At 46.6% G+C, this 144179-nt stretch overlaps 2 protein-coding genes across 2 annotated transcripts; both read left to right on the top strand.

Annotated features, from left to right (window-relative positions):
- The first annotated feature begins 23328 nt into the window (after positions 1 to 23328).
- LOC137427424 (uncharacterized) lies at positions 23329 to 132753 on the top strand. Its single transcript, XM_078777080.1, has 10 exons — positions 23329 to 23673; positions 27782 to 27936; positions 40839 to 40901; positions 48624 to 48686; positions 50714 to 50857; positions 82852 to 82914; positions 107281 to 107385; positions 109263 to 109406; positions 120075 to 120235; positions 132613 to 132753. Exons 1-10 carry the CDS (start codon positions 23618 to 23620, stop codon positions 132751 to 132753), a joined length of 1095 nt encoding a protein of 364 aa, XP_078633206.1. The 5' UTR covers positions 23329 to 23617.
- On the top strand, positions 51109 to 58413 carry LOC137428093 (uncharacterized). The gene is made up of 5 exons (XM_078777081.1): positions 51109 to 51183; positions 51279 to 51767; positions 56301 to 56331; positions 56986 to 57450; positions 57536 to 58413. Exons 1-5 carry the CDS (start codon positions 51109 to 51111, stop codon positions 58411 to 58413), a joined length of 1938 nt encoding a protein of 645 aa, XP_078633207.1.
- Positions 132754 to 144179: the final 11426 nt, after the last annotated feature.

Here is a 144179-nt window from a genome sequence, read left to right as displayed (position 1 = left end):
GCTCCGTTCACCCACTCTTCATGCACGGCGCCCACTGCGTAGTCGGAAGCGTCCGTGGTGAGGGCGATGGGTGCGTCGAGCGCCGGATGCGCCAGCATGGTCGCGTTGGCGAGGGCCAGCTTAGCGCCCGTGAATGCCGCGTCCATCTCTGTGGTCCAGGCGACGACGTGCTTGGCCGGCTTGCCCCAGAGGGCTTCGTACAGGGGGCGCATGAGTTGGGCGGCGCGAGGCACGAACCGGTGGTAGAAATTTACCATCCCCAAAAATTCCTGTAGGGCCTTGATGGAGCGAGGGCATGGGAAACTTGTGACTGCCTCCACCTTGGTAGGCAGCGGGACGGCCCCGCGCTTCGTGATGCGGTGCCCCAGGAAGTCGACGGCCGTTACGCCAAACTGGCATTTCGCCGGGTTGATGATGAGGCCGTGCTGGCCGAGGCGCTCAAAAAGCATTGCTTAGGTGGACGAGGTGCTCCGCCCGGGAAGTGCTGGCGATGAGAATGTCATCCAGGTAGATGAACAGAAAGGTGAGATCACGCAGCACACTGTCCATCAGCTGCTGGAAGGCCTGGGCGGCGTTCTTAAGGCCGAACAGCATTCGGAGGAACTCGAAGAGGCCAAAAGGTGTAATTACAGCCGTCTTCGGAACGTCGGCCGGCCGGACAGGTACCTGGTGGTAGCCCCGAATGAGGTCGACCTTGGAGAAGATCACCCGCCCCGCCAAATGGGCGGAAAAGTCCTGTATGTGTGGTATCGGGTACCGGTCGCGGGTGGTGGCGTCGTTGAGGCGGCGGTAATCGCCACATGGTCGCCATCCGCCACCCGGTTTGGGCACGATGTGCAGGGGCGAGGCCCACGCGCTATTCGAGCGACGCACAATTCCCAATCGCTCCAGCGCATCGAATTCCGCCTTCGCTATGGCGAGTTTGGCCGGGTCGAGGCGGCGAGCCCTGGCATAGAGCGGTGGACCTGTGGTCGGGATGTGGTGTTCGACGCCGTGCTTGACGGCGACAGCCGAAAACGTCGGCTGCGTGAGGGCAGGAAACTCGGCGAGTAGGCGGGTGAAATCGTCCACGGCCGGGAGCGCGCAGGCTAGCTTGGTCGGAGCGGAGCCGCTCAATGAGCAAGTGAGTGAGCTGAAGGTCTCCGCGTTGATGAGCCGACGCCGTTTGACGTCGACCAAAAGCCCATGCGCGCAAAGAAAATCTGCACCCAGCAAGGCCATGGGCACGTTCGCCGTGATGAAGTCCCATCTGAAGCGCTGGCCCCCAAAGCAGAATGCGACGCTGCGCGAACCGAAGGTGCGGATGGAGGAACCATTTGCGGCGACCAAAGCAGGGCCGCAAAGCGCGGCCTGTTTGTCCTCCACCGAGGCGGGTATCACGCTCAGCTGAGCGCCGGTGTCACACAAAAAACGCCGCCCGGACTCCGTGTCCGTGATTAACAGAAGGCTGCCTGAATGGCCGACGCTCATGGCAGGCAGCGAGCGCCGGCCTGGTCGTTTCCCGACCCGCCGAAAGTGCACGGTGGGCGGCACATTCTGGCCTTCTGCCTGAACCTGGCGTGGTAATAGCACATGGTCCACTCTGGTGGAGGCTCCAGCGGTCGCGTCGGGTTCGGTCAACGGGGCGTCACAGCGGCCGCTGCCGCCAGTGGCGCTGGCTCGGCCGGTGGAGGCGCCGGACGTGGCGCGGGCGTTGCCTTGGTCGGCCCAGGGTCCCAGGCGGCCGCTCCGACGTGTCGCCTGGCCGAGCAAAATTTATCAGCCTCCTTGGCCAGGGCGCGAGGGTCCGTGATGGGCGAATTAGCCAAAGCTAACCGTACCTGCCCGGGTAGCCGCTGGAGGAACAGCTCGCGGAAGAGGAAGTCCGGGCTGTGGTAACCGAGAAGAGCAAGCATGTGGTCCATGCTTTCGGATGGACGGGCCTCGCCCAGCTCCGGGAGGTGTAGTAGTTGTCACGCGCGTTCAGTCTCTGTGAGTCCAAACGCACCGAGGAGTAGGTCTTTGAGCGCGCCGTATTTGTCGGCATCCGGCGGGTGCTGTAGGAAGTTCAGAACCCGGGAAGCGGAAGAGGCGTTGAGCGCGGAGACCACGTGGTGGTAGCGCATCGTGTCCTCCTTAATGTTCCACAGGGCGAATTGAGAATCCGCTTGAGCAAACCAAACGGCCGCGTGAGATTCCCAAAAGCCCAGGAGCTTCAAAGCTACAGCTGACTCCATCGCCGTGTTCGTAGAAAGGGGTCACCAATTGTGGGAGCTGTGCTCGCACGATAAAATCAGACAAAATGGACGACGCCAGGAATTAGGTTTCTCTGAGCTATTTATTCCCAACTCACTCAAACGAACTCCAAAGCACTGAATCAGCCCATCGAACGGGCGGCAATATATATCAGAAACTCAACACACAAAAGCCACGCCTCTCAGGCGGGGCGTGGTATGCAAATAGATAAGCCACGCCTCTCAATGGGGCGTGGTATGCAAGGCAAGCGTTCGCCGGGTAAAGGCAAGTCTCAACACGCCCGGGCGAGTCCGGACACGTGACCGCTCGCTGGTTGCGTCATCGGCCGGTGCAGGGTAATTGTGTCATGCTACCGATAACCGCTACAATACCACTAATATTACAAATACAGTTGTACAAAAAAAGTTTGTATTGAAGCGCGGTGCTACGCGCGCGACTTGCTACCAAGGAGGAAGCGGACAACACGGTTCAAACAAAAGTGTCTTTATTGACAAGAGGTCACTGTAGCACTGGAGCGTTCCGGGCTGCGCGCCCTGTGTATATCCCGCAGCCATGCCTACCCCTCGGGCGTGGCCGCCGCCCACTTGGTGCATGGAATGATGCCCTCGCGCCAGTGAGCTTTCGTGTCCGCCACACGCGCCCCCCCAGAATTCCCGCGCACCTGGAGGGCCAGTTTGCGGGGCAAACGGATGACCCGGCCGAAGCGCCCTCTGGCGACTGGTGGCGTCCGGGGTGCAGGGATGCCAGCCGGGATGCCTCCGGCTGCACCCGGGATGGGTGCAGGCTCGGGGGGCAGCATGCCGGTGGGGGCGGCCGGTGCTGGGGGTCCGCCCGCCGGGGGGCGGCCCCGACGCGGGGGCCGAGCCACCGGCGGTGGGTGGTCCACGTCAAGGTGGGCCGGCTTGAGGCGGTCTATGGAGACCCGGTCAGGAGTGCCGCCGATGTCCAAGGTGAAATGTTTCACCCCGGTCTCCAGCACGCGGAAAGGCCCGTCGTACGGGGGCCGCAGTGGTGTCCGGTGGGCGTCGTGCCGGACGAAGACGTACTCCGCAGTGCGAAGCTCCGGGGCGACGTGCGTAGGTGGGTGCCCGTGGTGCGCCGTGGGCACCGGGGCGAACCTCTGGGCGATCTCCTGCAGCGCGGAGCGCTCCTGCGCCGCGGACCATGGTGCCTTGGAGTCGGGGAGGAACTCGCCCGGCACCCGCAGCGGATGCCCGAAGACCAACTCCGCCGCGGATGCGCGCAGGTCGTCCTTGGGCGCCGTCTGGAGGCCCAGCAGCACCCAGGGGAGCCTGTCGACCCAGCCGCCGTCGAGGAGGGTCGCCCGGAGCGTGGCCTTCAACGAGCGGTGGACCGCTCGCACAGGCCGTTAGCCTGGGGGTGGGGGTGGTAGGCCGTGGTGCGGTGCAGCTGGACCCCGAGCCCCCGCGCGACTGCCCCCCAGAGCTCCGAGGTGAACTGGGGGCCGCGGTCGGACGAGATATCCGAGGGGGCGCCGAACCGGGCGACCCAGGTGGCGATGAACTCCTGCGCGACGTCCACCGCCATCGTTGACGCCAAAGGCACGGCCTCCGGCCACCGGGTGGTGCGGTCCATCATGGTCAGGACGTGGGTGAAACCCCGCGAGGGGGGCAGAGGTCTCACCAGGTCCACGTGAACGTGGTCAAACCGACGTTCCGGCACCGCAAACGGGGCCAATGGGGCCTGGGTGTGTCGGTGCACCTTCGCGCGCTGGCACGCGAGGCACGTCCTGGCCCAGCCGCGAATGGCCTTCCGGAGGCCATGCCAGACAAACTTGTCGGCGATCAACCTCTTGTCGGTGGGAGGCCCTCGTGCCCGGGTGGGACAGGCCGTGGATGGAGTCGAAAATTCGGCGCTGCCAGCCCGCGGGCACGATGGGGCGAGGCCGCCCGAGGGAGACGTCACACCAGAGGGCCGTGCCCGTGCCGTTGAACGGCACCTCGGTGACGCGGAGGCCCATAACGGCGGTCCGCAAGGCCTGGACGTCGGGGTCGGCGGCCTGGTCCGCCGCCATCCGGGCATAGTCGATGCCGAGGTGGACCGTGTGGGAAACGGACCGGGAAAGGCAATCCGCCACCGGGTTGTCCTTCCCCGCGATGTGCCGGATGTCCGTCGTGTATTCGGACACGGCCGAGAGGTGATGCTGCTGCCGGGCCGACCACCGCTCGGCGACCTTGCCCATCGCGAACACCAGTGGCTTGTGGTCGACGAAGGCCGTGAACGCACGGCCCTCGAGCAGATGGCGGAAGTGCCTGGCCGCCAGGTGGAGCCCGAGCAACTCGCGGTCGAAGGTACTGTACCGGCGTTCGGGCGGGCGAAGCTGCCGGCTGAAGAACGCCAGTGGTTGCCAAGCTCCACGCACCCATTGCTCATGCACCGCGCCCACCGCGTTGTCCGAGGCGTCGGTGGTGAGGGCGATCGGTGCATCGGGCGCCGGGTGCGCGAGCATGGTGGCGTTAGCCAAGGCGAGCTTCGCGCCCACGAACGCCGCGTCCATCTGCTCGGTCCAGGTGACGTCACCTTTGCCAAGCTTCCCTCGGAGCGCCTCGTGCAAGGGGCGCAGGAGCTGGGCCATGCGGGGCAGGAAACGGTGGTAAAAGTTTACCATGCCCAGGAACTCCTGGAGCCCCCTGATTGTGCGGGGGCGCGGAAACCCCTTCACCGCCTCCACCTTGGCCGGTAGGGGGACGGCCCCGTGCCTGGTGACGCGGTGCCCCAAAAAGTCGATTTCGGCGACACTGAACCGGCACTTGGTGGGGTTCACGATCAGGCCGTGCTGGCTCAGACGTTCGAAGAGCGTGCGGAGATGGTGGAGGTGCTCTTTGCGGGACGCGCTTGCGACGAGGATGTCGTCCAGATAGACGTAGACGAAATCCAAGCCGCGCAGGATGCTGTCCATGAGGCGCTGGAACGCCTGAGCCGCATTCTTCAAACCGAAGGGCATCCGAAGAAATTCGAAAAGACCGAATGGCGTGATGACCGCCGTCTTCGGGATGTCCTCCGGCCTGACGGGGACCTGGTGGTAACCGTGTATGAGGTCCACCTTCGAGAAGAAGGACATATTTGCCAAGCGGGCATAAAAGTCCTGAATATGGGGGATGGGGTAGCGGTCGGGGGTGGTGGCGTCGTTGAGACGGCGGTAGTCCCCGCACGGTCGCCATCCCCCGCCGGGCTTGGGCACGATGTGGAGCGGCGATGCCCAAGCACTCTCGGAGCGCCGCACGATGCCGAGCCACTCCAGCATAGCAAACTCGGCTTTAGCAACCGCGAGCTTCGTCGGCTCGAGGCGGCGTGCCCGGGCGTAGACCGGTGGCCCGGCGGTGGGGATGTGATGTTCCACCCCGTGCTTGACGGTCCCTGCCGAGAAGGTGGGCCTCGTGAGGGCCGGGAAACGGGCGAGGAGGCGGGTGAATTCGTCCGCTGCCGGAAGCGTGCAGATGAACCTGGCTGGAACCGAACCGCTCAGCAAGCCGCTCAGCGAGCCGCTCGATGAGCCGCTCCATGAGCTGCCCAACGAGGCGGGCAGCGCGCAAGCGAGCGAGCTGAACGTCTCATCCTGGACAAGCCTTCTGTGCTTGACGTCGACCAACAGGCCATTGGCACAGAGGAAGTCTGCGCCGAGCAGTGCCATAGGCACGTCGGCAGTGACGAACGACCATCGGAAAACCTGCCCTCCGAACCACAGAGAAAGGCAGCGTTTTCCGTATGTGCGAATGGGCGTACCATTGGCGGCAAGCAGCGCGGGGCCCCGGCCCGCAGACTGCTTGTCGGACGTACCGGCGGGAACGACACTCACCTGCGCTCCTGTGTTGCACAGGTAACGGCGCCCGGATAAGGTGTCCGTTATGTACAGGAGGCTGTTTAATCGGCCGGCGCTCAGTGCCACTACCGAGGGCCGGCCCGGGCATTTCCCGACTTGCCCAATGAGCACGGCAGGCGACATTGCCGGGCCTCGTGGCCGAACCTAGCGTGGAGATGGCACCAGGTTTGCGGCGAAACTGGAGGCCGCGGTTTCCGCGGTCGTGGTGGGCGGGGCGTGGCGGCCGCCACGAGGCGCCCCTCAGAGCAGGGGTGGGCACCCGCAGGAGGTTCAGCGGCTACGCGGTGCGTCGCGTAGTAGGGGTGGGCACCCGCAGCAGTTTCGGGCTCGGGAGCCGCTACGGCTGCACCGAAACTCGCCTGCATGTCCAAAGCCGCGTATAACTTGTCGGCCTCGGCCGTTGTCACGGAACCGGCTAACGCGAGGCGTACTCCTGCCGGCAGCTGGCGTCGAAATAACGCCCGGAATAGAGCGTTCGGGGTTTCGTCGCCCATGAGCGACAGCATATGGTCCATTCGGACCGACGGTCGCATGTCACCGAGCTCGGGGAGGTCCAAGAGGCGATCGGGCCGTGCGTCCACCGTGAGGCCGAACGTGGCGAGGAGGAGATGCTTGATCGCCTCGTACCTGTCGTCGGCCGGTGGGTTCCTCAGGACCGACACGACGCAGGCGGCCGCGCCGGCCCCGAGGGAGGCGACCACGTGGCAGTAGCGTGTCTCGTCACGTGATGCCGTCACTGACCACCCGAACCGCCACAGCCATGGCAACCAACGCGGTAGCGATAAAGCTCCCCGAGTTCTGGGAAGCTCAGGCGGAGATCTGGTTCCTGCAGGCCGAAGCCCAGTTCAGGTTTCGACGCATCACGTCGGGGTCACCAATGAAGCGCGGTGCTACGCGCGTGACTTGCTACAAAGGAGGAAGCCGACAACGCGGTTAAAACAAAAGTGTCTTTATTGACAAGAGGTCACTGTAGCACTGGAGCGTCCGGGCTGCGCGCCCGGTGTATATCCCGCGGCCACGCCTACCCCTCCGGCGTGGCCGCCGCCCACTTGGTGCGTGGAATGATGCCCTCGCGCCAGTGAGCTTTCGTGTCCGCCACAGTATTATGACTGGTGCAATTCATGTCATCACAGCAAATAAAGTTTGAGAGTGATAATAATGTAACAAAGCATATATTAATTAATACTAATAATATTAACAAATAAAAACTAGAACGCCACTCAGTAGAGCGCATACTCCCGCCGTGGGTGGCCGCTGCTGAGCCCTATCTTCCAATGGTAAAGAAAATCGTTCAAAAAATTCCTGGATCCGGAATAATATCCTGAGCTTCACCAAAAACTAATCAATTCTTCCTCATCCCAAGGGCAATCATCCCACCAACTGTCATCCAAATCCGTTCAGAACTTTTCCAGATATCTTGTTCACAAACACACGAACACACGAACACACACACGGACGGACACGATCGAATGCATTACTCCCTTGCGGGAGTAACAATAACTAAAAAGAATCTGAAAATCCAAAGCCCGTCTGTGTCCGTTTGTATTTAGACATCTTCTTCTTCTTCTGTATGCTCAAAATAATGAAAACGGTTTTTAAAAAGTACAAAACTAGAACGCCATTCAGTAGAGCGCATACTCCCACCGTGGGTGGCCGCTGCTGAGCCCTATCTTCCAATGGTAAAAAATCCTTCAAAAAATTCCTGGATCCGGAATAATATCCTGAGCTTCACCAAAACTAATCAATTCTTCCTCATCCCAAGGGCAATCATCCCACCAACTTTCATCCAAATCCGTTCAGAACTTTTCCAGGTATCTTGTTCACAAACACACGAACACACACACACACACACACACACACACACACACACACACACACACACACACACACACACACACACACACACACACACACAGACGGACACGATCGAATGCATTACCCCCTAGCGGGAGTAATGAAAATGAATGAGTTTTATGCAACCTTGTCCTTTGAAGTTTTTTATCTAAAAAAAAAACAAAAAAAAACAATCGACGCCTACCTTTTGAGCGGTGAACCGATTCAGTAACCCGACTTGCAAATTCTTTAAATTTCAGGTCAATATGGTGAAAATTGGTGATTTTACGCAACCTTCACCTTTTCTTCTTTGTTTTTTTGTATACAGAATCGAGGCTCGCGAAAAAGCCAACATTTATCACACAAACAAATCAAACGGACAGACAAAGTATATAACAAGCGTTACGCCTCGGTCCCCCGTCGGGGAAGTGATGTGAGTTGACAAAGTGGAAGACGCAGAAAACATGCTATGATATGATATTTCACTCACAAGGTTCACACATACATGGAGGCGGCCATCTTGGATTTTGACGTGGCGACCCAATTTTATATAGCGTTCTACCTTATGCCTAGATACACCCACACACCAGATTAGAAGTTGGTACTTCGCTTATTTTTCAAGATATTCCGCTCACAAGGTTCAGACATACATGGCGGCGGCCATCTTGGATTTTGACGTGGCGACCTAATTTTCAATAGCGTTCTTCCTTGTGCCGAGATACACCCACACACCAGATTAGAAGTTGGTACTTCGCTTATTTTTCAAGATATTCATATCACAAGTTTCAGACATACATGGCGGCGGCCATCTTGGATTTTGACGTGGGTTGCACCCACACACTAAATTCGAATGCGGTCCTTCGCTTACGCACGCACACACGGACGGACACACGGACGGAGGGGAAAACCAGAGTCCCCGTTTCACTCCACGGTGCGACGGGGGACAATTATACAAGTCAGGTTCAGAGTAAAACAAGATATTTCGCTCACAAGGTTCAGACATTATATATGGTGGCGGCCGTCCTGGATTTTGACGTGGCGACCCACTTTACAATAGCTGTCTTCCTTATGCCGAGATACACCCACACACCAGATTAGAAGTTGGTACTTCGCTTATTTTTCAAGATATTCATCTCACAAGTGTCGGACATACATCGTGGCGGCCATCTTGGATTTTGACGTGGCGACCCAATTTTCAATAGCGTTCGTCCTTATGCCGAGATACACCCAAACACCAGATGAGAAGTTGGTACTTCGCTTATTTTTCAAGATATTCATCTCACAAGGTTCAGACATACATGGCGGTGGCCATCTTGGGTTTTGACGTGGCGACCCAATTTTCAATAGCGTTCTTCCTTATGCCGAGATACACCCACACACCAAATTAGAAGTTGGTACTTCGCTTATTTTTCAAGATATGCAGGTTACAAGGTTCAGACATACATGGCATCAGACATACATGGTGGCGGCCATCTTGGATTTTGACGTGGGTTGCACCCACACACCAAATTCGAATGCGGTCCTTCGCTTACGCACGCACGCACGCCCGCACGCACGCACGCCGCACGCACGCACACACGCCCGCACGCACGCACGCACGGACGGACGGACGGACGGACGGACACACGGACGGAGGGGAAAGCCATAGTCCCCCTTTCGCTCCGCTGAGCGACGGGGGACAAAAAGGGGAGCGGTAGACACGATGGGGAGAGAAGGGGAAGCACACAAACACAACATTTGAGAGCAGGGACATCGGGAGATGTGTGGGAGGGAGAGGGCTTGGGGGAGGAGGCGTGGGAGGGGGGGGGGCGGGAGAAGTATAAACACAAGGACACCAAGGACTTCCAGGAAGGAAGTTGGTGTTTCAAAAAAGTGGATTTGGGGTGAAATTAGCGGGGATAGAAAAGATCAAGGTTTTGGATGGGGGAAGATAAGAGATGATGGTGAACAGCTGTTTTAAAGACCTGGAGGGAGGAGTGGGATTGAAGAGAGTGAGGGAGTTTGCTCCAGAGGCGGGAGAAAAGAGGAATGAAGGAGTGAATGTGAGCAGAGAGTCTTGATTTTGGCAGTTTAACCATAAGAGGGTAGCTGGCAGATCTTGTGCGACCTGTAGGAATATTTGGGGGACAGAGCCCAGAGAGAGCTGGGGAAGCAAGGCCGGTGAGGAGTTGGGAGAAGATGGAAAGACCTTTGACCTTTTGATCCCAAAAAATAAATCAGCTTTTAGGTTTTGATTGGTGAACCAATTCGGTGACCCAATATGCAATTTCTTAAAATTTCAGATCAATCAGATGAAAATTGATGATTTAGTGATGCTGACCTTTGAACTTTTTACAAAATTATTAGTTTGCCTTCTCCACATAATCATAATAAAGCTTTGGTGAAAATCTGATGACAAAATTCGAATGGTAAATTTAAATTTAAGGTCAAGTGGATGAAAATTGGGAAGTGGCCCTGTGCTGTGTGCAGGAAGGGTGTCGGAGTGAACTCCATTCAATGTACAATGTGCGCTGAGCGGGTTCATCAAAAATGTAGTGGTCTGAGAGGGTCATTAACCAGTGTGGCAGCTACATTCAAATGTAAGGTGTGCACAGAGGGAGCTGCAGATGGAGGAAATGTTGAGTTGGATCTTGGAGACGGCGTGAAGCTGGAAGGTGTGAAAACATTTTGCTATCTCGGAGACATGCTGAATGGAGAAGGTGGATCAGACTCGGCAACGGTTGCTAGAGTGAGATGTGCATGGAAGAAGTTTCGGGAACTGAGTGGCCTGCTGATGAGGAGGGGAGTGTCGCTGAAGCTGAAGGGAAAGGTGTATGCTGCATGTGTGAGAAGTGTTATGATTTATGGGAGCGAGACATGAGTCATGAATGTAGAGCAGCAACGAAGGCTGGAAAGGGTGGAAATGCGGATGGTTCGGTGGATGTGCGGAGTGTCGCTGAGAGAGAGGAAGACAAATGATGAATTGCGAAAGATGATGGGAATAGAGCCTGTGATTGATGCTGTGAAGAGGAACAGGTTGAGATGGTTTGGTCATGTGTTGAGGAAGGATGAAAGTGACTGGTTGAGAAGAGTGATGGAAATAAATGTAGAAGGAAGTAGAGGACGCGGAAGACCGAGAAAGACTTGGCTAAAGACGGTGGAAGAAGACATGCAGGCAAGGGGGTTAACAAGGAGAGATGCAGAAAATAGGGCAAAATGGAGAAGATTGTCATGGGGACCGCAAGGCTAACCCCCGCTCTTGCAGGGAAAATGGCCTTAAAATGCATGTTATTGTTGTTGTTGGATGAAAATTGATGATCTTATGTGATGCTGACCTTTTACCTTTTGACCTTTTGACAAAATTATGAATTTGCCTTCTCTGGATAATTATAATAAAGCTTTGGTGAAATTTAATGAGCAAACGCAAAAAATGTGAAAAGTTCAAGGATGCAGAAATGAACCTGTGAGTTTATCCAAACTACACGGTGACCAAACACGCAAGCCTTCTGAGATTAAACCCCTTTTTCGCTCTGGGTCTTCGAAACCGTGAGACCAAGTTGCCACTTCCGGGCAAACGTGGAAAAGGGTTTCGGGACAAATTCTCACGTACCTTTGGTACCCACGCCGCAGTGGAAGTGGGGATCGAGCCTCGCACGAGCCACGCTTAATTGAGTACACCCGAGCGGAATGTGTATCACGGGACTCGTGCTTACTTCTCTATTAGAACCCGATTAGAGCGATCTTATTCGTACCATGCGAAGCCAATGATGGAAAAGACAAGACGGTCCAATCAGAAGAAAGAACAAGATTTATTTACACTATGTACAGGGATTTGAAGAAGGAAAGGGTCACAGGGCAGAACTTAGTCAGTCTTATACTAATGCCCAGACAATGGGCCCACTCACATACACGGGGAGATGGAGGAAGGATGTTCGCGCACCGCCGCGCCAAACTCGCCTGCTTCCGTCGCTCCTGGAACAGCTCACCTGGCGTGGCCCTCTGGCGGTCACGGCACGTATTCCGGCGAAGGCAGGCAGGAGGAAAATCGCGCGTCTGTAGCCCGGCGCGGGTCGTTCTTTACAGCACGCGATTAATACTGCGCGGAGCATGAGGAGCAGGGCAAAGTTCATGTACCACGAGGTAATTCAGTTCGTAGGCGATACGATTCAATACGAGGCAATGCTGCGTTCTCAACTCATCTGCCATATCCTCCTCAACTCCATTTCATCTCCTGGGCTCATCTGAGAACTCAACTCCGAACTCATCCGCGTCTCCTCCACTCATCTGCGGTATTCTCTCACCTTTTCTCATCTCTGGTGGGGGGCTCAAAGCAGGGTTATATCGCCCCGCCCCAGCCCGACTCGAATGTTCCAAACCCCGCCTCTTGCTGCAGTGGTAAGCCACTCCCCTCGAGCCCTGATTGGCGACTCGTGCTTACCGATGGCTCCTACACCTCCTGCCCCGCCTTCCTTCAGCCTCAGTCGACTTGTTCAGGCCTGCCGCGTGGTATTTCAGCGCCAATACCAAACCAAAGCGCCATAAGGACACCCAATTTTCACTGGCCTACTCAAAGCAAAACTAACACAGAAAAGGACTACGCTTACATTTACTAAGAAATAACTGAACTTAAGCGAGGCTACATGTTGTGGTGTAACTAACAAAGAGGGGAAATTAACTTTTATTGCAAAACTGCAACAAGGTCAATTTTTTTTTAAATTTCTTTGTATATAGGATCGAGGCTTGTGAAAGAGCTAACATTTATCACACAAAAAATCAAACAGACACACAAAACATATAATAAGGGTAGCGGTAGACAAGATGGGGAGAGAAGGGGAAGCGCAAACACAGCATTTAAGAGCAGGGACATCGTGAGATCTGTGAGAGGGAGAGGGCTTGGGGGGAGGAGGCGTGGGAAGTGGGGTGGGGGGTGGGAGAAGTATAAAACACAAGGACACTGCAAGGACTTCAACGAAAGAAGTTGGAATTTCAAAAAAAGTGGATCTGGGGTGAAATTGGTGGGGGTAGAAAAGATCAAGGTTTTGGATGGGGGAAGACAAGAGATGGTGGTGAACAGCTGTTTTAAAGACCTGGAGGGAGGAGTGGGATCGAACTGAGTGAGGGAGTTTGTTCCAGAGGTGGGAGAAAAGAGGAATGAAGGAGTGAAGGTGAGCAGAGAGACTTGATTTTGGCAGTTTAACCATAAGAGAGTTGCAAGCAGATCTTGTGCGACATGTAGGAATATTTGGGGGACAGAGCCCAGAGAGAGCTGGGGGAGAAAGGGTGGAGAGGAGTCGGTGAAAGACAGAAAGACCATCAACCTGCCTGCGGTGAGTAAGTGAAAGGCCCTCACTTAGCTTAATCGCAGGAGATTCCAATGATTCTGAAAGCTTTGGTTTCAACAGCGTGCAGACGAGCTAGGTGTGAGGCAGGAGCACCGGCCCAGAGGGGAGAGCAGTATTCCATTGAGCTGCGGATGAAAGCCTTGTATGTGGTGAGGAGCTTGGGTGTGCCAAGGAAGGACTTCGCACGATGGAGGATGCCCAGTCGACGAATGGCTTTGGAGGCCAGCTTGGAAATGTGGTTTTCCCAGGAAAGATCATGGCAGATAGTGAGACCCAAAAGCTTGAGTGACAGAACTTCTTGGAGAGGATTGTTCAGAAAGTAGATGGGAGGGATGTCCAGTCGGTCTTTTCGGAGAGATATGGTAAGAGTGTGAGCTTTGTGGGCATTGAAAGACATATTCCACTTGTTTGACCAGTCTGTGATTTTGTCCAAGTCTGCAGAGAGTGAGGAGGCTGCAGACTGCCGATCTGAGGGATGAGGAATGGAGCGGCAGAGAGTGGAGTCATCAGCAAGGAGGTAGAGAGGATTTTCAAGAGAGTCAGAGAGATCATTGATGAAGAGCAGAAAAAGCACAGGGCCCAGAATACTGCCTTGGGGAACTCCAGCCTGAACAGGAGGGGAGATGAGATAAGCCCATTCAGGGCCACACGTTGACTACGACCAGAGAGGAAGTCCGCAAGCCATGCATGGAGATTTCCATGGATACCATAGGAGGAGAGTTTGGTGAGCAGATCGGGGTGCCAGACCGTATCGAAGGCACATGTTATGTCAAGGGAGACAGCTCTAATTTCCTGTTTGGCATTGAGGACCTCCACCCATTGTTGAGACAGCAGAAGCAGCATGTCCAGAGTAGAGTCACCGTGTTTGAAACCAAATTGATGGTCAGAGATCAAGCTATTGGAAAAGAGGAAAGATTTGATATCCGAAGCAATGATGGATTCCATGACTTTGCTAATAATTGGGAGAAGGCTGATTGGTCTGTAGTTGCAAGGATCTGTATTTGCACCTTTTTTGTGTAAAGCGGTGATGTTGGCTGATTTCCAAGCTGATGGCAGATGACCTTGAGCAAAAGAGGGGGTGAAGAGAACAGAGAGAGGGATTGAAAGAGCAGGAGACCAGGATTTGAGGACCCGTGGGCTGATGCCGTCAGGTCCAGTTGCAGAATCAGATTTGAGGGTTGACAGAAACTTCTCTAACTTGTCAGGAGAAAAGGACACAGAGTCCAGGAGCAGCTGGGTACGACTGGGTACGGTGGGTACAGAGAGAGACGGGTTTGGGACACAAGATTTTGAGGCAAACATAGAGTTGAGGCATTCAGCTTTTTCACGAGCGGAGTCAGCTGTGCAGCCGTTTGAGGTAAGGAAGGGGATGGAGGGGGAACAAACACCAGAAACAGATTTGACCAGACACCACCAGAATTTGGAAGAGGGAGACAGGTTTGAGAGTTCAGTCTTCAGAGAGGAGAGATATTGTTTCCTGGCTCTCCTGAGGGTGGACACACACTTGTTTCGGGCTTTGTGAAAGGAAATTAGATTTTCTTCTGTTGGATTTGCTTTCCAGGAGGCGAAGGCAAGTTGTTTCTGGGCAACTGCCTCACCACAAGATTCCGTGTACCATGGACGGGAGGAAGGGTATGACAACTGAAGATGAGATGGGATAAATCTGTGCATGAGAGAGAGCAATTTACTTTGGAAGAATTCCCAGGATGAGTTGATGTCAGATGCGGTAGAGATGGGAGACCAGTCCAGATGATTGATGGCTGCTTGAAGACCGTGCCAGTTGGCCTGAATGAAATGCCAGATTCGTCGACGCTGAGGAGGCTCTCTGAGAATGGTCAGAGAGATGACCAGTTTAACAAGCACATGATCAGATGAGCCGATTGGAGCAGAAGAAGAGCAGCAGACATTTACAGGGAAGTTAGTCATAACATATCTCGAAGAGAAAATGCTCCGTTGACTGATATCCGGGTCCGGAAATTGACACATTATTAGAGTCCCAGTGAGTCCCAAAGGTCCTTTGCTGAGGAGTCATGGCTGGTGAGAGAGGTACCCACACCCAGCCAACTGGCATGGTGACAATTGAAATCAGTACATATGAGGAAGAGAGAGTTGGGATGAGTAGATCGAAGTTGGTCCATATTTTCAGACAGCAAGATGTAGATGGAGTCATCACTGTTTGGTGGACGGTACAACACACATATGAACAAAAGGTGGGAGCGAAAGGGAAGCCGTAGCCAGAGGTACTCCTGGGGGTGCGATGAAGAGAGGGCAGTGCAGGGCGAGTGAGGAAGAGAGTTTTTGATAAAGATAGCAACCCCACCTCCAGGACAAGGCTCAGGTCTATCATACCGGAGGCGGGAGTTACCCGGGAGAGATATTAAGGAATCAGAGACATCCTGAAGGAGGAAAGTTTCTGTTAAGTAAAGGGGGAGGGGGGTGTGGTAGGGTAAGATGTGGAAGTGGAGGAAGAGGTAGGGAGAGCTGTTGAAAGTGTGTCAGAGATTTCAGAATAGCGAGGAGAAAGGGAAGGATGTGGCGGACAAAAGGTTTGATGGTGATTGGGTGAGGCACAGTGAGGTGTTATTTGAGGGGGGGGAGGTCAGAGTGAGGAAGAAGGTTGGGGGAGATGGAGGTGAGAGTTGGAAGGGGGAAGAAGTGGGGAGGAAGCTTTGAGGAGGTGGGGTGAGAGGGGAAAATGGAGAAAAAATGAGGGTGGGGAGATTATAAGGGGAGGGGCTAGGGGGGATTTTATGAGGGGAGGAGTTAGGGGGGAGTTTAGGAGGGAATGGGCAAGGGGGGTTTGAAATGGATGGGAGATGGGGGAGATTTGGAGGGGAGGGGTGGGGGGGAGTTTAGGAGGGGAGGGGTGGGGAGTTTATGAGGGGAGGGGCAAGGGGGAGTCTAGGAGGGGAGGGGTGAGGCGGGAGTTTAGCAGGGAAGGGGCAAGGGGGGAGATTTGAAAGGGATGGGTGATGGGGAAGATTTGGAGGGGAGGGGTGAGTTTGGATTTTAGAAAGTGTTGTACGATTAATGGGAAACGAACATTTATTGCAAAATCAGTTTCTTGTGACCTTCGAGTCAGAGATACGTTTAAGGACACTGGAGGTGGGGTGGAGTGCAGGTGAGTTTAGGGAATGTAGAAAGAAGGAACTGTAAGAGATGGAATATTTTTTTGGAATGATTAGGTTTGGTGAGCAAGTCGAAAGCACCCTTTTAAAGAAGAAGAAGAAAAAAGTGGTATAATATATGATAGAATACAGCACTTCAGGGGAAAGTTTAAACATTTTAAAATTGAACATCCAAAACGATCTGGGGACTGGGGTGAAAATGGGGGTGAAATGGGGGTGAAACACATGGTCGAAGAACGAACGAATGAAAAGAACAAAGAAGGAAATGTTTTTGGTTTTTTTTGAGTCAAGATTTTAAACAAGGAAGTATGGGGTGAAAAGACTGGGAAAAAACTGAGAGCCGAGAGTAGATGGACCACAATCGACCGATGAGAGAAAACAAAGCCTCAAGGTAGGAAGCTTAAAGAACTAGGCCGAAAAGAACGCGGCACAAAATACTCGACTATTTTATACAGGTATGAAAGATTAACACCGAGAATCTTCCTCGGGACACACTATAGGTACACACACGTAAGATAAATACAGTTTCGACTAAAATACAATTGTGAACAATTACTTAATTTCGAGCGTGCGTGAAGAGCGTGGACAGCTTCGAAAAACCGTGACCTCCCCGGCAAATAATCAATTGGATTTTTTTTTTGTTTTTTTTGGTTTCACGAATCGAGGCTCGTGAAAGAGCTAACATTTATCACAAAAAAATCACAAAAATATATCACATATCTATAATCAAAAATATATCAAATATTGCTGCAAATATTGCAAAAATATATCAAATATATTGTTACGGATCCAATATATTGTTACAAAGGGAATTTACAATTCCCCTGTCACCCCCCCCGCCCACCCCCCCGATCCGTCACCAAGAGAGGGGAGGGAGAGAGGAGCAAACATCCTGCGGCGTGTTAGAGTCGGCACGCTCGTGGGCGATACCAACCAGCGCTGACGACCGGGATTTCGCCACTGAACCGGAGCGTGGACGTTCAAGCGGGACCTCGACGTCGTGCCGCTATCCCCAGACCTTCCTGCCGCCCGCTCTGTGGCCCATCTGCCCCTCTCATCCCTCCAGCCATTCCTGCCTGCAATCCCCATTCGTGTACATGAGTTTGTGCTGTCTGTATTGTCCTGGGCCTCAAGCTGTTGTCCTGGGCCTCAAAGTAAGACTGTTTAAGGATTTGCGCTGTGTCTTCCTCTTCTTCATATTACTTTCGTTCCTGCCCTTCCTTTGGTTTGTGGTAAATAATTAATAAACCCCTGTTCCTCCTTATTCTTTTGGTTTCATTCTCGTCCAATCGTTTTTGTCTTTTCCCATTTGAGTACCTGTGGCGCGATTTTGGCCGAACCGCTTTTAATCGGGTTTAGTCTTTGGTTAATGGCCCGCGTCGCAGCTCGCTTCGCTCGGTGCAATCTATCCATTACGCTGCGGCCCGGGCGGGAGTATTTCCTCGCTTACCGGAAGGCGCTGGTACTTAGGTCATAGGAAGAATTGGCCTACTACTCTATTCAGCGCTGACCGGGAGTGGCGAGATACCCCCAGGACCGGTCGGACGGCCAGCTTAACAGGACAAGGGGATTAACCCCCCCCCCCCTTTGCTAATGGGAGTGCCGTCCCCCGGATCCATAACAATTGGTAGTCAGGAGTTGGGATCTGGAACCTGGGACTAAATTTATTTAGCCCAAATTTTGGACACCAATTGTGCTATTGGCCATAACAATTGGTGTCGGGGAGTGGGATTTGGACCCGAACCAAATTTTTGAAACATCTTTAAAATTTGGTCAAAATTTGGAGTGGCCGAAATTTTATTATTACATCCAAATTGAGGCGTGCCATGGATGGTCAAGGTGATCGGATGCCGGTAGGGGAGGTAGAAGAAGGGTTAGAGGCAACCCCGGACCCCAGGGAGGAATTGGGAGAGAGAGAGGAGGAAAGCAATGAGAATGCGGTAGAGGAGGTTGGAGGCACACAAGATGGCGCCTCGCACGTGGCGGCGAGAGCCACGCCCTTTGTACCAACGGTGGCAGACATGCAATCATTTATGGCTGAAATGGAGGCCTTTATGGTCAAGACGTATGAACAAATGGGAAATAAACTGGGAAGCCAACTTGAGCAATTGGGAGGCCAACTTGAGCAATTGGGAGGCCAAATTGGAGCAACAAAGGACGAAATGAGGGCCGATAGAGAGGGTATGGAAAACAGAATGGGTGACCGAAAAAATAAATTGGGGAGAACATTGACTGCGAGTTGGGCGAGCTAGTCCCAGGGGTACGCGGCGAGGTAACGCGGGTTGAGAAGCGCGGTTTGAGCGAGGGTGAGCAAAGCACAGCCGGGTGGACTGGGATAGAAATCGCGACACGGGGTGTGAAAAACCCGACGGCCGTCGAATTGGACAGGGCAAATTCAGGTGCAGCGACGGAAAAAGGATTAATTCAGAATGAAATGGTTATAGTTTGAATTGAAATTGAAGAGACGGCAGATATAGGAATGGAATCGGAGAAAGTGATGGATAATGTGCAAAGTCTGTGCTCGCATCATGATGACGTGCTTAATCCTTATAAAGATTTGCAGGTGGTGTTGGAGCGAAGAAGAAGAAGCACCCAGGTGAGTCGTGCTGTATATTGTGCGGGGAGATTTTGCAGGAGGATGTTTGGCGCAAAAAGAATTTTCGCGCGCTTGGGATCCCAGCGTACCGCGGGCGTTTGTGGGAGGTCCGTGGTGCACTGTGTGAGAGAAAATGGCATGCGTGTGAGGAAAAAGTGTGTGTCGGAGAGTGAGTGTGTGACAGAGTATGGGAGTGATACCGGGTGAGAGAGCGAATGCACGTCGGAGGGTATGGGTGAAACAGAGTGTACGGAGTGTGACACGGAGAGTGAGTTGGTGGTGGAGCGGGTGCGAGAATGCACACTTGGAATGGTTGAGCATGTGCGAGGAGGCACAACTGAGTTGGTGGTGGTGCGGGTGCGGGAGGGCACATTGGAGCGCGTGAGTGGGTGGATGCAAGAGTGCACCCCCATGAGTGGTACGGAGTACGTACTGAGGGAGAGTGCGCAAGACGGTGCGCGAGGAGGTGTGTTAAGGAAGTGTGTGAATGACGAGTGTGCACAAGAAGGTGTGTGAGAGGAGTGGTGTGTAACAGGGTGTGCGAATGGTGGAATGGATGCGCAAGAATGTGCGCGAGAGTGTGTGGTGAGCGTTATGAGTAGACCGGACTATGGAGCGAAAGAGAACGAAAGGAACGAGTGGTGTGAGAATGCAAAGCGAGCATCGACGTTACACGGGATAGCGGTTAGACCGACGTTTAACCAACGCGAGCTCTCGGTCCGTGCCGGGCTGTGGGTATTGCGGGAGCCGGCGGGGATCGGTGCAGCGTCGCTTCTCTTCGGAGCGTCGTGCACGATCCAGGCCGGGGACTGCCTCGCACGGTCGAGTCCGGGCTTTGCCGGGCAAGGCGACCGGTCCGGTTCGAGGGAAGGTAGGAGGGATCGGAACGGCGCCCCCTTGTGGTGGCGGCGTTCCACCCGGGCAAGGTTGGCCCATCGCGCTTGGGAGCGAGAGGCCCTGCGTAGGGATGGTGCTTTAAACCTCGGCCCAACCAAACCTCCTCCCCTGAACCAAATGCCGGACGGACCCAACCATCAGGAGTAGACCAAACCACCCGTATGCATTGCGCGGCTTTGCGAAGCCGAGCTTTGATAATGCAACGACGCACCGAGGCTCGTAGTTTGATGGACTGTGATGGCGATAGTGATAGTGTAATTGTTCGAAATTGATAGGGAATTGGCTTGGAATTACTAGTGATTCGAAATTGGGAATAGTGAATAGGATTGGCGAATTGGATTGGTAAATTTGATGGGTAAAAATGATTGGCAGTAAGGATTGGCAAATTTTGATTGGCAAGAATTGGATGGGCAAAATTGATAATGGGAGACGCCCGATGTGGAGGAATGGCACCTCTGCCATCCCTCACATCCCCGGGCACATGAGCTATAGTTTATGGGGTTATGGCGGTGCAAACCAAGCCAGGGAGGGTTTGGATAATGGATTAGGGATCTAGAGAGATGACAGTAGGTAACTGTAGAGTTAGGTAGCGACATGTACCTCTAGTGGGGACGTAGAATATATTAGGTTGATTATAATGACGTGGTATGTGCAATAGTGTAAGGGATGACTGGGGATGCACTAAGTTAGAAGGGCACCAGGTAGTTTAGATGATGCAGTTGTGTTTGTGTGAGGATCTTTGTGTTGAGCAAATGAGGCATTGCTCGTGAATGGTGCAGTGTGTGTGAAGGAGGTGATGGAGCAGCGTATGGTGGAAAGTGCGATTGTGAGTGGTATTGAGCGAATGGTCCTGGAGGAAGGAGGGTGCAGGGAGCACCAGGTGTGATGGAACAGGTGTGCAAGTGAACAGGTGTATGGAGAATGGTTGAATGGAATAACTGGTCTGGGATACATGGAGTATGGAATGGATGGTGTGGAGTGAGTAGTGTGGAATATGTGGAGTGGAGTGGCTGGTGCGAAAGGAGTGGATGGGGAATATGGGCCCCCTTCACGAATACGCGGGGAGGGTAGTTTAAAAGTAGGTAGAGGGTATAGGTAAATTGTCGTGGATATTGGCATCTGTGGTTCGTGTGGTAGAATGGTGTTTGGATGGGTGCATGAGTGACGTGGAAATGGCTGGGCGTGTGGCCTGTTAGTAAGTGTAATTGAATGGGCACGCCGCCACTGTGAGGATGTCGGCCAGGTGAGGCCGCAGTTGGGCTCTGGGAGCTGGTAGAGTTGTGAATGGGGACCGAGGATCCGGAGGACGGACCCGGGTAGCCCAGTGCCAGAGAGGGCACCGAGTGGGGAGAGCGCCAGAGGGCCTTCCCCATGTAGATAGGTTAGGGTAAGGAGCAGGTAAGCTCGGAGGCAACTGCAGTGGCGGAGGTGTGCAGGTGAGCGGACCTGCTGGGAGTGCCACATGACCCAGTCCTGAAATTGTGCAAAGGCACAGGGAGTTGAATCGGGGGAGTGAGACCCCAAATTGATGAGCACCACAGTTTGGTCAATGGGAGTTCGGTTTTTAGAACCGCATAGAGTAAAGTGGCCAATGGTTTTGCAGGGAAAGACCCCGGGTAGAGTAAAAGTGTTAAAGTCATTTAGAGGATAGTTAGGATGGAAATCTCCTCACACTATCTACATCCACTCACCTGAGGTGATGACAGGACTCCACACCACACCATGGTTTGGTATTTTTGTTGCAAATGTTTTGGAATGGTAAGACGCATCATGACGTGGGGGTGACATTGTGCTGGTTGTTCCATCTCTTCCTCCTTAAGAGGGATTGATGATGAATTGGGTGATGGCAAATTTGGTTAAGAGGGATTGGGGACGAATTTGGTATAAGGAGATATGGGGAAGACAGGACGTGTACCTGTAGTGGGGACGCGGGCTACGTGACCGAAATTCGCGGGGGCGATTTTGGCCGAACCGCTTTTAATCAGGTTTAGTCTTTGGTTAACGGCCCGCGTCGCAGCTCGCTTCACTCGGCGCAATCCATCCATTATGCTGCGGCCCGGGCGGGAGTATTTCCTCGCTTACCGGAAGGCGCTGGTACTTAGGTCATAGGACGAATTGGCCTACTACCCTATTCAGCGCTGACCGGGAGTGGCGAGATACCCCCAGGACCGGTCGGACGGCCAGCTTAACAGGACAAGGGGATTAACCCCCTCTTGCTAACGGGAGTGCCATCCCCCGGATCCATAACAATATCAAATATATCAAATAATGATAAATATATCAAAAATGTATCACATATATCACTATCACAAAAAAACAAAATATATAAAAAGAGGGAGCGGTAGACAAGATGGGGAGAGAAGGGGAAGCACACAAACACAACATTTGAGAGCAGGGACATCCGGAGATGTGTGGGAGGGAGCGGGCTTGGGGGGAGGAGGCGTGGGAAGGGGAAGGAGGGTGGGAGAAGCATAAAACACAAGGACACCAAGGACTTCCAGGAAAGAAATTAGTATTTCAAAAAAGTGGATTTGGGGTGAAATTAGCGGGGGTAGAAAAGATCAAGGTTTTGGATGGGGGAAGATAAGAGATGGTGGTGAACAGCTGTTTTAAAGACCTGGAGGGTGGAGTGGGATTGAAGAGAGTGGGGGAGTTTGTTCCAGAGGCGGGGGAAAAGCGGAATGAAGGAGTGAAGGTGAGCAGAGAGTCTTGATTTTGACAGTTTGACCATATAAGAGGGTTGCAGGCAGATCTTGTGCGACCTGTAGGAATATTTGGGGGACAGAGCCCAGAGAGATGATAATTGATGATTTTAGGTGATGCTCAAGTAGTACAGCAGGTGGTGTATCCAACATGGACGTAAAGACCAATGAAAATTTGGTCCGATGGACTAACCAACTATTTAGTACGATGGACCAACACTTCTGTCTACCAAACTAAGTTTGTTACCAGTTATTTCATTATTGCATACGCAAATAAGGCCACATTTTTGGCATCCTGTGCATTCCTCACATCCTCCCTTATCCATTCTCCCTTCTCTGTTCTTATCATTTTGAATCTTCACAATTTAGTACGTATTCCACTCCTCCTGACTACGTAATAAATGTAAATGCTCTCCATTGCAGTTATCAAGCAGCTAGCTAGCGCTTGCCAAGCCAGCCGTTCCTTAGCAACGGTTTTGAATGGAGCGCTTGCTGTGTGCTTAAGCCATTTGGCGAGCGCTCTTCAATAAACTTGAGAATTGAACACACCCCTGATCCACATGAATGAAAACGACTATGAGTTCTGTGATGAATCGTACACTAACTATAAAAGGTCGACATGAAAATCGCATTACGATTTAGCCTGCGTCGTGACACTTCCTAAGGTCATTTCCGGCCGTAATGACGTACGCACGTGACGTCGTCTAAAGTATGTTCACCTCGGTTTTTGGCGTCTGTGTCCTCGGGCGTGATGACGCACGCTCGTCTTGACGTTTCCGCATTACGTTGCTTACGTTATCGACTGCGCGTGCACAAAGCTTCCGCCATGCGAGAGCGGTCTTGGCCTTGCACGTTCGTGGTGCTTGTGTGGAAGGTTGTCATTTTGGGGTGTCTGTGTAGTGGCCTCTCGTCATTTATCGTTTAATATGTCTGTGGTGTCATGCGTCGTACATGTTATCGTCATGGTCGGTGTTTTTTTTTCTCTTCCTCTGTAATTCTCCTGAGGCGTTTCTAGCGATGACAGCAGGTGCTTCAGCGGTTTTGTAGTTCGTTTGTGATTTGAAATGCCTGCCAAGTCGTGTCCGAGGTTGCTGGATTACCTGCTCGTGGTCGGTGCCAGGTGAGATCCCCTACCTGCGGTCATTGACCCCTCCACGACATCCTGACTGGATGTATTGCATTATTTGAGCCTGAGATGCACCTGTGACCTTTCAGTGCTTTCACACCTTCAGGAAACCCAGGGGAGACCTGGTTTCGCAGACACCTGAGCTCCTTCGGCGGCTCCCCGTGGCGGACCACGCGGCTTTCCCCTTGTAGGCCATGGGGCATACCATTAAAATCCACTTTTTCGTGCAACAGGAATGGGGATTACTTGATTTATTCATGAAAATCAGCAAAATATTCGTTCCATTCGATATAATAATGTCCCCAATAAATATACCTGCACATTAAAATACAAATAAAGAAAGAATTTCGATAAAAAAATCAGGTTTAAAATTCGCGGACAAGGTTGTTCACGTGATAAATTCAGCGAATGAGCGCTCCAGATACGTCAGGTGCCGTAATTGGCCAATCACGCAGCTCATACTAAGCTCCGTTCGGTAGCTGACAAACCAAGATGGCGACGCCCATTGCTTCGGCAGTGACAGGAAAACCTGTTCAATTTTCGTCCAAATTTTGCGTGATGCATGTTGTCCATAAAACTAAAAGCAATTTCATTCAATTCAATGATAAAAACTGGGCCCGCTTTGTTGAATTTGCGAGTAAATGGTTGCTCTATGACTGTAAAGAACGCGATTTACTGGCCGACTGTGCGGTAAAGCTGGGGCTTGATTTTGCCGATACACAATCCTGCATTGAAGCCAAACCAGAAAATCCCAACATTGGCTACCATTATGATTGTTCACGTCGCTTTTGTGACATCAGTAAAGTGAACAGGCTGAAGGAGAAAAAGACCGAAACATCTACATCTCATGGTAAGTTAATATGATTATGTAGTAATTTTTTTAGTAAGCTTTAAGTTTAGCCAAAAGTTTCAATTGTTCTGCAAACATAGACATGATCATGATGATAGAATCTGATCGTGATGATAGAATTCACATTACATTGCCATATATCATGATCAAATAAATCATCATGCTTGATTCAAGCAAGTTAGTAACAAGTTCCGGAAGATTTGGAGTTGGCCTTAGAAGAGTAGTATCTTCAAATTCAATTGACAAATGTACAGCAGACTCAGCAAGTCATGCATGATGAAATGTACATTTTATGATTTTGTTTATCTATTTCAAGACTACAATTTATAATACAAATCGTACTATTGCAAGCATGCTCTTTTACTTTAGTAATAGTATCATGATATGTGGGGATATTGTGGTTTATGTCATCAGGCTCATGTCACACCTCATTACAGTTTTTAGGATCCACAAAGAATTAAGAAATAATTTTGTACATGTAGACTACACATTTTTACTAAATTGTACGGTAGGTACTTCTTACTGTCCTGTAAATGATGGTAATAAAAAGTATGTTTACCTTGTCGGAGAAGTTGTTAAAAAAACCATGATTTGATATTTGTTACTAAAAAAGACAGATGTTTGCAAAATTTTAAACTCTATAATTATAAACAATAAACACATGTTGAGTTTATTTTTATTTTGTATTTTTGTTTTGTTGTTGTTTTTTTGCGCGGTGGTCATGGTCATTAATATTTTTACTAGCAAAGCGTGTACAAATGTATAACAAGGGATGCACCAATAGATTCTTGGGGGGGGGGGGGGGGGGGGGGACATGGAAGTTTTTTGAAGAAAAAAAACGTCACCTACTATTGAGGCAAAAAAGAAAATTTACTCACTGATCTGAGTAGAAAAACAACAACTGAATATCAATGAAATACATTAGATATGAAAAAACACTTTGCCGTCTTGGTGGCGGAAAAAAAACCCCACTTTGTTTTTAACAGTTCCCGAGAAATCCTTGAAGACGTCGGAGCTATCGACAATTTAAAAAAATAACATGTGGACTTTGTTCTAAACAGTTTCTCAAAAAATCCTGGAAGACGGCGGAGCTATCGACAATTTTTTGTGCACAGTGTGCATGTATACTTTTAAGGTGCAAATGTTTACTTGCACAGTTACTTTGAGTGTGACCGCTATTTTGTCAATGCATGGATGATGCTGCCAGCTTTATTTGGGGCAAATACCAACCCAACGTGAGATGGCACAAGTTTTTATTGTTGCATCAAATTGCACGTTCCATCCCATGATATCCTAAAGGCCAAACAAAAATATAATTGTTGTATTATATTTTTTTTTAAATATATTGTCAGAAAAAATTGGGTATACAAGTAACTGGAAGAAAAAAAATGAAAACAATTGTGTATATTTATGTTTAGACAATAATTCAATGGTTGGTAGGTAGGAAGAAAATAAATACATGTTTCATATTTGTTGAAAAAAAGTTAAATTCTAATCACTCAAAATTTGTTTCTTCCTTCTGTTTAATGCAGATGCCGGGACAGACATGAACGAACTTGACGATGGTCCAGTTGTAGTTAGTGAAAGCAGTGGAGAGCCCAGCAGAAAGAGAATGTTGCGTTCCTCAGATGCAAACAGCAGCCAAAGAGATTGGAGCAGGCGACATATGTTTCCTGAAGAGTGCATTTTCTGCCATAGCAACCAATACAAGCGCAGTCACATCTCAGGAAAGAGGTCAATGGTAAGGCTAGTAAAATGTGAACTCATCAGTGGAGGTCAACTTCTAAAGGCTGCAAAAGCAAAAGAGGATGTACAAATGCTGCATCAAATAGAAGGGGAGGACTTGGTTGCCAGGGAGCTTCAGTACCATCATGGCTGCTACAAGAACTACACAAGATTTTTGAGTAAACCTGGCAAGCCATTGACCCCAGTTCAAAATGGCTATATTGATGCTTTTGACAAATTCAGCCAAAACACCATCAGAAAGCGTCTAATTATAGGCAAAGAAATTCTTACATTGAGTAAACTCAATAAGATATTTATCCGCGCCATTAAAGATGTCAGCGGCATCGATGCACCATATCGAACATGGCATCTGAAGACGCGACTACAGAAAAGCTTTCCACAGTTAGTCTTCATCAAAGCCAAAAGTAGAAACATGAGTGACATTGTGTTTAGTGAGTGTCTATCAGCAGAAGATTTGGCCGAGGACTTGGTAGACGATACAGCAGGGAGTTTAACAGATGACAGCACAGATAATGAAGAGGAGAGTATACCAACTGTTTCAGAATCCAAAGTCATCATCGTCATCATCAGTCATCAGAATCCAAAGTCATCTATGTGTAGTTGACATGTTTAAAATTAATTTATTCTTAAGTACAATCATTTTTTAAATGAAAGTCCTGTGTTCATGATTTCGACCTTATACCTGTGAATATAGTTAATAGTACAAATTTCTCAAACTTGAAAGCTGTAAATTGAACAATGATGTAAATTATAATGTAATGGATATCATAAACAAATTTGATTGTCTCAATTATTTATGTCTGTCTGCCTTATCCTGGCATGTATACATTATGTATTGAACATGGAAACGAAGCAAAAGTAACAGTACTCTTAAACACTGTTAATCATGCAAGCACTTTCCATGACATGCGTAATGTATACATGTTGTACTGTTTTAAATAAATAAGTTGAAAATGAATCTTCTAAAAAGTAAAAGGAGTCAGCCGTCAACTGCCACTCATTGCCATTCTTCAAATCAAAGAAGATGAACTGATCATAGAAGGTAGAAGTGAGAAGTTAATTTTAAAAAAGTAAAATAAAAATGATTTATTTGCGGCACAACATGTGTTTCAGCTGCGGCGGACCATATTTTCAGATTGGATTCATTTTCAACTTATCGCTATGACTATCTAGATACAAAAATATCATGTTTATTGGTGTATTTTAGTGAAAAGGAGGTCTAGAAACAATATCACAATCAATTTTTTTCATTTTACTCCTCAAACTATCCAGAAATAAAAGAAAATGCAGTAACGTATAGTTGATGAATATATATTTACTTGCATTTTCATCAAGTGCGCGTTAAAAATTAATGAGCACCCCTGGTGTCTGGGGACATGGTGTTTCTTGTTCAGGAGCACATCCCCAACCCATCTATAGCAATTTTAAGTAATCCCCTGCGTTGTTGCACGAAATTGTCAAATTGAGCACATTTTAGCCCTATGCCCCATGGCCTATTGCTCCCAGACGTGGTGTATTTTTGCCAACCGGAGGGCTGCGTGAGCATCCGTCAGCGCCGGCCCAGCCTTCGACCGGACGCCTCCTTCGTGTTCACATTGACCGACAAGGACTCGGGCCTCACCCGCTATGGCGTGTGCATGAACTTCTACAGACCGTTCCAGGTACGAGCTCCATCCGCGGGCTGTTGTGCTTTGGGAAGGCGGTTTGAGGTGGACAGGTATTTTTTGTCGTGGCTCATCCAAAGAACCCTGTCCTCCTTCCGTCAAAATATACCACGACCAGATTCGTGTTCCTTCGCCCCGAGTGTCCCCAAATTCCGTGTTTTTTTTCAACCCGCGTCCTCACCGCTCCTAACAAGCCCCGCCCCGTATTTCCCTCCACCCCCCACCTCTACTTTCCCCCACCCCCACCTCCACTTTCCCCCAGCCCCACCTCCACTTTTCCCCAGCCCCACCTCCACTTTTCCCCAGCCCCACCTCCACTTTTCCCCAGCCCCACCTCCACTTTCCCCCAGCCCCACCTCCACTTTCCCCCAGCCCCACCTCCACTTTCCCCCAACCCCACCTCCACTTTCCCCCACCCCCACCTCCACTTTCCCCCACCCCCACCTCCACTTTCCCCCACCTCCACTTCCCCCACCCCACCTGTTGTCTGTGTGCCGCACCGTCCTGACAGTACCGACGCAATTTACATGTCTCTGCCAACACAGACTAACTTGGAACCACTCATCCCAACTCGCTCTTCCCCGCACGTAGCATTTTCAATTGCCACCATTCCATTTGGCAGGGTGTGGGTCCCTCAACCACACATGGCACCTGCAGCAAAGGACTTCAGCGACTCCATAACCCATTGCGATGAGGGGATGTGAGGGGTGGCAGGGAGGGGGGACAAACCAACGGGATGGATTTTTGTTTTTGTATGCTGTTCCGGGCTTTCGTATAAGAGCTGACATACAAAACGTCATCTTCTTCTTCTTCTTCTCTTACTAAAATACGCAATTTCGTGTCTGTCTGATGAGGTTTGACCGCAATACATTCGGTCGTTACTTATCCAATCTCAACCAAACATGACGGGAGGACTAAGGATCACACAATGAAGGTTGTAGCGAATTCATTTGCCCCCCTCCCAAAGGGGGTTTGCCCCCCTCCCAAAGGGGGGTTTCCTCGCCAATGGGGTTGTGTGTTGAGGTGTATATCCGTGTTAAGCTACCTTTGTCGTGGCGTTTTTCCAAGGCTGCTTCTAATAACAAAACGAATGATAACAGCATAATATTGATGTTATTACAAAACAATATCAGTACTAATAATATCCGACCTCCCCAGGGGAGTTTCCTCCTTGGCCAAACTCGGTGTTAACGTGTATAAATATCTTATCGTGCCATCTTTTGTGGAAGCACCGCTACCAGAACCCCCCCACCCCCCTCACACTACCCCTGGCCCCCTTTGTCCCTTGACTCTTGATTTGATTCTTTTTTTTTCTCTTTTTTTTGGCCTTTGCGTTACTGCCTGATATTCCCCCCCCCCCCCCCCCCTTTCCTTCTTGCCTATTGAGCTTCTTTCCAGTTTGTGTGCATCCTGTGTCCTCTTACATCTCCCTTTGATATAATTCTTCCAGTCACCCATTCTTTCTCCTCCGTTATATCCCTCTGCCCTGCTGTTGGTGTGTTCCTCCCCTCCCCCTTTTCCACTGTTCTTGTTTCTATTATTTATTTGCAGAATCGGTCTAAGGGTCGTGGTCAGTTGTTCTGCTACCAGCTGGTGCTTTCTGTGTTCTAGCTCTTCCATGAGCCTCGGCATATATTGCACACACACACACCAAAAATTATCCTTGTTGGTATTTTTTTATATACAAGATCAAGGCTCGTGAAAGAGCTAACAATTGCAAAAAAAAACAGACATAAAACGTATAATAAAGGGAGCGGGAGACGAGATTGGAAGGGAAGCACGCAAGTACAACAGCAGAGAACAGGGACATCGGGAGATCTGGGGGAGGGAGAGCGCTTGGGGGAGGAGGCATGGGAAGGGGGAGGAGAGCTATAAAACACATGGACACTGCTAGAACTTCCAAGAAAGAAGTTGGTATTTCAAAAAAGTGGATCTGGGGTGAATTTAGCGGGGGTAGAAAAGATCAAGGTTTTGAATTGGGAAGATAAGAGATGGTGGTGAACAGCTGTTTCAAAGACCTGGAGGGAGGAGTGGGATTGAAGAGAGTGAGGGAGTTTGTTCGAGGTGGGAGAAAAGAGGAATGAAGGACTAAAGGTGAGCAGAGAGTCTTGATTTTGGCAGTTTCACCAGAAGAGGGTTGCTGGCAGATCTTGTGCGACCTGCAGGAATATTTGGGGGGCAGAGCGTAGATAGAGCTGGGGAGCTAGGCCGGATAGGCATGGGTAGAAGACAGAAAGACCACCTACCTGCCTGCGGTGAGAGTGAAAGGCCCTCACAATCAGCTTCATCGTGGGAGATTCCAATGATTCTGAAAGCTTTGGTTTCAACAGCGTGAAGCAGAGCTATGTGTGAGGCAGGAGCACCAGCCCAGAAGGGAGAGCAGTATTCCATTGAGCTGGGGATGAAAGCCTTGTTTGTGGTGAGGAGCTCAGGTGTGCCAAGGAAGGACTTTGCACGACGGAGGATGCCCAGTCGGCGATTGGCTTTGGAGGCCAGCTTGGAAATGTGGTTTTCCCAGGAAAGATCATGGCAGAAAGTGAGGAGGCTGCAGACTACCGATCTGAGGGATGAGGAAAGGAGCGGCAGAGAGTGGAGTCATCAGCAAAGATATAGGATTTTCCAGAGAGTCGGAGAGATCATTGATGAAGACCAGAAAAAGCACAGGGCCCAGAACACTGCCTTGGGGATCTCCAGCCTGAACAGGAAGGGGAAATGAAAGAAATCCATTCAGGGCCACACGTTGACTATGACCAGAGAGGAAGTCCGCAAGATTTCCATGGATACCATAGGAGGAGAGTTTGGTGAGCAGAGCGGGGTGCCAGACCATATCGAAGGCACGTGATATGTCAAGGGAGGCAGCTCTGATTTCCTGTTTGGCATTGAGGACCTCCATCCATTGTTGAGACGGCAGAAGCAGCATGTCCAGAGTAGAGTGACCTGGTCTGAAACCAAATTGATGATCCGAGATCAAGCCATTGGAGAAGAGGAAGGATTTGATACCCGGAGCAATGATGGATTCCATGACTTTGCTTATAATTGGGAGCAGGCTGATTGGTCTGTAGTTGCAAGGATCTGTTTTTGCACCTTTTTGTGTGAAGTGGTAATGTTGGCTGATTTCCAAGGTGATGGCACATGCTGATGATGGGTGAAAAAAGAGAGGGTGAAGAGAATAGAGACAACAACAAAAACAACAACAGTTATTTTAAGGCCATTTTGCCTGCTAGAGCGGGGGTTTGTCTTGCGGGCCCCATGACAATCTTCTCCATTTTGCCCTATTTTCTGCATCTCTCCTTGTTAACCCCCTGGCCCGCATTTCTTCTTCCACCATCTTTAGCCAAGTCTTTCTCGGTCTTCCCCTTCCTCTACTTCCTTCTACATTCATTTCCATCACTCTTCTCAAACAGTCACTTTCCTCCTTCCTCAACACATGACCAAACCATCTCAACCTGTTTCTCCTCACAGCATCCATCACAGGCTCTATTCCCATTATCTTTCGCAATTCATCATTTGTCTTCCTCTCTCTCAAAGATACTCTGCACATCCACCGAACCATTTGCATTTCCACCCTTTCCAGCCTTCGTTGCTGCTTTACATTCATTACCCACGTCTCGCTCCCATAAATTATAACACTTCTCACACATGCAGCATACACCGTTCCCTTCAGCTTCAACGACACTCCCCTCCTCGTCAGCACGCCACTCAGTTCCCGAAACTTCTGCCATGCACATCTCACTCCAGCAACCGTTGCCGAGTCTGATCCACCTTCTCCATTCAGCATGTCTCGTCAGTATCAAAATGTTTTCACACCTTCCAGCTTCACGCCGTCTCCAAGATCCAACTCAACATTTCCTCCATCTGCAGCTCCCTCTGTGCACACTTTACATTTGAATGTAGCTGCCACACTGGTTAATGACCCTCTCAGACCAGACCTCTCGGACTGGTTGAGAAGTGATGGAAATGAATGTAGAAGGAAGTAGAGGACGGGGAAGACAGAGAAAGACTTGGCTAAAGATGGTCGAAGAAGAAATGCGGGCAAAGGGGTTAACAAGGAGAGATGCACAAAATAGGGCAAAATGGAAAAGATTGTCATGGGGACCGCAAGGCTAACCCCCGCTCTTGCAGGGAAAATGGCCTTAAAATGCCTGTTGTTGTTCAGACCACTACATTTTGAGAATAGAGAGACGGTGTGAAAGAACGGCAGAGCAGGATTTTAGGACCCGTGTGCTGATGCCGTTTGGTCCAATTGCAGAATCAGAGTCGAGGTTTGAGGGAAACTTCTCCACCTTGTCAGGAGAGAAGGACAGAGTCCAGGAGCAGCTGGGTACGACTGGGTACGGTGGGTACAGAGAGGGATGGGTTTGGGACACAAGATTTTGAGGCAAACAGAGTTGAGGCATTCGGCTTTGTCACGTACGGTGTCAACTGTGTAGCCGTTTGAGGTAAGGGAGGGCATGGAGGAGAACAAACACCAGAAACAGATTTGACCAGACGCCGCCAGGATTTGTAGGAAGGAGACAGGTTTGAGAGTGGAGAGATAGTGCTTCCTGGCTCTCCTGAGGGTGGACACACACTTGTTCCGGCCTTTGTGAAACGAAATGCAATGAAGGGAGGAGGGAGGAGCGGAGAGTGAGGTGAAAGATATACTATATTTACACCTTTTGGGCGGTGGGGGAAGAGAGGTGGCCTTAACAGGCCCCTCTTTTTTGGGTGGAGGGAAGGGAGGGAGGGGTTGGAGGAAAAATTTAACCTTACGAATAGTGCTTTAACCTCAGGTGGCACTCCACGGTACACATTTACATGGAGAATTATGCCCCTCCCCTGGCCCTCCACACCCCCACATGAGGCCACATAGCCTATGTTACCCCCAGACAAAGTTGTATTTGTATTTGTACCCCGAGTAAAGTATAGAAGTGTTTATAGATGGAGTAACCGGCGTTGCTCAAGCGAAAAAGAAACATTAGCATATTTGAAATGAGGGCAAATATAATGGAAAAGCAATTGCATCCAAATCAGGATCCATCACAAATGTCAAATAATCATTTTACCTCTTCGTTGAATATATGCTGCTGAATGTGGAGAAGAATCTGTTTACCCGTGCCGCTGATCACGTTTCTGAGTTAAGTTTGATGACGTTCAGGAGGAAGAAGAAGACTTACCACAAACTTCAACTGCTTCCGGAATTGTTTTATTGAATCTGATTTGTTTGATGTCATTAATCAAAAAGGCTTGGGCACTATACAGCTTAAAAATTTTGTTTATCCCCCCCAAAATCTACCTTTTTTTTTCAAATATTTAAAAAAAATAAAAAAATTGGTCTAAAACACTCCCTGGCACTCCCTGAAAAACCCCTGAAAGTTTGATGAAGATCCATTCAGCCATCTCTGAGAAAAATGGCGACACACAAATGGCTTTTATCGTATAGATACATGTATGCATGATGTATCTCGATGAGTTGATGAGTTGTTTTGCAATGATTTTTTTTTGGGGGGATGCAAAACATGAACATCAAAACGGTTCTGACGTGGCATAACCTCTGGTGTTGTAGTATGGGAGTTTGTTGGGGGTAAGAGGTAGTTTTAAATTGGCTCATTTGGATATTTTGTTTTTATTTTTTCACTTTTTACTCCAATTCATGAAACTCATCTTTGGATTGAGTACCATAACCTGCGATGATGACGTTTGAAGTGACCAAAATCGGCTCCATCATGCGTTTTCTGCTTCTGCCACTGTTTCACAACAGAGTCGGGTCAAAGATCATGCTGGGTCTAAACCCTCAACCACACCTTGTGGAGAAGGCTCTGAGAACGCGGCGGGGGAATGTGCCGAGGATGTGGAGGATCTTAATGAGGGACCGCGTCACCGACGGAGCATGCGCTCCAGGAATGGCTCCCTCACCTCCTTGTGCATAATCAGCCATTATGCATTCTTCTCTACATTTCGTGAGTGTCTGTACCTGCTCAAGCGACTGGTGGAGGGGTGCGGTGAGCGTATAGCTGTGGGTGGTCCTGCCAAAGAATCTCACAGGTAACCACGAGTTTTGGATTTTTCCACGTATTGCCTGAAATGACAAAGGCAATTTCATCCGTACACACCTGTCGTTCGCAATCAACTTGTGACCTGTTCCTGTTGGGTTTGGTAGTTTGTGAACCTGCTGCCTTTTGTCGATCATTTCTTCCATGAGCCTCGACACTTGTGTAAAAAATAAAATATGTACAAGAGGGCGTACCTCGGATCTGGATTCGGACCGGAGCCAAAATCGAGGACAAAGACAATCTTTTGGCGGAAACAATATGGCCGATGGTACAATTAGGGTGGTTTCAGAACCGGCCGAGCAACACCCGATCCGGTTAGTGCAGAGATTAGTCAGATTAGTGCTCCGGGCGCAGCCAAGTTCGAGTTGGGGGCGTGGTCTCCGGAGATCCGAGAAGGGATGAAAACTCCATCAGATTGAATGAAGAAGAAGATGCTGAGAAGGAAGAAGAGCACGTGGTCCCCTGTTTCGCTGTCCCCTCGGTTCTGTGTACCAGAATGAATTGTGCCGAAGTTACAAACACCGAGCTGTGTCCGATGAACCGAGATCTCTCAGGTGAAGAAACACAAGGTGAATCCTCCGGGATCCACGAGAATCTCCGATGGGCGGAACCTGCTCGGTCCGGGAGAATCTCCCGGGGATAAGGAGTTCGGACCCGGTACGTGACGTTCTTGTTCCGTGCGGGGCGCGTGCTGTGCGCTATGTACGTTAATAGTTTGTGGGAATCACACCATGTACGGATCGGGTTCACTCGTACAATATCGTGTCTTTGTCCTGATCGGGTTCCCTCGTATTAGATTGTGTCGATGTCCGAAAAGGTTCCCTCGTACCAGATCGTGTCGATGTCCTGATAGGGATAGGATTCCTCGTACTAGATCGTGTCGATGTCCTGATAGGGATAGGGGTTCCTCGTACAAGATCGTGTCGATGTCCTGATAGGGATAGGGTTCCTCGTACAAGATCGTGTCGATGTCCTGATAGGGATAGGGTTCCTTGTACAAGATCGTGTCGATGTCCTGATAGGGATAGGGTTCCTCGTACAAGATCGTGTCGATGTCCTGATAGGGATAGGGTTCCTTGTACAAGATCGTGTCGATGTCCTGATAGGGATAGGGTTCCTCGTACAAGATGGTGTCGATGTCCTGATAGGGATAGGGTTCCTTGTACAAGATCCTGTCGATGTCCTGATAGGGATAGGGTTCCTCGTACAAGATGGTGTCGATGTCCTGATCGGGTTCTCTCGTACAATATCGTGTCGATCTCCTGATCGGGTTCCCTCGTACAATATCGTGTCGATATCCTGATCGGGTTCCCTCGTACAAGATCGTGTCGATCTCCTGAGCCGGTGAATCGATCCCGTTCGTTGTAATCAGAGCTCGAACGGACATTTTGATTCCTGAGAGCAGATTCGTTAATGACGACTTTGAGAAGTTCCGTCGTTTCTCCCTGTTATGGACAAAATGAATGAAGGAGTTGGGTTTATTTTAACTGAATAGACAATGATAGGATCAGGGACATTAACCTGAAACTAAATAAGATGAGAGTTCGGACAGTGGTAAGATCGGGTCCATTAGTCAGATTAATTAATGAGGAAATTAGACAGAGGAGGACATTCGGCCCGGTCCGACGAATTACCCAAATGAAAGCACAATGTACCCAAATGTAAGTCGTACTACGCAAACGTAAAGGAAGGTTATTTTATGCAGTGAAACGTTACGGTGTGCACAGTCAGGCCCATAGGGCAATGTGCATTTATTTTCTGCACAAGATTATTGTTGTTGTTAGGGTTAGGGTTAGTTGTTGTTCAGGGTAGGGTTAGGTAAATTTGGGTAAAATCGTCATTTTTGAGAATTTTCATTTGGGTAAATATTCCACATCATTCTGATACAAATAATAAGAAAGTAGTGTGTAACTTTGATCAAATATTTATACCTCATTAATGTCTAGGATCAACCTATGTGGGTAAACTTACCGCCACCTTGGTCGCTTCAGCACGGATTCATTTGATCCTGCAGATGTATACCGAGTTATGTACCCCCGGCCGAAAATGGCTGCCACCGATCGGGCCGGTAAAATTTGTAAAATTCTGTTAGCATTCGTTTTCTTGTACATCAAGAAGCACACCGTAACGTTTTACTGCATAAAATAACCTTCCTTTATGTAGTACGACTTACATTTGGGTACATTGTGCTTTCATTTGGGTAAATTCACTTGCACTTGGGTGCATTTAGGTAATTCGTCGGACCCCTATTCGGCCCTTCATGTCTGTGACACACCAACCCTAAATTAAATAAATCCCTCAAAAGGATTTAATTTCATGAGGGGGGGGGGGGGGGTTGGGTGGGGTTAGAGGAGTTAAGATTTGGGGGGTGGGGGGGTTAGAGGAATGAGGATTGGGAGTGAAGATGAGGACGTCATTTCAGAAGCAGAGATCTCACCCACATCCCCTTATTTGTGACACATCCCAAGATTTCCCCTTACATAATATAAGGCCGAAAAAAATATATTGCTGGTCTCTGGTCAGACCAAAGTTCCAGAATTGATGAGGCGATGCGGGGGTTTTTTTTGGTTTTTTTTTTGAAAAGCATGATTGCACATATAGAGGTGTTTTTTTGTGTCCTCATGCGTTGCGGTCCTCTCATTGCCGTGGCACCGTCCAGAGAGAAATTAAAGACCGCCGATGGGACAGGTCGGCCTTTTTGTAAATAATGAACACAAGCTTAAGTTATTTTAAAATGTATTTATTCTGAAAATCATTAAGTTCTTCAAACATATTATCGACTGCCATTTCGTTCTCGAGATCGCCTCGCCATACCGTCAAACCTTCCAATGCGTCGATCGCGTCAACACTGCGCATGCGCAAGTGGTCGAACAGGCCGATGGTCTCCCACGATCTCTTCTCCAGTCCACCAGCTTTATATCACAGACACTTACAACTTCATGACAAACGAGATAGGATCCAGGCCTAAATAACGAGACCACCCGCAGCTCTCTAGGCCTTCTGGTTGCTTCACACGAACCCGACAAAAACGTCTTCGTTTCAATAAATGACAATATCCAGCCGATTGGATTCATGACGTCACGGCACACAACACTACTCATATCTTTGGAAACGGCTGGTTGGATTTGGACAAACTAAACGTAGGGGAGAACCGTGCGTGAACGTCGATGCCAATGGCGGCCATCACAGACCCGTATTTCCCGAGATAGCGCGCCGGCCCGGCAACAACAGGCGCACGCTGTTGTAGGTACCGTTGTAAATTTGAAAAAAAAAAAAAATTAAAATTTTCATGCGCAGGGTCAAAATCGATGCGCGCGCTGACCAGAGACCGGAAATATATTTTTCTCCGCCTAATCTCTACATTCATTATTCCAACCCATCCTCAGCACTTTACAATTCTTCATGTTAAACTAAGTCTGCCAATCCTTTATTGATGTTTTTTTTTTTTTTTTTTTTTTTTTTTTTTGTATACTGAATCGAGGCTCGTGAAACAGCTAACATTTATTTCACAAACAAATCAACACAAACAAAATATACAAAAAGAGGAGCGGAAGACAAGATGGGGAGAGAAGGGGAAGCACACAACCACAACATTTGAGAGCAGGGAAAAGTGTGGGAGGGAGAGGGCTTGGGGGCAGGAGGCATGGGAAGGGGGGCGGGGGGGGGGGGGGGTGGGAGAAGTATAAAACACAAGGGGACCGAAATTAGCGGGGGTAGAAAAGATCAAGGTTTTGGATGGGGGAGGATAAGAGATGGTGGTGAACAGCTGTTTTAAAGACCTGGAGGGTGGAGTGGGATTGAAGAGAGTGAGGGAGTTTGTTCCAGAGGCGGGAGAAAAGAGGAATGAAGGCGTGAAGGTGAGCAGAAAGTCTTTATTTTGGCAGTTTAACCATAAGAGGGTTGCAGGCAGATCTTGTGCGACCTGTAGGAATATTTGGGGGACAGAGCCCAGAGAGGGCTGGGGGGGCAAGGCCGGAGAGGAGTCGGTAGAAGACAGAAAGACCACCAACCTGCCTGCGGTGAGTGAGTGAAAGGCCCTTGGAGTTAGCTTCCTCGCGGGAGATTCCAATGATTCTGAACGCTTTGGTTTCAACAGCGTGAAGACGGGCTAGGTGTGAGGCAGGAGCACCAGACCAGAGGGGAGAGCAGTATTCCATAGAGCTGCGGATGAAAGCCTTGTATGTGGTGAGGAGCTCAGGTGTGCCAAGGAAGGACTTCGCACGACGGAGGATGCCCAGTCGGCGACTGGCTTTGGAGGCCAGATTTGAAATGTGGTTTTCCCAGGAAAGATCATGGCAAATAGTGAGACCCAAAAGCTTGAGTGACAGAACTTCTTGGAGAGGATTATTCAGAAAGTGGATGGGAGGGTTTTCCAGTCGGTCTTTTCGGAGAGACATCGTAAGAGTGTGAGATTTATCAGGATTGAAAGACATGTTCCATTTGTTTGCCCAGTCTGTGATTTTGTCCAGGTCTGCAGAGAGTGAGGAGGCTGCAGACTGCCGATCTGAGGGATGAGGAATGGAGCGACAGAGAGTAGAGTCGTCAGCAAAGAGATAGAGAGGATTTTCAAGAGAGTCAGAGAGATCATTGATGACGACCAGAAAAAGCACAGGGCCCAGAACACTACCTTGGGGAACTCCAGCCTGAACAGGTAGAGGAGATGAGAGAAACCCATTCAGGGCCACACGTTGACTACGACCAGAGAGGAAGTCCACCAGCCATGCGTGGAGATTTCCATGGATACCAAAGGAGGAGAGTTTGGTGAGCAGAGCAGGGTGCCAGACCGTATCGAAGGCACGTGAAATGTCAAGGGAGACGGCTCTAATTTCCTGTTTGGCGTTGAGGACCTCCATCCATTGTTGAGAAAGCAGAAGCAGCATGTCCAGAGTACAGTGACCAGGTCTGAAACCAAATTGATGATCAGAGATCAAGCCATTGGAGAAGAGGAAAGATTTCATATCTGAAGCAATGATGGATTCCATGACTTTGCTGATAATTGGGAGAAGGCTGATTGGTCTGTAGCTGCTGGGATCTGTTTTTGCACCTTTTTTGTGCAAAGCGGTGATGTTGGCTGATTTCCAAGCAGATGGCAGATGACCTTGAGCAAAAGAGAGGGTGAAGAGAACAGAAAGAGGGAGTGAAAGAGCGGAAGCACATGATTTTAGGACCCGTGGGCTGATGCCGTCAGGACCAGTTGCAGAATCAGTCGAGGATTGACAGAAACTTCTCCACCTCATCAGGAGAAAAGAACACTGAGTCCAAGAGCAGCTGGGTACGACTGGGTCCGGTGGGAACAGAGAGGGATGGGTTTGGGACACAAGATTTGGAGGCAAACACAGAGTTGAGGCATTCAGCTTTTTCACTTGCGGAGTCAGCCGTTAAGCCGTTTGAGGTGAGGGAGGGGATGGAGGGGGAACAAACACCGCAGGTGGGGATGGAGGTATTAAAGTATCGAGACTTTCCTGAATCTAATCTAATCGTGGGCTTTCTTTCCTTGCGATGGAGCATTCATTTTACGCTGTGTTTATGTTTTGTTTTGCAGTAAATTACAAGAGGATTGTTGAGTAAGCGATGTCACTTTAAGTTGAGAATGCTACAGGTTTCATGGCGATCACGTAAAAATTAATAATGAAAAGACAATTTATAAGATATATTTCACAATTGAAAGAAAGGTCCCCAATGTGTTTTGCCTATTAGCTTTTTCTTTTTTTTCTTTTTTTTTTCGAAAAGGTTTTTATCAACATGGAATTCTCATTTTTAATGACATCACGCTGTGCAGGGGATGTGTCTGAGAAGGAATGGTCGCATGAACTTGTACGATGTAAAATAAATGAAATACAGTTGCTGGGACATTTGTTTCAACTAGTACCCACCATAATTAATTTTGCTAGCACGTGTATGCATGTTTGGGTTTGGAGGTTAAAAAAATTATGAGAAATTAACAGATCGTTAATTAATTATTAAGAATACTTATAATTAATTAACAAATAAACGGATAGAGAAATTAAATCCGTGTCCACCAAGTTTAGCGTACGAGTTGTTGGTAACCAGACGCAGGTCCTGGACACACACACAAAAATAATCCATCTAACCATAAACCTCATCGTCACCTAACTCTCACCCCGCCGTGTGTTTTTTCTTGTACACAACTTCAAGTGGACATGTAAATATGATATGTTTGTTGGTTGAATTTCACATTGATAAACCTTTCAGAGTTCATGAAACACCTTGAATAGTTGAAAAAAATTGCAAAACAATTACCAAAACTAGATGGTATTCATGGGATACTTACCCTGTGCAGTCAACTTCCTTGCGATCCTATTAAAGCATTTATTGATTATATAATAAGGGGTAAAGGAAACATAGCAGCCCATATTCAGTAAGGGGAAAAGCAACCATATAATATGAGCTATGTTTGTTTGGTGCCGTTTTGGACTTTCGTAACTTTCATAGTTCACATATGAATGCCAATCTTTATTTCTATATTTTCTGGACAAGATTCATATGCTATCACAAACTTTGTATTTTGTACATCAGAAACTATGACATTTCGGGGAAAATGTCAACCAAACATTTTACACCACATCTTGCAGTATTTTATTGTTTGTCTTTGTTTGAACCGATCGGTGGGTTTTGTGTTACAAATGTATAAAGAGTAAATGGAGTTCAAAGATTATGTGAACTACTCGTTTTGGAAAGAATTGACCAACGGGGCAGATCATTGGGTTTACTTTTTAAACTTGTTTCAAATAAGTGTATATCGGAGATTGAAAAGCAAACACTTCTTAAACATGTATTGTGAGTTAACGAGTTTGTTCAGAAATGTTCCTTTAAAATTGGGTTTGAGTGTGAGGTTTTATTTTTCAGATTTTATTGTGGCTGTGAAGGTGGAATCCGAGTTTCCGGACGAGTACTCCTCACTCGGCAAAGGTTTGAATGACAACAATCTTCATATTATAGCTCTATTTGATAATTCTCTACTATAAAATGTTTATTAGTCTTGAGGTGAGGGAGGTGATCTTGTGGTGAGGCAGTTGCCCAGAAACAACTTGCCTTCGCCTCCTGGAAAGCAATCCAACGGAAGGAAATCCAATTTCCTTTCACAAAGCCCGAAACAAGTGTCTGTCCACCCTCAGGAGAGCCAGAAAACAATATCTCTCCACTCTCAAGACCGAACTCTCAAACCTGCCTCCCTCTTCCAAATCCTGGTGGTGTCTGGTCAAATCTTTTTCTGGTGTTTTTGCCCCCTCCATCCCCTCTCTTACCTCAAACGGCTACACAGCTGACTCCACACGTGAAAAAGCTGAATGCCTCAACTCTGTGTTTGCCTCAAAATCTTGTCCCAAACCCATCCCTCTCTGTTCCCAGTCGTACCCAGCTGCTCTTGGACTCAGTGTTCTTTTCTCCTGATGAGGTGGAGAAGTTTCTGTCAATCCTCGACTGATTCTGCAACTGGACCAAACGGCATCAGCCCACGGGTTCTAAAATCCTGCTCTGCCGCTCTTTCACTCCCTCTCTCTGTTCTCTTCACCCTCTCGTTTGCTCAACGTCATCTGACATCAGTTTGGAAATCAACCAACAATTCCGCTTTGCACAAAAAGGTGCAAAAACAGATCCTAGCAGCTACAGACCATGCAGCTTTCTCCCAATTATCAGCAAAATAATGGAATCCATCATTGCTTTGGATAGCAAATCTTTCCTCTTCTCCAATGGCTTGATCTCTGATCATCAATTTGGTTTCAGACCAGGTCACTCTACTCTGGACATGCTGCTTCTGCTGTCTCAACAATGGATGGAGATCCTCAATGTCAAACAGGAAATTAGAGCTGTCTCCCTTGACATATCACGTGCCTTCGATACAGTCTGGCACCCCGCTCTGCTTACCAAACTCTCCTCCAATGGTATCCATGGAAATCTCCACGCATGGCTTGCGGACTTCCTCTCTCGTCGTAGTCAACGTGTGGCCCTGAATGGGTTTCTCTCATCTCCTCTTCCTGTTCAGGCTGGAGTTCCCCAAGGCAGTGTTCTGGGCCCTGTGCTTTTTCTGGTCTTCATCAATGATCTCTCTGACTCTCTTGAAAATCCTCTGTCTCTTTGCTGATGACTCCACTCTCTGCCGCTCCATTCCTCATCCCTCAGATCGGCAGTCTGCAGGCTCCTCGTTCTCTGCAGACCTGGACAAAATCACAGACTGGGCATACAAGTGGAACATGTCTTTCAATCCTGACAAATCTCACACTTACGATGTCTCTCCTAAAGACTGATTGGACAACCCTCCCATCTACTTTCTGAACAATCCTCTCCAAGAAGTTCTGTCACTCAAGCTTTTGGGTCTCACTATCTGCCATGGTCTTTCCTGGGAAAACCACATTTCCAATCTGGCCTCCAAAGCCAGTCGCCAACTGGGAATCCTCCGTCATGCGAAGTCCTTCCTTGGCACACCTGAACTCCTCAGCACATACAAGGCTTACATCCGCAGCTCAAAGGAATACTGTTCTCTCTGGGCCGATGCTCCTGCCTCACACCTAGCTCGGCTTCACGCTGTTGAAACCAAAGCGTTCAGAATCATTGGAATCTCCCGCGATGAAGCTAACTCTGAGGGCGTTTCACTTAATCACCACAGGCAGGATGGTGGCCTTTCTCTCTTATACTGACTCCTCTCCGGCCTTGCTCCCCCAGCTCTCTCTGGGCTCTGTCCCCCAAATATTCCTCCAGGTCGCACAAGATCTGCCAGCAACCCTCTTATGGTTAAACTGCCATAATCAAGACTCTCTGCTCACCTTCACTCCTTCATTTCTCTTTTTCCCACCTCTGGAACAAACTCCCTCACTCTCTTCAATCCCACTCCTCCCTCCAGGTCTTTAAAACAGCTGTTCTCCACCATCTCTTATCTTCCCCCATCCAAAACTTTGATCTTTTCTACCCCCGCTAATTCATCCCAGATCACTTTTTTGAAATACCAACTTCTTTCCTGGAAGTCCTTGCAGTGTCCTTGTGTTTTATACTTCTCCCAACTCCCCCCTCCCCTTCCCATACCTGCTCCCCCAAAGCCCTCTCCCTGCTCTCAAATGTTGTGTTTGTGTGCTTCCTCTTCTCTCCCCATCTTGTCTACCGCTCCCCTTATTTTATGTTTTATGTGTTTGTTTGATTTTTTTTTGATTAATGTTAGCTCTTTCACGAGCCTCGATCATGTATACAAAAAAAAAAGAAATTGTCACCTGCCCGGAGGGGACGATATATTTCCTCAGTCTGTCTGCCTGTCAATCCATCCTTCACACCTGTGCTTTTCTGGACTTTTTTATCCACACCCTTTAACATATCCAACTGAAACTTAGTACATGCCTTTATCTATATTATAATAGCCGTAGATGATTCTGTCTGTCTGTCTGTCCGGGGTGTGGCTTACTCGGTTTGCAGAGTAGCTCCACCCATAGCTCCACCCATTCTGGGAGTGGCTTCATATAATTATAAACAAAAAATATCCATCATTTTATGAACTCGCATAGCTTTGAGGCCTGTTTTGTAGGCCCGTGGTGTCTTGCTCTCTCTCCCAGTTTTATTTCAAATCAAATTCGATATATCATTTCATTTTTCACAGTCGCTAACATCGTTTTAGACTCGGTTGAAAAAAAACGGGAAGAAAATCCAATGAAAGTTGCCGTTTATAGAACGAAATGAATTCTCAAACGCCTGTAACTTCAAGGCCATTGAGTCTCTCTCACGCCTTTATCTCCAATCTAACTCACCATATGATTTCATTTTTATCGATGGTTTTAGACTCGGTGTCAGCAATAATTGAGAACATTCCACACACGCGGGAAAATGCAGAGATATATTTTTAAAAATCGCGTTATGGTGTATCATACACCGCCCAACATGACACCGACGGCAACGTGTCGATACATATTAAAAATTCGATATATCATTTCATTTTTCACAGTCGCTAACATAGTTTTAGACTCGGTTGAAAAAAAACGGAAAGAAAATCCGATGAAAGTTGACGTTTATAGAACGAAATAAATTCTCAAAGGCCTGTAACTTCAAGGCCATTGAGTCTCTCACGCCTTTATCTCCAATCTAACTCACCATATGATTTCATTTTTATCGATGGTTTTAGACTCGGTGTCAGCAATAATTGAGAACATTCCACACACGCGGGAAAATGCAGAGATATATTTTTAAAAATCGCGTCATGGTGTATCATACACCGCCCAACATGACACCGACGGCAACGTGTCGATATATATTAAAAATTCGCTTTTGCTTTTCCGTTAAGATATATTACTTTTCCGTTTGATGACAGTCGTCACAAAAACGTCAACAATGATGCCGACATATATTTCTTCGTTTTTATTTCATTCAACATTATTAGCCGGAAGTAAAATATGTTTCAGGAAATTACCGAGAGATATTTCTTCGTTTTTTAAAATTAGTTATGTGCGCATACACTTTAAATAGGTTTATTTGAAATCTTAAATTTTCCACAATATAATTTACTTGCCATTTATCATTTGATGATTACGAGACACTTCCTCTTGAGGATCATGACAATTCATGCGCTGCGTGGAAACTTCTATTTCCAAAATGAATGAGACGATCGATGAAGAATGCAGACTTGAACAGGATGTAGCAAGAAAACGAATGAGACGGGCGAACGAGTCCATCGACGAACGCAAATGCAAACTTGCGGGGTCACCCGTGGGAATCCCACGGGCATGGATGTGTGCGACATTTCGACATATTGAGTTAGATCCTGCACATTCATTTTTACAAAATGGTTACTGGCAAGTCATCAGATCCAGAAATGGTGTAATGAACACAATTTATTTACGCGCAAGCACGAAAGCAAGACGGGCCGATTTCCGATTCCAACGGGCGAGACGGGCCGACGGACGAGACGGGCCGATTTGGAGCAAGAAAAAGAACGAGACGGGAGAAAAACGAGAGAAACGAGACGGGGAAAGCCGATTGGAGAGGCGAGTGAGGAGCGATTGGAGAGGTGAGTGAGGCGCGATTGGAGAGGCGATTGGAGAGGCGCGATTGGAGAGGCGCGATTGGAGAGGCGATTGGAGAGGCGAGTGAGGAGCGATTGGAGGGGAGTGTGAGGCGTGATTGGAGAGGAGTGAGGCGCGATTGGAGAGTGTGAGGCGCGATTGGAGAGGAGTGTGGCGCGATTGGAGAGGAGTGTGGCGCGATTGGAGAGGAGTGTGGCGCGATTGGAGAGGAGTGTGGCGCGATTGGAGAGGAGTGTGGCGCGATTGGAGAGGAGTGTGGCGCGATTGGAGAGGAGTGTGGCGCGATTGGAGAGGAGTGTGAGGCGCGATTGGAGAGGAGTGTGAGGCGCGATTGGAGAGGAGTGTGAGGCGCGATTGGAGAGGAGTGTGAGGCGCGATTGGAGAGGAGTGTGAGGCGCGATTGGAGAGGAGTGTGAGGCGCGATTGGAGAGGAGTGTGAGGCGCGATTGGAGAGGAGTGTGAGGCGCGATTGGAGAGGAGTGTGAGGCGCGATTGGAGAGGAGTGTGAGGCGCGATTGGAGAGGAGTGTGAGGCGCGATTGGAGAGGAGTGTGAGGCGCGATTGGAGAGGAGTGTGAGGCGCGATTGGAGAGGAGTGTGAGGCGCGATTGGAGAGGAGTGTGAGGCGCGATTGGAGAGGAGTGTGAGGCGCGATTGGAGAGGAGTGTGAGGCGCGATTGGAGAGGAGTGTGAGGCGCGATTGGAGAGGAGTGTGAGGCGCGATTGGAGAGGAGTGTGAGGCGCGATTGGAGAGGAGTGTGAGGCGCGATTGGAGAGGAGTGTGAGGCGCGATTGGAGAGGAGTGTGAGGCGCGATTGGAGAGGAGTGTGAGGCGCGATTGGAGAGGAGTGTGAGGCGCGATTGGAGAGGAGTGTGAGGCGCGATTGGAGAGGAGTGTGAGGCGCGATTGGAGAGGAGTGTGAGGCGCGATTGGAGAGGAGTGTGAGGCGCGATTGGAGAGGAGTGTGAGGCGCGATTGGAGAGGAGTGTGAGGCGCGATTGGAGAGGAGTGTGAGGCGCGATTGGAGAGGAGTGTGAGGCGCGATTGGAGAGGAGTGTGAGGCGCGATTGGAGAGGAGTGTGAGGCGCGATTGGAGAGGAGTGTGAGGCGCGATTGGAGAGGAGTGTGAGGCGCGATTGGAGAGGAGTGTGAGGCGCGATTGGAGAGGAGTGTGAGGCGCGATTGGAGAGGAGTGTGAGGCGCGATTGGAGAGGAGTGTGAGGCGCGATTGGAGAGGAGTGTGAGGCGCGATTGGAGAGGAGTGTGAGGCGCGATTGGAGAGGAGTGTGAGGCGCGATTGGAGAGGAGTGTGAGGCGCGATTGGAGAGGAGTGTGAGGCGCGATTGGAGAGGAGTGTGAGGCGCGATTGGAGAGGAGTGTGAGGCGCGATTGGAGAGGAGTGTGAGGCGCGATTGGAGAGGAGTGTGAGGCGCGATTGGAGAGGAGTGTGAGGCGCGATTGGAGAGGAGTGTGAGGCGCGATTGGAGAGGAGTGTGAGGCGCGATTGGAGAGGAGTGTGAGGCGCGATTGGAGAGGAGTGTGAGGCGCGATTGGAGAGGAGTGTGAGGCGCGATTGGAGAGGAGTGTGAGGCGCGATTGGAGAGGAGTGTGAGGCGCGATTGGAGAGGAGTGTGAGGCGCGATTGGAGAGGTGAGGGATTGGAAAGGAGAGGAGTGCTAGGTGGAGAGAGAGGAGAGTGTCAGGTGGAGACAGGAGAGTGTCAGGTGGAGAGGAGTGAGGGGTCACATATTATGTGAAATAAAAAAATTGTGTTCATTACACCATTTCTGGATCTGATGACTTGCCAGTAACCATTTTGTAAAAATGAATGTGCAGCATCTAACTCAATATGTCGAAATGTCACACACATCCATGCCCGTGGGATTCCCACGGGTGACCCCGCTAGTCTTACTATAATTCACCAAATGTCCATCTGTCCATTCCCAAGTTCCGCAAAAACGGCTGAATCGATCGCAACAAAATTTTGGGTGGGTAATCCTGGGACCCCGTGGAGTAAAATAGGCTGCATTGTTTTTCCAATTTTCCAGTTTTTCCAAACATGATGGAATAATATTTACCGATATGAACAGTGATGTGGCTTTTATTGAAATTCTACAAATACTGTATAGATTTTGATGATTTGCGTGTGATATGATTTAACGGATGTTTATATAAATCGTTAAAAGAAAAAAAAAAGCCCTCAATTTCTGATATTTTGCTTTTTCATATCGGGCCTCCCAATTGAAGCCCCGCCCGTAGGGCGGGTACCGTTGCTAGTTATGATAAGTTACAGAACACGTTTGAGTTTTGGTGTTTTTTGCCAACTTTTCTCGGAGTTCTGCCGTTTTTGCTTGGTACAAGAACATTCATGCGGATCGGTAGGGGACATGTATTGCAAATCAATTCTCCCTCTTGTTTGTTTTGCTAACTGAGGTTTGTCATTGATCTTTAACATATGACAGTCATAACCTCTTTATGAGATACTGTTGGGCTGTGTATTGGTTCGTGTATGACTATTGTTGAGGCCAGATGTTGATTGTAAAAGTTGTGGATGGATTAGAAAAGTGACAAGTATTATCATGATAGTTTGAAATACAACCGAAAGAAAGATCGTGAGTGTTATGGCAAGATGTGGATATGGAACGATCTCGCAGTATTGAGCAGTTTCTGGATCCTTAATGTACAACCATCTCACATCAATGAATGGTTTCTGAGAGGGAGGTACTTTTTGGAATGTTTGTGAATTACAGAAATCAAAAGACAGAGCTGAACGGAGATGAGAGCCAGTCACCATTTGTGTTGCTGTGTAGTGCACTGCAGTGTGGTGTGGAGTACAATAGAGTACAATAGAGTAGAGGAGAGTATAGTAGAGTAAAACAGGGTGTAAGGTCGAGTAAAACAGGGTGCAGCACAGTGCTGAGCCGTGCCGGCGGGTTTGTGTATTGCTTATATTTTATCTTTGTAATGAACTCAAGTTTGGATTCCATCAGTCTGAAAGTTTGATGTCAATCAATGAACAAACCTTTGGTTTTATGACACAGTGAAATTTGTATTTTTTCACGACACGGATACTTGTTATTTTTACCAATGTTCATATAACTGTTAAGTTGATCAAGTAATTGCTGTCGATGAAAATCCCAGGTATGTTCGTTATCCTGCTGTGCATGCAAGTACGTGAAAGCTAGCTGGAAAAATGCAAAAAAAAAAAGAAGATAAACCTTCATATCTTTACAATGCCAAAGTTGTCAGCCTTCTTTTATTTTTTTTTCTTTTATTTTTTTTGCATACAAGTTTGAGGTGTAAGAGCTAGCACATTAAACACACATTAGCACATAAAACACAAAAAACATAAACGGAAACGGCCACATAAAACAATAAAGGGAGCAGGAGACAAGATTGGGAGGGAGAGGGAAGCACACAAGCACAACAGTAGAGAACAGGGACATCAGGAGATCTGTGGAAGGAAGAGGGTTGGGGAGGGAAGGGGCACATGGTATAAAACAAATTGCCTGAGAGAGAGCAACAAATTGACACGACTAGTAATTTCAGGAATGAAGTCGGAGATTCAAAGAGGTAGATTTGGGGTGTATTCTTCTGCAGGTGATAGCCTCATTTCAGGATGTTTTTCTTTTTTCAGACTTGATTGTGAAAGTGAAGGTGGAATCTGAGTTTGAGGATGATCCAACGTCTCAGGAGAAAGGTCTGAACCACATCAACATTCTGCTTGTTCCTGTTGCAGACAGTTATGTGTGCGTGTACATTGTACGCACTGCCCCGACAGTACACATATTACATGCAGTGTTGCCCTGCCAGATCCCTCATACAAGAGTAATTATATCTAACTCAAACACACCGTCTATACTATTCTTACCACATTCATGCTGTGGAGTTTCCCCTCTCCCCCTCCCCTCCCTTCCATATCACAACATAATGATAAACGATGAGGTAAGCAGTATATGTATATGAGAGAAATGAAGAAAGACTGTGTTTCCTTGAACAAAGCAAAAAGGTGCGAAAAGTATTTTCCCACCTTTTTGCTCGATGCTTTCTTGTGAAATCTCATGCCAGTGACTACAATCCAGGTGCGGACGAAGAGAATAAGTCTGGTGGTCAGAGTGGGTATGAGGGGTGGTATCACCTGCAGAAGCAGGAGGAGTAAAAGGGTGATGGTGAAAAGTGACCCCGTGTTTAACCAGGCCGTGGCAAATGTTTGAGACTTTGATTTTTAGCAAAGGTGCGTAGTAAGGAATGAAAAAAAATGACGGAGATAATAATCCCTGGGCATCAATTAAGAGTTCACAGAACAATTATTATAAAACAATGGAATGCACCCAGCTGTTATGCATCAGGGAGACCACCCAATTGTCATGACCCTGTGCTCGCGAAGTGAAAAGCATGGTTAGGCATTCGGGTGCGTACGTGTGCCGTACGTGCGTGTCTGCATTTTAAAAATTCATTTTCTCGGGAACCGTTGGTCCGATTGACATGAAATTTTACCGTAGGAGCATCTCTGCCTGTAGATTTTTTTGCTGATAATTATGACGTCATAGGTCACGTGGTACGGATGCCATCTTGGAAAAACGTTGTACCTCTATATCCCAAACCGCTAAATGGAAAAATTTGAAACGTGGCTCATTGTCAAGTACACCCCATAGGGAATAGACATGTTAATGATGATGTCATAGGTGCCTCCATTATGACGTCATTCGACAAGTATAACGCTGAACCTGATCAGTATGAAAAAAAATAAATCCTGCAACTGTTAGTCATGTGCGGCTCCTCCTGTAGAATTTTTAATGATGATTATAATGTCATAGGTCACGCGGTACAGATGCCATCTTGGGGAAAATCGAAAAAAGTTACACTTCTATATCTCCGAAACCACTCCATGGGAAAAATTGAAACATGGCTCATTGTCAAGTACTCCCCTTGGGGAATAAGATATGTTGATGATGATGTCAATGGTGTCTTCGTTATGATGTCATAATTCGACAAGTACAACACTTATCCGATCATTGTGAATTTTTTTTTCTCAGCAACTGTTGGTCTGGTGGGCACGAAATTTACACCATAGGAGCACCTATTCCTGAAGAGTATTTTAATGATAATCATGACGTTATAGGTCATGTGGTACAGGCACCATCTTGGGAAAACCGAAAAGTGTTGCACCTCTATATCTTCAAAACCGCTGCATGGAAAAAATTTAAACATGGCTTATTGTAAAGAACTCCATATGGGGAATAGGTGTTAACGATGACGTCATTAGTGCCATAATTATGACGTCATAAATTGACAGGGACAACGCTTAGTCTGATCAGTTTGAAATGTATTGAGTGTGATCTATGCAACAATTATATTAGAGAATATAAATGTATGTTGTCATCGGTCATGTGATCTGGCAGCCATATTGGATCAATGATAAAAAGTGTTCAAAAACATAAGAGTTGGCTCGCAACAAGTTGACTGCGGAGGGTAAGTATCCTATGAATACCATATAGTTTCATCATATACTTCCTCTATTTTCTGACCATCCTGCCCTTTCATATTCATGAGGTTTTTTTCCATTAACCCCCTCCTTTGTTGACATCTTTGGTTAAGTGGGAAAAGTAGTTTGTCTGTTGTTGACCCCATGCGTTTCTCTCCACCACTTATAATGATTGTTTTGGTTTAGATTTACTTGTTTATCCCTTCCTTTATTGTAATGAACTGTTGTCACATGTTTTTCAGGTGAAGCTGAAGTGGTGAAATCAGAAACTTTCCAAAACAACCTTCTTCAGACTTCCCAGGATGCTTTGAGCTATAATCATGTAAAGCAGGAACTGTGTGATTCTCCACCCACGGAGCCAAGCAAAACTGTTCAGCTGATTGAAGGTAAGACGAGCTCTGTATACATCACATCTCATTGTGTTTCCTTGTTTTGTTAGTTCTTTCACGCTTAAATAATTTTGTTTCGAACCTTGCAGAATAACAGGTCGATTTTAATTGTTTTCACTAAAATGGCTTGTTCATGTGAATGAGGGATACCTGTTTCATTTAAAATACACGTTTCACATAAAATACATTCGCGGGGGCATTGTTTCAATGGAAAAAGGGGAGGATAGGTTCCTGGCAGTTCCCGATTCATGCAAAATCCCACGAATGTCGAGGAAAATTTCTTGAATGCTGAGAAAAATGTCATGAATGCCGAGGAAAATCCCGTGAATATTGAGGAAAATCCCGCGAATGTCGAGGAAAATCCCACGAATGTCGAGGAAAATCCCGCGAATGTCGAGGAAATGCCGCGAATGCCGAGGAAAATGCCGTGAATGCCGAGGAAAATGCCACGAATGCCGAGGAAAATGCCGCGAATGCCGAGGGAAATGCCACGAATGCCAAGGAAAATGCCGCGAATGCCGAGGAAAATACTGTGATTGCCGAGGGAAATGCCATGAATGCCAAGGGAAATGCCGTAAATGCAGCGAATGCCGAGGAAAATGCCGAGGAAAATGCCGCGAATGCCGAGGGAAATGCCGCGAATGCCGAGGGAAATGCCGCGAATGCCGAGGGAAATGCCGCGAATGCCGAGGGAAATGCCGCGAATGCCGAGGGAAATGCCGCGAATGCCGAGGGAAATGCCGCGAATGCCGAGGGAAATGCCGCGAATGCCGAGGGAAATGCCGCGAATGCCGAGGGAAATGCCGCGAATGCCGAGGGAAATGCCGCGAATGCCGAGGGAAATGCCGCGAATGCCGAGGGAAATGCCGCGAATGCCGAGGGAAATGCCGAGGGAAAATCCGTGAATGTTGGGGCATTGTTTCAATGGGGGAAAGGAGGGACAGCTAAGAGCACAAATAGATGCGGTGGAGTGTTTTCATTTTGTACAGTAACTCACGGGGAATGACGTGTGAAGCAGCTGGTGGGATATCCCAAGAAGCTATGTTCACAGTGTGAATGGTGGGATATCCCACAAAGCTATGTTTTCAGTGTGAATGGTGGGATATCCCACGAAGCTTTGTGCACAGTGTGAATGGTGGGATATCCCACGTAGCTATGTTCACAGTGTGAATGGTGGGATATCCCACGAAGCTATGTTTTCAGTGTGAATGGTGGGATATCCCGCAAAGCTATATTCACAGTGTGAATGGTGGGACATCCTGCATAGCTCGCTTGTAGCGCAGCTAAAATATTTTTTACGTGGCCGCAAAGGGACATGAAAACACGAAGCACAGAGCTGCGAATGTAGAAGCAGGTCATGCTCAAAGCTCGTGGAAGATGTGTTTTTTGCATGTCCAGTTGCTTTGTGTGTGGCTGGTGGAAGATATGTTTTGGAACTGTTTCATGTTCGCACCTCATGGAAAAAAGTACTACGCAGGACACAGGGCCATCAGTGTATAAGCAGGTCGCAATTTTTTTAAACCGCGAACACACAGAACCCGCGAATGTTGGGAGCGCAAATGTTGGAACCTCATATGTGGCCAAAACGCCAAAAGGCGTTTTTACACTTGGGACTAGTGATAACTGGCACATGGCATCTTCCAGGACTGCCAAACTCGTATGTGGCAGAAAAACGTTTTGCAACTGAGAACCAGTGATGACTGGCACATGGCGTCACCCGGGACGGGCAAACCCATATGTGGCCGAAACTCATTTTTACGAAAAGAATGAAGAGAAGAAAAGAAACTTTTGAAGAGGAAAAAGAAGAGCGAATTATAAGAGAACTAGCAAAGGTACCCATCAATGACGAGGGTTCATAGATGTCTTACCTGAAATGAGAATTTTATTTTGGAGTGTGTATTGGTAGAAACACGAATTCAGTGTAAATATTCAGTGAGCAGATGTCGCAATGGGTGTAGCTGGTAACCTCGCCAAACTCGTTTAATTCTGCCAGTGAAGATTTCCAATCCATACTTGTTCTACTGCTCCGAAGTACTGCTCGGGAGTGAGGGTGATATAATGAAAGTTCAGCTGGGAAATGGGTTTAGGCATGGTTTGGGCCCACCGCCTGATGGAAGATCACCAAAGTTATTTCAATACCAACCGACCACCTCCAGGCACCTATTCCTCTCCACATTGTTTCTTCAGCTCGCGACCTTCCCCCTCTCTCTATACTCCCCATAGCTTTGCTTTCAGCAATTTCCATTGGGGATTTCTCACAAAATTTAATTCTGGTTTCCCATTTGATCCACTGATCAGTAGATTCTGTTTCACTTTTCAACATCAGTTTCGATTTGTCATTGCAACTTGTGATGTGATGCGAATTGTGTACGGAAAAGGTCGTCAAAATCAATTTTGGGGGGGAATTTGTTTCGAATTTTCTGAGGGGTCCAAAGTGTTTAAGGGTCATAAAAAGGGGTCTAAAGTATTTAAAGAGCCTATGGCTCTTCAAAGGGGTCTAAATGAGTTGAAAGGCGAAAGAGAAAAAGGGGTCAAAAGTTTCCAAAAGGTCTTAAAAAGTCAGTAGTGTTGAAAGGTATTGAAGAAGGTGTATATTTGTCTCAAAAGGGTCGAAATGGGTATGAAGGGTTCAAAAAGGTGTAAAGATCTTTTTTGGTTTTTTTTGTATACAATATCGAGGCTCGTGAAAGAGCTAACATTAATCGCACAAAAAGTCAAACCGACACACAAAACACAAAAAACAAGGGGGACGGCAGACAAGAGGGGGAAGGACACAAACACAACATTTCAGAGCAGGGACATCGGGAGGACTTGGGGGGAGGTGGGAGAGGTATAAAACATATGAACACTGCAAGGACTCTGGGGTGAATTAGCTGGGGTAGAAAAGATCAAGGTTTTGGATGGGGGAAGAGAAGAGATGGTGGTGAACAGCTGTTTTAAAGACCTGGAGGGAGGAGTGGGATTGAAGGGAGTGGGGGAGTTTGTTCCAGAGGTGGGAGAAAAGGGGAATGAAAGAGTGAAGGTGAGCAGAGAGCCTAGATTTTGGCAGTTTAACCATAAGAGGGTTGCAGGCAGATCTTGTGTGACCCGAAGGAATATTGGGGGGGACAGAGCACAGAGAGAGCTGGGGGAGAAAGGCCGGAGAGGAGTCGGTAGAAGACAGAAAGACCACCAACCTGCCTGCGGTGAGTGAGTGAAAGGCCCTCGGAGTTAACTTCATCGCAGGAGATTCCAATGATTCTGAAAGCTTTGGCCTCGAGTGTGAAGCCGAGCTAGGTGTGAGGCAGGAGCACCAGCCCAGAGGGGGGAACAGTATTCCATTGAGCTGCGGATGAAAGCCTTGTATGTGGTGAGGAGCTCAGGTGTGCCAAGGAAGGACTTTGCACGACGGAGGGTGCCCAGTCGGCGACTGGCTTTGGAGGCCAGCTTGGAAATGTGGTTTTCCCAAGAAAGATCATGGCAGATAGTGAGACCCAAAAGCTTGAGCGACAGAACTTCTTGGAGAGGATTGTTGAGAAAGTAGATGGGAGAGTTTTCCAGTCGGTCCTTTCGGAGAGACATTGTAAGAGTGTGAGATTTGTCAGGATTGAAAGACATGTTCCACTTGTTTGACCAATCTGTGATTTTGTCCAGGTCTGCAGAGAGTGAGGAGGCTGCAGACTGCCGATCTGAAGGATGAGGAATGGAGCGGCAGATAGTGGAGTCATCAGCAAAGAGATAGAGAGGATTTTCCAGAGAGTCGGAGAGATCATTGATGAATGTTGATCATTACACCCCTAAGGGGTGTAAAGGGTCTAGAGGGGACTAAGGGGGTAAATGGTCTAAGGGGGTGTATACGGTCGAAAGGGTGCTCAGGGCTGTGCAGGGTCTAAGGGATGTAAAGGATATAAAGAGGTCTAATAGGCGTAAAGGGTCGAAAGGGGTTTATAGGTTGCAAAGGGTTCAAAGGGCCTAAGGGGTGTAAAGGGTCAAAAGCAGTCGAAGGGGTGTAATGGGTCTAAAGGGATTTACGTGGTGTAAAGTAACTAGGGGGTCTCAGGGGTGTGAAAGGTCAAAAGGCTCCAAGTGTTTCAAAGGGGCGTAAAGGGTCGAAATGGCTCTAAGGGGTGGAAAGGGTCTAATGCGTGGAAAAGGTCAAAAGAGTGCAAAGAAAGAGGGAAATTGAAACATTCTAAATGGCACCGTGAAGACTATCAGGGTAACTTAAAGAGGTGTATATAAGCAGCTTGTAGATATGGCGGGAGCAGTTACATTTTTAATTTAAAAAAAAATTATTGTCATATTCCTGGTGATTAAAATCTTCCAAGGAAACGGATTTCCGAATGAGCTTTAACTCCGAGGCGTTCAGTCAAAATATAGCGGAGAATACGCTTGGGGGGAAGAGACCAAAGAGTGCTTACCTTCATGGATCCCCCCGGCAGTCCTCAAACCTGCAATAATTAATTCAACCGACACAGGTTCAAAATGTAAAAGAAAATGCCGGCTTTATTAACCAAAATGCCGGCAACAAAGAAAATGCATGATAAATGAAACTATATTCCTAAATTGGAGCACCCCCACTACACAGACTTGTATCCAGACAAAGGATAAAATAATTGGAAAATAAATATGTTCGTGTATGGCACTTAGCTCTACGCGGCTGGTGTATCTCATCAGGAATCGTCAAAGATCGTCTGAGGCTTCCACGTGTTTGCGCGTCAAACGCGCTCGTTGGTGTGAAGTAGGCCTCCCACGCGGCCCGCTTACTCCTGCCTCCATACACTAAGTGAACGGCCTAGGCGTGCATCTCGCTCCTCCAGCCGTGCTTGTCTTCACGATCTCTGCACGGAAACGGCAGCTCTGCATTCGCAGTTCCGCCTCCATACGCAGTTCATATCCCAAAGCGAGCAGAACCAAAAGGACGTCGATGCTGAGAGACAAAATGTCAATGCTGAGAGAGAGCTTTTCGGCAACCGTTCACCAACAAAGTCCAGACAAAGGAGACAAAATGTCCGCCGCTCCAACTATTTTGTACGCGTGGCTCTGACGTCATCCGTGCCTGCTTCACCAATCCCAGAGTTTCATCCTACCAGTCTCTGTGCCAATCAAATCCCGGTTCAATCACTGCTCTTTGGGGCGTGGCTCATGACCCTGCCTGTCCTGTGTGCTCAACAAGTTGGTGTTATCCGCGGTCGTGCTTGATGCCTGGTTTCCGGTTGGTTTTTAATTATTGTGGTTAATGGCCGATTCCTGGCTAGATGCAATGTGCGTGTAGTGCAGTGTCATAAGGAACACAGGAAGAGATTACAGAGGCAATTACATGCAGGGGATTAATTACCCATAATCCCTCACTAATTAATATACCCCACCCCTCTCAGAGAGGGCCACAATACACTTACACAACACACGGTCTACCGGATCCCTACTTTTAATACATCAAAGTTTTTCTTCTTTACGACAGTCGGAGCACCTATGCAGCTTCCTGGAAGAAGGTATCCCTATCCCCCTCAAACGTAACATTATTATTTTGAGGGTTAGGTAGAAGAAGAGTGAGGCAAAATCTTGAAGAAAAGAATGTTGAGCTGTTTGGTGAATACCTTCATGATCAGAGTGGGAATGTAGAGTGGAAACGGCAAAAATGAAGAGAGGACGGAATAGGAAGTAGAAATGGGGGAAGTCGGAAGGTAGGGGTGAGGTGAAAGGGTTGGTGGCAATAAGGAATTGATTTTTTTTTAACACTAAGCAGGGGTTAAAATTGGGTGGATTTGAAGAAGAAAAAAGTGATCGGGGAGAAAACGAAAGGGCTGACAGTAGTCGGAAGAAAAGACAAAAAAAAGACGATTGTGGGCTCGAACTGGGAAATTGTAGGCCTCAACAACCTGGCATGAAAAGTCTGACAAATACTTTCAAATTGGCACGACTTTTAAAACAAAACCCAAATTAGAAGCACACAGTAAACAAAGACAGCAAAATAAACAGCAAAAACTCGACAAAACAACCGGAAGTACTTATCTTTATGGTATTCGGCAGAGTCAAAAAATGGCACGACCGAGCTCAAGCAGAGTTTAAATTTACTTGTGAAATACTTATAAAATGTGGACAAGTTGGCGTGAATTATTGATGCTTTTTGTGACTTGTCTTTACAGAGAAAGAAATGAAACTGGGTTCTTGTTCAAACTGTTCTCAGTTGTTCAACACACAAGTTTTCAATCATCACATGACACAAACTGTTTCTCAAGAAACTGACACATTTAGCAGCTTGTCTTGCAAATGTTGGACAGAGACCCTCAAGAATATCCAAGAAAGTCGGAAACGACACAAGTGTTCAGTGTGTGATCAATCATTTACAACGTTATCAGCTTTAAAACGACATCGAACAATCCACACGGGCGAGAAACCGTTCAGGTGTTCTATTTGCAGCAAGGAGTTTGCACGCTCATCACATTTGCACATTCATCAAAGAATGCACACAGGTGACAAGCCTCACAAGTGTTCTTTGTGTCCGAAAGCCTTTGCTCAATCATCACATTTGAGGAATCATAAGAGAATTCACACAGGTGAGAAGCCTTACAAGTGCTCTTTGTGTCCTAAAGCCTTTGCTCAATCTTCACATTTGAGGAATCATAAAAAAAATACACACGGGAGAGAAGCCACACAAGTGTTCTTTGTGTCTGAAAGCCTTTGCTCAATCATCACATTTGAGGAATCATAAGAGAATGCACACAGGTGAGAAGCCTTACAAGTGCTATTTGTGTCCTAAAGCCTTTGCTCAATCATCACATTTGAGGAATCATAAAAAAATACACACGGGAGAGAAGCCACACAAGTGTTCTTTGTGTCCTACAGCCTTTGCTGATTCGACGAGTTTAAAAAATCATCTAAGAATACATACAGGAGAGAAACCACACGAGTGCTCTGTGTGTCATAAAGCCTTTATTCAATCATCACATTTAAAATATCATCTCAGAATACACACAGGAGAGAAGCCACACAAGTGTTCTGTGTGTCATAAAGCCTTTATTCAATCATCACATTTGAAATATCATCTCAGAATACACACAGGAGAGAAGCCACACAAGTGTTCTGTGTGCAGCAAGGCTTGTGCTTATATCTCAGAATTGAAAATTCATCAAAAAGTACACACTGGAGAGATACCATTAAAATGTTCTGTATGCAACAAGGCCTTTGATCATTCTTCAAATTTGTATAGACATCAAAGAAGACACACAGGGGTGAAGCCGTTCAAGTGTTCTGTGTGTCAGAAGGCCTTTTTTCGGTCAACAGATTTAAAAAATCACAATCGAAGATTACATTCAGGAGAGAAGACCTGCAAGTGCTCGTGGTGCAGCAAGGCTTTTAGTTATATCTCAGAATTGAAAATTCATCAAAGTATGCACACACTAGAGAAGCGCTTCACATGTTCTATTTGCAGCAAGGAGTTTACTCGCTCATCGCATTTACATGTTCATCAAAGGATACACACAGGAGAGAAGCCACACAACTGTTCTTTGTGTCCAAAAGCATTCATTCAATCATCACATTTAAGGAGACATCAAATAGTACACACAAGGTGACACATGTGCTGTGCATGTACATGTATGATCTAAAACTGTGTACACCAAATGATAACAAATCAGCAGATCAACTCAAACGATTTAAGGAGTACTCAGAGGACATTCAAATGGAATTTGGTCTTGACAAAGGCACCAAATGCTCATTTCTATCTGGTAAAACAGAAAGAACACACAATATCTCAATCGATGAAAGTACAACAATACAGGAACAAGAAAAAGAGCAATTATAGATTGCAAACCCTCGCCAGGATGTATTTTCAGTAGTTTTTAAGGCTTTTGTGTTGAAACAAATATGGCGGCCGAACCACGTGACCAATGACGTCATCATTATTTTTTTCTAAACGAATTTATTCCTAGATTTTGCTCAAGAAATTTCATCTTCATCGGATGAAGTTTTGTACTTGTCGAATTATGACGTCATAATGGAGGCACCTATGACATCATCATCAACATATTTTATTCCCCATGGAGAAGTCTTTACAATGAGCCATGTCTCAATTTTTTTCTATTCATGAGCACTTTCAGAGATATAGAGGTGCAAATTTTTTTGGTTTTCCAGGATGGCGGCCGAACCACGTGACCGATGATGTCATTTTTTTTTCTCCACCAGTTTTTGCCGACATGACGCTCAATAAATTTCATCTCGATTGGATGAAGTTTTGTACTTGTCGAATTATAACGTCATAATGGAGGCACCTATGACATCATCATTAACATATTTTATTCCCCATGGAGAGTTCTTTACAATGAGCCATGTCTCAATTTTTTCTATTCAGCGCTTTCAGAGATATAGAGGTACAAAGTTTTTCGGTTTTTCCAAGATGGCGGCCGGACCAGGTGACCGATGACGTCATAATTATCATTAAAAAATTATACAGGTGGAGTTGCACCTATGGTGAAAATTTCCTGTCAATCGGACCAACGGTTGCAGAGAAAATCGTATTTATTTTGTGCGGACAAACAAACAAATGAAAAATCACTCAAAGAGCGACACTTGGCAAAAGAGAACAAAGCAGAATAGCGCTCAGAGCATCCTTTGTGACCTCACAAAGAATCGGTGGTTGAATTCAGTTAGCTGACATGAATATCCAATTCAAATTTCAAGTGAATCGGATGAAAATTGAGGCTTTCAGAAATTTGAAAAATGTGGTTGACCGTTGGCCTATTTTGACCTTTTGGCCTATGCTGATCTCAAAAATAGTTGGTGGTTGAATTCAGTTTGCTGGTATGTAAATCCCATTCAAATTTCAAGTGAATCGGTTGAAAATTGAGGATTTTAGAAATTTGAAATTGTTGACCTTTTGGCCTACGCTAATCTCAAAAATAGTTGGTGGTTGAATTCATTAAGCTGATATGCAAAATCCTATTCAAATTTCAAGTCAATCGGATGAAAATTGAGGATTTTAGAAATTCGGAAAAAGTGGTTGACCTTTGGTCTATGTTGACCTTTTGGCCTCAGCTGATCTCAAAAGTAGTTGGTGGTTGAATTCAGTTTGCCGATATGTATATCCTATTCAAATTTCAAGTCAATCGGATGAAAATTGAGGCTTTCAGAAATTTGAAAAATGTGGTTGACCGTTGGCCTATTTTGACCTTTTGGCCTATGCTGATCTCAAAAATAGTTGGTATTTGAATTCAGTTCACTGATATGTAAATCCCATTCAAATTTCAAGTGAATCGGATGAAAATTGAGGATTTTCGAAATTTGAAATTGTTGTTGACTGTTGGCCGATGTTGCTCTTTTGGCCTACGGTGATTTGAAAAATAGTTGGTGGTTGAATTCAGTTTGCTGATATGTATATCCTATTCAAATTTCAAGTCAATCGGATGAAAATTGATGATTTTAGAAATTTGAAAAAGTGGTTGACCTTTGGCCTATGTTGACCTTTTGACCTTTTGCCCCCAAAAATATATAGGATTTTGTCGGACCACGAACTCTACCTTTTGGTGAAGTTTTGTGAAGATCGGTTTAAAATTGTGACCTGCAGGCAAGTATAAGTGAGCGAACAGACAAACACAAATGAAAAATCACTCAAAGAGCGACACTTGGCAAAAGAGAACAAAGCAGAATGGCACTCAGTGGAGCATCCTTTTGACCTCTTAAATAATTGGTGGTTGAATTCAGTTAGCTGACATGAAAATCCAATTCAAATTTCAAATCAATCGGATGAAAATTGAGGCTTTTAGAAATTTGAAAAACGTGGTTGACCTTTTGGTCGATGCTGATCTCAAAAATAGTTGGTGTTTGAATTCAGTTCACTGATATGCAAATCCCATTCAAATTTCAAGTGAATCGGATGAAAATTGAGGATTTTCGAAATTTGAAATTGTTGTTAACTGTTGGCCTATGTTGCTCTTTTGGCCGATGGTGATTTCAAAAATAGTTGGTGGTTGAATTCAGTTTGCTGATATGTAAATCCTTTTCAAATTTCAAGTCAATCGAATGAAAATTGAGGATTTTTGAAATTCGGAAAAACTGGTTGACCTTTGGCCTATGTTGACCTTTTGGCCAATGCTGATCTCAAAAATAGTGGTTGGTTGAATTCAGTTAGCCGATATGTAACTCATATTCAAATTTCAAGTCAATCGGATGAAAATTGAGGATTTTAGAAATTTGAAAAAAGTGGTTGACCTGAGGCCTATGTTGACCTTATGACCGATGTTGATCTCAAAAATTGTTGGTTGTGTTCAGTTAGCTGATATGACAATCCTTTTGAAATTTCAAGTCAATCGGATGAAAATTGTGGCTTTTAGAAATTTCAAAAAAGTGGTTGACCTTTGGCCTATGTTGACCTTTTGGCCTATGCTGATCTCAAAAATAGTTGGTGGTTGAATTCAGTAAGCTGATGTGTAAATCTTATTCAAATTTCAAGTCAATCGGATGAAAATTGAGGATTTTAGAAATTTGAAAAAAGTGGTTGACCTTTGGCCTATGTTGACCTTTTGACCACAAAAATATGTAGCATTTTGTAGGTCCACGAACTCTACCATTTGGTGTAGTTTCGTGAACATCGGTTTAAAATTGTGTCCTGCAGGCAAGTATAAGTGAGCGGACAGACAAACACACAAACAAACACACAAACCGGAGTGAGCAACATACCTGCAAAAAAAATTCGGTCTGATGGAGCTTATCGAAGTGCATAGAATAGCGTTTGTCGGACTAGTGGAGTATTATGAAAAGCTCAACAGAATATGGAATGAGATGTGCATATGAACAAGAAAATAACAAATCAGAAAAGGTATCCTTAATCCATTTAGCAACAAACTTCCAAAAACAGGTGCAAGTGAAGGATACAACACAGGAAAATGAAACACGAACAAATACAGCCCCAATGGTGGCAAAGAGGAAAAAGGAAAATTACAAAAAGAAATATCAGCAGATATACTCTGACAAATGGGAGAATGACAAAAGAGCAGGAAGATTCACAAAAGAGTTTGACAGAACATGGATTAATAAGGAAAGCTCAATGGAATGGCTAAGAAGAGGCCAAATTAATTGGGATGGAGAACGAAGCATCATAAATGCCCAAGACCAGGGACACAACACCCAATGGCTTTGAGAAAACTATCAACAGTACCTGCCCTACGGGCGGGGCTTCAATTTGGAAGCCCAAATGAAAAGGAAAAATATCAGAAATTGAAGGCTTTGTTTATTTTAAACGATTCATATAAACATCCGTTAAATCATATCACACGCAAATCATCAAAATATAAACAGTACATGGCGCCAATTTTGAAAAACGATTGAATTCTGCAAAACGGAAGCGGCCGCTACACGTCTTTCTCAGTCGCATGTTTATGTGTGAAGAGTGCGTGCCGAATCTGTAACACAGAAGCGGCCGCTGCACCTGTTTCTCAGTCGTTCTGCACACGCTGCCATGTTACTTCGGAGCCGCATGTTTATAAAGGAAGAGTTTGCCAGGAATCGATCTACTCTCTCCTGGTACGTAGAATAAACAGTATTTGTCGAATTTCAACAAAAGCCACATCACTGTTCATATCGGGAAATATTATTCCATCGTGTTTGGAAAACTTGGAAAAACAATATAGCCTATTTTACTCCCAGTGGTCCCAGGAATACCCACCCAAAATATCGTTGCGATCGGTTGAGCCGTTTTTGCGGTACCTTCAAACGGACAGATGGGCATTTGGTGAATTATATATAGTAAGATGGTGGGATTGAGCCAGTTGGACAAATGCAGGTTTTGTGGGGTAGAAACAGAGAGTACCATTCACCCCAATTTGGGATGTAAAAAGCTCATGTCAGAACAGTTGTACACCGAAAGATATGACATTGTCTGCAGAGTAATGCACTGGGAAATCTGTGACCATTTCAACATTCAGTTTCCAGGACAATCATGGAAACACAAACCAAATCTGATCCTTGAGAATGAACAGATAGTGCTCACACGTGACAAGGTGATCCCATCAAGTGTGGCCAATGCAAACAAAGCATTGCGTCCGGACATTGTGCTCAAACACAAAAAGGATCATGGACACGGATTAATTCCACCTGACAAGTGTAGGTTCTGCAAGGTAGAAACAGAAAGCACAATCACCTTCTCCCAGGTGCAGGTGTACTCACAAAGGCACAACAACGTATGCAGAGTAATCCACGAGCATATCTGCAAAAAACTTAAATGTCCCGGTCTCAGAAATATCCTGGAAGCACAAACAAAATTCTGTCATTGAAAACTAACAATAAAATGAAGAACCTCACTGAGATTTTAAAAACTTTAGGAAGGAGTTGTTATATATATATACATATACGTATGTATGTATGTATGTATGTATGTATGTATATATATATATGTATATATATATATGTATATATATATATATATGTATATATATATATGTATATATATATATGTATATATATATATATATGTATATATATATATGTATATATATATATGTATGTATATATATGTATATATATATATGCATATATATATATATGTATATTGTATATATATGACTACTGCAATAGCCTCCTCTATGGTTCATCCTCAATAATCACCAATAAACTCCAATACATTCATAACTCCGCTGCCCGTCTATTTACCCATTCCCGAACCCGTGACCACATCACCCCCGTCCTTTTTAAGCTTCACTGGCTCCCCATACCCCAGAGAATCCAGTACAAAATCCTCCTCTTGACCTACAAAGCCCTCCATAACCTGGCCCCATCCTACCTGACTGACCTCCTCTCCAGACACACTCCCACCCGCAACCTCCTGTCTGCTGGTACCAACCTCCTGACCCCCCCCCCCCCCCTCCACCCCCATCCGGACCAAATTCAGATCCTGGGGGGACAGGGCCTTCTCCATCGCTGCTCTCACCCTCTGGAACTCATTACCTCACACCATCAGAGACTCCTCCTCACTCACCACATTCAAAACATCACTCAAGACCCACCTGTTCAACATTTAACCCACAGCATTTAACCCCTAACTATCTCTTCTCCTTCTCCTTCCTTTTGCTTTGATTATTTACCTATTGATTTTTGTCTTTTTGCACTTGTTTTTTTGTACTCTGTCAAAACGCCTTTGGGCTTCTTGAAAAGCGCTATATAAAATAAATGTATTATTATTATAATATATATATATATATATATATATATATATATATATATATATATATATATATATATATATATATATATATATATATATATATATATATATATATATATATATATATCTATATCTTACTATAATTCACCAAATGTCCGTCTGTCTGTCCGTTCGAAGGTACCGTAAAAACGGCTGAACCGATCGCAACGATATTTTGGGTGGATAATCATGGGATCCCCAGGAGTAAAATAGGCTATATTGTTTTTCCAATTTCAGCTTTGGTCTCCAGCATTCTCAGGTTTGGACTCCCGCGTAACATTCGCATTCGCATAGCGTTCATTGTGATGATGTTTTTATTGTGACAATGTTGTGACGATGTATGTGTTCACGGTAGTGTATGACGTGATGGTGTGAACGTAATTTCGTAATGTTTTTCGTTTCGTAATCCTTTAATGAACGTTTAATGTTCAATGAATGTTTAATGAGTGTAAGAATGGGCGTCATGAAATATAAATAGTTTAAGTGACGATGTTTTCATTGTGAAAACGTGCGGATCCGAACGCATTGTGAAAACGTTGGTCCTATAGAAACGTGCGGATCCGAAGTAACATGGCGGCGTGTTGAAGCGTGCGACTGAGAAACGGGTGTGGCAGCCGCTTCAATGTTGCAGATTCGGTGCGCACTCTTCACACATAAACGTGCGACTGAGAAAGAGGTGCAGCGGCCACTTCGGTTTTGCAGATTTCAATCTTTTTTCAAACTGGGCGCCGTGTACTGTTTAGATGTTGATGATTTGCATGTGATATGATTTAACGGATGTTTATATGAATCATTTAAAATAAAAATACCTTCAATCCTGATATTTTACCTTTTCATTCGGGCTTCCCAATTGAAGCCCCGCCCATAGGGCGGGTACCGTTTCTAGTACAGGGTGTCTCAAAATAGATGGAACCCATTAACATGATAATAATTTATTACTCAGACAAGAAACTCCAAAAAAGATTATATTTCCTGGAAGCTGATATGATAACAATAAAAAAAACTGAAGATTTGAGGTCTCTAGCTCAAAGGATACATTTATTAGAGCACATGTTCCAAATGACCGCCTTTGCGCCTTAGACACACTTGAAGCCGACGAGCGAAGTTGTCAATCACCCTGACACACTCTTCCTTCCTGATGGCACGAATATTCTGGGTGATGGCCACTTTCAGTTCAGAAATGGATTGAGGACGATTCTCATACACGTGGTCCTTCAAGAACCCCCAGAGATAAAAATCTGGGGGGTTCAGATCGGGTGAATGCGGAGACCACTCGGGTTCGCGGCGCCTGCTGATCAGCCGATCAGGGAATCGGTGGTCCAGCCACTCCATCGTGATGTTGACTGTATGTGGAGTTGCCCCATCTTGTTGGAACCATTGCACATCTCGATTCACGCCACGACATCTCCCAAGTCCCCTCCAGAACTTGTTGAGCACCACAATGTAACGCTCCTTTGTGACAGTGACTGCCTCCTCGTCTGCGTCTTCAAACCAAAACGGGGCGATTATGCCATGTTTTGAGATGGCCACCCAGGCCGTGCATTTCACAGAGTGCAAGGGCCTCTGAAGCACCTCGCCTGGGGCTTGAGTGCCCCAGAACACATTGTTCTTGCTATTGACATGCCCACAGAGCAAGAAGTGTGCTTCGTCACTGAACCAAACATCGTCAAGAAAGTCAGGATCCTCTTCGATCTTGTTCTCGAACCACTGGCACATCACAACACGTTTTGCCATGTCAGCTGGTGTGAGTTTATGCTTGATCTGGATCTTGTATGGGTACAGCTGAAGATCCTTGATCAAGATTCTTTGCACTGACGCACGTGAAAGACCCAGCTCTTGGCTACATCTTCGGATGGACTTTTTTGGGCTCCTTCCGACAGAATGTCTCACCGCATTCACATTGTCAGGAGATCTTGCAGTCAGCTTCCTGCCAGAACTGGGTGTTTCTGCCTTCTTGTTGAGGTTGTTTACTGATCCAGTGGCTTGAAATTTGTGTGCTCAACGATAAATTTGGTTTTTCTGTGGATAGTAGTTCAAGTTGAACTTCCTGTGAAATTTTGCTTGCACCGTTTTGAATGATTTCGTCTCCAAATAAGTAGTGACGCAAAATATTTTTTCCTCCTTTGTCCAAGGCATTTTGATGGATAATTATTAGTTGTTATGATCTCCTCTCTTCAAATCTGAAAAAAAAGAACAAGAACATTAATATTGGCAGAATTATTAGCAGTGACATGGGTTCCATGTATTTTGAGACATCCTGTATATATAACAGGCTAACACCATCTGTCTGTCTGCCCTACCTGAAACAAAGAAAAAGACATCAGCAACAGACTCTGGTCTGCGAGGATTTATTTGCTAAAATCGTATCCCGTGTACGTTTTCGATACATTGATGATACCTTTGCGATTTTCGATGCTGCTGCTGCATGAAAGGACTTCCTTCCACACCTCAACTCCAAATTGCCAAAATCATCAGAAAGACAGCAGTCATTTGCACAGCCATTCACAAATGTTAAAAGTTGTTTTGTAGCTTCCTTGCTGGTGCGTGACCCCTCATTTTGCACCGAGTAGTGAAGTCTATTGGGGGTCCTTCAATTGCACTTTTTATTTTGTGGCAGTACTCTAGTAGCTCATGGTGGTTGAGTATGCACTTTATTGTACAGACCTAAACTCTTCAGGAATCCACTAATTGAAGGTCCAGGAACAATATTTGGTTGGTAACACATTTGCCACTGACGGCGAAATAGCTGAAATGGCCATACCCCTTTTTGGGCCACGCCCCCTTTTTTGCCGTGACTGTATCTACAGAACCGTTGGACCTAGGAGGTTGCCCGACCACTCAAAATTTGCGCAATGGCCACATTATGGGGGGTCAGTAATACATTTTCATATCCAAAAGTCAATGGTTTTTAAGATAATTGCCAAAAACCGATTTCAACATGTTACGAACTACAATTGTATGATACCACCAAGGCCACAACATTATATGACACTTATACCTTTTGCATCATCCTATTTTGGAATTTACTTATTTGGATTTCTACACTTTTCGCCTTTACTACAGCCACAAAACGTGACACATTTAATGTTCCTGTCTCTGCAAGTGCACGTTTTGGTACTCATACATGCTCTTGGGCATTTGCATGGAGGAGGCAGGTCATCGGGCCTGCACGATACTGGCAGTATCACTGGTGTTATGCCAACGTCCGTTGCTTCATACCCATACTGGAGTGGATCTGGTTTGGTGACGGCAGGAGTTGGGGCTTGCAACCACATCTTACACTGAAGAAATGCTCGCTTTATGTGTTCTCGTAGCGTTGATGAACAGCACACAAGCTGGTTGAAGTCCAGTTCTTTCTTGGAGTTGTGGTACTGCTCCCATCGATATTCATCGAAAGTGGAACAGTCGGTCTTCTTTAATCCAGACACAAGGAACTTTTCAGCATTGCTTGTTATCTGTGGTGACAGTTCTTCTACACCAAACCCTTCCAGTAGGGAGAGATCGATGGATGCTTTCAGGCCAGACAGCTTTGGACCCACCTTGCTGGTACTGTCGCAACCGCTGAGAGCATGAATGGCTGGGAGACACGACACCAAACCGTTGTCCAGTTGATCAACCAACATGTGGACTGGTACAGTTTTCTTTGTTTTCCGGTTACCAAGCTTCACGTACAGCTTTTGTAGTTGCCAGGTTGTGTTGAAGTGGAAGATGAGGTTGACAAAGACATCTGTGTCAGGCGAGTCGACCAAGACTGATTGAACCCCGTGTTTCACAACACCATCATTAATATGAAACATGATTCTGTCGTCGGCTTCTTCTTGGTTGCTTGAGAGCTCTGCGATCTGTGTTTCAGTGCCAGCTAACAGTTTCCTGCATTCACCCCCATATACTCCTCCAAAGAATATTTCCTTGTCCGACTCGACATTCTGCAGCATCCACTTGAAGACATACTCCTGCAACCGAACTTTGTTCAACATTGAGCTCCAGAACATATCAAGATCGACAGGGAGTTTCTGATTGTCAGACCGAATGGTGATTGTGATTTGTTCTGAGGAACTTCGCTGTGCCCGTTCCATTTGCTTGATTGATGATTTTTGATAAACATCAAAAATAATGTCTATTCTTGTGGACACGGAGCCTGTAGCAAGAATCCTGTTGGAAAGACTCTCAGCCAATTCCCCGAATGTGTGAAGGCCCATCTTTTTCATCGGTAGTTTACGCACAAGTGCCATGAAGTCCACTATTGTCATCTGAGCGTCACTCTTTACATTCCTAGTCTCCTGTGGAAGGCGACTGACAAGTTCCCTGGCTAAGGAGGCTTTATCGGGCTTCTTCAATTTGATGCCATCTTTACATTCAGTGGTGAGGAACTGGGATGTGCTGGTCAATTCATACTTCAGGAGTTCTAGCATGCTGTACCCTCTTTCTCTAGCATAGTCAATGTACCTAACCGTTTCCGCTGCATCCTTTTTCGCCATCGATTTCTTCGCTGTGAACGGAGTAGAAGTACGTTTCACGAAAACAGTCTTGCGGTTGGTAGGGATTGTATCATGTAGGTGCTTCTCCTTATCCTGAAATCTGGTCTCAACAAACTCTTCATAACTCTTCTCACCAATTTCCAGGCATTCAAGTAATCCGTCGACAACCTCCTGGGGAATGTCAGCTCCAGTAGAGATGTTCTGAAGTCTGATTCCAGCGTCGAACGGATTGTTGATGGATTTTATGTAATCCAGAAGGGCCTTTGCACGAACATGGCCAATCTTCGTAGAACTTGTATTGAACTCATGGTGTAGGCTCAGCTCACTGTCATCTTTGTCTCCCAAGTTGCACCATTCCAGCAGCTGTGCCACATGAAGATCTTTCTCATGCTTTAGGAGATTCCATAAGGCTACTGCTTCTTTCTGTCTGGTCATCCCAATGATACCTCCAGCAACCTTGGCGGGTTTATTGTAACACTTCTCGAGTGCCATGTCAAATCCTACTGCACTGCCTTGTCGGGTAGTGTGGTACATCACCCATCCACCATCTGTAAAGCATCTGTAGATACCCGGGAACTTCCTTTGTAGGTCCAGGCAATCTTCAAGGAACAGCGTACCCCATCTGCTATAGTTTGTCCGGCCAAACCCGAAGAACAAAGGCATGCACCTCCGCACAGCTGAAACGAAAAGATGCCAATCGCCTTGCCGAATAGAGTGTGTAAGATCTCTCAGGATAGGATACAGCTCATCCAGAAACAAGCTCCAGTACCTCACATTCTGCATATAACGCATACAGTCCCATCGTAAACTGCTTCGTCTGCTGGGCTTGATAACACTGAAGTTTCCTGTACAAAATATTTTTGATTAATTAATGATATGGAACAAATATTGTTTCAGATTGATTTAATGTGCATATAATAAATGCAACTATTATTTAAAAACTTACCATGTTTTAGTCACAGCAAGCAGGGATCGAAAGTAGAATTACTTGCCATCAGAGAACACTTTAACAATTCACCTAAACACCTTCACCTAAGAACAGAGGAGAAAGAGTTAAATTGCCTGTAATCTAGGCCTCTTCGGCCTCTACTTGCTTCTCGGTGCGACGCCATGTTGTTTTATGGGATACCGCTGCCTGCATGCAGGCTCAACGACAAAACACCCATGACCGGAATTTCTAGCCATGTCTAGACTCTAGTCTAGACTCTAGACTAAATTCTAGTCTAGACTCTAGTCTAGACTCTAGTCTAGACTCTAGTCTAGACTCTAGTCTTGACTCTAGTCTAGACTCTAGTCTAGTCTAGACTCTTCAGGAATCAAGTAATTGAACAATAGGAACAGGAACAGGAACAATTACGAATAATATTGTAGTTCGTAACATGTTGAAATCGGTTTTTGGCAATTATCTTAAAAACCATTGACTTTTGGATATGAAAATGTATTACTGACCCCCCATAATGTGGCCATTGCGCAAATTTTGAGTGGTCGGGCAACCTCCTAGGTCCAACGGTTCTGTAGATACAGTCACGGCAAAAAAGGGGGCGTGGCCCAAAAAGGGGTGTGGCCATTTCAGCTATTTCGCCGTCAGTGGCAAATGTGTTACCAACCAAATATTGTTCCTGGACCTTCAATTAGTGGATTCCTGAAGAGTTTAGGTCTGTACAATAAAGTGCATACTCAACCACCATGAGCTACTCTAGTACAGAGGTCGGGTCCATGTTTTTGTCTTTATCAGGTTATGTTACCTGAAACACCTCTCTGTACCTCCAGTGGACATAGGACGACCCATTGAGCCAATGTCACCAACTATGGGAATTCCTTGTGGCCTCGTGGAAGTCTGCACATCGCTGACACGGACAGTGCGTTTCTCTTTCGACACTTCACGAGCAACAAGTTTGAACGTTAGACATTCATGCTGTACAACTGTTTGTGAAACCAGACAACTCGACAACCGCAATAATCACTCTTGTATCTGATTTGTACGACACCAAAACCATTGTAATTTCAATTGTCAGGGTCAACATGTGTGGGATATAACACAGGGTTCTCTGAACACCTTTATTGTTATTTTGTTTTTTTTAACCTCCTTTTCATGTTTTTGACAATGTTGTCATTAAATATTTTACAGAAGTTTTCCACCTCGTTCCTGATTTTCTGTGAGTCATTGATAAGGTGCCAATCTTGTGAGTCATTGATAAGGTGCCAATCTATCTCAGAGGTTGGTGATTCCGCAATACTTGGCAGCATTTTCTCCAACTTGGAAAAATTTGATCCAAGCGAGTGGAGTAACCTCTCTTAGTCTTGCCGGCATCTGCTTCCGGTCTTGCCGGCGAGGTTTCGTTCTTTTTCGAAGCTGTCCATGCTCTTCACACTGTCAAAGTTAAGTAATTGTTCCCATTTGTATTTTTGTCAAAACTGCATTTATTTTATGGGTTGAGGTGTGTCCCCAGGAAGATTCTCGGTGTAAATCTTTCATACCTGTATAAAATCGTCGGTTTTTCATGATGCGTTTTTTTGTGGCCCAGTACTTTGTTTCCGACCTTGAGGCTTTGTTTTTCTCTCAGCGGTCGATTGTGGTCCATTTACTTTCGTTCTCTCAGTTCTTCCGTCTTTTCACCCAAAAACTCAAAAAAAAACAAAAAAACATTTCCTTCTTTGTTCTTATTCGTTCGTTCGTTCTTCGCCCATTAGTCTAGTAGGAAGACTAGGTCCCCCTGCACCCCCCGGAGATATACTTCTAATCAGTGTTTCTAGATTGGAAAAAATGTGTAGAAAATGACTAGCTATGGCCCCAAGCTGAAAAAATGTCCCACATACCATTTTTATGCAAATTACTGCTGCCATTATCAAAAAAACGATTTTTGACATATCTCAGCCAATATTGCAGATAATTGAAAAATGAAGGTGTCTAGACCCATGTTTTGAAGGGCATAGATCATGATAGAACTATTCATAACATGATTACATGTGTCTATGGTATACTAGTATGCATATTAATGCTGTAATTACAAAATAATCAGTTTTACAAATGATAAGGATACGTTAATACTGCAGATAACTTAACATGGTACATAAGGGGTCTAAACCCAGGTATTTTCAAGGTTAAATGTCAACAAGATGCTCCTGAGTCTTGCATAGGGGCGGGACATTGGCAGTAACATTGGTACCACTCAACTTTTCTTCCCACCATTGACTTTGTATTGCGAGAGATTTTCACTTGCTTATTTAAAGGTTTCTCACCCAGCCCACGTAAAATCTACCAACTCCTGCTGTTAACTCCCAAACATATTTTTTTATGTTATCCAATCACAGTGCAGAAATGACAGACTAGAGATCCAAATTAGTGCTGCTATAGCTGCCATTTTACATTTCCATCCATGTAACATGCGCGCTCGCGCGCTCGTATCAATTGGTAATGTCGCGCGCTCGTATCAATTGGTAACGTTGATGTTATTGAATACCTCAGTTGAAAGTTCAGTCTTCCATTCCATCTGTGTGTTGTTCTTGGTATTCATCCTCCAATCTAGCCAGGTAAGATGCTAACTATAATGTTACTCACACTCTTGACTTCAGTTTCTGCATGAAATCATAAACAGGCAGAATAACAGCTGAGCCAGCTAGCACCATGTTAGCTAACGTTAAAGCTAGCCTCATCTATGTACAGTATGTTCCTAATGTCGGTGTAACTTAAACTTTTGTTAATGCCAAACATGAGACATATCTGTTGACTTCTGTATATGAATTGAACCAGAAAGAGGCACGACAGCTGAGCTAGCTACAGTAACTTAGCACAATGTTTCATTGGCCTAGATAGCTAACGTTAGTGTGGAAGAATTTAGATGTTTTAGCTATTAGCACTTTTGATGCCACTAAACATGGTTTAGTCAGCTAAAAAGTACCCTAGTGTAGAACATGACTCAGAACCTCTGTTACCTCACTGAAAACTCAGAGCCTCCTTTCACAGGCACTTTTAACATCATTCGTGATTTCTTATTTGTCATTTAACAGTGATGGTAGACATCGACAGCAAGCATGCCCAAAAGAAAACGGAGTGTAGAACCTGCAGCCCAAAGCTCTCCTCCTACATGCATCCTTCATGTACCATCCATGTCTGATCATGGGGATTTCACGCCCCTCCGTAAAATTAAAGGATCTGCTTCAGAAAAACTGCAACTGCTTCAAAAGATCCGGGATAGACGTCTCAACCAACCGCATGACTCCCCATGTCGTATGCAATCAGTATGTGATCAGATCCCGGCAACTCTTCCTGATGACCTAGAAAGAGTAGGATATCACAGCAAGTGTTATAAGCACTTTGTCCGCCACTTTCATCGTCTGGGAGATGATACAGAACCAGGGCCATCAACCTCATCATGGCATCACTCTCCTCGTAAACCAGGAGGTTCTGCTGAACCCATCTTCCCGCCAGAGTGTATATTTTGTGAGAAAGTTGAGACCAAAGATGCTCATCGCAATACTGAGAGGCCTACAACCTTCCCATCCTTTAAAAACAAAGAAAATGCATGGGAGCAAATCGAAACACGGGCTGAGAAAATGGGTCTCTATCGACTCCATCGAAAGGTGAAAAACAAAGACCTCTTTGCATGTGAGGCCAAACACCATCCGTCATGTTTTAAAGCTTTCCGCACAGCATTCTACAACTATGAGCGTGCGATTCACAGAGCCGAAGCACCAAAGGAGCAGGCTTGCATGTCAGCCGCCCATGAAAAGGCATTCAACTCAGTACTGGAACACATTCAAACCCAGGTCATCCAGCAGAATAAAGTTCTACAGCTTTCTTCCTTGCGCTTGCTCTATGTCGAGGAACTGAAACTGAATGGATATGAGAACTCAAATTATCGGTCAGAGAAACTACTGAAACGCCTACAGAATGACCCAATCAAGGAGCATATCCACTTCACGAAGGTTGATCATGACAAATGTGATGTCATTTCTTTCTGGCTTGTGCACAGCTCAAACATAACAGTTTCCAATGCTCTCGCACGAGCATTCACACTCGGAAGCACAAACAAGAACCAAAATGTTGCCCTCCAACTTCGCCAGGGTATTCTACAGGCTTTCAGAGAGTGTAAAGACCAACCATGGCCACCAACAGCTGAAGACATGGAGCTCAATCCTGAAGACATCCTACCTCCAGACCTTGTCCGCTTTCTCAGCGTGCTAATGACTGGCAAGGAGGGCATCGAGACAGAAAAGGTGAAGCGTCTGGTCTTCTCCATTGGACAAGATCTGTGCCGTGCAGTGTCAGATGGAAAATGGAAGTTACCAAAGCACATTCTCCTCTGTGTGACTGTAAGGCACCTGTTCCGAAGCAAACAGCTCACCACAATACTACACAGGCTTGGACACTCTGAGAGCTACGATTTCGCCTTGGAGTTGGAAACTGCTCTCGCCAAGGTCCTGGATGAAGTCTCAACTTATCGTACACCACAAATTGTGACAGGAGAGGGCAACCTTGTATTCCACTGTGAGTGGGACAACTTGAATAAAACCACTACCAGTGTGCACGGCAGCAACATTGTAAACAGTGCTGGAGGAATCATGGTGCAGGAGGTCAAGCCCGGGTTCGAGAGCAGCAAGGACCGAATGCTACCTACCATCAATAGGTCACAACAGCGTAGCCTGAAGGTCGACACACCAAAAACTCTCCCACCCTTGCACTTTACTCGCGTTGGCCCGAAGTTCCCTGAAGGCTCATCATTCACACCGCCAGCAGAGAATGACACAGTCTATGCCACTACGATGCAAGAGTACTACATCTGGCTCTTCATCAGATACATCGGAAGCTGTGGCCTGCAGCCTGTGCCTGGGCTAGGGGGTTTCACCTCTGCAACTGGTTCTCCCCCACCCAGCAAATCAACAGTCGACTACTGCACGCCTATCCACCAACCGATCACAGACAACGCAGTTGTTCGTGAGCTACTGAAGCGTTCCGAGGCAGCAACTGCTGAGGTGGGTCAGAGATGGGTCCTGAATACATTTGATCTGGGTGTCTGCATGAAAGCCCTTCCCATCATCTGGCGCTGGCCAAATGAATTTGCTAGTCATGTAGTAACGATTGGACCCTTCCACACATCCATGAACTACATCGGGATGCTCACTGGACACAAGATGCGTGGTTCTGGATATGCAGAGATTCTCTTTGAGGCACAACTAGTAACAAGTGGATCTCTCAAAGGTGTTCTCAGTGGAAAGGCCTACGCAAAGTCCCTCTTTTGCCTCAAAACAGTGTGTGAGGCAATGGAGAGGCTGTTGATGGAGAGATTCACTGAGGAGGAGAACATCATGATCTCTGACCCTGCTGTGCTTCTCAGAATGACCCAGTCTTGCAACCGAGAGCACCTCGATGAAGCCCTCAAAGACCCCTCAACTCTACTCCTCATCAAAAAGTACCATGCCTTTGAGGAAAAGGTGCGCAAGGGCCACCTGGGGAAGACAGCTGCCTTCTGGATGTCGTTCATTACCCACTGCCATCTTGTCTTCATGCTCCTCCACTCTGTGTACACTAATGCTAATGATGTTTATCTAAAACAAGCAAGAGAAGAGTGGTCACATTGAGTGCTAGGACTATTTTGACAGTTGTAATATTTAGAAAAATAAAACTTTGTGTTAACGTCTGTGTAGACGGACCTTAATATGAGTCTATTATTTCGTAAAACTGTGATTATTTTGTAAATAAAGCACTAATTAGCATACTAGTATACCATAGACACATGTAATCATGTTATGAATAGTTCTATCATGATCTATGCCCTTCAAAACATGGGTCTAGACACCTTCATTTTTCAATTATCTGCAATATTGGCTGAGATATGTCAAAAATCGTTTTTTTGATAATGGCAGCAGTAATTTGCATAAAAATGGTATGTGGGACATTTTTTCAGCTTGGGGCCATAGCTAGTCATTTTCTACACATTTTTTCCAATCTAGAAACACTGATTAGAAGTATATCTCCGGGGGGTGCAGGGGGACCTAGTCTTCCTACTAGACTACATGTGTTTCACCCCCATTTCCCCAGATAGTTTTCACCGTTTAATTTTAAAATGTTTAAACTTTCCCCTGAAGTGCTGTATTCTGTCGTATATTTTAACACTTTCTTCTTCTTCTTCTTTAAAAGGTTGCTTTTGACTTGCTCACCAAATCGCTTCATTTCCAAAAAAAATTCCATCTCTTACAGTTTATCCTTCCGACATTCCCTAAATTCACCTGCATTCCACCCCTCCATGCCAAAAACACCATGCCAGTTGGCTGGGTGTGCGTACCACTCTCACCAGCCATGGCTCCTCAGCATAGGACTTCTGCGACTCATTGGGACTGACACAATCTGTCAATTTCCCGACCCGGATCTTGGTCAATGGAGCATATTCTCTTCTAGACTTGGTTATGACTACCTTCCCTGCAAATGTCTGCTGCTCTTCCTCTGCTCCAATCGGCTCATCTGATCATGTGCTTGTTGAAGTAGACATCTCTCTGACCATTCACAGAGATCCTCCTCAGCGTCGACGAGTCAGGCATTTCACTCAGGCCAACTGGCACAGTCTTCAAGCAGCCATCAATCATCTGGACTGGTCTCCCATCTCTACTGCCTCTGACATCAACTCATCCTGGGAATTCTTCCAAAGTAAATTGCTCTCTCTCATGCACAGATTTATCCCATCTTGTCTTCAGTTGTCATTCCCTTCCTCCCATCCATGGTTCACGGAATCTTGTGGTGAGGCAGTTGCCCAGAAACAACTTGCCTTCACTTCCTGGAAAGCAAATCCAATGGAAGGAAATCTCATTTCCTTTCACAAAGCCCGAAACAAGTGTGTGTCCACCCTCAGGAGAGCCAGGAAACAATATCTCTCCGTTCTCAAGACCGAACTCTCTTATCTGTCTCCCTCTTCCAAATCCTGGTGGCATCTGGTCAAATCTGTTTCTGGTGTTTGTTCGCCATCCATCCCCTCCCTTACCTCAAACGGCCACACAGCTGACTCCGCTCATGAAAGAGCTGAATGCCTCAACTCTGTGTTTGCCTCTAAATCTTGTGTCCCAAACCCAACCCTCTCTGTACCCACCGTACCCAGTCGTACTCAGCTGCTCCTGGACTCTGTGTCCTTTCCTCCTGACAAGGTGAAGTTTCTGTCAACCCTCGACTCTGATTGTGCACTGACCTCAAAAATACTTGTTGGTTGAATTCAGTGACCAAATATGCAAGTCCTCTTCAAATTTCAAGTCATTTGGATGAAAATTGAGAATTTCAGAAATTTGACAAAGTTGGTTATCTTTGGCCTATGTTGACCTATTGACCCTTTGACCCCAAAAACAATAGGATTCATGCTTATTACCAACTCTACCATTTGGTGAAGTTTCGTGAAGAACAGTTGAAAATTGTGACCTGAAGGCGACAGACAGACAAACAGACAGAATAACGCACAACATCGATCAATATCGTTTTTTAAAATCTTCAATTTTCGCAATTAACAAACGAACTCAAATGCAACACCTTCTCCTCTGGTGAGGGCAACAGGTAAACATGGCGGAACCTCTTGGGAAACTGTTAATAATATGAAACATGACGAAATAGCCGGAATGTCGAACTTTAAAACTTGTTTCGTACGAGGACAGGAACCGGAAGGTCGTTGTTGAACTTGTTAAAAGATCTCGAGAATGAATATCGTCACTTATGGGGCGTCCAGGTTACATTTGGGGCGTGGTCTACGGGGAAGACTACGTCATTTAAATTGAAGAAGAAGGAGATTATAATGAGGAAGAAGAGCACGTGTCCCTCGGTTCTGTTGTACCAGAATGAATTGTCCCGAAGTTACAAACACCGAGCTGTGTCCGATGAACCGAGATCTCTCAGGTGAGAAACACAAGGTGAATCCTCCGGGATCCACGAGAATCTCCGATGGGAGGAACCTGCTCGGTCCGGGAGAATCTCCCGGGGACAAGGAGTTCGGACCCGGTACCGGTACCGGTACGTCACGTTCTTGTTCCCATGCGGGGTCCGTGCTGTGCGCTATGTACGTTAATAGTTTATGTGGGAATCAAGTCGTGTACAGATCGGGTTCCTCATACAAGATCGTGTCGATCTGATCGGGTCCTCTCGTACAATATCGTGTCGATGTCCTGATCGGGTTCCTTCGTACAATATCGTGTCGATGTCCTGATCGGGTTCCTTCGTACAATATCGTGTCGATCTGATCGGGCTCAGTCGTACAATATCGTGTCGATGTCCTGACCTTGTGAATCGATCTCGTTCGTTGTAATGGGAGCTCGAACGGACATTTTGATTCCTGAGAGCAGATTCGTTATTTGACGATTTTGAGAAGTTCAATCGTTTTTCTCTGTTATCGACAAAATGAATGGAGGAGTTTGGTTTATTTTAATAGAATAGACAATGATAGGATCAGGGACATTAACCTGAATGTAAATAACATTATAGTTCGGACTGTGTAAGATCGGGGTCCATCAATCAGATTCATTAACGAGGAAATTAGACGCAGGAGGACATTCGGCCCATCTTGTCTCTGTTACACCAACACGAAATGCAACAAGAAAGCATCAGAAATGCAAAGCCCGTCTGCGTCCGTTGGTATTCAGTCGTCTTCTTGTTCCGTATGGTCAAAACAACAAAAACAGTTAACAAAATACAAAATGAAAATTCATGATTTCATGCACCTTGACCTTTGAGCTTCAGATCAAAAACAATAATCAGCTCCTACCTTTTGATTGGTGAACCAATTATGTGACCCGATAAGCAAATTGTTTAAATTTCAGAGCATTCGGGTGAAAATTGGTGATTTTTACGCAACCTTCACCTTCTGACAAAATTCTTAATTTGCTTTCTACATATCTTACTATAATTCACCAAATGTCCGTCCGTCCGTTCGAAGGTACCGCAAAAACGGCTCAACCGATCACAACGATATTTTTGGTGGGTATTCCTGGGACCCCTGGGAGTAAAATAGGCTCTCTTGTTTTTCCAAGTTTTCCAAACACGATGGAATAATATTTACCGATATGAACAGTGATGTGGCTTTTATTGAAATTCTACAAATACTGTTTATTCCACGTACCAGGAGAGAGTAGATCGACTCCTGACGAACTCTTCCTCTATAAACGTGCGGATCCGAAGTAACATGGCAGCGTGTGCTAAGCGACAGAGAAACAGGTGTAGCGGCCGTTTCCGTGTTACAGATTCGGCGCGCACTCTTCATACAAAAACTAGAGTCCCTGTATATAGAGAGTTGTGTCAACTCAAATTTGGACGCCATTTTGTGTCTAAGTGTGTCAGATTAGATATACATGTACATTCGCGATATGGGGTGATATATTCTAAACCTGCTAAAAAAATTTTTACTACACATATTTAGTCTTATTATTACATACAGGTGATATTTGTTTTGTCAAAAACTCAGCTATTGCCGTGAAAAAGAGCTGTGTGGTGATATTAAAAGTGGTATGGCAATGCATATTACAAGCCAACACTGCATATAAGAGCTAACATTATAAGTAAGACAAACCAATGCTGTCGTTCTCTGAATTTTAATAACTTTTAGAAAGGAGTGTGGGCATATCCAATATTTTTTAAAGGGTGCCGAGAGCAATTCCGGTGTAGGACTTCCAGCCGACATATAGTCTAACACACTTAAAACAAATTCTGTACGTGGTATTGCCATATTTCTATAGTGTACAACTTTAGTTTTATCGACATTTATATTCAATTTCCATTGTAATGATTTAACAAGCTGCAAGTCAGCTTCTGTCTCTGACATAAGGAAAACGTCATCGGCATCTAGTAAGATTGAAACGTTCATTTATTACTACACCCTTGCCCAGAACTCTGATGGATATTGCCTGATCGATTAATATGTTTCATAGCTGGCGACTTAATTAACACTTAATTTTCGACTGCGCCAAGCCGTAATTAAACAGAGAAAAAACTTTAAAAAATACCTGCAGTGTGCACGGTTCGTCTAGTCGAACAGATATGGAAAAGCACAGATACGACGTCGTATTCACCATAACTTGTTTAATTTCACCAGGAACACGATGAGGCCAACACAGTAAACATTCAGTACAAAACTTGGTTCATACATATTCAGTACAGAACATGATTCATACATTCAGACCGTAAGAAAACTCTGCCCGTAATACAACACTCTGACCAGACCAACACTTCATCCCACTACGTTCACTCCTCACAAGTGAAACTCATCACTACTCCGTTCACTCCTCACAAGTGAGACTCATCACTACTCCGTTCACTCCTCACAAGTGAGACTCATCACTACTCTGTTCACTACTCTCATATTGTATGTTTTGGGAACGATAGCTGTCACCAGGTTAAATATATAGGGATTGTCCAATGTGCAAAATCTTCCATCACTACAATTTGGCCATAAATCCCGGGGTGGGAAATATTTGAGCAAATATGCCACAAGACGCATGAGCACTGTACAAAGCAAACAATAACTCGTCAAATTTTGGACGTATGGATGACTGCACAACCCGCAAAAAAATTGAGCAGGTCCCCCCCTAAAATTGCTTTTATGATTGCCGATTAGGCTAAAGATTTTAAACCAAAAAAATAACTTGCCTCGGAATAAGTTTTGAATGGACGGACAGACAACTGAAAACAAAACGGACCATGGGCTTCCCACCCCTATAAAATCAAAATTAATTCCCTCTGAAAAAGTACAGTGACATTGCCCGCAGACTACCCAACCGCAGACCAGGCAATGTCACTGTACCGGGACATTTCATCAATCAATGACAATATGCGGTCCGCTAGGACTACCCGAAAAAAATTGAACAGGGTTCTTCCCACGGAAATGCATTTTTGGTCAGCTCCTTGAAGATTATAAACAAACACAAATCACTTCCCTTTAAAAGGGTTTTCAACGGACAGACAACCAAAAAAAAACCGAGCAGATAGAATTGCTTTTGAACATCGATCATCAAGTGGCGTGAGCCTACCTGGCAGAGTCTCGAGGAGTCGATCGCTTTCCAGCTCTTTCGTCTGACTTTCTTTTCCCAAATTTGTCTTCTGACTTTATCACTTGGAAATCTATACATCTTATATTTCCCAGATTGGTTTGAACAACCAAAAGCAGAACAACCAGTCCTTTTGTTTGGCAATAAACAACATTCCCGTACCAAGCTGACGTTCACGCACGGTGAAGTTAGACACAAAATGGCGCCACGAAATCACGTGACCAGAAATCTCGGGTCAGCGCATGGCGCAACTCTCTTTATACAGGGACTCTAACAAAAACGTGCGACTGAGAAAGACGTGTGGCGGCCGCTTCCGTTTTTCAGAATTCAATCTTTTTTCAAAATGGGCGCCATGTACTGTTTAGATTTTGATGATTTGCGTGTGATATGATTCAACGGATGTTTATATGAATCGTTTAAAATAAAATAAAAAGCCTTCAATTTCTGTTATTTTGCCTTTTCATTTGCGCTTCCCAATTGAAGCGGGTACCGTTGCTAGTTATCATAATAGAGCTTTGGTGAAAATTTGATGATAATTGCTCAATGGTAAAAAAAAGTTACAACCCAGACAGACACACACGCACACAGACACACAAACAGAAATGAATTCAAAACCCCGTCTCCTGCCGTGCAAGGGATGTGCCAAATCGGAGAGTTCATGGAACACCCGAACACGACACCCCGCGCTGTATTCCACTGTATACAGGAGGTCCTTCCCGTTTGTGGTGGTTACGTTACGTTCAAAATAGGTACCAGAGGTACCACTCCATCACCTGTTCGGCAACTTGTCAGCGACCGAGATCATATCCTGCAGCACCTCAGCAAGGAACTTGATGACCCGGTTGGGCATCACCACCTCTTCTTCCTTTTTACTGCAGTCCTCCACCGTCACCCCGCCCCTAGTTGGAAACCTTGATGATGGCCTCCAATCCCTCAGTCAGCTCCTCAACACCTTCAGCCCCACAGCGTGGCCAGGAGCATTGTCCACCAGCAGGAGAACCTTGAAGGGGAGGTTCTTGTCTGCCAGGTACCTCTCCACTTGAGGGCTGAAACAGTTGTGCAATCAATCCATGAAGATGGCAGATGTTACCCACGCCAGTTGTGCAACCAATCTACGAAGATGGCAGATGTTACCCACGCCAATTGTGAAACGAATTAATGAAGATGGCAGATGTTACCCATGCCAGTTGTGTAACCAATCCATGAAGATGGCAGATGTTACCCACGCCAATTGTGAAACGAATTCATGAAGATGGCAGATGTTACCCGCGCCAGTTGTGCAACCAATCCATGAAGATGGCAGATGTTACCCACGCATTTTTGTTGGCCCTCCACAATACGGGCAGAGTTTGCTTGTTTTTCCCTTGAGAGCACGTAGGTTTAGGGAATGATACATCATCATCGGCTTAATCATGCAGTCGCTTGTGGCATTGGTGCAGCAAAGAAGAGGCACCCGGTCCTTCGCAGCCTTGAATGCTGTCCTCTCTCGCTTTGAGATGAATGTCCTCGTCTGTGTGCATCCGCATCTATGTATTATTTATTTTAAAATGCTTTCTTTGCAGCCGCTTGTCCGATCGATGAAAAACTTAAATGAGAGGATGCAATACCCGTGGAGAATATTTTATTGATATCTCTGATGTCATTGGTCACATGGTATGGCGGGCATTTGGATTAAAGAGAAAGAGATTGAACCTCGTTTTCTCTGAAACCGGTCAACAAAAAATTTGAAACTTGGGATATTTTATCAACACCCCATGGGGGGTTAAAGGGTGATAATGATGTCATCGGTGATGTGGTATACCTGTCGTAATTGGTTGTATTGAAATCTTTATCTGAAAAATCAGGACTTCATATGTCTGATCTCCAACCCGATGTGAGTAAATAAATTTTTTGTTATCGGTCACATGGTCTCGTGGCCATATTGGATTGAGAACCAAAATGTAAAAATACCTTCTCCAGAGACGTGTAACAGAGCGATGCAAAACTTCATACATATGATCGACTCATTTTCGGCAATATAGTTTGAAATGTATTTAATGTTCACCTTTAAATACTATTTAGCCTTAATGTGCACAGAAGTGGTCGTTAATTCTCATGATAATCCATCAATAAAGCTATGAATAATAGCAATGTATGTGGCATATTAGGGTCCATGGATGACACGGGTATATGGGCGATGGTATTTTTCTTCAGAATGAGCACGTGAGGTGAGACTATGTGCTCTGAGTGCCGTTCTCGTTTAGAAATGTTCCTTAAAATTGAGTATGTGCTCTATGAGTGCCGTTCTAGTTTCGAAATGTTCCTTAAAATTGAGTTTGAGTGCGATGTTTTATTTTCAGATTTTGTTGCGGCTGTGAAGGTGGAGTCCACGTTTCTGGACCAGTCTTCCTCATTTCACAAAGGTTTGAACAACGACAGCATTTGCCAACTGAAGTTTCTCATCCATCTTGAAAAAACAAGTCATTAATTCTTTCCAAGAGACTGTTTGGTGATATATTAGTTCGGTGAGATCTTCATGCTAATTATTCTAAATATTGTATGTGGATTTGGTTTGTTTATTATACAGTAAACCCTTGTTTTACACGGGGATTACGATCCTGGAAACACGGGGGTTAGGTTCCAATCTCAGTCCTCTCGCTGATAACTTGAGTCAAGTATTGGAGCTGCTTGTAGGAGTCAACCTCTCACGTGTCATAAAACCAGAGCATTCACTTCCCCTTATGTTTTCTGTGCATTTCATTATTTTGCGGATACTGGACTTGTTAACGCCATAATGTCTGTCCAGTGGTGCAGCACTCTCGCCCCAACCCTGCTTACCCAAACCCTCCACTTTCTGTGACAAAGATGTCACTTTCCTCGATGCTTTTTTAATTGGTTCATCCCCAACAACATATTTCATCTTGGGAGCCATGGCTGAGAATGACGAACGGCAATAATAACCGAAAATGAAGGAATTCATTTCAATGACGCAGAGATGGGTACAGTACTGTACACACTGTGTGTCTCAGTTACCACCTGCACGCATCAGTGTAACTGAGTGCACATGTCACCGTGGCGGAGGAATAAAAATACCATAAAAAAGTGAGACTGGACCTGCGTAAACACAGAACGGTATGCAGAAAATGATATGTGTAATGTCGAAACTGTGTAAACGAAACCGGTGTAAAACAAGGGATAACTGTATATGACTGTATTGTGGAAGTGACGTGTTTATTACCAAAGTTGGACAGAGTTTTAAAAAATAAAACGTGACAAGGACTGTATTTTTATTTGTTGGTGTTAGTGTTCTTGGAAGTTGTGGAAATGGAATGATCTCGCGGTAATGCGCAGTCTCTCGTTCATTCAAGATATAAAAGCATCTCACATCATTGAGCGGCCTCGCACCGAGAGGAAGGGACTTTTGGGAATGTTTGTGAATTACAGAAGTCAAAAAACAGAGCAGAGCAGAAAGAAGAGCCAGTCACCATTTGTGTTTTTGTGTTTTTGTGTGGAGTAGTGGAGTCGAGTAGAGCATAGTGGTGCATAGTGGTGTCGCGTAGAGTGCAGCACAGTGCTGAGTCATGCTGGTGGGTTTGTGCTTTTTTGTGTTTTATCTTTTTAATAAACTCAAGTTTGGACTCAACGATCTGACAGTTGGACATCAATCAATGAACACACCTTGAATTTTATGACGCAGTGAATCAGGTACTTGTTATTTACCCAACCTTCATGTTGCTGTCCAGTTGATCAAATATTGCTGTAAATCAAAATTCCAGGTGTGTTATCCTGCTGTGTACACATGGTATGTGACACAAGGTAACTGCAAAAACAAAATAAAATTTCAAGTACATATACATTCATATACATTCGATGCCAAATAAATAAATATCCTCCAGCGCGGCATTGCAGGGGCGCCGTCGGCGCCCGGCAATACCGCCGCCGTACAGCTCAAAGGGACTGCATTAGGAGGGAGAGGTGAACAATTAATTGATTGATTAATTGCATTATGAAAATCAATAGATAACGATCGAAAAATATTTTCTTAATCAATTGGCTAATAGCATAGTTAAACCACCAGTGAGTGCTTCATCTGAAGCTGTACCTTTTTGAAAATTAATTAAATAAGTCATTAATCGAATTTTTTTTGTTTTTTTTGTTTTTTTTGTTTTTTTTGTTGTATACAAGATCGAGGCTCGTGAAAGAGCGAACATTAATCACACAGAAAGACAAACCGACACATAAAACATATAACATACAAACAACAAGGTGGATCTGGGGTGTATTAGTGGGGGTAGAAAAGATCAAGGTTTTGGATGGGGGAAGATAAGAGATGGTGGTGAACAGCTGTTTTAAAGACCTGGAGGGAGGAGTGGTATTGAAGGGAGTGTGGGAGTTTGTTCCAGAGGCGGGAGAAAAGAGGAATGAAAGAGTGAAGGTGAGCAGAGAGCCGAGATTTCGGCAGTTTAACCATCAGAGGGTTGCTGGCAGATCCTGTGCGACCTGTAGGAATATTTGGGGGACAAAGCACAGAGAGAGCTGGGGGAGCAAGGCCGGAGAGGAGTCGGTAGAAGACAGAAAGACCACCTACCTGTCTGCGGTGAGTGAGTGAAAGGCCCTCAGAGATAGCTTAATCGCGGGAGATTCTAATGATTCTGAAAGCTTTGGTTTCAACAGCGTGAAGCCGAGCTAGGTGTGAGGCAGGAGCACCGGCCCTTAGGGGAGAACAGTATTCCATTGAGCTGCGGATGAAAGCCTTGTATGTGGTGAGGAGCTCAGGTGTGCCGAGGAAGGACTTCGCACGACGGAGGATGCCCAGTCGGCGACTGGCTTTGGAGGCCAGCTTGGAGATGTGGTTTTCCCAAGAAAGATCATGGCAGATAGTGAGACCCAAAAGCTTGAGCGACAGAACTTCTTGGAGAGGATTGTTGAGAAAGTAGATGGGAGGGTTGTCCAGTCGATCTTTTCGGAGAGACATAGTAAGAGTGTGAGATTTGTCAGGATTGAAAGACATGTTCCACTTGTTTGACCAGTCTGTGATTTTGTCCAGGTCTTCAGAGAGTGAGGAGGCTGCAGACTGCCGATCTGAGGGAAGAGGAATGGAGCGGCAGAGCGTGGAGTCATCAGCAAAGAGATAGAGGATTTTCCAGAGAGTCGGAGAGATCATTGATAAAGACCAGAAAAAGCACAGGGCCCAGAACACTGCCTTAGGGAACTCCAGCCTGAACAGGAAGGGGAGATGAGAGAAATCCATTCAGGGCCACACGTTGACTACGACCAGAGAGGAAGTCCGCAAGCCATGCATGGAGATTTCCATGGATACCATAGGAGGAGAGTTTGGTGAGCAGAGCTGGGTGCCAGACCGTATCGAAGGCACGTGATATGTTAAGGGAGACAGCTCTGATTTCCTGTTTGGCATTGAGGACCTCCATCCATTGTTGAGACAGCAGAAGCAGCATGTCCAGAGTAGAGTGACCTGTTCTGAAACCAAATTGATGATCAGAGATCAAGCCATTGGAGAAGAGGAAAGATTTCTTTTTTTTTCTTTTCTTTTTTTTTCTTTTTTTTGTATACAAGATCGAGGCTCGTGAAAGAGCTAACATTAATCACACAAAAATACAAACCGACACACAAAACACAAAAAACAAGGGGAGCGGCAGACAAGATGGGGAGAGAGGGGGAAGGGCACAAAAGAGAGGGGGAAGAGGGGGAAGGACACAAACACAACATTTGAGAGCAGGGACATCGGGAGGACTTGGGGGGAGGTGGGAGAGGAATAAAACATATGAACACTGCAAGGACTCTGGGGTGAATTACTGGGGGTAGAAAAGATCAAGGTTTTCGATGGGGGAAGATAAGAGATGGTGGTGAACAGCTGTTTTAAAGACCTGGAGGGAGGAGTGGGATTGAAGGGAGTGGGGGAGTTTGTTCCAGAGGCGGGAGAAAAGGGGAATGAAAGAGTGAAGGTGAGCAGAGAGCCTAGACTTTGGCAGTTTAACCATAAGAGGGTTGCAGGCAGATCTTGTGCGACCTGAAGGAATATTGGGGGGACAGAGCACAGAGAGAGCTGGGGGAGCAAGGCCGGAGAGGAGTCGGTAGAAGACAGAAAGACCACCAACCTGCCTGCGTTGAGTGAGTGAAAGGCCCTCGGTGTTGACTACATCGCAGGAGATTCCAATGATTCTGAAAGCTTTGGCCTCAACAGCGTGAAGCCGAGCAAGGTGTGAGGCAGGAGCACCAGCCCAGAGGGGGGAAGAGTATTCCATTGAGCTGCGGATGAAAGCCTTGTATGTGGTGAGGAGCTCAGGTGTGCCAAGGAAGTACTTCGCACGACGGAGGATGCCCAGTCGGCGACTGGCTTTGGAGGCCAGCTTGGAAATGTGGTTTTCCCAAGAAAGATCATGGCAGATAGTGAGACCCAAAAGCTTGAGCGACAGAACTTCTTGGAGAGGATTGTTGAGAAAGTAGATGGGAGGGTTGTCCAGTCGGTCCTTTCGGAGAGACATTGTAAGAGTGTGAGATTTGTCAGGATTGAAAGACATGTTCCACTTGTTTGACCAGTCTGTGATTTTGTCCAGGTCTGCAGAGAGTGAGGAGGCTGCAGACTGCCGATCTGAGGGATGAGGAATGGAGCGACAGACAGTAGAGTCGTCAGCAAAGAGATAGAGAGGATTTTCAAGAGAGTCAGAGAGATCATTGATGAAGACCAGAAAAAGCACAGGGCCCAGAACACTACCTTGGGGAACTCCAGCCTGAACAGGAAGAGGAGATGAGAGAAACCCATTCAGGGCCACACGTTGACTACGACCAGAGAGGAAGTCCGCCAGCCATGCGTGGAGATTTCCATGGATACCAAAGGAGGAGAGTTTGGTGAGCAGTGCAGGGTGCCAGACCGTATCGAAGGCACGTGAAATGTCAAGGGAGACAGCTCTAATTTCCTGTTTGGCGTTGAGGACCTCCATCCATTGTTGAGAAAGCAGAAGCAGCATGTCCAGAGTAGAGTGACCCGGTCTGAAACCAAATTGATGATCAAGGGGAGAACAGATGGGGTTGGGACTAAAGAGGGTCAGAGAGCGGTATTCAGGATTGCAAAGCAGATCGCGAAAGAGAGGTGTGATGTGATGGGGGTGAGTTGCTTGAAGGATGAAGTGGGACAAATCGAAGCAATGATGGAATCCATGACTTTGCTGATAATTGGGAGCAGGCTGATTGGTCTGTAGTTGCAAGGATCTGTTTTTGCACCTTTTTGTGTAAAGCAGTAATGTTTGCTGATTTGCAGGATGCTGGCAGATGACCTTGAGCAAAAGATAGGGTGAAAAGAACAGAGAGAGGGTGAGATAGAGCGGCAGAGCAGGATTTTAGGACCCGTGGGCTGATGTCGTCTGGTCCAGTTGCAGAATCAGAGTCGAGGTCAGACAAAAACTCCTCCAACTTGTCAGGAGAGAAGGACACAGAGTCCAGGAGCAGTTGAGTTCGACTGGGAAAGGTGGGAACAGAGAGAGATGGGGTTGGGACTAAAGATTTTGAGGCAAACACAGAGTTAAGGCATTCGGCTTTGTCACGTGCGATGTCAACTGTGTGGCCATTTGAGGTAAGGGAGGGGATGGAGGGGGAACAAACACCAGAAACGGATTTGACCAGACGCCACCAGGATTTGGAGGAAGGAGACAGGTTTGAGAGTTCATTCTTGAGTGTGGAGAGATAGTGCTTCCTGGCACTCCTGAGCACTCCTGAGGGTAGACACACTTGTTCCGAGCTTGGTGGAAGGAACTGAGATTGCCTTCAGTTGGATTAGCCTTCCAAGAGGCAAAGGCAAGTTGTTTCAGGGCAACTGCCTCACCACAAGATTCAGTGTACCATGGATGGGAGGAAGGGTAAGACAACTGAAGACGAGATGGGATAAATCTGTGCATGAGAGAGAGCAGTTTGCTTTGGAAGAATTCCCAGGAAGAATTGATGTCAGAGGCAGTGGAGATGGGAGACCAATCCAGACGATTGATGGCTGCTTGAAGACCGTCCCAGTCGGCCTGAGTGAAATGCCAGACTCGACGACGCTGAGGAGGCTTTCTGAGAATGGCCAGAGAGATGTCCACTTTGACAAGCACATGATCAGAAGAACCGATTGGAGCAGAAGAAGAGCAGCAGACATTAGCGGGGAAGTTTGTAACAACCAAGTCTAGAAGAGAAGATACTCCATTGGCTGAGATCCGGGTCGGGAAATTGACAGATTGTGTCAATCCCAGTGATTCACAGAAGTCCTTTGCTGAGGTGCCATGACTGGTGAGAGAGGAACCCACACCAAACCAGCTAGCATGATGACAGTTGAAGTCACCACATATGAGGAATAGAGAGTTGGGATGAGGGGATAGAAGTTGGTCCATGTTGTCAGACAGTGAAATGTAAATGGAGTCATCACTGTTTGGAGGACGGTACAGAACACATATGAACAAAAGGTGGGAGCGGAGAGGAAGCCGTAGCCAGAGGTACTCCTGGGGGTGAGGAGGAGAGAGGGCAGTGCAAGGAGAGTGAGGAAGAGAGTTTTTGATAAAGATAGCCACCCCACCACCAGGACGAGGCTCAGGTCTATCATACCGGAGGAGGGAGTAAACAGGAAGAGATATTAAGGAATCAGAGACATCTTTAAGGAGGAAAGTGTTGTGGAAATCAAGCAGTTCCACAACTTTGTCCCATAGGTAGGTTTAATTTCAATCAGATCTCTGACATCATCCTGTAAAATACAATCATGCAATTCACATATCAGGATCTTGGCATCATATAGAAAGTAACCGTGATATTAGTCAAAGCAAGCTAGCCTAGAATATCAGCGGGTACGTACCGTCCAAGTCTACATGTCATAGAATAATGTCGCAGGAGTGGCCCTTGGGTCGCGGTCGTCCGAGGTCTTATAGACGCCGCACAGCGGTTTAAGTGAGCATCACACCTGGGTTCAACTTTGATCCATTTTCACTACATTCTCCCCGCCGTTAGAACTACACTACCGCTAGGCTGGAATCAAGCAAGCATCAGCATTAATTGATTAGTGATGTCAGTTCCTTTCAGTCGGCCCATCCGTATCGGTCAGGGCGGCGAATTGCCCTGCCAGCACGGGTCCGGAAACTACCGGGTGCAACATCCCCTAGCCCGGGGTCTCCAGCATCAGAGTAGCCGCTGGAGGCAGGTGTCGTTGGGGGCACCACAGTGCCTTCAAGCAGGGGTGTATCTGGTGACGGGAGGGGCGGCAGATGCTCCATAGGCGGAGCATCGGGAGAGTCCATAGACTCGTAGATCGGTTCGTCGATATCCCCATAAGGCTCGATGTCTCCACAAGGGGCGAGATGGCGCACGGAGACAGTGGACTCACGTCCATCGGCCAACAACACGCGAGCATGCTCGGGATTAGCCTGGAGTACCTGCACCTTATCCACTAAGGGATCGTATTTGCTCGTGCGAACCACACGTTTGAGATAGGCCGGCCCCGGCTCTGCGAGCCAACTGGGTAAAGATCGGATACTCCCCGAGCTCCTCGGGTGGTGGAACAGCCTTTCGTGAGGAGTCTGGTTGGTGGCCGTACATAATAGAGCCCTGATCGAGTTCAGCGCCATAGGGAGCGACCAAGCCCATTTATCTAGGCCCCGGCCGAGGGTCCTGAGGCTTAGCATGACGGCCCTCCATATAATCCCATTAAATCGTTCGACCTGCCCATTCGCTTGCGGCCTGTACGGAGTGGTGTAGCTAGAAGCGACATTATTTTGGAGCAAGAAGCTCCGCACTTCCTGGGACAGGAACACCACACCCCGATCTGTATGCACGATCTATATACCCAAACATGGAGAACAAATTCTGCAGGCATCGTATGACTGTGGCGGCCGACATATCCGTGCACGTATAAGCAAAAGGGAATCGCGAGTACTCATCGACGATGGTGAGCAGATAACGAGAGTTACTCGACACCGGCAACGGCCCTTTGAAATCCATCGCCAACCTCTCCCACGGTCTAGTAGCCCTGACCAGCGTCCCCATGGGAGGGTTGTAAAAACGCGGTTTGAGTTCGGCACAAACAGAGCAGTCACGACAGATCCGGCGGATGTCCTCAACCGAGTATGGCAGATTACCACGACGCACAAAATGAGCGAAACGCGTCACTCCAGGATGACACATAGTGTCGTGCAAAGTGCGCAGACCCTCGAAAGTTATGAGGCCCGCACACGTAGCCGGCCGCGATAAAGCGTCGGCGACTAGGTTATCCTTCCCCGGGCGATATTTGATAGTGTAGCAGAAGTCGGCGAGTTCGATACGCCAGCGAGTGATTTTCTCGTTCTTAATGCGTTGAGCATGTAAAGTGTCGTACATAAACGCAACGCTCTGTTGGTCCGTGATGATTTGGAAGCACCGTCCGAGCAAGTACGGACGCCATCGCCGAATCGACTCGACGATCGCGTACACTTCCTTTTCGACAGACGAATGCCTCCGCTAAGCGGAGGTGAGAGTCCGTGAAAAGAAAGCCACAGGGCACCCTCCCTGGGAGAGAGTCGCCGCTATCGCATGATCCAAGGCATCACTCTCTAAGACGAAAGATTTGCTCTTGTCGATCGTTGCCACAGCGGCGTCAGCGATGTCGGCCTTTAGGCCCCGAAAGGCAGCTAATGCGGCAGGGCTCATGGGGAACGCTTCGCAGGCCACCAGTGGGCGGAGTTTCGCGGAGAAATTTTGCACCCACTTGGAATAATGGGCGAACAGCCCGAGAGCATGCTTCAGCGAAGCTCGATCGCCGGGCGGGGCCATATCGAGCAAAGGTCGCAGACGCTCCTTATCCGGAGCAACAGAGCCGTGGGTCACGGTGTACCCCAGAAGATCTATCTTGCGCATAGAGTAGTGACACTTAGCCTCATTCATGGTTAGGCGATACCTCTGCGCGACCTCAAGGAAGCGCTTCAGATCCGCATCATGATGCCCCTGGTCATGCCCGCAAACCGTAAGATTGTCCAGATATACAAAGACATCGGTCAAGTCCTCCTTAGTGATGAGGTCATCCATAGCCCTCTGAAAACAGGCGACCCCGTTCATCACCCCAAAAGGTAATCGGGTGAACTGGTATAACCTTTGACCCGATTCAAAGGCAGTGTAGATGCGGTCAGCCCCGGAGATGGGGATCTGATGATACGCACTACGAAGATCGAGAGTGCTATAGACTGAGTACTGGGCAACCTGTCGAACCAGGGCGTCCATCCCCGGAAGGGGGTAGGCGTCCAGCTGTGTAAATCGATTAACCGTCTGTGAATAGTCGATTACCATGCGTTTGCGGTGCGCTTCACTTCGCACCACGAAGACCTGGGCTCGCCATGGCGACCGGCTGGGTTCTATGATACCCTCCCTTAAGAGCTGGGCCGTTTCTTGCGCAATAAATTGTGCGTCAGCTCGTGAGTAGCGTCGCAATTTTACCGCTACAGGCGTGCAGTCAGTGGTCATATTGGGGAACAGCGTCAGAGGCTCGATGTCCATCCCTGCAAGAGCGCACACCGCCAGCGTGTCAGTACCCCCAAATTCCATTTCCAAACGTCCATGTCGCTTCAGGAAATCATGTCCTAATAAGATATCAGCACACAAAGCAGGTAAGACCATAAGATGTACATCTAGGAATATACGTCCCTTTATCACAAGCTTCAATCGGCATTCCCCTTTTGTACTAAGCCTAAGCCCTTGGGAGGCCATAAAGATCCGACGGGTAGTCCCAAGAATCGGCCAGTCATGTTTTCGCACCAGTCGATGATCGATAAAACTATCCGTGGACCCCATATCGATTAAAGCCTGAGCAAAAATCCCTTCGATCTTTAGTGGAATAATGGCCTGAGCAAGGCCGGGAGGTATTGAGCCATCCGAGCGAGATGATCGCGCCTCGCGTGTAGATCCAACGCCGGCTACAGTTTTCTGGCCGTTCGAGCAGCCTCCGGAGGGCGCTCGTGCCAAGCGCGTAGTTTGCCGTGCCAAAGCAGGAGCCTGTAGTTCATACGAGCTGCCATCGGATGGCGCTCGTGTCATGCGAGAAGGGTCGAAGCCGACTGTAGTTTCACGTGCTGAAGCAAGCGTTTGTAGTTTGTACGAGCAGCCTTCGGATGGCGCTAGAGTCGCGCGATGAGTCTCAAATCCATCATGAGACGCTCGGATTCCAGTCAAGGATGATCGCCCCGCGTTCTCACTCACGATCACCCCGCGTTCGGTTGTGTTAGCGCCACTTGTTTTGGCGGCCCGATGTATCTCACCAAGGTCGAGCGTGCAGCCAGGGGCCCACGAGGAGGAGCGCCGCTCATCAAAGCCGTGTGAGGCGCCCCGCTCCGTGCTCGGCCTGTTGGCTCGGCGATAAGCCCATTCAAGGTCGCGCGAGTTTGTTTGCTCCACGCAGCTTTCCGACAAACTTTCGCAAAATGTCCTTTCGTCGAACACAAATGACATATCGCTTCACGAGCCGGACACGCTGACCTGGGATGTTGTCGATTCCCGCAGAAGTAACAGGTAGCATTTCGTCCAGGCTTTGGTCCGGCCGCGGCAGCCGCCGCCAAGCCAGAATCTGGGTCCTCCTCCTCGGGAGTGGCCGGGGATGCCGGCAGTGATGCCGCGTCGGCTCCCACATCTTCGGCGGTAGCACTCTCCGGTCGGGCTTGACGAGAAATCCCTGCAGCTACATGTGTGTGGTCATAGGAGTTAGATTGTACCCGAGCCTCATCGTACACGTGAGCCTGTCGTAGAGCTTCCGAGAATGTCAAGTCCGCATTCTCCAAAAGTCTTTGTCTAATAGTGGAAGATGTAATCCCAGAGACAAAAGAATCTCGGACAAGATCGTCCTGGACCTGCTCGTGAGTGCGTACTTCAGGAGTACTGTCTGCGAGGAGTCGACGCAGCTCTTGGGCGAAGTGGTCCAGCGACTCATTGGGCAGCCGACTCCGCGTCGAGAGCAGATGCCGGGCATATACCACATTTCGTTTCTTAATATAAATGCGTTTCAGCTCCGTCACAGCTTCATTGTATGTTGTACATTGCTCGATTCCCCTGTAGACATTGTGGTGAACTTTGGTCTGAAGTACGTCTAGTTTCGTCTCATTAGTGACAGGGGTGTCCTGGGCTTTGAACTGATTTTCCAGTGTCTTGAGCCAATGCGTTAACTCCGCGCCTGCATCCGCAGCTTGTGGGTTGGCGGAGAATTGCGGCACATTGATCATCCGGTGCCCCGCCATGTCCGCCTCTTGTTCTCGAGTGGACGACAAGACTGATTGAAATTAAGTGTTGTGAAAATCAAGCAGTTCCACAACTTTGTCCCATAGGTATGTTTAATTTCAATCAGATCTCTGACATCATCCTGTAAAATACAATCATGCAATACACATATCAGGATCTTGGCATCATATAGAAAGTAACCGTGATATTAGTCAAAGCAAGCTAGCCTAGAATATCAGTGGGTACGTACCGTCCAAGTCTACATGTCATAGAATAATGTCGCAGGAGTGGCCCTTGGGTCGCTGTCGTCCGAGGTCTTATAGACGCCGCACAGCGGTTTAAGTGAGCATCACACCTGGGTTCAACTTTGATCCATTTTCACTACAGAAAGTCTCTGTTAAGCAGATCAAGTCTGAATTGTCAGAAGCAACCTGTATGGAGAGATCAGTCTGGTTTGAGCGAAGGCCCCGGATGTTTGAGGTCCATACCGTGAATGAAGAGAGAGGGGGAGCATCGGGTACAGGACAGGGGAGGGGAGGAGTAGGGTAAGATGAAGGATGAGAGGGGGAGGTAGGGAGAGCAGTTGATAGTGTGTCAGAGATTGCAGAAGAGTTCCAAGAAAGGGAAGGATGAGGAGGATGAAAGGTTTGATGGTGAAGGGATGAGGCACAGTGAGGGGTTGTTTGAGGGGGGGCAGAGGAAAGTAGAAGGTTGGGGGGGGGTGGAGTTATGAGATAGAAGGGAGATGAAGTGGGGAGGAGGCAGCTTTGAGGAGGAGGGGGGAGGAGGGAGAATTGGAGAGGAATGGTATGGGGAGAGATTTGAATGGGAGGGGTTGGGGGGAAGTTTTGAAGGGGAGGAGTGAGGGGGAGTTTAGGAGTGGAGGGGCAAGGGGGGAGTTTAGGAGTGTAGGGGCAAGGGGGGGGATTTGGAGGCGAGGGGCAAGGGGGGAGTTTAGGAGGGGAAGGGCAAGGGGGGAGTTCAGGAGTGGAGGGGAAAGGGGGTAGTTTAGGAGTGGAGGGGCAAGGGGGGAGTTTAGGAGTGTAGGTGCAAGGGGGGGGGGGGGGATTTGGAGTGGAGGGGCAAGAGGGGAGTTTAGAAACTGGATGATTAATGAAAGACGAACATTGATAACAAATTGGGTTTGTTGTGATTTTCAAGTTAGCAATCCGATTCAGAACGATGGAGGAGGGATGGAATGAATGTGAATTTAGACCATGTAGTCAGGGAGACGTATAAGAGATTGAATTTCTTTTTTTTGACGTGGAATGAGTTGGAGAGGAAATTGAGAAAAGCCTTTTAAATAGGAAGAAAAACAGCGTGTTGTAATATACCACTGAATAAAACACTGAAGGGGAAAGTTTAAACATATTTAAATAATATTTAAACAGAACCATGAACAATCTTATATGCACAAAATACCAACGGGGGGGAGAGCCGAGAGGGACCACCACGAGTCACGTGAACAGGGCAAAAGGTGGATGGCAAGGAGATAATGGGTGTGGGGCGAACAGCACACCTGGACAGAAAGTACAGGATGAGACAAAAACAGCACACGTGGAGAAAGGAAAATAAATGTTTTTGGTTATTTTTTTATTTTATTTTTTGGGGGGGGGGGGGGGGCATTTAAAAGGTTAGACAAAGAGTATTATGTTCGGGGTAGAAGGGAAAAAACTAAGAGCCAACCAAAACACGATGTAGGGGACTTAAGTTAACAAACACCGACGGAGGTACAAGGCCGCACACGCGGAGCAGAACACGATTAATTAATTACGAGTTACAGGAAATTCAAACCAAAACGAACTATAAACAAACAATAACGCATGGACGATAAAATAACGAGTTGAAATTTGACAAACACACGAATGAAAAAATAACCGCTTTGGATGCCCGGAGAGAACCAAGCCTCAAGGTCGGAAGCTTCAACAACTCGGCCGCGTGACACGAAATACTCGACTATTTTTTACAAGTATTAAAGATTAACACCGATAAATCTTCCGAGGGACACGCAAAAGGTACACACACGGAAGATAAATACAGTTTCGACAAAAATACAAATGTGACAATTACTTAACTTCGGCCGTGCGTGAAGATCGTGGAACAGCTTCGAAAAACCCTGACCGCCCCAACAAAATTTCGTGAGATCACCTAATTCGATCACCTAATTAATCGATTAATTTATCAATAAATCAAAAATAGCCTTGGCAGCCAAATCACTTTGTTATTGTCGTGTTCAAATATCAGCTTTCTAGCTCAAAAGGTGCCTGAGATATTGCCCAGATGTGAAAGGAAATAAATAAGTACTTAATTAATCGATAATAATTATGTAACTTATCAATCAATTGATTAATCAAAAAACAAAAAAGACCGTTTTTGCCAAAGCACTTGCTCACTGTTCCGAAATTTCAGCTTCCAAGCTCAAAGGATGGCTGAGATATCTCCCGCACAAACAAACAAACAAGAAAACAAACAAACAAGAAAGAAACCAGAGTGAAAACTGAATACACCCTTTCAGCGTGCGTCATTGCTGTCATGCAGCGCCTGGAGATGGCATAGGAAAGGAGCGGTGTACAATAAACCTTCAAATCAATACTATTGTTGGTCCTTCCAAATAAATCAAAATATTGGTCCTTCCGCTTCCGGTTTCTCGATCGAGGTGGCGACTTTTGTTCTCTCCGGGCATCAAAAGTTAAGTTATTTTTCCATTCGTGTGTTTGTTAAATTTCCACTCGTTATTTTATCGTCCATGGGTTATTGTTTGTTTCACGTTCGTTTTACTTTTAATTTCCTGCAACTCTGAATTAATTAATCGATTTCTGTTTACTCCGTGTGCGCGGCCTTGTACCCTGAGGCTTCCCCCGTCAGTGGTTGTGAACTTAAGTTCCTTACTTCGCTGTTTTGCTTGGTTCTTAAATTTTTCCCTTCTCCCCCGAACTTCCCCGAACATCTACTCTTTGTTTGACGTTTTACATCACCCCCCCCCCCCCCCACCCCCCAAAAACAAACAAACAAAAAAAAACATTTATTTCCTTTTCTCCACATGTGTGTCCCTGGTGTGTACCCCGGTTTGGAATAGGTACACCGTATCCCTGCTAGGTACACCGTAAGAGGCATCTAAAAGGGTTGGCGTCAGGAAGGGCATCTGGCCATAAAAACATTGCCTCAAGAAGGGAACCATGACAATTACAACTACATATGGGCAGGGTACAACCCGAAGTACCCCGTGGGGGACCCCACTCCCTCTCGTCAAAACTCAAGGTGGGGAACCCGATCGAAGCAAGGGTGGAAATCACTCCATTTATGACGACGAAACGTCTGATGCCCGACGTGGAGATCGGTTTCTGAGGTTTGGGACATGGAATGTCAGGACAATGACCGGGAGATCAGGAGAAGTGGTGGAAGTATTGGTCAGAAGAAGAGTGGACATATGTTGTGTGCAGGTGACGAGATGGAAGGGAAGTGGTGTGAGGATGGTGACGTGTAGGCAGGGACAGAAATACAAGTTTGTGTGGCAAGGGTGCCCAGAAGGCATGCATGGTGTTGGTGTCCTGTTTTCTCAGGAGTTTGTAGACAGTGTGGTGAGTGCGACGAGAGTGAGTGATAGGTTGATGATGGTGAAAATGATGATTGGAAAGCTCTTGGTGAACGTCATCTCGGGATATGCTTCGCAGGTGGGTCGGATCGATGAAGAGAAGGACAAGTTTTGGTGTGCAATAGAGAAGCTGATGGAAAACGTGACAGATGAGGAAGTTGTTGTGGTGGCAGTTGACCTAAATGGACATGTGGGAAGGAGCATGGACAGTTGTGAGGGAGTTCATGGGGGTTACGGATATAGTGTGAGAAATGGAGAAGGTGAAAGGATTTTGGTGTTTGCTGATGGAGCTGATTTGTTGATTTGTAATACTAAGTTCCAGAAAGAGGATAATAAGCTTGTTACATACACGTCAGGTGGGTCGACGACAACCGTTGACTACCTGATGGTGCGTAGGTGAGATGGGGGGCACCTCCGGGACACAAAGGTGATCCCGGGGGAGGAGGCTGTTTCACAGCACCACTTGGTTGTCTGCGACATAAGGGAGAAAGGTGCGAGGAGAGCTCGGCGGGTGAAGTACCAACCAAGAATGAAGGTGTGGAGGTTGAAAGAGGTGACAGTGAGGGAGGCATTAAAAGAGAGACTGAGTATGGTAAAGGAAGATGTGGTTGAGCTTGAAAGTGGTTGGATGTAATGAAAGATAGTCTGTTGGGAGCCGTTGGTGAGGTGTGTGGATGGACAAAAGCACCACCGAGGCACTCGGAAACATGGTGGTGGGATGATGAAGTTGGAAAGAGGATTGACGAGAAGAGGAAGAAGTTCAAGGAGCGGCAGAAGGGGACGGGGGCAGAAAAGGCAGAGCATGAAAGTTTTAAGGCAGCCATGAAGGCTGCAAAGAAAGGGGAAGCAAAGGCGCAGAAGGCATGCAGGAAAATGTTCGGAGAACGCTTGGATTTGGAAGAGGGTCAGAGAGCGGTATTCAGGATTGCAAAGCAGATAGCGAAAGAGAGGTGTGATGCGTTGGGTGTGAGTTGCTTGAAGGCTGAAGTGGGACAAGTCGTTGTGGACCCAGATGGAACTAAAGGAAGATGGAAGAGATATATGGAAATGCTGTTGAATGAGGAGAATGAATGGGTTGGCAACATAGAGAGTAACCCAGTTTTAGGACCGGCAGAGAAGATGACTGAGAAGGAAGTTGAGGAAGCGATAAAAGCAATGAAGAGTGGAAAAGCGGGAGGGCCGACGGGAGTTGTGGGAGATATGTTGAAGGCAGCAGGAAGTTGGGGTGTGAAGAGAATGACAGAGATCTGTAATCTGGGGGTGAAACAAGGCCGCATTCCAGTGGATTGGGAACTGAGTATCCTCATCCCTCTGTACAAAGGGAAAGGTGACCCCCTGGACTGTGGCTCGTACCGAGCGATAAAGTTATTGGAGCATGGAATGAAGGTATTGGAAAGGGTGTTGGAGAGGAGGATAAGGAAGAAAGTGAAGATCGACGAAATGCATTTTGGATTTATGCCAGGAAGAGGCACGACAGGCGCTTTTTATTGTAAGGCAGTTGCAGAAGTACATGGAGAAGAGGAAGAAGTTGTTTCTTGGGCTTGTTGATCTGGAGAAAGCATTCTATGGGGTTCCACGAGAAGTAGTGACATGGGCATTGAGGAAGTTAGGATTGGAGGAATGGTTGATCAGAGTACTGATGGCAATGTACGAAAGAGCGCGCACAGCTGTGAGGACGAAGGACGGGAACAGTGGTGAGTTTGAGGTGAAGGTGGGAGTGCATCAGGGGTCGGTACGAAGTCCACTACTATTTGTAGCTGTGATGGAGGTGCTGGCTCGGAACGTAAAGGAGGGTTTGCTATGGGAGTTGTTTGCAGATGATCTGGTGTGGATTGCAGAAAGTATGGATGGACTGAAGGAGAAGATGAACAAGTGGAAGGAATGTATGGAGACAAAAGGTCTGACGGTGAATATCAGAAAGACGAAGGTGATGGCAAGTGGTAAAGCATGCGGTGAGGAGGAAAGAACTGGGAAGTGGCCATGTGCTGTGTGCAAGAAGGATGTCGGAGTGGACTCCATTCAATGTACAATTTGCGCTGAGTGGGTTCGTCAAAAATGTCGTGGTTTGAGAGGGTCATTAACCAGTGTGGCAGCTACATTCAAGTGTAAGGTGTGCACAGAGGGAGCTGCAGATGGAGGAAATGTTGAGTTGGATCTTGGAGACGGCGTGAAGCTGGAAGGTGTGAAAACATTTTGCTGCCTTGGAGACATGCTGAATGGAGAAGGCGGATCAGACTTGGCAACGGTTGCTAGAGTGACGTGCATGGAAGAAGTTTTGGGAACTGAGTGGCGTGCTGACGAGGAGGGGAGTGTCATTGAAGCTGAAGGGAAAGGTGGATGCTGCATGTGTGAGAAGTGTTATGATTTATGGAAGTGAGACATGGGTGATGAACGAAGAGCAGCAACGAAGGCTGGAATGGGTGGAAATGCGAATGGTTCGGTGGATGTGCGGAGTATCGTTGAGAGAGAGGAAGACAAATGATGAATTGCGAAAGATGAATGGAATAGACTCTGTGATGGATGTTGTGAAGAGAAACAGGTTGAGATGGTTTGGTCATGTGTTGAGGAAGGATGAAAGTGACTGGTTGAGACGAGTGATGGAAATGAATGTAGAAGGAAGTAGAGGACGGGGAAGACCGAGAAAGACTTGGCTCAAGGTGGTGGAAGAAGAAATGCGGGCAAGGGGGCTAACAAGGGGAGATGCAGAAAATAGGGCAAAATGGAGAAGATTGTCATGGGGCCCGCAAGGCTAACCCCTGATAACCCCATCTCACCCCGCCCCCATTATCTCCTTGCCTTCCACCTTTTGCCCTGTTCATGTGACTCGTGGTTGTCCCTCTCGGCCCTCTCCCCATTGGTATTTTGTGAATATAACATTGTTGTTCACGGTTCTGTTTAAATATTATTTAAATATGTTTAAACTTTCCCCTGCAGTGTTTTATTAAGTGGTATATTACAACACGCTATTTTTCTTCCTATTTAAAAGGCTCTTTTCAATTTCCTCTTCAACTCATTCCACTTCAAAAAAAAATTCAATCTCTTACAATTCTTCCTCCCTACATGCTTTAAACTCAACCTCATTCCACCCCTCCTCTATCATTCTCAAACGGATCTCTGACTTGAAAATAACAATAAACCCAATTTGTTATAAATGTTCGTCTTTCATTAATCATCCACTTTCTAATCTCCCCCCTTGCCCCTCCCCTCCAAATCTCCCCCCTTGCCCCTCTCCTCCAAATCTCCCCCCTTGCCCCTCCCCTTCAAAACTCCCGCCCAACCCCTCCCCTTCAAATCTCCCCCCCTGCTACCCCTCTCCAATTCTCCCCCCTCACCCTCCTCCTCAAAGCTGCCTCCTCCCCACTTCGTCTCCCTTCTGTCTCACACCTCCACCTCCCCCAAACCTTCTACTTTCCTCTGCCCCCCCCCCCCCCCGCAAACAACCCCTAACTGTGCCTCATCCCATCACCATCAAACCTTTCGTCCTCCTCATCCTTCCCTTTCTTGTAACTCTTCTGTAATCCCTGACACACTATCAACTGCTCTCCCTACCTCCCCCTCTCATCCTTCATCTGACCGTACCCCTCCCCTGTCCTGCACCCGATGCTCCCCCTCTCTCTTCATTAACGGTATGACCTCCAACATCTGGGGCCTTCGATCAAACCTGATTGATCTCTCAATTCAGGTTGCTTCTGACAATCCAGACTTGATCTGCTTAACAGAAACTTTCCTCCTTCAAGATGTCTCTGATTCCTTAATATCTCTTCCTGGTTACTCGCTCCTCCGGTATGATAGACCTGAGCCTCGTCCTGGTGGTGGGGTTGCTATTTTTTTTAATCAAAAACTCTCTTCCCCACTCTCCTTGCACTGCCCTCTCTCCACCTCACCCCCAGGAGTACCTCTGGCTACGGCTTCCTCTCCGCTCCCACCTTTTGTTCATATGTCACGTCTCCCATCTCCCATCGTCTCCCGTCTCCCATCTCACGTCTCCCGTCTCCCATCTCCACTGCCTCCACCCCCCCAAACCATACCTCCACCCCCCCAAAAAAAAAAAAAAAAAAATTAAAAAAAATAATGTGTTCTGGACTGTCCTCCAAACAGTGATGACTCCATTTACATTTCGCTGTCTGACAACATGGACCAACATGGACCACTTCAAAAAAAGAAATTCAATATCTTATACGTCTCCCTCACTACATGGTCTAAATTCACATTCATTCCATCCCTCCTCCATCATCCTGAACCGGATTGCTAACTTGAAAATCACAACAAACCCAATTTGTTATCAATGTTCGTCTTTCATTAATCATCCACTTTCTAAACTCCCCTCTTGCCCCTCCCATCCAAATCCCCCCCCTTGCACCTACACTCCGAAACTTCCCCCTTGCCCCACCACTCTTAAACTCCCCCCTTGCCCCTCCACTCCTGAACTCCCCCCTTGCCCTTCCCCTCCTAAACTTCCCCTTTGCCCCTCCCCTCCTAATCCCCCCCCTTGCCCCTCCACTCCTGATCTCCCCCCTTTCCCCTTCCCTCCAAAACTCCCCCCTTGCCCCTCCCCTCCTAAACTCCCCCCTCACTCCTCCCCTTCAAAACTCCCCCCCAATCCCTCCCATTCAATTCTCCCCCCATACCATTCCTCTCCAATTCTCTCTCCTCCCCCCTCCTCCTCCAAGCTGCCTCCTCCCCACTTCGCCTCCCTTCTATCTCATACCTCCACCCCCCCAAACCTTCTACTTTCCTCTGCCCCCCCTCAAACAACCCCTCACTGTGCCGCATCCCTTCACCAGCAAACCTTTCATCCTCCTCATCCTTCCCTTTCTTGGAACTCTTCTGCAACATCTGAAACACTATCAACTGCTCTCCCTACCTCCCCCTCTCATCCTTCATCTTACCCTACTCCTCCCCTCCCCTGTCCTGTACCCGATGCTCCCCCTCTCTCTTCATTAACGGTATGGACCTCAAACATCCGGGGCCTTCGCTCAAACCTGACTGATCTCTCCATACAGGTTGCTTCTGACAATCCAGACTTGATCTGCTTAACAGAGACTTTCCTCCTTCAAGATGTCTCTGATTCCTTAATATCTCTTCCTGGTTACTCCCTCCTCCGGTATGATAGACCTGAGCCTCGGCCTGGTGGTGGGGTGGCTATCTTTGTCAAAAACTCTCTTCCTCACTCTCCTTGCACTGCTCTCCTTCCTCCTCACCCGCAGGAGTACCTCTGGTTACGGCTTCCTCTCCGCTCCCACCTTTTGTTCATATGTGTTCTGTACTGTCCCCCAAACAGTGATGACTCCATCTACATTTCAATGTCTGACAACATGGACCAACTTCTATCCACTCATCCCAACTCTCTCTTCCTCATATGTGGTGACTTCAACTGTCATCATGCCACCTGGTTGGGTGTGGGTTCCTCTCTCACTAGTCATGGCACCTCAGCAAAGGACTTCTGTGACTCACTGGGATTGACACAATCTGTCAATTTCCCGACCCGGATCTCAGCCAATGGAGTATCTTCTCTTCTAGACTTGGTTATGACAAACTTCCCTGCTAATGTCTGCTGCTCTTCTTCTGCTCCAATCGGTTCTTCTGATCATGTGCTTGTCAAAGTGGACATCTCTCTGGCCATTCTCAGAGAGCCTCCTCAGCGTCGACGAGTCTGGCATTTCACTCAGGCCGACTGGGACGGTCTTCAAGCAGCCATCAATCGTCTGGATTGGTCTCCCATCTCCACTGCCTCTGACATCAATTCTTCCTGGGAATTCTTCCAAAGCAAACTGATCTCTCTCATGCACAGATTTATCCCATCTCGCCTTCAATTGTCTTACCCTTCCTCCCGTCCATGGTACACTGAATCTTGTGGTGAGGCAGTTGCCCTGAAACAACTTGCCTTTGCCTCTTGGAAGGCTAATCCAACTGAAGGAAATCTCAGTTCCTTCCACCAAGCTCGGAACAAGTGTGTGTCTACCCTCAGGAGTGCCAGGAAGCACTATCTCTCCTCACTCAAGAATGAACTCTCAAACCTGTCTCCTTCCTCCAAATCCTGGTGGCGTCTGGTCAAATCCGTTTCTGGTGTTTGTTCCCCCTCCATCCCCTCCCTTACCTCAAATGGCCACACAGTTGACATCGCACGTGACAAAGCCGAATGCCTCAACTCTGTGTTCGCCTCGAAATCCTTAGTCCCAAACCCATCTCTCTCTGTTCCCACCTTTCCCAGTCGAACCCAACTGCTCCTGGACTCTGTGTCCTTCTCTCCTGACAAGGTGGAGGAGTTTTTGTCAAACCTCGACTCTGATTCTGCAACTGGACCAGACGGCATCAGCCCACGGGTCCTAAAATCCTGCTCTGCCGCTCTATCTCACCCTCTCTCTATTCTTTTCACCCTATCTTTTGCTCAAGGTCATCTGCCAGCATCCTGGAAATCAGCTAACATTACCGCTTTACACAAAAAAGGTGCAAAAACAGATCCTTGCAACTACAGACCAATCAGCCTGCTCCCAATTATCAGCAAAGTCATGGAATCCATCATTGCTTCGGATATGAAATCTTTCCTCTTCTCCAATGGCTTGATCTCTGATCATCAATTTGGTTTCAGACCAGGTCACTCTACTCTGGACATGCTGCTTCTGCTGTCTCAACAATGGATGGAGGTCCTCAATGCCAAACAGGAAATCAGAGCTGTCTCCCTTGACATATCAAGGGCCTTTGATACGGTCTGGCACCCAGCTCTGCTCACCAAACTCTCCTCCTATGGTATCCATGGAAATCTCCATGCATGGCTTGCGGACTTCCTCTCTGGTCGTAGTCAACGTGTGGCCCTGAATGGATTTCTCTCATCTCCCCTTCCTGTTCAGGCTGGAGTTCCCCAAGGAAGTGTGCTGGGCCCTGTGCTTTTTCTGGTCTTTATCAATGATCTCTCTGACTCTCTGGAAAATCCTCTCTATCTCTTTGCTGATGACTCCACTCTCTGCCGCTCCATTCCTCTTCCCTCAGATCGGCAGTCTGCAGCCTCCTCACTCTCTGAAGACCTGGACAAAATCACAGACTGGTCAAACAAGTGGAACATGTCTTTCAATCCTGCCAAATCTCACTCTCTTACTATGTCTCTCCGAAAAGATCGACTGGACAACCCTCCCATCTACTTTCTCAACAATCCTCTCCAAGAAGTTCTGTCACTCAAGCTTTTGGGTCTCACTATCTGCCATGATCTTTCTTGGGAAAACCACATTTCCAAGCTGGCCTCCAAAGCCAGTCGCCGACTGGGCATCCTCCGTCGTGCGAAGTCCTTCCTCGGCACACCTGAGCTCCTCACCACATACAAGGCTTTCATCCGCAGCTCAATGGAATACTGTTTTCCCCTATGGGCTGGTGCTCCTGCCTCACACCTGGCTCGGCTTCATGCTGTTGAATCCAAAGCTTTCAAAATCATTGGAATCTCCCGCGATGAAGCTATCTCTGAGGGCCTTTCACTCACTCACCGCAGGCAGGTAGGTGGTCTTTCTGTCTTCTACCGACTCCTCTCCGGCCTTGCTCCCCCAGCTCTCTCTGTGCTCTGTCCCCCAAATATTCCTACAGGTCGCACAAGATCTGCCAGCAACCCTCTGATGGTTAAACTGCCGAAATCTCGGCTCTCTGCTCACCTTCACTCTTTCATTCCTCTTTTCTCCCGCCTGTGGAACAAACTCCCACACTCCCTTCAATCCCTCTCCTCCCTCCAGGTCTTTAAAACAGCTGTTCACCACCATCTCTTATCTTCCCCCATCCATAACCTTGATCTTTTCTACCCCCACTAATTCACCCCAGATCCACCTTGTTTGAAATTCCAACTTATTTCCTGGAAATCCTGGCAATGTCCATATGTTTATACCTCTCCCACCCCCCCCCCCTTCACATGCCTCCCCCCCTTCACATGCCTCCCCCCCTTCACATGCCTCCCCCCCAAAGCCCTCTCCCTCCCACAGATCTCTCGATGTCTCCATGTCTCTCGGTCCCTGCTCTCAAATGTTGTGTTTGTGTCCTTCCCCCTCTCTCCCCATCTTGTCTACCGCTCCCGATGTTATTTGTTTTATGTGTCTGTTTGTCTTTCTGTGTGATTAATGTTCGCTCTTTCACGAGCCTCGATCTTGTATACAAAAAAAAATAAAAAAAATAAAAATAAATAAATATGTGTTCTGTACTGTCCTCCAAACAGTGATGACTCCATTTACATTTCGCTGTCTGACAACATGGACCAACTTCTATCCACTCATCCAAACTCTCTCTCTTCCTCATATGTGGCGACTTCAACTGTCATCATGCCAGCTGGCTGGGTGTGGGTTCCACTCTCACCAGTCATGGCATCTCAGCAAAGGACTTCTGCGATTCATTGGGACTGACACAATCTGTCAATTTCCCGATCCGGATCTCAGTCAATGGAGTGTCTTCTCTTCTGGACTTGGTTATGACAAACTTCCCTGCAAATGTCTGCTGCTCTTCTTCTGCTCCAATCGGTTCTTCTGATCATGTGCTTGTTTCAGTGAACATCTCTCTGGCCATTCTCAGAGAGCCTCCTCAGCGTCGACGAGTCTCGCATTTCACTCAGGCCGACTGGCACGGTCTGCAAGCAGCCATCAATCATCTGGACTGGTCTCCCATCTCTACTGCCTCTGACATCAATGTAGTCAACGTGTGGCCCTGAATGGATTTCTCTCATCTCCCCTTCCTATTCAGGCTGGAGTTCCTCAAGGCAGTGTTCTGGGCCCTGTGCTTTTTCTGGTCTTCATCAATGATCTCTCCGACTCTCTGGAAAATCCTCTCTATCTCTTTGCTGATGACTCCCCTCTCTGCCGCTCCATTCCTCATCCCTCAGATCCGCAGTCTGCAGCCTCCTCACTCTCTGCAGACCTGGACAAAATCATCGACTGGTCAAGCAAGTGGAACATGTCTTTCAATACTGACAAATCTCACACTCTTACTATGTCTCTCCGAAAAGACCGACTGGACAACCCTCCCATCTACTTTCTCAACAATCCTCTCCAAGAAGTTCTGACACTCAAGCTTTTGGGTCTCACTATCTACCATGATCTTTCCTCGGAAAACCACATTTCCAAGCTGGCCTCCAAAGCCTGTCGCCGACTGGGCATCCTCCATCATGCGAAGTCCTTCCTTGGCACACCTAAGCTCCTCACCACATACAAGGCTTTCATCCGCAGCTCAATGGAATACTGTTCTCCCCTCTGGGCCGGTGCTCCTGCCTCACACCTAGCTCGCCTTCACACTGTCGAAACCAAAGCTTTCAGAATCATTCGAATCTTCCGCGATGAAACTAACTCCGAGGGCCTTTCACTCACTCACCGCAGGCAGGTTGGTGGTCTTTCTGTCTTCTACTGAGTCCGCTCTGGCCTTGTTCCCCCAGCTCTCTCTGTGCTCTGTCCCACAAATATTCCTACAGGTCGCACAAGACCTGGAGGAATAAATCAAAGAATAAACTGCCAAAATCTAGGCTCTCTGCTCACCTTCATTCTTTCATTCCTCTTTTCTCCTGCCTCTGGAACAAACTTCCCCACTCCCTTCAATCCCACTCCTCCCTGCAGGTCTTTAAAACGGCTGTTCACCACCATCTCTTATCTTCCCCCATCCTAAACCTTGATCTTTTCTACCCCCGCTAATTCACCCCAGATCCACTTTGTTGAAATACCGACTTCTTTCTTGGAAGTCCTTGCAGTGTCCATTATGTTTTTTACTTTTCCCACCTCCCCCCAAGCCCTCTCCCTCCCACAGATCTCTCGATGTCTCTGCTCTCAAATGTTGTGTTTATGTCCTTCCCCCTCTCTCCCCATCTTGTCTACCGCTCCCCTTATTATATGTTTTATGTGTCGGTTTGACTTTTTATGTGATTATTGTTAGCTCTTTCACGAGCCTCGATCTTGTATGCAAAATAATAATAATAATAATACTGCACCAAAGCTTTGTTCCTTCTTTGTTTTTTTTGTTGTTTTGTTAAGGATGTTTGTCTTTTCAGATTCGATTGTGAAAGTGAAGGTGGAATCTGAGTTTGAGGATGATCCAACATCTCGAGAGAAAGGTCTGAACCACAACAACATTCTGCTTGTTCTGTTTCAAACAGGTATGTGTGCATGTCCAATGTACGTACTGAGGTTGTTCTCTGGAGAGATGCTGCTGTTGGACTTTTCTTAAGACCATGGAGTGATTAAACGACCCAACTCATTAATAACGGATTCTCCTCTGCACATTGAATCATCACAATATTTGTTTGAGATGTTCAGGGTACATCTTCTTGAGAGTTTGCTTCTGTATCCACCTTGTTCACCCCATGCAGCCTCCCCTACCTCTCATTCCTCCCCACATCTTCTACTTGTCTCGATTTGTCCCTTAACCCCGCCGTTCTTGTGTTTTCTCTTTATTTATGGCGTTCCTTTTGTTTTGTTACGTCCCGATCCATTCTGTTTTACCTCCTCCACCAGCGGCGACTTTGTCAACAAAAAAAGAAAAGGACGTGCTTGTATTGATGGATGTGTGGAAACGGTTAGATGATGAGTAAATTTGTAAAAATATTTAGATCAACCAAAAATTCGGATCAGATGTCCTATAAATAACATCATTCACTCTGGACACTCACATTACACAATGCAAAATAAGGAGAGAATAAAGTTGTTGCAATTGCACGTTGTCATATGTTTAGGTGTTTCAGGATTTAATTGAATATTGTCATGTCATAAGCCCAGCTAACGCAGGCATTCTGAGCCAGGGTTCCAATACCTCTGTGACTGACCGAAGGCAAAAGGTGGGAAAAAAAAAATTCTCATAATTAAAATGGTTTCTTTTCTCCACCCACCGAAGGTAGACGGAGGTTATGTTTTCACCACTGTCTGTTTGTCTACTGGATATCACAAAAAGTTGTGGACAGATTCGGATGGAATTCGGTGGGCAGTTTGGGTGTGTGACTGGGACGAATTGGTTTGATTTTTGGTGAAGATCGACATCCATATTCGGATAAAATCCTGATTAGAAAGGAAGTAGCAGGGCAATTACCGAGAAGCTGCTTCAATCTCCTATATCCTTGGATGTAAGAAAGTGTACAACGTGGCATTGCTCAGAGGGAGTCCTGTGCTTTATGAGCTTGGTCTTCAATGTCGTCTGTAGGACATTCGTTGGAGGTTGGAGTAAAATATCCATCACCTTCGTTGCATAGTCTGGTGACAAGGAGCCAACAATGCATTTGAACTACGTAAACTCTGGAGTGATGTTTCCGGGATCGAATTGAGCTTTGACTTACGTACACCACAGCTGCGGGTCACGAGGCCAGAACTGCAGCAGCTTCAACGAAATTGCTGGCACTGATAAAGCTGGTTGAGCATCCGGGAAGGGTATTACTGGCCGTTCGTTTCCGCCAACTCGTTGCGTGCTAGAAACACCTTGTCCATCCCTTTGAGAATCACGTCATGGACATCAATTTAGTGTGGAAGGAAAGATATCCAAGACGTTGGAATTCCGAGCCAAGTCTTTATTAAACTTTATCATTGAAGCCTCTGCCGAAGCCCCTTTCCAAAAAACCAAAAAATCGCCAATAAACCAAAGGTAAATAAAGCGTATTCACATATTAGAAAACAAAGGTAAAATTATGCCGTGGTCGTGCCTTTTGAAAGCACATAGCACTTTCTTGATGTGATTGTGCTTAAGTCCTCCACCTGGCCTCATCTCCACAGGAGGTTTTACAAAATACACCCTCACCATATTCTGCTCTGATAGTTACAATCATTGCTGTGACAGTGCACATGTTATGTACAACGTACCCCTGTGAGACCCATAATTTTTTTTCAATTAACCCCCTCCTTTGTTGACCTCTTTGGTTAAGTAGGAAAATGAGTTTGCCTGTTGTAGACTCCAAGTGTTTCTCCCACGACTTCGAATTATTATTTTGGTTTTGAATTGCTTGTTTATCCCTTCCTTTGTTGTAATGAACTGCCGTCACATGGTTTTCAGGTGAAGCTCAAATAGTGAAGTCAGTATCCTTCCAAAACAACCTCCTTCAGACTTCCCAGGATGCTTTGAGCTGTAATCATGTAAAGCAGGAACCATGTGATTCTCCACCCACGGAGCCAATCAAAGCTGTTCAGCTGCTCGAAGGTAAGCCGAGCTGTCCATAGATCACATCACATTGTGTTTACTTGTTTAGTTCATTCTTTCACATTTCAATAATTTGTTTCAAAACTTGCAGAAAGCCGGGTCCATTTAAATTGTTTTCACTAAAATGTTTATGTGAGCGAGACAGGGATACGTGTTCCATTTAAAATACACTTTACACAAAAAATACGCGTATTCAAGATTTTCTCATCACGTCGGACAAGTCGGTCACAGCAATTTCAAAATCCTGAGACGTCGATCGGTCGTGTTCCAATCACCTACACCAACTTTGGGTGATTTTCTGTAGAAAGGAGTTCAAAACTGAGTTACAGTCACGTGGAAAAGTAAGTACAGTAGTACACCCCATGTAAAGTTTTGATCTTTTCAACATATTTCAACATACAGCTATTTGATCTTTATTTCAACAATATTGATAGATAAAGGTGATAAAATATAACAAATATCATTAAACATTTCCATTTTGAAGTCCATTGTATAATTTAAATAAACATAAATGCAAATTTTGCATGCTCATGGTGTTTCCCCCCTCAAGGGATTTAAAAAGATCTCCAAACAATTTGAAATCAATCATTCGACTGTCCGGAAGATCATCTACAAGTGTAGAAGATTCCAAACAACTGCCAACTTGTTCAGGCCAGGCCGCCCCAGCAAGTTCAGCCTGAGAGCAGACCGCAAGAGGCGCAAGATGCTGAAATAAGTCTCTAAGAACCCCCCAGAATGTCATCACGGGACCTACAGGTAGCTCTTGCCACTGTTGATGTCAAAGTGCACGAGTCTACCATTAGAAAGAGGCTCCACAAATTTGATCTACGTGGGAGGTGTGCCAGGAGGAAACCTTTGCTGTCCAGAAAGAACATCAGGGCAAGACTAAAGTTTGCCAATAAACACCAAGGCAAAGACCAGCACTTCTGGAACAATGTGCTCTGGACAGATGAGTCAAAGGTAGAGCTATTTGGCCACAGTACCAGAAGACATGTTTGGCGAAAACCAAAGACAGCATTTGACCACAAGAACCTGATACCTAGTGTAAAGCATGGTGGTGGAAATATTATGGTTTGGGGCAGCTTTGCTGCATCAGGGCCTGGGCAGCTCACCATCATAGAATCCACTATGAATTTTTCATTGTACCAGAGGTTGCTTGAGGATAATGTGAGGCCATCTGTTGGAAAGTTGAAGCTCAACCGAAGGTGGAACTTGCAACATGACAATGACCCTAAACATACCAGTAAATCCACCAAGGAATGGCTGAAAAGACAGAAATGGAGGGTTCTGGAATGGCCAAGTCAAAGACCGGATCTAAATCCCATCGTGATGTTGTGTGGGGGATTTGAAACGAGCTGTGCATGCAACAAACCCCTCAAACATCGCACAGTTGAAAGAATTCTGCATGGAGGAGTGGGCAAAAATGTCTCCCAGTCGATGTCAGAGACTGGTAGACAGTTATAAGAAATGCCTACTTGAGGTTGTTTCTGCCAAAGGGGGCAATACCACCTATTAGAGCCAAGGGTGTACTTACTTTTTCCACATCCGAAATTTTCATTGTGGTTTATTTAAATTATACAATGGACTACAAAATGTAAATGTTTCATGATATTTGTTATATTATATCACCTTTATCTATCAATATTGTTGAAATGAAGATCAGCGCAGAAAAGCTGTATGTTGAAATATGTTGAAAAAGTCAAAACTTTACATGGGGTGTACTTACTTTTTCACGTGATTGTACCTGACAATCTTGAACACATGTACTATTTCCTGGTTATTTTAATGCAACATATTAAGCCTGGACCCTTTCCTGCCACATCTGAGATGGTTTGTGGGGTCGGAAGTGAAAATGAACACCATTTATTCGATTATGTCCCTTATGCTCTGTGATCCTTTCGGTTTTTGATTTGAATTATTGGCAGCTGCTATCATCATTATCTCCGCCACCAAAGGTGGTCGGAGGTTATGTTTTCACCACTGTTTGTCTGTCTGTCTCTGCCTTTGAGCAGGATATCTCACAGTTATTGATGGATTTGGATGACACTTGGTGGGCAGGTTGGATGTGTATCAAGGCCAAATTGATAAGATTTTGGTGAAGATCTGGATCTGGAGACTAGAATTTCTTCAGTGATTCTTCATCATTCAAAGATTGGCCCAAAAACGATATACCGCACAATATTTCAATAACTTAAGGATGAGTTATGACAAAATGTGGTGTACGTGCTGGGTAGGTGACAAGAACAAGCCGATTAGATTTTGGTTAAGATCCGGATACAGATCCGGCCTGTCAGTGGAATACAAAACGTAAACCGTTCAGCCTGGGGAAGGTGTGTGCTCTCCGGAGTGCCCTTCTAGATCAGCTCGAGTTGCGCCTCCGACCGTTGAAGTTCATGATCAGATCGATATTTAATGGCACCATTTCTTCTCTTGATGACGAACTTGCATGATGACAGCATTCTGGATTCCATTCTATTTACAATAACTGATTTAACTTCGCAATTTCTCCATAAATCTATTGTTACTATTCCACAGACCATCTGGTAATGCTACTTATGACAATTATTCTGCCCATTGACAAAAAGACAGTGATTGGATCTCTCACAGCTTTTTTGTATGTTTTGTATACAACGTGGAGGCTCATAGAAGAGCGAGAACACTGAACGGATCAGGACGCAACAGAAGAAAAGTAAGAGTACAATGAGGGGGAAACACCATGAGCACGGCTGAAGGTTAAAGTCGAGGGGGACTTGGACAATAAAGGGAAGTGGGAAGGAAAGAGTTAGGGGTAGAGGAGTGTTTGTAGTGTGAGAAAAAAGGATGCAGAAGTATATTGTCAGGAAGGAAAACCTGGAAATTTGGAAAAATGTGGGCTTGGTGGTGTTAGGTTTAATGGGGGTGGGAAAGATCAAAGTTTTGGATGGTGGATGATCTGAGATGGGGGTCAAGACCTGCAGGGAACAATGAGATTGAAACGAATGTGGAGGCTGATTGCACAGGTGGGGAAAAAAGAGGAACGAATGAGTGGAGGTGAGCAGTGATTCTGGACTTTGGGGGTTTTGCTCGAAGGGGGTTGATGGTTGACTGTGTGTGCACTGCAGAAACCTGGAGAGGGAGGGGGAAGGTACGTGGAGAGGGGAGGACAAAGTATGGAAAGCAAAGAAGGAAATAAAACTAGAAGGAAGGCTGTAGTAGACAGAGAGACAACAACCCAGTTTGTGATGGGGAGAGTGACAGGCCCGTAGTCTCAGCTTCAAATCATGAACTTCCAATAATATTGTTATGAATTTTGGGGTAGTGATATCTAGATTCAGGTAGATCTGTATGGGTAGGTGCTCCGATGATCGTTTGTAGAAAGAACCACTTCGATGTACATAAGTCGGGGACCTTGTGTCGTCCGGATGCCGGATAAGTTGGATATTTGTTCCCGTTACGAAGGGGCGGGGCATGCTAATTAGTTTTGGGATTATGGTTAAAATTCCCTTGTTTGTCATCCCCTCTGTCGCTATCCCGTTGTCCTTTATGGCACCGCACATAGACACGAGTTAGGAAGTGCATTAACTGCACTCAAATCATGGAAACCCACCTGGAAGCCAGTTTGACCACTGCCGCGAACCATACTGTGGGGAAACACACATTGGAGCAAGCAGGCCAAAAGCCACGCCCTGGGGAACAGGGATTGGTCGGAGCGAAGCAAGAAGCAGCTTGCTGATTGGTAAAGTAAGAGCAAGGAGAAGCGTCACGCTGATTGGTAGAGATGGCCGATGACGGGAGAGGCGGGCGACTCACTGACTGAAGGGAGCTGGAAAGGGAGTGTTGGCCTGCGCTGAGTGGAGGAGGAGCACGTTGACGTCAGAGCCGGGATTATAAAAACAATTGTGGGGCGGCATTTTCTCTCTTGCTTCTGCGGCCTGCCTGCGAGTGTGTGCTGCCGATTCTCTTCTCCTCTTGGCGTTCTGGACCTCGGTGCAAGTGGTTGTGCGCTGGCCGTCTCCTCGTTCCCCTGTTCATTTGGCATCTGGAATTGAGAGAAGCAGCTGACGGGAGAGGCGGCGCGTAGACTTGAGTACGAGTGCTGTGGTGTGTGAGGACATCGAGGCCTGGTTCCCGCCAATGCGCGTGTTTCGCGCGCAACGTCGCCAACGCCCCGGACGATCCTTGGCGATCCTTGGCGATTCGTGGCGAGACCCCACAAGCCGCTCGCAGCTAAGTGCACAAAATAATCACAATTCCTTTCCAACGTTATTTTATCCCTTTGTGTTTGTTCAAGTCTGATGAGGGAGCGCTCCATTTAGGAACAGTAGTTATTATCGCGTGTTTTTCTTTGTTACTGGAAATTGCTTTAATAAATCCTTTTATTATTTTCTTTGTACATCTTAAACCCGTTCCCGCTTGAGTTATTTTTGCAGGCTGTTGGGACCGAGCGGCGTGATCGCACACGTAAGCTCTTCTTCTTCTCCTCTCTCCACCCCCGCGCAGATATATAGTAAAGTTCGCAATTTGAACTGAACGCCCGGAGTTAAAGCTCGCTTTGGTTATCCGTGATTCTCTCCTGTTGTTAACCAAGGGGAATCACACGACAATGTTGAAGGCCTTGTCTTCCACGGCATTAAGCTGAGCAAGGTGCAAGGTGGGAGCACCAGCCCAGAGGGGAGAGCAGTGTTCCATCAAACTGAGGATGAAAGCTTTATATGTGGGGAGAAGTTCAGAAGTCCCAGAAAGGACTTCACACGATGGAGGATGCCCAGTCGGCGACTGGCTTTGTAGGCCAGCTTGGAAATGTGGCTTTCCCAGGAAAGATCATGACAATGGCTTTTGGAGAGAGTGTGACGTTTGTCAGGATTGAAAGACAAACTACAAGTCTTTAATCTTGTTATTTTGTCAAGGTCTGAAGAGAGGGTTGGAGGATGCTGCCTGAGTTGGGGGAGAATTTTGGTTCTGAGACAACCCCAATTTACCATCGAAGGGAATGGGGAAAAGCGGGGAAAAACTGTGACCTCCCTCCCAAAATATGATACCTATTTCTCCCATTTAAGGATGCTGGAAGGCTATTAATTAAACAAATATTCAGTTCTCAATCGACCAACCACTCAACAGACATCCCTCCCCCCCCCACTACTTTTTTGCTGCACAAAAACCCACCCTCCCGCAATTTCACAAATTCACCAATTATCTCCATTTCACCATCAGAAACATATTCATCAGTATCAATGGTGTTGAAAACGTAATCACGATATATATTGTCGTGTCCCCGGGGTTCGGACCCCAAGAGGAAGAATGACCGAAACGAGCTTAAACTCCGAGCCCTACTCTGAACCTTGGCAGGATAATCTTTGGTGCACGCGGGAAGGCCTGAGCCTTACTTAATGAGGGAACACATGCAGGAGTTATCCAAACCCACAAACACAAAGATGGCACAGCAAAATCCACAATACAAAAAAAGTAAGATTCGACAAATAATGACTTGACAAATAATCAGGGATCTGTTCAGGCGGTTTGTTGGATTAAGTGTATATCTGTGATCATACAAGGATGATCGGGTGATAGGTGGAGTAGGGATTATGCTAACTCCCCAGCATGTCAAACCTGTGATCATACCTGTGTCCCGTATAGCAACGCACCCATAGTCATTAGCTAGGCCCAATAGCGCATCACACCCTACTTAAATTCCTCCTCCACCACAATAACAGTATGACTCACAGGAAGCCAGTTCGGGGCACCGCCACAGGAGCCGCAGCCAGCCGCAGCCAGCCGCATCACCAGCTGGCATGGCAACACACGTCAAGCAGGCAGGCAATGGACACGCTCAGAGGGGCAGCAATTGGTCAAGGCAAAGGACGAGTAAGAAGCAGGCCGCCGATTGGCAGAAGAGCGACACACTGATTGGTCACCTACCGATGGCATGGCACCAAGGGCGCGAAGCGCTCGGCCAATGAGAGGGGACGGACGCAATCAGAACATATGAGAAGTCAAACGACGCACTGATTGGGGAGAAGGAGAGCTGACGTCATGAGACGGCCGGTAAAACTACTCGTTGGCCGACATTTCCTCCCTCTCATCTTTGGATTCCTTCTTGCCCGGACCTCTCTTCCCTTCTTGCCTTCTCTTTCCGTTGGACCCTTGCTCGTTGGGCGGCGGCAAGCGGTGGAGAGACGGTGGTGCGCCGACGATTGTCCTCCCTCGTTGTTCGCGTGTGGTACCTCGCTTGCGAGCGACGACCGTGCGGGCGAGGCCTGCCGCGGCAGCATGCGTGGGCCTGGTGGAGTGCGAGCGAGGGCACATTGGGGCCTAGTCAGCACCAACACCGGAGCCTGAACGGCCTAACGATTCCTGACGGACGCTGCATGCAGACAAAGATAAGCCACACAACGGTTTATTTGATTCATTCTTCCCCTGTGCTTGTATTTGAAGTGAGGTGTGGGTACCTCCTGATTTAGGAATATTATTCATTTATCATCACGTTCTTTGTTCTCGGGGTCCGGCAATAAAGCCGTGTTATTTTGTACATAAATTCCGCTTCGTGTGGTTTATTAATTTGCAGGGTGAAGACGCCTACGTGCGGCGGCCGTCCAGGTGAGTCGGTATTTTTCATTCCGTCCCGCGTATCATCCGCCATCAATTGGATAACGCCTTCATTAAACTCGATTGCCATCTGTGGCGTACTCTCGGTGTTAACTGAGAGCCAGCCACAGGACAATACTACACGTCTGTCTGTCCATAGGGGTTAAACCTCGATTTTCTCGGCAACCACATGTCCAATTGAGACAAAACTTTCAGGGTAGGAGTGACACCCATGCAGAATGTATTTATGATAATTGTGATGTCTTAGGTCATGTGGTATGGCAGCCATCTTGGCTTAAACACAAATACTAAAATATATTTCTCGGTAACCGCTGAATGGAAAAATTTTAAACTTGACACATTGTCAAGTACTCCCAATGGGGAACAAAACCATGATAATGATGACATAATCGGTGAAGTGGTATATCAGCCATAAATGTTTCAATCGAATGCCTTATCCTAAAAATCTGAAATTGCATGCACTTGATCTACGACCCATTTGTATTGAAATATTAAATTTATGACATCATAGGTCACAGGGTTTGGCAGCCATATTGGACAGAAAAACAAACCTCATCCGATCAAGACGAAACTTCACAAACATGATCCCCGACATACATATGCAGAGTGTACATTTTTCACGTCATATATCACGTAGTTTGGCAGCCATATTAGCTTGAAAGCCGATATTTAAAAATAAAATCCCTGCTCTGAAAACGCTCCACTGATCAATGTGAAACCTGTCCTGTCTGGTAAAAATGGGATACTTGAAAACAGCTGAAAGGATTTAAATAAAACTTAGTTATTTTTACGACAGCGAACGAGGACATCTACCCATTGTTAGGTGCAGGGTCTATGTGGAGGCATTTTGGCGACACAGTCACATTGCTCTAGTCCATTTATATTGGGGAAAAAAAGGCGTCGGTAGACTGTGAAATATTTTTTCCATACAATGTGGACTTCAAAATAACCCAACAAAAATATTACATATATTCCTTTACCTATCAATGAATCTATCTTACTTTTCTGTTGAATGTTTAGTTTTACAGCTCCCAATGCCTTTTTATTGACTTGTTCTGTGTATAATTGATGTATATAATTTCTTATCATATTCATTTTTCGAAACTCTTCTTTCTGAAAGGCTAAACAACAACAACAGGCATTTTAACGGCCATTTTCCCTGCAAGAGCGGGGGTTAGCCTTGCGGTCCCTGTTGTAAAGGCCAAACAGTTGTAATAATATTTGAAATTTAATGTTTGAAATTGTTTGAAATGTGTTTGAAATTTGTCTTTGCAGAGAAACAAATGAAACTGGATTATTGTTCAAATTATTCCCAGTTGTTCAACAAACAAGTTTTCAATTGTCACATGATACAGACAGTTAATCAAGAAACTGACACATTTCGCAGCGTGTCTTGTAAATGTTGGACAGAGACCCTCAATAATATCCAAGAAAGTTGGAAACGACAAAAGTGTTCAGTGTGTGATAAATCATGTACAACGTTATCAGCTTTAAAACGGCATCGAACAATCCACACGGGCGAGAAGCCGTTCAAGTGTTTTATTTGCAGCAAGGAGTTTGCACACCCAACAGATTTACACATTCATCAAAGAACACACACAGGTGAGCTGAAACCTGCAAATGGAGATAACAACCAACGTGAGAAGACTGAAAAGTGCTCTTTGTGTCCAAAAGCCTTTGCTCGATCATCATATTTAAAGGCTCATCAAAAAACACACGCAGGAGAAAAGCCTTACAAATGTTCTTTTTGTCCTAAAGCCTTTGCTCAATCATCAGATTTGAGGATTCATGAAAGAACACACATGGGAGAGAAGCCTTTCAAGTGCTCTGTGTGCAGCAAAGAGTTTGCATGCTCTTCACATTTAGGGGATCATCAACTAACCCATGCAGGAGAGAAGCCTTTCTATTGTTCTTTGTGTCCCAAAACCTTTGCTCAATTATCACATTTAAAGGATCATCAAAAAATACACACAGGAGAGAAGCCTTACCAGTGCTCTGTGTGCAGCAAAGAGTTTTCACGCTCATCAAATTTAAGGGATCATCAACTAACACATGCAGGAGAGAAGCCTTACCATTGTTCTTTGTGTCCCAAAACCTTTATTCAATCAAAATATTTCAGGAGTCATCAAAAAATACACACAGGTGAGAAGCCCTGCAAGTGCTATTTGTGTCCTGCAGCCTTTGCTGATTCGATGAATTTAAAAATTCATCTCAGAATTCACACAGGAGAGATGAACAAGTGTTCTTTTTGCCCGAAAGCCTTTCTTAAAGCATCACATTTAAAATATCATCTCAGAATACACACGGGAGAGAAGCCATACAAGTGCTTTTTCTGTCCTAAAGCCTTTATTCAATCATCACATTTAAAAAATCATGTCAGAATACACACAGGAGAGAAGCCATACAAGTGTTCTGTGTGCAGCAAGGCTTACAGGTGTACCTCAGAGTTAAACATTCATCGAAGAGTGCACACGGGAGAGAAACCTTTCAAATGTTCTGTATGCAACAAGGCCTTTGCTCGTTCTTCAACTTTGTACGGACATCAAAGAAGACACACATGAGAGATGAAAGTACAATACATGAACGAGAAAACGAGGCATCCTACAAATATGTCGGAATAGAAGAAGGTCCCCTGGTAAAACACAAAAAAATGCGTAAAATAATCAGCAAAGACTACCTACGCAGAATAAGACTAATTATGAAGTCATCCTTCTATCCAATGAACAAAATCAAAGCTATAAACCAACTTGCCATATCGGTATTCCAGTATAGCTGCGCAATTATAAAGTGGCCACAATCGGAGATCAACAACTGAGACACCAAAACAAAATGACATCATGTAGACCATGATTCTCACAAAATCCACCGCTCCCCAAAATAAATAAAAAGTTGCCATGGATACATCAAATTGTCCATTTCATCAAGATTAAAATTGCCGATCTTAATTAAAGCTCGGGTAAATCTGATTAAAATTGATGACTTTTCTGATGAAAATTGATGATTTTAGAAGTTTCACCTTGAGTTGACCTTTGACCTTTTGACCTCCAAAATAGTTGGTCTCCCTATTTCGTGACTCAATCTGCAAATGCTGATCAATTTTCAAGTCGATCGGATGAAAGATTGCAATTTTAGAAATATGACCTTTGACCTCAAAATCAATAGGCTTCTTCCTTATGACCAACTCCACCATCTGGTGAAGTTTCGTGAAGATCGATTTAAAATTGTGACGTATTGGCGATTGATAGACAGACAGACAAACCAAAAGACAGAATAACAAACTCAACTGACCAATACACTTGAAACATCTTTGATTTTGCAATTGACAAGCAAACTTCTAACTATTCATAAGATATTCCACAAAAACCAATGCATTCCGAGGTTTTACTTGCCGAGACGCGAAGGAGGAGGCGGTTGATGTAGCTTATCGAAGTGCACAGAATAGTGTGTGTCGGACAAGCGGAGTATGTGAAAAGCTCAACAGAATATGGAATGAGATTTGCACATGAGCAAGAAAATAACAAATCGGGAAAGGTATCCTATATCCATTTGGCAACAAACTTCCAAAAACAGGTGCAACTGCAGTATACAACGCAGGAAAATGAAACTGAAACAAATGCAGTCCCAATGGTCACAAAGAAGAAAAAGGAAAACTACAAAAAGAAATATCAGCAGATATACTCTGACAAATGGGAGAATGACAAAAGAGCAGGAAGGTTCAAAAAAGAGCTTAGGAGAACAGGTATTGAAAAGGAAAGCTCATTGTAATTGTGAAGAAAAGGCCCAATTAATTTGGATGGAGAATGAGTTATCATAATGCCCAAGACCAGGGACACCACACCAATGGCTATAAGAAATTGGTGCGATTGAGCCAATCGGACAAATGCAAGTTTTGTGGAGTAGAAACAGAAAGTACCAGTCACCCCAATTCAGGATGTAAAAAGCTCATGTCGGAACAGTTGTACACAGAAAGATATGACAGTGTCTGCAGAGTAATCTCCTGGGAAATCTGTAAACATTTCAACATTCAGTTTCCAGGACAATCATGGAAACAAAAACCAAATCTTATCCTTGAAAATGAACACATAGTGCTCACACATGACAAGATGATCCCATCAAGTGTGGACAATGCAAACAAAGCATTGCGTCCCGACATAGTGATCAAATACAAAAAGGATCATGGACACTCTATCAATGGTTTCAAGAAGATGTCCGGATTGATTCCACCTGACAAGTGTAGGTTCTGCAAGGTAGAAACAGAAAGCACAATCACCTTCTCACAGGATCAAGAAAAACTTGCCAGTTCGGGTGTACTCACAAAGGCACAGCAAGGTATGCAGATTAATCCACGATCATGTCTGCAAAAAACTTAAATATCCCGATCTCAGAAATATCCTGGAAGACAACAACAACAACAACAACAACAGGCATTTTCAGGCCATTTTCACTGCAAGAGCGGGGGTTAGCCTTGCGGTCCCCATGACAATCTTCTCCATTTTGCCCTATTTTCTGCTTCTCCCCTTGTTAACCCCGTTGCCCGCATTTCTTCTTCGACCATCTTTAGCCAAGTCTTTCTCGGTCTTCCCCGTCCTCTACTTCCTTCTACATTCATTTCCATCACTCTTCTCAACCAGTCACTTTCATCCTTCCTCAACACATGACCAAACCATCTCAACCTGTTTCTCTTCACAGCATCCATCACAGGCTCTATTCCCATCATCTTTCACAATTCATCATTTGTATTCCTCTCTCTCAACGACACTCCACACATGCACCAAACCATTCGCATTTCCACCCTTTCCAGCCTTCGTTGCTGCTCTCGGTTCATTACCCATGTCTCGCTCCCATAAATCATAACACTTCTCACACATGCAGCATACACCTTTCCCTTCAGCTTCAACGACACTCCCCTCCACATCAGCATGCCACTCAGTTCCCGAAACTTCTTCCATGCACATCTCACTCGAGCAACCGTTGCAGAGTCTGATCCACATTCTCCATTCAGCATGTCTCCGAGGTAACAAAATGTTTTCACACCTTCCAGCTTCACGCCGTCTCCAAGATCCAACTCAACATTTCCTCCATCTGCAGCTCCCTCTGTGCACACATGTGCAGAAATATCCTGGAAGCACCAACAATATTCTATCATTGAAAACTAACAATAAAAGGAACCTCACTGGGATTTTGAAAACTTTACGAAGGAATCAATATACTCGCATATAATAGGCTAACACCATCTGTCTGTCTGCCCCACCTGAAACAAAGAAAAATACATCAGCAGCAGACTCTGGTCTGCGAGGATTTATTTGCTAAACTCGTACCCCATAACGTACCCCATAAACTCTCTGAACACCTTCATTGTTATTTTTGGTGTTTTTTTTTTACCTCCTTTTCATGTTTTTGACAATGTTGTCATTAAATATTTTACAGAAGTTTTCTACTTCATTCCTGATTTTCTGTGAGTCATTGATAAGGTGCCAATCTATTAGAGGTTGGTGGTTCCGCAATACTTGGCAGCATTTTCTCCAACTTGGAAAAGTTTGATCCAAGCGTGTGGAGTAACCTCTCCAAGTCAATCTATTCGTTCATTATATTGGTTTATCAGCAATGAATCCTTACATCTGTTTGTTTATTATTCAACAGTCCAGACATTCTTCTTGAAATATCTTTGACATGGTAGAAATCTGTTACATCATGTCTGCCCTGAAGGATGCCACATGGATGGTGGTGGTTTGTGTGTAGCCTGTGGCTGCTGGTTGCATCATTTTCTGAATGCGCCACTGATGCAATGCCCGATATTACCAGTCGGCAGGTACTCATTTATCCAACCTCGGAAGGATGACAGGCCGAGTTAACCCACCTGGTGTTCATTCAACGGCCTGACATGGGCTCAAAATCAGGACCCGAAGATCTCTTGACCGTTAAGGGTGTAGTACTGGTGAAAAATTGAGACAACTACATAGGTACCTTTGAGAGGCCTTTACACAAAAACAAAGTCAAGTTAATATCTAATTTTCAGTTTTTCTTGAAAGATATAATCTTGGCTTTAACTCAGACCAGTTTCAACACTTCTTTGTCATATTACATGCATATAATTTGCATAAATTAGACCGTCAATAAAAAACAAGGAAAAACAAAGAACACATTTCTACTTCTATCTTCTATGTCACCTGTCGTGAAAATCAAGCTCAGACACGACTTGACCTTTGGGTAGGTTTAATATCATTTAGATCTGAAGTAACGTCCTGTAAAAATACATTCATGCAACAGACATTAGAATCAGAGTATTACATGGGCAATGTCCGATATCAATAGAGGAAACAAATCAGCGCAGCATATGGGGGCGTACATACCATTCAAACTACAGGACTATGTCACAGTAAGTGCCGCTGGAGTGTTCATGCGCCCCGGTTGTCCCGGGTCTTATAGACGCCCCTTTTGAAGCGAGCACACCCTGGGTTCACCTTCGGTATAATTTCACTACATTCTCCCCACCGTTAGAACTATACTGCCGCTCGGCAGGTTGCAAGCAAGCGTCAGCAATAATCGAATGGGTCACGTCAATCCACGTCAGTCGGTCCACCCGTAGCGGTCGGGGCGGCGAACTACCCTGCCAGTTCGTGTTCGGAAACTACCGGGTACGGCGTCCCCAAGCCCGGAGTCCCCCGCGTCGGAATAGCTGCCGGAGGTGGGTGTCGGAGGGGGCGCCCCAGCGCCTTCGGGCACGGGAGTGGGTGATGTCGGTAGTAATTCCATAGAGGAAGCTTCGGTAGAGTCCATAGACTCATAGACGGGTTCGTCGATATCCCGGTCGTCGTCCCCACATGGGGCGAGATGGCGTACGGAGACAGTAGACTCGCGGCCGTCCGCCGTTAACACGCGAGCATGCTCGGGATTAGCCTGGAGGACCCGCACCTTATCAACAAGGGGGTCGTACTTGCTAGCGCGAACCGCCCGTTTGAGATAGGCGGGCCCCGGCTCAGCGAGCCAGCTGGGCAAAGATTGGATACTACCCGAGCTTCTAGGGTGGTGGAACAGTCTCTCGTGAGGAGTCTGGTTGGTGGCAGTACATAGGAGAGCCCGGATCGAGTTTAGAGCGGCAGGTAGTGACCACGCCCATTTATCGAGGCCTCGGCCGAGGGTCCGGAGGCTCAGCATGACGGCCCTCCATATAATCCCATGAAAGCGTTCGATCTGCCCATTCGCTTGGGGCCGGTACCGGGTGGTGTAGCTCGAAGCGACATTATGCTGGATCAAGTAGCCCCTCACCTCCTGAGACAGGAACACCGCACCCCGATCGGTATGCACGTAGGCCGGATACCCGAACATAGAAAACAAATTCTGCAGGCACCGAATAACCGTGGCAGCCGACATATCCCCGCACGTATAAGCAAAGGGGAATCGTGAATACTCATCGACGATAGTGAGCAGATAACGAGAGTTACTCGACCCTTTGAAGTGGCCCTTTGAAGTCCATCGCCAAGCGCTCCGACGGTCGAGTAGCCCTAACGAGCGTCCCCATAGGAGGGTTGTAAAAACGCGGTTTGAGCTCCGCACAGATCGTGCAATCACGGCAGATGCGGCGGATGTCCTCAATCGAGTACGGCAGATTCCCCTCGCGCACAAAATGCACGAAACGCGCTACCCCGGGATGACACATAGTGCCGTGCAAAGTGCGCAGCCCCTCCAAAGTGACAACCCCCGCGCAAGTGGCCGGCCTCGATAAGGCGTCGGCGACCAGGTTATCCTTCCCCGGGCGATATTTGATGGTGTAGCAGAAGTCGGCGAGTTCGATACGCCAACGGGTGATTTTCTCATTCTTAATGCGCTGAGCATGTAAGGTGTCGTACATAAATGCAACGCTTTGTTGGTCCGTGACGATTTGGAAACACCGCCCAAGCAGGTACGGCCGCCATCGCCGAATTGATTCGACGATCGCGTACGCTTCCTTTTCGACAGACGAATGCCTCCGCTCGGCGGAGGTGAGAGTCCGTGAAAAGAAAGCCACATGGCGTCCCCCTTGGGAGAGAGTCGCCGCTTTCGCATGATCCGAGGCATCACTCTCCAAAACGAAAGAGGCACTCTCGTCAATCGTCGCGACAGCGGCGCCAGCGATGTCGGTTTTAAGGCCCTCGAAGGCCGCCATGGCGGCCGGGCCCATGGGGAACGTGTCGCAGGTCACGAGGGGGCGGAGCTTCACGGAGAAATTTTGCACCCACTTTGAATAGTGGGTGAACAGCCCAAGAGCGCGTTTCAGCGAAGCCCGATCGCTAGGCGGAGCCATATCGAGCAAAGGTTGCAGACGCTCCTTATCTGGAGAGACAGAGCCATGGGTCACGGTGTACCCCAAAAGATCTACCGTGCGTTGAGAGTAACGACACTTAGCCGCATTCATGGGTAGGCGATATTTCCACGCGACCTCGAGGAAGCGCTTCAGATTAGCGTCGTGATGCTCCTGGTCATACCCACAAACAGTAAGATTGTCCAGATAGACAAAGACATCGGTCAAGTTCTCCTTCGCAACGAGGTCATCCATAGCCCTCTGAAAACAAGCGACTCCGTTAGTTACCCCAAAGGGGAGTCGAGTGAACTGGTACAACCGCTGACCCGATTCAAAGGCTGTAAAGACGCGATCAGCCCTAGAGATGGGGACCTGATGATACGCACTACGCAGATCGAGAGTGCTATAAATGGAATACAGGGCCACCTGGCATACCAGGGCGTCCATCCCCGGTAAGGGGTAGGCATCCAGCTGTGTAAAACGATTAATCGTCTGTGAGTAGTCGATTACCATGCGCCGGCGGTGGGCCTCACTTCGCACCACTAAGACTTGGGCCCGCCACGGTGACCTACTGGGTTCTATAATACCGTCCTTTAAGAGCTGGGCCGTTTCTTCCGCAATGAATTGCGCGTCTGCGCGAGAGTAGCGCCGCGATTTGACGGCTACAGGGGTACAATCAGTGGTCAGGTTGGGGAACAGCGAGAGAGGCTCCACGTCCATTTGAGCGAGGGCGCACACAGCAAGCGTGTCCGGCCCACTGAAGTCTATTTCCAAACGTCCATGCCGCTTAAGGAAATCAAGTCCTAACAGAACGTCGGCACATAAAGCAGGTAATACCATGAGATACACGTCCGGGAACGTGCGTCCTTTTATCACAAGTTTCAATCGACACGCCCCTTTTGTGCTCAACCGAAGTCCTTGGGAGGCCATGAAGATCCGGCGTGTTGTCCCGAGAACCGGCCACCCATGTTGATGCACTAGTCGTTGATCGATAAAACTATCCGTAGACCCCGTGTCAATCAAAGCTTGCGCAAAAACGCCCGTGACCTTGAGCGGAATGATGGCCTGCGCAAGGCCGGCAGACCCGGCAGGTATTGTACCGGCCAGGCGAGAAGATCGCGCCTTGCGGGTGGATCCCACTCCGGCTGCAATCTTCCGGGCATCGTCAGCAGGTTGGGCCTCAGCAGGAGCATAGAAATCGTAATACCCACTGTCAGAGGACGTTCCCACGCCGGCTGCAGTTTGCCGGTCATTCGGGCAGCCCGGGGAGGATCCTCGTGATAAGCGCATAGTTGGCTCATCAGCAGTTTCATTTGCCGGAGTGAGTGTGTGTAGGTCGTAAGAGCCGCCGCCAGATGGCGCTCGAGTCACGTGAGAAGGATCACTGCCGTCTGCAGATTCATATGCCAGAGTGGGTGCATGTAATTTGTAAGAGCCGCCGTCAGATGGCGCTCGAGTCACGTGAGAAGGATCACTGCCGTCTGCAGATTCATATGCCAGAGTGGGTGCATGTAATTCGTAAGAGCTGCCGTCAGATGGGGCTCGAGTCACGTGCTGCGTTTGCCGCACAACAAGAGGAGTTTCCAAAGCAGGAGCATGTCGCTTGTTTGAAGTAGGCGTTCGAACGCCAGTCAAGGTCGGTCGCGCTGTGGCCGGTCGCGTTCGCGCCATTTGTTTCGGCGGCCCGGTGTATCTCACCAAGGTCGTGCGTGCAGCCAGAGGCCCGCGAGAAGGAGGTCGGCTCATCAAAGCCGAGTGAGGCGCCCCGTCCGGTGCTCGATCCGTTGGCTCAGCGATGAGCCCATTCAAAGTCACGCGGGGGCGCGTGCCCCGAGCGGCCTTCCTGCAGACCTTTGCAAAATGGCCCTTGGTGGAGCACAGGTGGCATATGGCTTCCCGAGCCGGGCAGTCAGATCGAGGGTGCTGCCGATTCCCACAAAAATAACATTTTGCGTACCGGTCAGGCCGTGGCCGGGCAGCGGCGGCAGCAGTTAGGCCGGAGGCGGAGTCCGCTTCAGGAGCACCCAGAGACTCGGCCGTGGTGGTCGGGTCCTCCCCCATATCCTCGGCGGTACCCCTCTCCGGTCGCGCGAGTTGAGAAGTCCCCGCCACGACTCGTGGGTGATCATAAGCGGTGGATTGTTCACGGGCATCTGTATAGACGCGTGCCAGCCGTAGTGCCTCCGTAAATGTCAGCTCCGCGACCTCCAGGAGTCGGAGCCTCAAGACTCCAGAATTAATTCCGGAGACGAATGAATCTTGGAGCAGGTCATCCTGCACTTGCTCGTGGGTCCGTACCTCCTGCACGCAGTCCGCCAAGAGGTAACGCAACTCCTGCGCGTAGCGATCGATCGATTCCGACGGTTGTTGTCGCCGCTGGGAGAGTTGATGCCGGCCGTGCACAGCGCTCCGTGTTTTTACGTATCGTCGCTTCAGCTCGGCCAGAGCCGTAGCATACGTCACAAATCGAGCAATGCTCCGGTAAACGGTGTGATGGACTTTTGACTAACACGTACAGCTTCACCGCAGCGGTGGGCTCTGTTTCGTGAGCGGCAAAGTAATTCTCCAGCGTTTTGAGCCAGTGGGTGAACTCCGATCCCGACCCCTCAGCTTGAGAGTCGGCTCCGAGAATCGGTACCATGATCATCTTGTGTTCAGCCATTTCGGCGATCTAAATGATATTAAATGTCGTGAAAATCAAGCTCAGACACGACTTGACCTTTGGGTAGGTTTAATATCATTTAGATCTGAAGTAACATCCTGTAAAAATACATTCATGCAACAGACATTAGAATCAGAGTATTACATGGGCAATGTCCGATATCAATAGAGGAAACAAATCAGCGCAGCATATGGGGGCGTACATACCATTCAAACTACAGGACTATGTCACAGTAAGTGCCGCTGGAGTGTCCGTGCGCCCCGGGTGTCCCGGGTCTTATAGACGCCCCTTTTGAAGCGAGCACACCCTGGGTTCACCTTCGGTATAATTTCACTACATCACCTATCATTCTTTTCACACAAAACTTGGTACATGTATTATACATGTGTTACTCTACTACCTGATGAGAGGATTTTCTGAAATTATGTCAAATGTTCACTAATTAGCTAATTATGCCAATTACCAGATAAAACTTGGTTGTCCTTCAATAAATCCACAATGGCTACTCCTATAAACAAAAGCCGTCATCATTTTAAAGGAAGTGATATTCTGAATATCCTGTCCAAATTTCAGCCCAAAAGAATGATGCAAATTTAAAGTTATAACAAATATCATGCAAAATATTATATTTCTTGTAAATTGCGTGTAAAGATAACAATAATTAGGGGTACTTCTATGACCTCTAATAGCATGGTTCTTGTTTATAAGACTATAAGGAAACTGTTCAGCTTAAAAAAAAAAAAATCACCTGTTCACCAGTACTACACCCTTAAGCCAACACCAGGTTTTCCACATGGATGATTTTCAAACTCCTTGTCAATTAAAGTAATCCTTATCTCTCTGATTTTTCATCATGAAGAACGGTAGAACACTTTTATTCCTCAAAATACATTTAGTGAATCCCTTTATGAGAACTATCTTGTCCCACACTGTTGAGTAAATATTTCTTTACTGTTTGAATAAATTAATGCCTTGAGAACAACCTGTATCTCCAAGCTTTCCCTGTGTTTGCAATACACATCAAGGTGTTTGTAAATGTTGTGAAAAATATCCTGACACCTGAACAGGTGTGCGATGCTATCTGCCACCAAAACTCACCTGTGTACAACATGATGAACCGACTAGATGATAGGAAAGAATGCCAAGGGCTTCCCACTGTTCCCAAATGTAAGCTGTGATTATATGCCTGAACATTGAATTCGGAAAGCTCCCAAAAAATTACAAAAATATCGTTAAAAACACGGAAAACATTGATGATGAAAATCGCTCTCACTGGGTTTGTTTCTTCAAGAACTTTATTCCAACAGATATGTCTTCTGTCGGACAGACTTTTAAAAAGGACTATTTTGGCAGTTTTGGGCTTCCTCCACCTTTTAAAGTTATGAAATTCCTTGATATCGATGTTTACCAGACAATTATGTGCCTGGGTGCCATTGCCAAGATAAAAACTGATAATCATAACATGAACAATGCATGAGGATGAACATGATCAGAAAGCAACATGTGAATCAAACGAAATGGCATGCATGTCATCATTCAGTAATCTGAAAATATAAGGCATTGCACTTTTTCGTGGCATTCAGTTCCTCAGTGCCTTCAGAAAGTATTCACACCCCTTGACTTTTTTCACCTGAGGATTTTATAAATTCGTTCCAAGTTGCTGACCTTTGGCCTATGTTGATCTCAGAAATAGTTGGGGGTTGAATTCATTGATCAGAAATGCAAAGCCTCTTGAAATTTCAAGTCAATTGGATGAAAATTGAGGATTTTAGAAACTTGGCCTCACGGAGAGACAAAGTGAGAGTGTGAGATTTGTCAGGATGGAAAGACATGTTCCACTTGTTTGACCAGTTTGTGATTTTGTCCAGGTCTGCACAGAGTGAGGAGGCTGCAGACTGCCGATCTGAGGGATGAGGTATGGAGCGGCAGAGAGTAGAGTCATCAGCAAAGAGATAGAGAGGATTTTCCAGAGAGTCGGAGAGATCATCAATGAAGACCAGAAAAGCACATGGCACAGAACACTGCCTTGGGGAACTCCAGGCTGAACAGGAAGGGGATTTTAGAAATTTGGCCTCCGCTGACCTCAAAATTAGTTGGTGGTTGAATTCAGTTCGTTGATATGAAAATCACATTCAAATTCCAAGTCAATTGGATGAAAATTTGGGATTTTAGAAATTTGAAAAAGTGGTTGACCTTTGGCCTATGTTGACCTTTTAACCTCTAAAATATATAGGATTTTGTCGGACCACGAACTCTACCATTTGTGAAGATCGGTTTAAAATTGTGACCTGCAGGTAAGTTTAAGTGAGCAGAGAAACAAACACACAAACAGGAGTGATCAATTTTTTTTTACCAAGTAACAACGCAAGATCAATCAGATTAGTTGAAAGATGTTCGATTTTCACAAGTAACAAACGGACTCAAATGCAACACCTTCTCGTCTGGTGAGGGTAACAGGTAAACATGGCGAACCTCTTTGGAAACTGTAAATAATAGCCGGCGAAGCCGGTGTTGTCAATAAACAAGTACGTATTATGTTGAAAACCTGATTATGCCTTGGCTCGAGAATCCGAAGCGCAGTGGGCGCAGCCATCTTGTGGAGGCGGAAGTATGCATAACAAATTTAAAACGTTCATTAGGAGTTTCTTTCACCCGTCGTCGTTTGATTCACAATGTTATGCACCTCCGATGTATTAATAAAATAATTTAAGACCAACATCGGCCCGCACGGGCCTGGTTATCTTCAACAAAACGCGTCACCAAACACCGGACCCAATGAGAGTCGAGCATTTGCAAAAATATTTCTAAAATGAAATCACTCACTGGATGGAGTGCTGGAGACAGCCATCGACCGGATGCGGAAGTTTGCATAAAACAATTGCGAAAAAGTTCAATAGGAGTTTGTTTCACCCATCGTTCTTTGATTCATAATCTAATGAAACCTCTCATTAGTAATTAAAATACGTTAAGACCAACCTCGTTATCTTCAACGAAAATCGTCATCAAAGACCAGAACCAATGAGATTCGAGCATTTGAAAAAATATTTTTTTAAAGCTTATTACGCGTTTCGGACGGTGAAAACGGCGTCAAATATTCTCACATTGACGAAAAATTATTTTTTAGAAATCTCGTGGCCGTCGGAGAACCGAATCAGCCAATCAGAGCCCTCGACACAGGACATCTTACCGGCGCCCTCGACACGTCTGCGACGCCGGGAACGAGGTTGGTGCAAAACAACCGAATCACGCGTAAGCATATACTGCTCGAAATAGTTCTCATCATATGCTCAAATTTCCTAAGCTAAATCGTCATTGCTTTGGGCACTGTTGTCTGTTACGGAGAAAGAACAAGAACCGAAATGAAAGGAAAAATGGTACAACCTCCACCAGTGCGATCATCACTGAAACATGATTCGACAACAGTCCGTGGTAACTTGAGAGAGGTTTTTACGTTGCACCAAGTAAAGCCATCGGATGTGACACCATTGTCTTCTTTTTGGGAATATGCTGCAGTAGATGTCCCTGGTGATGGGTCATGTTTTTTTGAGGACTGTCTGCTCTTCTCTTTTACCAAGTCTTACCAGGTATGGTACCTACTACACCTACCTACTACCAACTACCTAACCTACTAATGCCATAGTGATGGGTAAAAATAGCGGCAAGAGGCTTTGGCTTCGCCGGCTCATTGCGGCTTTGCAGTCGGTACTAGTAGCCGGCGAAGCCGGTGTTGTCAATAAACGAGTACGTATTATGTTGAAAACCTGATTATGCCTTGGCTCGAGAATCCGAAGCGCAGTGGACGCAGCCATCTTGCGGATGCGGAAGTATGCATAACAAATTTAAAACGTTCATTAGGAGTTTCTTTCACCCGTCATCGTTTGATTCACAATCTTATGCACCTCCAATGTATTATTAAAATACTTTAAGACCAACATCGGCCCGCACGGGCCTGGTTATCTTCAACGAAACGCGTCACCAAACACCGGACCCAATGAGATTCGAGCATTTGAAAAAATATTTCTAAAATGAAAGCGCTCAATGGTGGGCGCCATCGACCGGATGCGGAAGTTTGCATAAAATAATTGCGAAAAAGTTCAATAGGAGTTTGTTTCACCCGTCGTTCTTTGATTCACAATCTCATGAAACCTCTAATTAGTAATTAAAATACGTTAAGACCAACCTCGTTATCTTCAACGAAAATCGTCATCAAACACCAGAACCAATGAGATTCGAGCATTTGAAAAAATATTATTACGCGTTTCGGACGGTGAAAACGGCGTCAAATATTCTAAAATTGACGAAGAATTATTTTTTAGAAATCTCGCGGCCGTACGGGATAGTTTTTCACGGCCAGAAATCTGGTATAAGTGGTTTACATATTTAGTTTAGAAATACGGATAGTTTTTCATGGCCGGAAATATCCGAAGTTGAGATGGAATTCACCGAATTAATCACTGCAAGCTAACGTCTTCTGGTGGACGAAGCTGCCGTGCCCGGAGAGTCAGAGAACAAGCCCTGGCGCCTGACAGCGACTGAAGTTAGAAGACTACACACTTACTGTGAAAACGTATGTTAAGCCCAGTTAAAAATAGGCCTTAAGCTAGTACATCGTATAGTTACTTCCTTAAGCTTCTTGTGACATTTATTGTATTGTATGCAGGTATTGCCATTGGGGAGGACTGTCTGCTCTTCTCTTTTACCAAGTCTTACCAGGTACGGTACCTACTACACCTACCTACTACCAACTACCTACCTACCTACTACCAACTACCTAACCTACTGATGCCATGGTGATGGGTAAAATAGTGGCAAGAGGTATGCAGGTATTGGGGAGGACTGTCTGCTCTTCTCTTTTACCAAGTCTTACCATGTACGGTACCTACTACACCTACCAACTACCTACCTACCTACTACCAACTACCTAACCTACTGATGCCATGGTGATGGGTAAAATAGTGGCAAGAGGTATGCAGGTATTGGGGAGGACTGTCTGCTGTTCTCTTTTACCAAGTCTTACCAGGTACGGTACCTACTACACCTACCTACTACCAACTACCTACCTACCTACTACCAACTACCTACCTACCTACTACCAACTACCTAACCTACTGATGCCATGGTGATGGGTAAAATAGTGGCAAGAGGTTTTGGCTTCGCCGGCTCATTGCGGCTTTGCAGTCGGTACCAGTATGAAACAGGACCAAATAGTCCGAGTGGCCATCTTTTAAACTCGCACAACAGGACAGGAACCGGAAGGTCGTTGTAGAACTTGTTTAAAGATTTCTTGAACGGATATCCACCGGATGTGCACCGGCGGCCATCATTTTCCTGGGAAAGCTTCCGGTTGTTGTGGTTATTGGTTTTGGTTGATGTTTTTTTTTTCTTACTCTCGCGAGATTTAACAAAACTTCAGTGAGACTTAACACGGTGATTGCGTTTGGTTGCTGCATTTATGATCGCCACAGCATGGAAGAACTATACTAAAGCCTGTTGTCCCGTTTGTATTTAGGTTTTGGTCAGAGACCCCCGTCTGTGTTTCCTTTTATTTTAGCAGCAGGAGCCTCTGGAATTCCACCATTAATACCACAGGAATTCCTTCTCCGACTTCGTATCGTCGACGTTGTAACGCAACAGCACACACACCCTAAGGGTTTGGTAGTTTGTGAACCTGCTGCCTGTTACAGGTGTTGGCTTGTGTTGATAACACCACCCAGTGTACTGTGCACATGGACTTCCGGAGTCACCTCCGGGCCGGGAGTGCCGGACGTGGAACATGGATTGCTCCAACTACTAACAGCTCCGTGTCCTTTTATACGAGCATCTGAAACATGGTGACAGAAGTGGCTTGATGCAAGTTACCCCATAACAGACTCCTTCAAGCAACACCGCGTGTACAAAAGTGAGTGAATAACTGTGATCTCCCGCCGCAACGTGCTGTGCTGAAACGCTTCGGGCATAGGCCTTGATCAACATGGCTGCCAACATTCCACCCCCGGACACGATGAAAATGAGTGGTGACTGGAGCAGTAATTGGGACAATTTTAGAGCTGAATTTGAGGATTATCTACTCGCAACCGGTCTGAGTGAGAAGCCTAGGGAAGTGCAAGCGGCAACACTGACAAAGGTGATGGGCAGCGAATGTCGTCATGTTTATAAGCACAACTTGAATCTCACAGCCGAGCACGAGAAAGACGTGTTGGCCATACTAATTGCGTTAGAGACGTACTTCAAGCCGGCAAGAAACGTGATTTTTGAACGATATGTGTTCGGCAGCTGTAAGCAAGAAGAGGGAGAATCGATTGACAATTTTGTTACGCGTCTCAGAGAGAAGGCGGCATCTTGTGAATATGGCTTATTGAAGGACGAGCTGAATAGAGACAAAATCGTTCTCGGCATCGCTAATGAGAGTACACGCCGTCGCCTCCTGAGGGAACGGGATTTAACCCTAAACACAGCCATCGAGACATGCCGGGCAGCGGAGCTCACGGACATGCAGATGAAAACAATGGAGCAGCAAAGGCCGCTGATCAACAGTGTCAATGTCACAGCGAGGCAACAGTGCAGCAGGACCGGCCCTCCAAAAGCAACAAGGCAAAACGACCACCTTCCCAGCATGTCGACAGACGACCAGGCCACATGTAAATACTGTGGCAATGCACACAGACGAGGACGAGAACACTGTCCAGCCTATGGTAAGGCATGCAGGTTATGTGGCACGGCTAATCACTTTGCCAAAGTATGCTTTAAGAGCATGAGAAGGCCCGCAGCAGGGCAGCTGCACAAGGTGGAAAATACTGAATCTGAAGAGGAAGATGATAACAGTGGCAATTTCATTTACACAAGCGAGTGCATCGGTGCTTTGAGGTCGAGAGGAAAAAAATGGTTCATCACACTACAACTGCATAACAAGTTACAGCAATGCCAGCTTGACTCTGGGGCAATGTGCAACGTAATGAGCCGTAAAGACAAGATTAATCTTGCACCGAAAGCGCGACTCTTACCAAGTAACACGAGACTGAAGTTGTATTCTGGCGAGTTGTTGAAGTCACTGGGACTTTTCAAAACAAAGTGTGTAATACTTGGACGAACACACAAGCTTGAGTTTGAAATTGTGGAGGTCAGTCAGAAACCCCTGTTGTCAGGCTCCACATGTGAGCGCTTGGGACTGATGCACTTCACTGTCCCTGCTGAACTGCACAAAATGGAGCACCACCTGACTGGGCCTTTGACCAAACAACAGCTCATAAGCATGTACAACGATGTTTTCAATGGGCCAATAGAGTCAGTTCCAGGAGAAATACATTTTGAACTGGACGCCAAAATCCGTCCAGTCCAGTGCTCCCCACGCAATGTACCCGTGGCCATGAAGTCCGCTGTGAAGGCACAGCTGGACAGACATGAGGCAGATGGGCACATTACCACTGTGACCGATCCGACAGACTGGATAAGTAACATGGTCATAGTAAAAAAGCCTGAGAAGCTGAGAATTTGCATAGATCCAAAGTTTTTGAACCAAGCACTGCGAAGATCTCACTACCTCATGCCAACACTTGAAGATGTCTTATACAAATTACCAAAGGCACGGGTATTCACACTCGTAGATGCACGTGATGCCTTTTTACAATGCAAGCTAGACGAGAAGAGCAGTTACATGACAACATTTTGGACTCCCTGGGGCAGGAAACGGTGGCTCAAACTGCCTTTTGGAGTCTCCGTAGCACCAGAGGTGTACCAACGCAAGCAGCATGAGCTATTTTGGCTGGGCTAGATGGAGTAGAGCCCATTGCAGATGACATCCTCATTGTTGGCTGCGGGGATACAGATGACGAGGCAGATAGTGACCATGATGCAAAGTTACTGGCGCTGATGGACCGCTGCAGGCACGTTAAACTAAGACTTGGCCTGAAGAAGCTGCAGTTCAAGGTAGCAAAGGTCCGTTTCCATGGACATGTACTGTCTTCAAATGGCCTGACGGCTGATCCTGAAAAGGTGAGAGCCATTCTGGAAATGTCACACCCAACAGATGGGAAGGCGGTCCAGCGTTTCATTGGCTTTGTGACCTACCTTGCCAAATTCATGCCACACCTTTCTGAGGTTTGTGAGCCATTGAGGAGACTGCTGGACAAGGATGCGATATGGCATTGGCGACCGAAACACGATGCTGCAGTGCAGGAAATAAAGCGCCTGGTCACCATGATGCCTGTATTAAGGTACTATGACATCTCAAAGCCAGTCACTATACAAAGTGACTCAAGCCAAAATGGACTGGGGTGCTGTCTCATGCAAGAGGGACAACCGGTTGCATTTGCATCAAGGGCGCTAACGCTGATGGAACAAAACTATGCACAAATCGAAAAAGAATGCCTGAGCATCGTGTTTGCCTGTCAACGTTTCCATCACTATCTGTATGGCCGGGAAGTGATCATGGCAGAGACTGATCACAAGCCGCTCATTGCCATTTTCAGCAAGCTTCTCCTAAGTGCACCTAAGCGACTCCAGAGCATGCTGCTCACACTCCAGAACTACAGCCTCAGGGTTGTGTACAAGCCTGGGCCTAAAATGTATATCAGCGACATGCTCAGCAGGGCAACAGCAGCGGTCAGTACTTCCAATGTGGAACATGAGCGACACACAGTTTGTAGCATGCAGCAGGAGCAGTATGATGTGGAGCAGATCAATCAGGCAGATTACCTGAACGTCACTGATCAACGCCTGCTTCAGATCAGACAGCACACAGACAGAGACGAATACCTGCAAGCACTAAAAGCTGTTGTCTTGGCCGGGTGGCCTGACCAGAGAGAGGAGACATCTCTTGCTGTTAGAGATTATTGGCTATGCAGAGATGAAATCAGTGTGCAGAATGGTGTGCTGTTCAAAGGTCAGAGTTATCATACCGAAGTCTTTGCGCCCAAAGATGCTGGCACGAATCCACTCCAGCCACATTGGAGGGGAAGCATGCTACAGGCAAACACGCGATACTCTCTTCTGGCCAAACATGCAAGCAGAGATCAAAGACTTTGTCAGTAAATGTTCCGTGTGCAATGAATATGCACATGAGCAGCAAAAGGAGACGATGATGTCGCACGAGTTGCCCACACGGCCCTGGCAGGTCATCAGCATGGACTTATTCAAGTACATTGGGAAAGACCTCCTCCTGATGGTCGATCACTATTCTGATTTCTGGGAAATTGAGCTGCTCCCAGACCTGTCTGCTGAGACAACAATCCGGCGATGCAAGGCACAATTCGCACGTCACGGTCAACCGGACCGTGTAATCTCTGACAATGGGCCTCAATTTGCAGGCGAGAAATTCAGACGCTTTACCATCGAATGGGAATTCGAGCATCTCACATCCTCTCCACGACACCCAAAAGCCAATGGCAAAGCTGAGTCTGCCTTCAAAATCGTAAAGAACCTGTGCAAGAAAGCTACATGTGATGGCAATGACCCCTGGAAGGCCATACTCCAGTGGAGGAACACACCAACGGAGGGCATGGATAGCAGCCCAGCGCAGCGCTTGATGTCAAGAAGGCTGAAAACACCTTTACCTGTGACCAACAAGTTGCTCGAGCCTTGTGTTGTGCCAGGTGTTTTGGAGAAACTGCATCAAAAAAAAGCAGATATCCAAGCTCGGCTATGACAGGTCAGCCAGAGACTTACCTGAACTAAAGGTTGGTGAGTGCATCCGTATGAAACCACTGCCTGGAGACCGAACTGGTCGCTGGAAAATAGGAACCTGCGTGCAACAGGTTGCCCCACGCTCCTATCTCGTGGATGTGGAAGGTGGCCTATATCGCCGCAATCGCGTGGACCTGAGAGTAGCTGAGTCAGCACCACCTCCCTGTTATGGACAGCCCTCGGATTTGCTAGCGGAGGAAAGGCACAACCAGAGCATCACAAGACCGGATGTGCAAAGTGAAGACAAAACTGCCATTGAGCCTGAGGGCTGCAATGCTAAGAAGAATTTGGTGAGAGTGAGCACACCAGCAGGGAGGACCTGCAGCAAACCCTCAACACCGGCCATGGTCAAAGAGCCTCTCTCACACAGGAGGCCTGTTTTCTCCCGCAGTGGAAGAATGTCAAAACCCCCAAACAGCCTTGATCTGTGAACTGTTTCAAGTAACAGCAAGGACATTTAGTTATTGATTTGATGTCATTGATTGGTGGAAATGTTCAGCTCCTGGCATAATCCTATGTTATAATTTAGCCAGAATATTGTTATGTTGCGTTACCAGTTTTCATCTCTTTTCGAAATTTTGGTAGAATAGATTGCATCACATGATATTAGTAATGTTAAAAAAGGGAGATGTTACAGGTGTTGGCTTGTGTTGATAACACCGCCCAGTGTTCTGTGCACATGTACTTCCGGAGTCACCTCCGGGCCGGGAGTGTCAGACGCGGAACATGGATTGCTTGAACTACTAACGGCTCCGTGTCCTTTTATACGAGCGTCTGAAACACTGCCTTTTGTCGATCATATCTTCCATGAGCCTCGACACTTGTGTAAAAAATAAAACATGTACAAGAGAGCATACCTCGGATCTGGATTCGGACCGGAGCCAAAATTGAGGACAGGGACAATCTTTTGGCGGAAACAATATGGCCGATGGTACAATTAGGGTGGTTTCAGAACCGCCCGAGCAACACCCGATCCGGTTAGTACAGAGATTACTAAGATTAGTGCTCCGGGCGCAGCCAAGTTCGAGTTGGGGCGTGGTCTGCGGAGATCCGAGAAGGGATGAAAACTCCATCAGATTGAAAGAAGAAGAAGATGCTGAGAAGGAAGAAACTCCATCAGATTGAAGGAAGAAGAAGATGCTGTGCAGGAAGACACCATCAGATTGAATGAAGAAGATGAACCCGCTGAGGCGGAGGAAGAGCACGTGGTCCCCGGTTTCGCTGTCCCTCGGTTCTTTTGTACCAGAATGAATTGTCCCGAAGTTACAAACACCGAGCTGTGTCCGATGAACCGAGATCTCTCAGGTGAGAAAGACAAGGTGAACCCTCCGGGATCCACGAGAATCTCCGATGGGAGGAACCTGCTCGGTCCGGGAGAATCTCCCAGGGACAAGGAGTTCGGACCCGGTACGTGACGTTCTTGTTCCCGTGCGGGGTCCGTGCTGTGCGCTATGTACGTTAATAGTTTATGTGGGAATCACACCATGTACGGATCGGGTTCACTCGTACAAGATCGTGTCGATGTGCTGAGCGGGTTCCCTCGTACAACATCGTGTCGATGTGCTGAGCGGGTTCCCTCGTACAAGATCGTGTCGATGTGCTGAGAGGGTTCCCTCGTGCAAGATCGTGTCGATGTGCTGATCGGGTTCCCTCGTACAAAATCGTGTCGATGTGCTGATCGGGTTCCCTCGTACAAGATCGTGTCGATGTGCTGAGCGGGTTCCCTCGTACAAGATCGTGTCGATGTGCTGAGCGGGTTCCCTCGTACAAGATCGTGTCGATGTGCTGAGCGGGTTCCCTCGTGCAAGATCGTGTCGATGTGCTGATCCGGTTCACTCGTACAAGATCGTGTCGATGTGCTGAGCGGGTTCCCTCGTGCAAGATCGTGTCGATGTGCTGATCCGGTTCACTCGTACAAGATCGTGTCGATGTGCAGATCCGGTTCACTCGTACAAGATCGTGTCGATGTGCTGAGCGGGTTCCCTCGTGCAAGATCGTGTCGATGTGCTCATCGGGTTCACTCGTACAAGATCGTGTCGATGTGCTCATCGGGTTCCCTCGTACAAGATCGTGTCGATGTGCTCATCGGGTTCCCTCGTTCAAGATCGTGTCGATCTTCTGATCGGGTTCCCTCGTACATTGGTACAAGATCGTGTCGATGTGCTCATCGGGTTCCCTCGTTCAAGATCGTGTCGATGTGCTCATCGGGTTCCCTCGTACAAGATCGTGATTTTGCGGAGCCGTTCGATCGTTTCTCCCTGTTATATTATTGACAAAATGAATGGAGGAGTTGGGTTTTTTTCAGCAGAAAAGATTATGATGCGATCAGGGACATTAACCTGTAATTTATTAAGATGATAGTAAAAGTTCGGACGGTGTAAGATCGGGGTCTGACAGGCAGATTAATGAATGAGGAAATTAGACAGAGAACATTCGGCCCTTCATGTCTGTGGCACACCAACACTAAATTAAATAAATCCGTCAAAAGGACTTAATTTCTTGAGGATGAATGGGGGGGGGGGGGGGGAGTGAGGGGAGGGGTAACGGATTGGAGATGGGGGTTGGAGGAGTTAGGATGGGGGGGGGAGGGGTTGGGTGGAGTTAGAGTAAAGATTTGGTTGGGGGGGGGGGGGGGAGGAGGGAGAGGGGTTAGACTGCAGGGGTGGGGAACCTTTTTCCTGTCGAGGGCCATTTCGATTTTTAGAACATCCTTCGAGGGCCATGCTAAATTATTGAATACATATATCGGACTCACCTAATGCGATGGCTGGAACTGTTTCTCTTTGGCGAGGCGTTTGGTGTCAGGTGGTAGTGATGATGATGCTACTCGCAGCTGGTTTTGCAGGTTTGGGTCAGTCAGTCTTGAGCGAAACCGAGTCTTTGCAAGAGTCAGTTTTGAAAAGAACTGCTCACAGCTGTAGGTCGTCCCAAACAGTGATGCAAACTTCAGTGCATGTCTCCTCAGAATGGGAAAATCCTCAGCACGTACATACAGTTTGTAGAACTCGAGCAAAGGGAGGACAAATCTCACACTCTTACTATGTCTCTCCGAAAAGATCGACTGGACAACCCTCCCATCTACTTTCTCAACAATCCTCTCCAAGAAGTTCTGTCGCTCAAGCTTTTGGGTCTCACTATCAGTATCTGCCATGATCTTTCTTGGGAAAACCACATTTCCAAGCTGGCCTCCAAAGCCAGTCGCTGACTGGGCATCCTCCGTCGTGCGAAGTCCTTCCTCGGCACACCTGAGCTCCTCACCACATACAAGGCTTTCATCCGCAGCTCAATGGAATACTGTTCTCCCCTATGGGCCGGTGCTCCTGCCTCACACCTAGCTCGGCTTCACGCTGTTGAAACCAAAGCTTTCAGAATTATTGGAATCTCCCACGATGAAGCTATCTCTGAGGGCCTTTCACTCACTCACCGCAGGCAGGTAGGTGGTCTTTCTGTCTTCTTCCGACTCCTCTCCGGCCTTGCACCCCCAGCTCTCTCTGTGCTCTGTCCCCCAAATATTCCTACAGGTCGCACAAGATCTGCCAGCAACCCTCTGATGGTTAAACTGCCGAAATCTCGGCTGTCTGCTCACCTTCACTCTTTCATTCCTCTTTTCCCCCGCCTCTGGAACAAACTCCCTCACTCCCTTCAATCCCACTCCTCCCTCCAGGTCTTTAAAACAGCTGTTCACCACCATCTCTTATCTTCCCCCATCCAAAACCTTGATCTTTTCTACCCCCGCTCATTCACCCCAGATCCACCTTGTTTGAAATTCCAACTTCTTTCCTGGAAGTCCTGGCAGTGTCCATATGTTTTATACCTCTCCCACCCCCCTTCCCATGCCCCCCCTTCCCATGCCACCCCCCCCCCCCCCCCCAACGCCCTTTCCCTCTCACAGATCTCTCGATGTCTCCATGTCTCTCGGTCCCTGCTCTCAAATGTTGTGTTTGTGTCCTTCCCCCTCTCTCCCCATCTTGTCTACTGCTCCCGATGTTATATGTTTTATGTGTCGGTTTGTCTTTCTGTGTGATTAATGTTCGCTCTTTCACGAGCCTCGATCTTGTATACAAAAAAAAAAAAAATTTTTTTTTTTAAAATAGATAGATGAATTGCTTCGCGGGCCGGATCAAACGGTCTCGTGGGCCGTATACGGCCCGGAGGCCGGAGGCCGGAGGTTCCCCACCCCAGGGTTAGAGGAATGAGGATTGGGAGTGAAGATGACGACGTCATGACAGGAACAGAGATCTCACCCACATCCCCTTCTGTGTGACACATCCCAAGATTTCCCCTTCCATAATATAATCTCTGTATTTATTATTCTAACCCATCCTCAGCACTTTACAATTCTTCATGTTAAACTGAGTCTGCCAATCCTTTATTGATGTATTAAAGTATCGAGACTTTCCTGAATCTAATCTAATCGTGCGCTTTCTTTCCTTGCGATGGAGCATTCACTTTACGCTGTTTGTTTTGTTTTGCAGTAAATTACAAGAGGATTGTTGAGTAAGCGATGTCACTTTAAGTTGAGAATGCTCCAGGTTCCATGTCGATCACATAAAAATTAATAATGAAAAGACAATTTATAAGATATATTTCACAATTGAAAGAAAGGTTCCCGATGTGTTTTGTTTATTTGTTTTTGCTTTTTGATTATTATTATTTTTTCGAAAAAGGTTTTTTTCAACATGGAATTCTCATTTTTAATGACATCACGCTGTGGAGGGCATGTGTCTGAGAAGGAATGGTCGCATGAACTTGTGCGATGTAAAATAAATGAAATACCGTTGCTGGGACATTTGTTTCAACGAGTCCCAGCCATCATTAATTTTGCTAGCACGAGTATGCATGTTTGGGTTTGGAGGTTAAAAAATTATAAGAAATTAACAGATCGTTAATTAATTGTTAAGAATATTTGTCATTAATTAACAAATAAACGGATAGAGAAGTTAAATCCGTGTCCACCAAGTTTAGCGTACGAGTTGTTAGGAACCAGACGCAGGTGCTGGACACACACACACACACAAAAAAAAATCCAACTAACCAGAAACCTCATCTTCACCTAACTCTCTCACCCCGCCGTGTGTTTTTTCTTGTGCACAACTCAAGTGGACATGTAAATATGTTTGTTGGTTGAATTTCACATTGATAGACCTTTCAGAGTTCATGAAACACCTTGAAAAGTTGAAAAAAAATTCTAAACAATTACCAAGGCTCGATGGTATTCATAGAAAACTTACCCTGCGCAATCAACTTGGTGCAAGCCAACTCTTCTGATTTTAAACGTTTTTAACTCAACTGGACTATGTCCAGCGGAATTTTTGTCGACACCCAGTGCCCGTCGTCCATCGTCCATCTGTCTGTCTGTCTGTCTGTCGTCTGTAAACAATTCGACGTCTACGCTCTAAAAGTCACAAATATTGGTTAAATTTGATGTAACTTGTTATGCAGCATCTTCAAGACATAAACTTGTTTGGGATTGCATTTGGGCGTTGCATGCCCAAAGATGGTCGCGGCAGGGCGGCCATATTTAAAAATCAATTTTTGTCAATCTGGTACTTCCTAATGGAGCTAGAAGGCTGAAACTTGGTGTGTAGACATTATGTAACAAACCTCAACACATATATTACGGGTTTTGACGATGTCCGAAAAATGACCTCGTCATGACCTATGACATGACTTGACCCATAAACATCAGTTTGGACGACGTCCAAGCTCTAAAAGTCACAAATACTGATCAAATTTGATGAAACTTGTGCCTTTTGCCACTTAAAGATATTTGAAAACACACATATAAACGCACATATAAACATATAAACACACATATAAACTATATAGTTTGTGGTTCTCTTATGCATATTCTAACCATATTGATATAGACCAGTTGAGTTCAGGTTCCCTGGAACCTCTAGTTTCAAGATGGCGTCATCCATACCACGTGTTCTATGACGTCATAATTATAAATAAAATAATTTGACAGGCTGAGGCCCTCCCATGGTAAAGGTTCGTGTCAATTGGACCAACGGTTGCAGGGAAAATTAATTTTAAAAATGCAGACACGTACGCACGTATGCCACGCGTGTGCCGCACGTACGCAACCGAATGCCTAACCTTGCTTTTCGCTTCTCGAGGGCAAATTAATTATGCTTGCTTTAAACGGCAGCTGTTTAAACACAATTAAGAGGCCTTCCTTGCGATCCTATTAAAGCATTTATTGATTATATAATAAGAGGTGAAGGAAACATAGCAGTCCATATTCAGTAAGGGGAAAAGCAACCATATAATATGAGCTATGTTTGTTTGATGCTGTTTTGGACTTTCGTAACTTTGATCATTGACATGTAAATGCCAATCTTTACTTTTATATTTTCTGGACAAGATTCGTATGCTATCAGAAACTTTGTAGTCCAAAAAGAATGACCAAATTACAGCTAGAGGGCCATAATATAGAATAAAATCTTGATTCAAGTAACAAGCTACACTGTTCGTCGGTTTTGATATTTTCTTGTCTTCATTTACATAATACAAATAAGTTCTTACATAATACAAATTTGCAAAATGAATAATACAAATTTAAATAAAATAATACAAATAATAATAATAATAATGCAAATTTAAACAAATTTACACAATACAAATAAGCACAAATAAGTTCGCTCTTTTTTGCCACGTTACAACACACTTTCAGCACAGGACTCGGACTCTGATCTCGGACCAGGTGGGCTCGACTACAACAATGCTTCCCAGCGCGTCTGCCTCCATTTGCATCTCATGCGCTCCGCAAGGAAATATCAGCTGCAAAGTCAAAATCTTCAAGGTTGTTCTTCGATCATTCAATCCCTTTTTTACACGCTCCCGTTTGTTTCAAAGAAAATCTATAACGACGGTATTCCAAATGGCATGACAATATGCAACCTTGCTTCACCAGGGGAAACAGTGAAGAGGTCTGACAAAGCAAAAGAGGAGGTCGGATGAGCAGAAGGTAAGGTGGAGAGTAGAAAGGGTCTTCTTGCAGTATTTTATTGTTTGTCTTTGTTTGAACCGATCGGTGGGTTTTGTGTTACAAATGTATAAAGAGTAAATGGAGTTCAAAGATGATGTGAACGACTCGTTTTGGAAAGAATAGACCAATGGGGCAGATCATTGGGTTTACTTTTTAAACTTGTTTCAAATAAGTATATATCGGAGATTGAAAAGCAAACACTTCTTAAACACGTATTGTGAGTTTGTTTGGAAATGTTCCTTTAAAATTGGGTTTGAGTGCGAGGTTTTGTTTTCAGATTTTATTGTGGCTGTGAAGGTGGAATCCGAGTTTCCGGACGAGTACTCCTCACTCGGCAAAGGTTTGAATGGCAACAATCTTCATGTTATAGCTCTATTTGATAATTCTCTATGATAAAATGTTTATTAGTCACCTGCCCGGAGGGGACTAAATGCTTCCAGTCTGTCTGTCTGTCAATCCATCCATCACACCTGTGTTTTTCTGGACTTTTTTATCCATACCTTTTAACATGTCCAACTGAAACTTGGTACGTGCCTTTATTATGATAAGGTACAGAAAACGTTTGAGTTTCGGGGTTTT

The sequence above is a fragment of the Myxine glutinosa genome, chromosome 5 (genome assembly GCF_964187855.1).
Source record: "Myxine glutinosa chromosome 5, kmMyxGlut1.1, whole genome shotgun sequence".
Classification (NCBI taxonomy): domain Eukaryota; kingdom Metazoa; phylum Chordata; class Myxini; order Myxiniformes; family Myxinidae; genus Myxine; species Myxine glutinosa.
This window is presented reverse-complemented; position numbering and strand designations above follow the sequence as displayed.

What these genes read in the sequence shown, in the direction of transcription:
- LOC137427424 (XM_078777080.1), top strand. Translation starts at nt 23,618, where the DNA reads ATGCCTGCCAAGTCGTGTCCGAGGTTGCTGGATTACCTGCTCGTGGTC. An exon ending in ACTTCTACAGACCGTTCCAG is followed by an intron (nt 27,937 to 40,838) that starts GTACGAGCTCCA and finishes TTTATTTTTCAG; the next exon opens with ATTTTATTGTGGCTGTGAAG. An exon ending in ACAAGTGTAGGTTCTGCAAG is followed by an intron (nt 120,236 to 132,612) that starts GTAGAAACAGAA and finishes TGCCTGTTACAG; the next exon opens with GTGTTGGCTTGTGTTGATAA.
- LOC137428093 (XM_078777081.1), top strand. Translation starts at nt 51,109, where the DNA reads ATGCAAAATCCCACGAATGTCGAGGAAAATTTCTTGAATGCTGAGAAA. An exon ending in CCGAGGGAAAATCCGTGAAT is followed by an intron (nt 51,768 to 56,300) that starts GTTGGGGCATTG and finishes TCTTTACGACAG; the next exon opens with TCGGAGCACCTATGCAGCTT. An exon ending in AGCCTTTGCTCAATCTTCAC is followed by an intron (nt 57,451 to 57,535) that starts ATTTGAGGAATC and finishes CTCAATCATCAC; the next exon opens with ATTTGAGGAATCATAAGAGA.